This window comes from Myotis nattereri (genome assembly GCF_964212035.1).
Source record: "Myotis nattereri genome assembly, chromosome: 19".
Taxonomy (NCBI): Eukaryota; Metazoa; Chordata; class Mammalia; order Chiroptera; family Vespertilionidae; genus Myotis; species Myotis nattereri.
Genome location: NC_138095.1, coordinates 4,710,740 through 4,831,579, shown reverse-complemented (window position 1 = coordinate 4,831,579; position 120,840 = coordinate 4,710,740). Strand labels below are relative to the sequence as shown.

At 53.5% G+C, this 120,840-nt stretch overlaps 3 protein-coding genes and 1 pseudogene across 5 annotated transcripts; all 4 read right to left on the bottom strand.

Annotated features, from left to right (window-relative positions):
• Positions 1–4,800: 4,800 nt before the first annotated feature.
• GCN1 (GCN1 activator of EIF2AK4) lies at positions 4,801–54,500 on the bottom strand (the record flags this gene model as incomplete). The annotated part of the gene is made up of 57 exons (XM_081113716.1): positions 4,801–7,234; positions 7,724–7,942; positions 9,256–9,360; positions 10,030–10,178; positions 10,560–10,656; positions 12,872–12,986; positions 13,096–13,289; positions 15,151–15,381; positions 15,821–15,934; positions 16,171–16,440; positions 16,535–16,678; positions 16,888–16,980; positions 17,260–17,421; positions 18,850–19,014; positions 20,054–20,269; positions 20,367–20,484; positions 21,753–21,895; positions 22,099–22,295; positions 22,383–22,521; positions 22,708–22,776; positions 23,941–24,161; positions 26,672–26,851; positions 27,576–27,690; positions 28,018–28,139; positions 28,517–28,763; positions 29,644–29,838; positions 30,160–30,325; positions 30,961–31,031; positions 31,238–31,427; positions 31,562–31,689; positions 32,583–32,726; positions 33,039–33,119; positions 34,382–34,563; positions 35,008–35,163; positions 36,973–37,171; positions 37,291–37,404; positions 38,553–38,646; positions 38,928–39,106; positions 39,568–39,609; positions 39,789–39,913; positions 40,010–40,199; positions 41,432–41,591; positions 41,755–41,830; positions 43,127–43,219; positions 44,458–44,610; positions 46,301–46,474; positions 46,682–46,780; positions 47,105–47,155; positions 47,674–47,802; positions 48,062–48,136; positions 48,738–48,846; positions 48,972–49,040; positions 49,780–49,914; positions 50,013–50,111; positions 53,121–53,229; positions 53,682–53,813; positions 54,463–54,500. The coding sequence occupies 57 exons, from the start codon at positions 54,498–54,500 to the stop codon at positions 7,109–7,111; spliced, it is 7,908 nt and encodes a 2,635-aa protein (XP_080969842.1). The 3' UTR covers positions 4,801–7,108.
• Positions 54,501–62,584: 8,084 nt separating this feature from the next.
• Positions 62,585–66,473, bottom strand: RPLP0 (ribosomal protein lateral stalk subunit P0). 2 transcript variants are annotated; one of them, XM_081113983.1, is made up of 8 exons: positions 66,453–66,473; positions 66,094–66,195; positions 64,907–65,082; positions 64,715–64,802; positions 64,455–64,601; positions 64,161–64,346; positions 63,392–63,532; positions 62,585–62,819 (listed from the first exon to the last, which is right to left on the bottom strand). In XM_081113983.1, exons 2-8 carry the CDS (start codon positions 66,145–66,147, stop codon positions 62,658–62,660), a joined length of 954 nt encoding a protein of 317 aa, XP_080970109.1. In that variant the 5' UTR covers positions 66,148–66,195; positions 66,453–66,473; the 3' UTR covers positions 62,585–62,657. The 2 variants fall into 2 exon arrangements, with proteins under 2 accessions (XP_080970109.1, XP_080970110.1); XM_081113984.1 differs by lacking the exon at positions 66,453–66,473 and having other exon boundaries at positions 66,094–66,223.
• A 3,758-nt stretch (positions 66,474–70,231) lies between these two features.
• On the bottom strand, positions 70,232–118,094 carry PXN (paxillin). The gene is made up of 15 exons (XM_081113977.1): positions 117,929–118,094; positions 81,666–81,892; positions 81,271–81,386; positions 80,710–80,846; positions 80,427–80,628; positions 79,507–79,642; positions 77,190–78,098; positions 75,978–76,253; positions 75,453–75,758; positions 74,790–74,891; positions 74,396–74,566; positions 74,108–74,281; positions 73,484–73,565; positions 73,220–73,368; positions 70,232–72,296 (listed from the first exon to the last, which is right to left on the bottom strand). The coding sequence occupies exons 1-15, from the start codon at positions 117,939–117,941 to the stop codon at positions 72,030–72,032; spliced, it is 3,267 nt and encodes a 1,088-aa protein (XP_080970103.1). The 5' UTR covers positions 117,942–118,094; the 3' UTR covers positions 70,232–72,029.
• Positions 118,095–118,620: 526 nt separating this feature from the next.
• LOC308534996 (large ribosomal subunit protein uL30-like) lies at positions 118,621–119,298 on the bottom strand (annotated as a pseudogene). Its single transcript has one exon. The product of its transcript is annotated as a large ribosomal subunit protein uL30-like (transcript).
• Positions 119,299–120,840: the final 1,542 nt, after the last annotated feature.

The following is a 120,840-nucleotide window of genomic DNA, read 5'->3' as shown; positions in this document are numbered from 1 at the left end:
CTTACAGATGAGCTTCTGCCACACCACCTGTTTGCACATTAGAAACTGCACTGGGAGGCAGTGAAAGTTTGTGAGCAGAGTAACAACAGCAAAATGCTATTTTAGGAAAGTAATCTGCTGCAAGCATACAGCATGGATGTCAACCGCAGCACTTTAAGGGAGGTCATTGCTGAAGTCCAGGTGTGAGGTGACAGCAGGAAGGGACAGATAAGCAGAAGGCAATAAACATCAACCAAAGCAGCATTTAAAAAATCGCATATCTGGCAATTCATTCACAAATTCAGTAAATACTGTGTGCCTACTAGGTGCCAGGCACTGTGCTGGGCACTGAGGATATAACATGGGCAAAACAAAACCCCATCCTCACAGAGCTTACCATTCCTTCAACAAGTCTCTGAGACAGCGGTTCTCAACCTGTGGGTCGCGACCCCTTTGGCGGTCAAACAACCCTTTCACAGGGGTTGCCTAAGACCATCCTGCATATCAGATATTTACATTACAATTCATAACAACATTACAGTTAGGAAGCGGCAACGAAAATAATTTTATGGTTGGGTCACATGAGGAACTATGTAAAGGGCCAGAAGGTTGAGAACCACTGCTCTGAGGGCTTACTGTGTGTCAGGCTCTAAGCGGAGATTCAGCAGTAAACAAAACTAGAATCCCTGCTTTCGTGGAGCTTACGTTCTGGTAGAGAATGCAAATAAATATGTGCCTAAAGAGGAAAATAAGGGGAACAGGAGTTTGCAGAGGTTTACAGGGACAGTGACACTATGGAGGTATAAGTATATACTGTTCATTCAAGAAGTTTGGCAGTGAATGAAAGAGCAAAAGAATGGGTGGTGAGAACAGTGGTGTTGAGTGAAGTGTTTTTCAGGATAGCAGAGGTGGCGGATTAGCCGCTGGCGAATGGTAAGGATTGAGTAGTGAGGACTGGAGGTGGGTGAAGGGCACTTTAAAGAGCTTTGCTGGCAAAGAGGGAAGTCGGGAAGTGCACTCGCTAGTGGGGAGGCTGCGGGCAATGGAGGCCTTGGAGACAGAGCCAGCAGTGCCTGGACAGCAGCAGGAGAGGAGGGTTAGCACAGGGAAGGCCTGGAGGGTTCTGTGTAATCCAGATCGGAGACTGGTCAGCAGTGGAGTCCAAAGTTGCTGAGATTCTAAGTAGCAAGGGTGGAAGCACATGTTGCAGCCATGTAAGGAGATAGAAAGAGGTGGAAGTAGGAATTTAGAGAGGGCAGGTGAAGTGAATGTCAGGGACTTTAAATGGACTGAGATAGGGTACCACCAACATGCTGGCCCAAGAGGGAATAGAGGGATGTCTGTCTCTTTGATGGAACTGGAAATTGGCCCTTTATCCCATCCCCGCATGCCTGATGCCACACCGAGAGACTTGACAGTGGCCTTGCCCTGCCCTTAGGTAGCCCTCAAAATCAAGTGGACATTAAGTACCTTGATTGCAGGGACCATCCTGCTATCCTCTGGGGCCTAACACATGGTAAGTACTTGGGAGGTCTGTTGAATTAAAGAGAAGCCACACACAGAATTTAGAGAAGGAATATCAGAAACAATATAGTTTAACACTCAAGTTTGCTTTATGAGGGGTATGGGCCAAATTTGAGGTCTCTCACCCTGCCCCCCATTCCCACCAAACCCTTCAGTAGGATCTTAGTCTCCTCATCTTTTAGATTAGATCAGTGGTTCTCAAAGTGCAGTCTGTGGACCCTGGGGCTCCCTAAGACCCTTTCAAAGAATCAGTGATATCAAAACGTCCCATAATACTAAGATGGCACTTGGTTTTCCACTCTCATTCGCATACAAGAGTGCAGTGGTTTTCCAGAGCCTACAGATGTGTGACATCGCAACAGGTTGACTGTGGGAGCAGACTGAGAATCCAGACATTGAACAGACACAAAAATGCCAACCACACCGCTCTCCTCACTAAATGGCTTCTGTTTTGGAAAACTTAGTTATAACTATTTGTCATAGATGGTTATTTGTAATGTTAATGGTGTGTTTTTTTTAATATTGATTGATTTCAGAGAGGAAGGGAGAAAGAGAAACATCAATGATGAGAGAATCAGTGATCAGCTGCCTCCTGCATGCCCCACACTGGGGATCGAGCCCGCAACCTGGGCATGTGCCCTGACCAGGAACCGAACTGTGACCTCCTGGTTCATAGGTTGACGCTCAAATGACTGAGCCACACCAGCTGGGCTGGGCTTATTTTTAAATGAATAAAACTTTAAAGTTGACCAGTTTTGATGTCGAAGATGGTAAATATCAATAGGTAAGTATAAGCAACAGCTCTTTGGGGTCCTCAATAATTTTTCAAAGTGTAAAGGGGTCCTGGGGCCACGATGTTTGAGGCATGCTAAATTAGATACTGTTGCACCCAGCTTCCCACCTCCCTTTTTTATGGGAAACTACATGGTAGGAAGGACCTACAGGCTGCAGTCTCAACCAGAGAAGCATCAGAAAGTGACTGGTGTGTTCCCTGTGGGCACACTCAGGAACCTCACCCAGAAATCCCACTGAGGTAATAATCCTTGGACCAGTTTTTCTGGTTTCCTAAGCTTCATCACCATCAACACTACCCTCCCACCCCAGCAGGCTGCAGGGGACGGACCTTAGAGTCCAGGGGCAGCTCGGAACCACCCAGGAAGTAACTCTACCTCTTCTGAAAAGTGAAACCCAGTCACTCCACAGAGCCACAGGCCAAGAGCTTGATTAGTTTATTAAATTCACCATCCAAAATTATTTCTACAGAAAGACCCTGGGGCTCGGTGACCAGAGTATCAAGTAATAAGGTTTTTCTCCAGTTCTGCAGCCAACTAACTGGCTGTGTGACCTTAGAGATTCTCCTTTCCATCTGTACCTCAACTTTTTTTTAATATATTTTTATTGATTTCAGAGAGAAGAGACAGAGGGATAGAAACATCAATGATGAGGCTGAGTGATCTATCGGCTGCCTCCTGCATGTCCCCCACTGGGGATCGAGCCTGCAACCCAGGCATGTGCCCTGATCAGGAATCAAACCATGACCTCCTGGTTCATAGGTCGATGCTCAATTACTGAACCACACCAGCCAGGCTGTATCTCAACTTTATTCCTCAGAAAAGAAGGATCAGCCCTCCTGGCCTCCCACACGTGTGCTGGAAGCACCGCTTACAGTGATGGTAAAGGCGTTACTGCCCAGGCACAGCGAGGACCCATCTGTGTGCCGTCATTCGGTGTTTCACGTAGTCAAACACAGTAATTGTCATTCCTCAAAGAAACGTGTTTGTTAGCTTTTCAAAGGTCAGCTTCAGAAAGTTACCACTACATATGCAAATCACGGGCCCAGCAATGACCTCCTGAATGTGAGGCCTGTCCTTGTGGCACCGTGGGTGGGAATGGGTACCAAGCTAGTGTCCTTTCTCTTCAGTGACGCCACATGAGCACCTGCTGTGCCCCCGGCCTGTGCACAGCTCTGTCTCACTCGACAAGCCCGTGAGGGTACGATGTGGACGTGGGCTCAGAGGCTAGGGGGCATGCTCCGGGTCACCCAGCTCACTTCTAGGCCACGTGTTCAGGTTCACGCCTGACTTCTGAGTCCGTACTACGCTGTACTAGAACTTCAAAGTGCTATCTGCATTTCCTTAAAAACATTCAGAATCTAGATCTTTAAGTTAGACTGCTTCCTGTTTCTATTGTTCTAATTTAGAAAGGCTTGAAGGCAATTTCAGGCACGTCCACACAGAACCATACTTAGAAGAAAAACATTCCTGCCAGTCTTGTTTCAAAATCTGCCCCAAGAAAATGTTTCCAAGTCCCTGCGACTCTCCTGAGCCCTCTGCACCACAGCAGCGTGGCAGTGTGTGTGTGTGTGTGTGTGTGGCAGTGTGTGTGTGTGGCAGTGTGTGCGCGCGTGGGAGCACACGGACTTACCTGGAGGTTTGGTTCCAGAGAGAACGTGATGTCACACTCTTCCACATTTTAAAATAATCTCAATGCTCAGGATTCCAGGCGTTTCAAGAGTCAGTTGAAGGACTGAGAATGCTGTTTAGTTCCCCCTGAATTAGCTAAGGGCATGACTTGTCATTGCCTTTCAGGCCCGGGACAGAAAGACGGGAGTCCCCACCCAAGAGGAACGCTGGGAGTCTGAGAGAATGTCTTTCCAAAAGACTTTCCCAGCAAGTGCCCTGTGAAGGGGGTGAGGTATTGATCAGGCCTGGACTTGCTGCCCCTGGACTTGCGCTGCCTATGTGCCAGGACCGGAAAGGTCTGGAGGCACTCACTGTTTGAAAGAATAAAATGCTGGTGCCTAACCAGCCAGCACAGAAGTAAGAGGAAGGCTAGGGAGTCTTACTTTTGGGGGACTGCCATTGATTAGCTCTCTGGCTCTGGGCAAGTGACTTCTCTGCTTCAATTTCCTCTGGAAAACAGTAACGAGAACCATCTTATGGGTTGAAAGATTAGAAGAAAAAAATTCATCTGTTACAATTACTATTAACCCTTTGCGGTCGTTTGTCTACTCTCAGCCACCAAAGCTTTTTTACCGTTCCGGTCGTATGCCTGCTCTCAGCCACCACAGCAAGGAACCGTACGAATCTTAACTCTATTCATTCCTGTATCAGTTCATAATTTCTCTGAAAGCTCTTAAGTGTCTAAGCGACCTTGTCACGAACCAGAACGTTGCCCCGACAAATCGGAGATATCGAAACTCAATACAAACAAACGCGGTCGTTCCACACTCGCCATGCAAAACTCCGTGGCGAGCCAGTCGCCTTTTGAGAGCGAAGAAATCGACAAGCTTAAAGTAACGATGAAGAGTTTTATTTTGGCACCTTGAATACTGACTGACGTAGAAAGTGATAACGTTTGTAGTGATTCTACTAGCAGTGACGTAGTTCCAAAAAAGAATTAATAAATCTTGTTTATCCTTCATAATCTTGCATGCTATGTATCACTGCTCTTTCAATGGAAATTAATTCCGACCAGTACGACACCCATGTCCAAATTTAATACGACCGCAAAGGGTTAATCCCTAAAGGATAACTTTGAAAACAAGAGTTCTTTAGAGCTTCCTTTCCAAATCCAGACGAGCAGTGGGCCCAGAGAGGTTGGATGACTCGCCCAAGGCTACACAGCTCCACCAACCACCAGAGCCAACAGCTTTGCTTCCCTGCTGCCGGGCACCATTCCTCCAGGGTGTTCCGTCTGGGCTGCTGTTCTCAGGAGTGCTATGACCTGGGCTGACCAGGTCCTTTTGGTCCGCTCCATTGTCGTGTCTGGGACAGCCCTTCACAGCTCACTTCCTGGCAGCTCACACCCTCCCTCCAGACTCAGGGAATGTAACTCAGCAAGCTCTGGAGCCTTGAGTCCCCATCCATGCTGAACAGTTTCTGGAACTGGAAGCTGGCATTTTCCTTTAGATTTTGCTGAGTATCTCTCACCTCTAAGTTCAGACTGTGGACTGAATATGAGGTGGACTCAAGTATCAACTCTAAGATCTTGTAGGAAACACTGAAACCATCTCAGTGCTTAACCAAGGTTTCCAGCCTATAGGCCCTCCCCCAGAAACTTCGTCAGCCTCCCCACAGCTAACTGGAGAGGTGACCATATATGCACACAGCTTGCTGGACATATGCGATGACCATCTGAATCCCAGAAGCAGGGAACAGCTACAGTTACCATGGCTACCAAAAACTGAGACAGTTGGCTGCTTTGGCTATGGAGACAGCTGACCTCTCAAGGTCCCTTCCAGCCCTGGGACTCTACAATTACATTGAGCCAGCTGAGGCCATGCCTGCTACAAGAAAATAGGAAGTGCTGTGACATATAAGCCTCAGGCCCGACAGCAAGGATTTTGTCAGAAATATCTTAGAAGTCACCTTAGAATTCATCCGAAGTGCTGAGTCACAAGGATACCTCTGACACATTGTTAAGCAAAGCCTTGCTTTTTTGGGTATAGCACTTGAGACCTTTGACAAAGGGAGTTTGCTACCACCATGTCTAATTCTTCTTCCTCTTACAGCTCTGGCCAGTCATTTTGATAGCTGTTTATTCCGTATTGTGACCAGAGAAACAGCCCAGAAAAACTTGCGTCACTGGGCACAGAGGGGCGTGCTCCTTCAGACAGGACGCATGGATCACGAGCCTTCTAAGAACAGGAGGAAGGAAGTTGCTCATAAAGGAGACAGATGCTAAACCGCTACTCTGTCTCCTCTGGCCAGTCCTCTGCCTGCAGGAGCGTGGTTCTCACTCCACAGGGCGGGTGGAGCGCTCTTAAAACTTGACTACAGCAGCTCCCTACCTTCCTGAGTCAGGACAGAGCAGGGAAGTGGCGCAGCCAGCCCTGCGTCCTCCACCCCGGGTGCAGTCACAGGCCTGGCTGCACCCTTTCCAGACCCGACCTCAGGACAGAGTCTGTAGGTATCTCTGAGACTCCGAGAGTAGGAGAGACGCCCAGAAATCAGTGTGGCCAATGCTTATGAAAACAGCTGCCAGTCTTGCCTTATTTCTGATGGAGGAAGCTGCGTGTTTATTGGATGTTTGGAGATTATTAAAAATCGGCTTACGTAAAGATTAAATCAAAGCCTTTATTACACATTCCTCCTTCAAACAACCTGCCTTTAACCCCCCCACCCCCCACCCCCAACCTGTGAACTGCAAGGCTTCATGAGTATCACTTTCACTGGACAGGGGTCAGATCTAATCAGGCCACACAATACTGAAAAGCTACACCAAGACACACCACACGAGGCAAACCTCTACAGTCCGGCGTCCCACTCAGGATCTAGGCAAAAGGTTGGTAGCGCTGGCTCTGCAACCAGAGCTCAGGCACAGGAGAGCCACAAGTCTGACCAGCCGTGCTAAGCTGGGGACCAGCTACCGGCTACCATCTGGTGAGGCTCACACATGTGCTTCTTCTCTTCTCCACAGAAAAGGATGGGAGGCAATCTTCAGGTGTGTGTGGGTTTGATTTAAGGCTTTGGCTGTGGTCTGTTGATATAGGAAAATACTTCCTGGGAATGCCATCTCCTAAGCTCCCCATCGGAACCAGCGTATTTTCAAAAATGAAAACATTGAACAAAGAGGTGGAGCCGAAATGCTGACGCAGAGCACATCATGTCAGAATGGTGTCATCGACCTGCTCCGTGGAGTCGGCCTGGCTGGCCAGCTTCTTCAGCGACCTTCGGTTGCACTCGCTCAGCACCTCTAAACTGGCCACGTCCAGGATCTTAGAGACGGACTGTGGGGAAGACGGAACGGGGAGACAGTCAGAAATAGGGCCTCAGGTTTCTCTAACCAAAGACAAAAATGAGTGGTGACCTCAGAACTAGAACCACGGAGGGCATCGAGGAAAACCAAGGAAACCACTCCACGCTTTCCACGTGGCGAGGCCGGGTGAGCTTTCAGTGCTTTGAAGGTTGCCCGGCGGTAGGGACTGAGTGAACAGGGATCTGGGCTCCAACAGGCAGCCCGGCTGGCATGTTCCATAGATTTGGGTGCCATGTGAGATTTTATTGGAAGAAAGGGCTCTGTTGCTAAGAGAAGTCTGACACTACAGGAAGAGGATGGTTTTCAGGCATGAGGCCAGTCCCTGATCGCAATCTGTCCCTCCACGCTCATGCATACAGGCGGGCAGGGAAGAGTGTGATGTTTGAGACAGTCATGCAGAAGGTCTGCAGACGCATGCCCACAGCGTGCCCTGGGAGGCCCTCCAGCCCCCGGCTCCCACCTGAAACACCTCCTCGCCCTGTCTCATCTTGAGGAGGTTGACAATCGCCTGGTCACTGTAGGCCCTGACGACAGTGTTTTTATCCTTGGTGTTGTCGAGAAGAGCCTTCAGGATGGGTTTGATGGCTTGGGGGTCCAGGGGAGGCAGCGGGTCCTTGTTTGCCCACCAGATCATCTTCTCAGCCACCAGCCTGATGTCACTGGATGGGTTCTGCAGACACTATGAAGAGGACATAGGCTTTTTAGGCAGACGCATCCCATCTGTTTCTCCAAGAAGCCCAAAAGTCCGCCCTGACACCCACTTCATCATGGAAACACCCCACTGCTCCCGTTCGCCGCCTTCCCTCCCATGGGAAGGTGACAGGGCGACTCCCTCTTCATCTCATGCCACTCTCCCCCCTGCTCACTACTCTTGCCCACACTGAGCTTCCACTTCCTCAAACATGCCACTTGCCTTCCTGCCTCGGACCTTTTCACTGGCTGGTCCCACTGCCTGGGACGTGCTTGCCCCACATCCTCACTGGTGGTGCCTTTGCATCCATCCTTCAGGTCTCAGCTGAAATGTCAGCTTTCAGAGGTCTTTCCTGACAGCCCCACTTAAGTTAGGACCCTCCCCGGGCTTTCTGTGCATCTCCAACTCCAGGGATCTTGTCTGCCCACTTATCTCTACACCTCCAGGTCCAACCAGCAGGGTGCACAGCGGGTCCTCAGTAAACAAATGCTGATGAACAGCTGCAAACAGGGTGATGTCCACACACGGGCTCTATCTAATCGGGCGGCAAACTCAGGAGGGCTCTGGGAGTCTGCAGGGTGGGGACCATCACCCTGCGGAACCTCACTACTCAAAGCGAGGTCCGTGCACCTCCAGCACGGTCCACGCCTGGGAGATGGCTACAAAGGCAGAGGCTCAGGTTTGGCCACACGTCTCAAAAGGCAGTTCTGGTTCTTTTTTTTTTTTGACTGACTGATTTGAGAGAAAGAGAGAGAAACACAGATTTGTCGTTCCACTTACTTATGCATTCACTGGTTGACTCTTGTATGTGCCCTGACTGGGGATCAAACCTGCAACCTTGGTGTATCAGGATGATGCTCTCACCAACTGCACTACCTGGCCAGGGCCAGGTTCTGGTTCTGACTTGTGTATCCATTCATGTTGGTGAAGCATGCCTTATTACACAGGCCGTGAGGCGCCCCACTATCTGGCTCCCCGGCTTATACACCCCGCAAGAGCCACCCTCATAAGTGCCATGCCAGCTAATGGGAGACAAGGGAAGAGATTTATTTAAATTTGATCCCAGATCTGTCCCTAGTTTTATAAAGTCGGGATGCCTAGAAAAAAATGCTTAAAATACTAGTTCTTAACTTGATTTGGGGTGTCAGGTCTATTTGAGACTCTGACAAAAAGTAGGGCACTCTTCCAGACAAAAACGCACACAGAACCACTCCCACAGCCCTGACAGCTGAGCACCGCGGGCCTGGGCGGGGCCCAGTGTTCCTGGTCGTGGGCCGTCCCACAGCAGGCCAGCCCCTCACCTTAATGAGCAGGCTGGAGAGCTTGGCAGGCAACTGCCCTCCTGTCCCGATGTGATACTTCATCAGGAAGCCCATGCCCCGGACGCCGCTCACCGCGATGGGGACCTGTGGAGAGAGGAAAGAGCTAGGCAGGGCGGCACCAGCTCCTTCCTTGGGGCAGCGGGGCCAGGCACCCCCATTCCCAGGGATGGCCGGGATCCTGCTCTGCACCCCCAACCTCCTCAGCCCTATACCCAATGCTGCCCTGGCTGAGGCAGATGAACAACACGTGCATCACTGGTTCCAGGAACAGGGGTCAGAGACTTTCTCCTTAGAAGGGACCTCTAGGTGCTTCAACCCAAACTCCTCACTTTTTACATCAGTGGTTATCAACCTTCTGGCCTTTTAAATACAGTTCCTCATGTTGTGACCCAACCATAAAATTATTTTCGTTGCTACTTCATAACTGTCATGTTGCTACTGTTATGAATTGTAATGTAAATATCTGATACGCAGGATGGTCTTAGGCGACCCCTGCGAAAGGGTTATTTGACCACCAAAGGGGTCGCGACCCACAGGTTGAAAACCGCTGGTTTAGATGATGAAACTGGGGCCCAGAGAGAGCAAGTTCTGGTCCGAGGGCACAGCAAGTTACCAGAAACGGTAAAACGTGAACCATGCCTCTGACTACCCACAACCCAGTCTGGGTCCCTCCCCACACCATGCTGTCAGTGAGGCTCTGGCAGGGGAATTTTGCTAGGGGAGGGGAGGCCGTCTGCTGCCCCCACGCCTTACCCTGTCTGCCACGGCATTGCTGAGGATCATGTCCTGAACTTCGCTGCTGTATTTGCCTGCACAGAGTCTGCTAGGAGCCACATTCACAGCCACGGAGAGTGCCAGGCTCCGTCCGTGCCGAACCATCCAGTCAATGCCGGACACGTCCGCTGGTGGAAGGACACATGGGGGTCGCCCTGCACTTCACAGCATGCCCTCCCCAAACCCTCGGGCCTGCCCCGCCTCTGAGACTAGAGTGCCAACTCATCCTGGCGGAAAACCCAGCGCACACTGCACATGGGCCTCCCTGCCCCAAGTGGCATGTTAAGGAGAGGGTCTCACAAACCCCTTCAGACGTGCAGCTGGGTCCTTGAGCAGACACTCAGGGCTACAGGAGCACTGGAAACTCCATTTTGTTTTAGCAGCTGGAACCCCTGAAGAGGCTAGAGCAGCTGCCAGAAGACCCTCTGAGGGGAAAGGGAAGCACACCCACAGCTCCCCCAGGGCTGAGAGCCCCCAGGAGAAGTCCACAGTGTGCAAGAGAGACCTACCCAGCAAGCACTGCTGGAGGACTGTGCTGAGCTCCTCCTCCGTCAGAAAGGCACACAGCTCCCCGAGGCATCCGGCCGAGGAGATGCGAGTGTTGTCCTGACAGAGCAGAGAAGGGACTGAAAGGCGGTGCAAGCTGTCCCACCAGCTCCATCGTCACCATGGCAACAGTGCCCAGGACAAAGGGCATGGAAGAAGGACAAAGCAACTCGGGCACTCGAACTGCAGCCCTTCCTCCAGGCTGGGGCTGCCATTCACTACAACTGCCGCTTGATGCAGAGTGAAAAACTACACCCCAGCACTCCACTTAATTACAGAAACTCCAGTGTGGGCAAATGGTAATCTCCATCATAATAGCAATAATGACTGTATTTCCACAGCACCTTGCTTCTTAGGAAGTCTGAATGCTCAACACTATTATCTCAATTACTGTCAACAGCTCTGTGAGGCACGGGGGGGCTAGAGAGGGGAGGCTCCTGCCCACCCAGCTAGAGAACCCCTCAGCTCCCTCCCCGCACAATCCTGTGTGCTCTCTCTCTACTACGTCAGTGTGCCACTGCCACCTACATTCTATTAGGGTTTTCACAGGGAGTCACACTGGAGCCACTTATCAACCCAAGGAAGATAAGTAAAGGCCAAGCCAGACACACAATGGCTCCTCCCTGGCAGCTAGTGATGGGACACTGAGCTGGATTTGAGGTGCTGTGCTATCAGTAAGTGCCAACCTGCTGGGCCTCCCCCAAAACACCACCCAACCAACCGGGGACTCAATGCCACAGGGAGGCCAACGCCAGGCCGGCAAGCTCTGAGGGGGAGGAGATGGTCTGCAGGCACTTGGGCCTATGAGTTCCCAGCCGAAGCCCAGGTGCCCGGCAAGGCTAACGGGCTTTCTGACACCCTCTCTCTCCAACAGGAGCTATTTGAAGCTGCATTGTGGTGAAATGCAAATTGATTTAAATGCTCACTTTTGCTTGCAAGGTTGCTGGCCCTGTAAAAACCTGGGCAGACTATGACGAAAAGAAAGTAGTCTCCCATCTAAACCCCTAGGCAGGCTGTACTCAGACAGCAGGCAGCTGGGGATCAGACCAGACGGGAGGAGACGTGCTAGGTACAATGGCCGGCCCGTGCGGGGCACACACACTGGACGTGTGAACTCAAGGCCTCTCTCCAGAGATCAGCCCCACAGATGTGAGTCAGACGACACAACAGAGGGCTGTTTGTCGAAGGGGAAGGAAATCTCTTATCCATAGACTCAGCTCCTTCTGGGCCTGTTACGGTTAACAAATGCCTCCGGACTGGGTGAGGAAGGACCACACGAACGGAACTGTGACAGAACCAGGAGTCACAGGGCCCCGATTCTGCTCTGACTCCACCGCTGGCAAGGCGTGGACCAGGCAAGTCTCACTCTCTCCAACTGTGCCAACACCTCCCACTGGGACAGACACCAGACAGTTCCCTGAGGGCTGTGACCACACTTTAGTTACCTCTGGGCTCACCCTTCAGCTCAGCAAGTGTTTCCAGAACCAAAAAATGAAGCTTTATTTTACAAATGGGGAAATGAGGGGCAGAGGGGGAGTGTGACTTGTTTAAAAATTAAGAGACCAAATTCATGAGCTATCTGGGACTTTAAAAACCTTACTTTTCTTGTCTATAACAGAGTCTTGCCAGGCCAGTATCGCTCAGTGGTTGGGCCTCGACCTATGAACCAGGAGGTCCCTGGTCCGATTCCAAGTCAGGGCACATGCCCAGGTTGCCAGCTCGATCCTGAGTAGGGGGTATGCAGGAGGCAGCCAATCGATGTTTCTCATCATTAATGTTTCTATCTCTCTATTCCTCTCCCTTCCTCTCTCTCAAAAATCAATAAAAACATATTTAAAAAACAGAGCCCTAGCCAGTTTGGCTCAGTGGATAGAGCGTCAGCCTGGGGATTGAAGGGTCCCAGGTTTGATTCTGGTCAAGGGCACATGCCCAGGTTGGAGGCTCGATCCCCAGTAGGGGGCATGTAGGAGGCAGCCAATCAATGACTCTCATCATTGATGTTTCTATCTCTCTCTCCCTCTCCCTTCCTCTCTGAAATCCATCAAATATAAATAAATATATATATATATAATTTTTTTAAAACCAACAGAGTCTCAATATCAATACTACCTGCCTTGTGCTCACAACCAAACGTTGGTAAACTATAAAGAATGACACAAATGTCAGGAATGACTATGATTGCTGACCAGTCAGCAAGTGTACCAAGTTCTTCTAATGCAAAACGGAGATGCCAACCACAGAAGAGCCCACTAGCCCCGTCCACCTGCAGCCGTACCTCGTCATGTCCCAGCATGCTCTGCAGGAGCGAGACGATGTTTTTCCGGATGACTGCATCCACTTTGGCCCCTGCTCCCTGGATCACAAACCTCAGGGCCTGCAGCATGGTGTCCCTGCAGAACCAATGGCTCTCCTTCACTGCTGCTCCCTCCACCGGCCCAGGGCTGCTTCAGCAGCTGCCTGGCCTCCTCCGGCCACAGCACTCCCCTGCTGACACCTCACCTGACACCCGGGTCCTCCATGGCACGGATCCCGTTCAGCAGCTCTGTAAAGAGGGGGTCCACCTTGATGTGGATGGAAATGAGCTTGCCCAGCGCATCAGCAGCCTTCAGGCGCACCCCCCGGTTGGAGTCCTGCAGGGCTTTGGTGAACGTGGTCTGCAGCTGGGGCAGGAAGGGCTTCAGGGCTATCCCAACCTGTGAGAAAACCCACACCCAAGAGCACAGTGAGGTGGAGTCCAAGTGTGCCACAGGCATGAAAGCAGCTCATCACCACAGGCATGAAAGCAGCCCACCATGAACTGGCCCCTGGCCCAGCTCTCTCACAGGCTAAGAACAGTTTCCCGAAAGAGAGGACAGCCAAGCACAGACAGGGCATGCGCAGCCTCCTCCTCTGCTTTGGCCGCCTTCACGGCACAGGAAAGAGGGGAGGGGCGGTGGGAGGAGGAGCACCCCCACTGAGGGAGTCCTCAGCTTGGCAATGACTTTAAACCTCGGACTCCGAATACGTTAAGCAGCAGGCAGGCGGCGGCTGTCAGCACCACTGAAGATCGATTCTAGTGCCAAGACAGGGAAGCGAACTAGGTGCATAAGGGCAGGTACCACCTACTGAGCACTTGTCATTTCCCTCCCAGAACAACCCTATGAAACAAGAGACCTCCGAAAGTCATCCCTGTACACATGGTCAACCTTCCCATTAAAAATCCAGTTTAGCCCAGATGGTGTGGCTCGGTGGTTGAGCATCAACCTACGAACCAGGAGGTCACAGTTCCATTTCCAGTCAGGGCACATGCCTGGGTGGTGGGCTCAATCCCCGGTGGGGGACATGGAGGAGGCAGCCAATCAATGATTCTCTTCCATCATTGATGTTTCTGTCTCACTTTTCCTCTCCCTTCCTCTCCGAAATCAATAAAAATATAAAATTTTTTTTTAAAATATATTTTATTGAACTTTTACAGAGAGGAAGGGAGAGAGATAGTTAGAAACATTGATGAGAGAGAAACATCCATCAGCTGCCTCCTGCACATCTCCCACTGGGGATGTGCCCGCAACCCAGGTACATGCCCTTGACCGGAATCGAACCTGGGACCTTTCAGTCCGCAGGCTGACGCTCTATCCACTGAGCCAAACCGGTTTCGGCAAAAAAATATAAAATTTTTTAAAAATCCAGTTTAATCCCTGATCATCTACAGAAAAGCAGGCGCACTCGTGACAAAATACAGACAGGTCCAGGACTAAGGGTTTCCTTTTGCTAAAAGGGAAAATCAGAGCAGCTGCCTGGAAACCTGGGGTCAGGAGTTGGCAGCCTGCTGGGAGGCTCCTGGGAGCGAGGCTGGTACGTGTGTGAGGTGGGAACCATCTGTCTATAGGTGGCATCTGACCCGTGGCGTAAGGGGCACATTCCCTGAGGGAGGCTCCATTTGTATGCAGAGTTGCAAAATCACCACAGAAAAGAACAGCACAGAAAGCCATGTAATTTTTTTAAAAAAAAAGACTCAATTTTCTACAGAATAAGGCTGGGTGCTCACATTCCCATTTAGCTGGGAAGTTACTCCCCACACCTTTCTTCAAAAAGGAATAGAAAAGCTAAAAACTGTAAGCTTGCCTTTGTTTCCAAACTTCAAGTAAGAATTCTTTTCTTTTTTTCTTCCTCCCCCCCCCCCCCCGCCCAACAAATCTTGACTCTGTCTATCCGTTTTTTAAGTCTAAAGGCTTATTTATTGCCCCGAAAAACATGAGGAATGGCTGATAGATGCTATTTCATCGAAGTCCCCATTTCACAGCCCTAAGTCAGGCAGGCGGCATCAGCAATCTCCAACTATAGGAGAGGAAACAGGCTCAGAGGTCATTGCGGCCACATAGCTTCTAAGAGGTGGGCCTGTAACTGAGCAGTGTAGTGTGAGTCTACAGTCCAAGGTCTCAGCACCCTCTGCTGTACTGTTTCTCCAGAATGAGCTGTCACTCTGCCCATGACACCCTGGACCAGCCTCCTGCAGACAGATCTATCTGGTCTCTAACATCACCATGGACAAAGAGGATGAACCCATCACTCACTTACCTTGGCCAGCAAGAGGCTGAGTGTCTCGAGCAGAGCCGCCTTCACATTCCAGCTGAACCGGTCCCCCAGGATGCGAATCAGAGGGCCAGTGATGCTGACCACGGAGGGCCTCAGGGCGTCAGCTGAGGTCAGGCGGATCACCAAGCCTAAAGCTTTGGCTGCTTCCTCTTTCTGCTCTGGGCTGCCAGTCAGGACTCCCTCCCGCAGCACTGGAAGGATGGATGTAACTCCCTGGCAAGAGAATCACATGCGAGAGTCAAATCTCCAAGGCACTGGGCCCGGGTGTCCGCCCACCAAAAGCAGGTGCTATCAGCCGCCCTCTCCATAGCGCCATGGGAGAGACTGATTCGGCTGCCAGGATCACAGCCTGAGAGGATGCTGGCTGGGGAATAGTCCTGACTTGCTGTGGCCAGAAGAAAAGAGCCCCAGTTGGCCTATTACACAGGCACACGCACTGCTGTCACCTTTGTGACTCACCCCCAGCTTAAACCCTGTCCCCATGTGACCACCACGGGAAGAAACACACTGTCTGTGAAGGTGCAGAATAGCAGCTGGAGCACAGTCAGATTGACACACAGCTGCTCCAGGTGCCCCACGCAGACCTGGGCCTGAGGAGGAGGCCGAGGAAGGTCGCGTGCCCACAGCACCCTGCACATGAGCCCTGACTTACCTTCTTTGGGAGGCAGAACCCGGGCACGTGCTCGCCTTTGCTCTCATTCCCTATGAACCGGATTTCCTTGTGGAGTTCTTCAATTAGTGCCAGCTGGTTGCCAGCATCCAGCTTCTGTGGGAAGCCAGGAAAAAGCAGAGAGGCTGTCAGAGGTAAGTACAGCCCTCTCAAGACTGCTTGGAAACATTACAGCAGGGGGAGGTCTGGGGGAGTATAACGGAGACTGGCCCTGAACGGGAGATGCTGAAGCTAGGTGACAGGTACGCAGGGGTTATGTTGGGGGGTCTAGTCTTATAATCATCTGGAACCGTCTACAGTTAGAAGCTGGCTGAGGGGTCAGCAGGCCTGACCTTGGTGATGGCGTTCAGCGCATCCCAGCTCTCCTCCAGAACCACAGGGCTGGAGTCGTTGAAGAGACGGATCAGGCCCGAGACCAGGCTCCGCAGGTGGCTGGTGTAGTCCGCCTTCGAGCGGGAGCAGTAGATGCTGAGGATGATGGCGGCGGCCTGCCTCATGCCCACCTCAGGGCTGCGGGTGGCTTCCAACAGGTCCTCGATGATGATCCGGTGCCCGACGTCGTCCTCTACCGAGAGGATCACGGCCTGGCAGTTGGCCATCTCCTGAAACCACAGGGGACACCTGGGCTGAGCATGCCTCCTCCAAGGCAGGACGGACGGCTGTTAGAAAGCCGGCGGGAGTGATCATGACACTCACCAGCTGCTCACCGGGAGTCCCCAGCTTCTCCTTCAGAGCCACCATGACCGCTGGGAGGATCACGCCAAGATGACGGGTCAGGGCGTCGCCTGCCACCGACGAGAGGAAGGCCAGCACCCGGGTATTGACGGGCGGAGTTGTCAGCTGTGGAGTGACGAATACCGTCAACGCAAGGAATGCTGCCTGTGCTGGCTGCTCCAGGCTCCGCAGAGCCCAGGCCGCTCTTCAGGGCGTCCTGCACCCACCGCCCGCCTCCCGCAGCATCTGAGCGCAGAACCGGTCTTCGCGGCAGCCCCAGGAATGCGCTGCCTGTGGCCTCTGGGTCAGAGGGAGCTGCTGCTGGTGGGCTTTACCTTGGGCACAAGGTAGGGCAGCACAACACGACTCTTGATGGCCATGACTTGCTTCAGACCGTCCAAGGCGAACTCTGACACCTCGTCATCATCCTGCAGAGGGCGATCGGGGGCCACACTGAGGCGCTGGCTCCTGTCCCCACCTCGGCTGTCTGGACCAGCCACCACCGGCTTCCTTCTCCACGCTGCTCCCTCCCCCACTGCACCCACGTTCACTGACTGTCCAAGGAGAAGACAGAGCTCAATCTGTTACCACTGCACCCACCCTCCTGTGCCCACACTGCGGCTGCCTTGGCATGAGAAGGCCCCCGAGTTTCGCGTTCTACAGAGATAGTAAAGCCACACTGGTAGGTGTGCGGCAGAGCCACTCACCAGCTGCTTCAGTAGGAACGGGAGGATGTCCTCCAGCGCCTGGTGGCCGATGGTGGAGTGCAGCTGCTCAAAGGTCTTGGCTGCCGCCTCTCTGACCTCCTCCAGGGGGTCACACAAAGCCTTCCTTGCCGTGGGCACCAGGGACTCGGAGAAATACAGCACCTGCAACAGCACGGGCACTGTGCCTGATACGGCAGAGGCAAGGAGGGAGCGGAGGCGAGGGCGGGCGGCGAGGACCTCTGCCCAGCCCGGCCACCACTACTCCCATGGCCTTTAACTTAGCTGCTTTCTGTGAAAACGTGCAAGTCTACAGAAGCAGAGAGGATGTGTAATTTACTTGTGAGGAGTCTAAACCCACGGACCCACTAGCACCTGATTTTTAAGGTGAGTCTTCCTGATACTCTCCACCTCTTACAGGATCCAAATTCCTTCCCACAGCGAGGCCTTCCGACGTGGCCTCCCTCCCCCAACTCGTTCCTTTGCCTACCCTCTTGAAAAACCCCAAGTTCTTCTTCAAGCTGAACTCAAAAGCCTGCTCCTCTATGAAGTCCTAGGGCTACCATGGGGCCAAGGACAGCTCTGCTCCCCTTGTAACTGATTCCACCAAAGCAAAGCTCACTATGAACCCAAGGGCTGGTTACATGTCGGCCTTGCCACCTAAGGCCTCAGCCTTCAGGGGACTCGGTAGCTCCTCAATAAGTCACAACTCTATCTGGGGACAGAACTGGTTTGTATCCTTTGCCAAATGCAAATATAAACCCCAAATGTAATACTTACACTGTTACACACGGGAGAAAAAGCCAGTCAATCTGGTGAGGGTGCCCTGGCTAAGTAACTGGCCACATGCTTACATTTCTGACTGGCCACCCACTTCATGGCTGTGCTGCTTTCCTCCCAATCGACAGCCTGCATGCACATTCAACCTACCCCCAGGAATGTTTCGGGGGTCAATTACCTTATAAAGTAAGGTCAGTGGAAAGGACTCCAAACCTCTTGACTGTTCTCGCTACTATAGTAACAGTACCACTGCTGGAGACAATACAGTCCCACCCACCAGGCACTTACTCTCATCTGCTCTGCTCCTTCTGAGGGTCTAGTCTTACAAGCATCTGAACTGTCTACAGTCAGAAGCTGGCTGTGGGGTCAGCAGGCCTGACCTTGGTGATGGCATTCAGAGCATCGAAGAGTAAGTGCAAGGCCCTCCTGCTCCCGCCGCCCCCACCACTCACACACACGCATGCCCTCCTTGCCCCCCTCCCCGCCCCCCTGCTCAGGGCACCACACATTTTAACTGAACTGATACAGAGACACAAAAGGGATTAATCTAGAGCAACCTCAAGAATGGTGAGAAAAAGATCTCCATTTCCAAAGGCCACTCAGGCCTCAAACCTGCTTAGATCTGAGCCAGAAAATCTGCTAGGAAAGCTGAGGAGGGAACTGCAGTCCACACGTGGCCCCGCCAGCAGCACCCTCTGGAGTGAGGTTCGCGTGTCCTCACGTGGAGGCGCCGCTTCTCCTGCCACCTCCCCAGCAGCTCTGAGTCAGTCACCTGCAGGTGCAAGGCCTACAGGGTGCTTAGGAGATACTCACGGCATCCCGGCTGGTGGACTTCATGATCTCGCTCAGCCCAATGCACACGCCCTGCCGCTCGTCGCTCTTCTGAGACCTCAGGCCTTCCTCAAGGATGGGAATGATCTCGGGTAGGATTTTCTCCCCTAACTTCCGGACGAGATCTCCTAATGTCCGCGCTGCGATCTGTCAGCAGAGATCAGGCCAGGATATCAACTCCCTGCAAACTCCAGAATGAGGCCCTGGAACCTCCTAGACTTTATCTGAGTCACTGGCTTAACTTCCCCAAATGTTCTTACTCCCGCAGAGTCCCCCAGGGTGCTTGCAACACTGCGTAATAAAATTATCGCTGTGTGCCTTAGGCACCTACACAACCTACAGCAAGAGCTGGCACCTCACATGTGAACAGGAAATGCTGCCTGGTCAAAGGCCAATTTCCCTGGATTGAAAACTGCAGCCTAGAAGTCACTTAAACTTGTGCTTCTGCCAAGGGGACAAACTGAATTAGGAACAGATGCTTTAGGAAAAAACCCATCTGCTCCGAGGCCTCATGCAAACCCTTTAGCGCCAAATACTCAGTTTGTTTGCCAGGGATAGGAGGTGGGGCCAAAGGAGATGGGCAGAAGTGACTATCAGCCCAGGCTGGGCCCCTCCTCTCAACAAGAACACCACCCACTAGCCCAGCACATCAGTCAGGTCACACCACGATGGTCTCTGCTTTCTCACTCCAGACCCACTGCCCTTTGCTCTTTCCTACTGTGGGCCATGTTTTTGCCCATCACAGGGCCTTTGCACACCCCATCCTTATATCTATAGCACGATCCCTGTCTGAAATAGTCCTTTGTCGCCTCCTTACCTGGTCGGTGCTCACTCATCTTTCATCTTCAAGCACCGTTTCTCGTGAGAAGCCTTTCCTGGCCCCCAGCTGGGTTGCATGGCCCTGTGGTGAGCACTTGCAGTGCCCTGTGCACTTGCAGTAGCTGCATCTGCATCTGTCTGTGTGATTACTTGATTCACATCCATCTCCTCTACCAGTGTAACTCCGTGAGGAAAAGCAATGAGGCTGCCTGTCTTCTCTATTATATGCCAGGTCTTACACCACCAGATACTTAATAAGTATTTGTTAAATGACTAAGTACTCTCCCCGTCTCTGCAGACCTGACTTGCTGGCCTCTACTAGTAAGCATCAGGGCTGCGGGGTCAGAAGCAAGGCCGAGCAACTTACCGTTCTCTTATCTGCACAGGTACTTGCCAGGAAACCCAGCAGCAGCCCGAAGAGCGTGGGCAGGATCTCACGCAGGGTGCGGGGGGTGTTGGAGACCACGATCTTCCAGACGTGCAGGGATGCTTGCCGCACAACCAGCTGGGTGTCCGAACGGCCCATGTACAGCCCTGCCAGCACCCGGTTCCGTCGGTCCACCCCCAGGGCAGTGATGATAGCCTGCAGCCAGCACAGAGGAACAGAAAACAAGGGGAGGTGAGGCCCCCACAGCATGAGTGCCCTCCACAGAGCAAGGCAACCGACGCGAGGCACGCACCTTGTTGGACTGTGCAGTCCCAAAGTTATCATCTTCAGAGGCAGTTTCCGTGGTCATCTTTCCAGTGACACCTGAGATGTGGAACAGGAGGTCCCCCAAGAGCTGAACAGAGCTGAACCTGAGAGGGCCAAGCACAGAGTCACACAGCTGCAAGGGGCAGTCTGGGGGCTCAACCAAGCACCGGGCAGGAAAGAGACTGAGGAAACGCATGGGAAATATTCCAGGTGGTTATTCTGGAATGGGAGAAAAGTTACAGGCGATTTTCATGTCTTTACACTTTCCCACTTTATTTTCTTGCCAATGAACTTTGACAATGAAAAAGAATAAATACTTTTGAAAAGACTTCATGAAAAATTCTACAATAAAATATTTTTTTAAAAGAGAGCACAAATAAAAGCATTAACAGGAAATCAGGAATGCTGATCATCAGAACTGGAGGCATCAGAAGAGGCCTAGAAGGATAAACTTCTCTTCAAATTAAGTGAGGTTTGCTGTTCTTAATAATCATAAAAAATAATAGTCACATCCAAACGTAAAATTCCAAAATACAGAATAATATGAAGAATGTGAGTATAAACAATCATTCAAACCCCCACTACTCAGGCAACCGTCCTGACACTCTGGTGACACCCTTGCATAGGGCGCCCGCTACAAAGACACGCACTCCCCCACACAGTGTGGGAATTGAGTCCACACCACGTGCGCTGGGCCACAATCTACCTGCGATGTCAGCTAGAGGCTGAGGAGCTTCCTGTGTCAGCTGATAAAGGTTCTTTACCAGAGGTCCTCAAACTTTTTAAACAGGGGGCCAGTTCACTGTCCCTCAGACATTCCACACATGTGCACTGCGGCCCGGGACAAGTCGGCTGCTAAGCAGGACAGGCAGCGGCGGCAAAAACACCAGGCGGGCCGGATAAATGTTTGCGGCGGGCCAGATAAATGTTTATGTGGCCGCGGGCCATAGTTTGAGGACCCCTGTTCTTTACCATTCTTCGTAACGACTGATAAGTTCACTGTATGGATGTGTCGTGACTTTTTAAAACCAACATCCAATTTTTCAAATGGTAAAAACAATACTGCAACAGAGAGCCTTCTACCTACATCCTTAAGCACTCAACCAAATCTGTCCTTGGAATAAAACCATAGAAGTAACATTTCCAGATTAAAAAGTATACAAGCTTAGATTGTAATACAACTGAAGGACTGACTAAAGAGAACTTTTTTAAAAGAGAATCAGAATGAAGACATTGCTACAGGAAACTAGAGGGTTACAAAATGGTTAAAAGTGAGGATCTGGAGAAAGTTGAGAGTTCTTGGCATCATTTTGCTCTTTATTTCTTCAAGTTCCCAAAATGCGAAGCTGGGTCTTTCCGCCCGAGTTCTCACCTTATTCTCCAGAGGTCGTCAAAGAGGCCTTGCTCCAGCTGGGGCAGCAGCAGGGCGATGGCCGTCTCGGCATACATGGAGATGACCCGCTGGCCCGCACGCAGCGCGGTATCACGCACAAACTCGTTCTCATCAGCAAGAGCCTGTGCACACAGAGCGGGGTCAGCCAGGGCTGCCTCCCCACCCTTCCCAAGGCACCCAGACCCAAAAGGAGATGGGACTCCTTGGACAGCAGGAAGAGGACTCCTCCCACCCAGCCCCACCAGCCAGCAGCCCTAGCAACCCCCCAGGGCACATGCATCCCACCCTCCTCAGTACGCTCTCCTGGCTGGTCAGCAGTGCCTACTTTGAGGATACAGGGGATGATGGGCCCCACGTAAGGAGTGAACTTGTCCCCAAAGGTGATGGGCAGGTAGTTGAACATCATAATGTAGCCATCTCGGACGTGGGGTGCAATGTCCACTTTGCTGGCTGTAGCCACAATTTCTGGCATCAGCTTCTCCAACTTCTCCACCCCTAAGCCAGCCATGACCTCGGCCAACCCTGCAACAAGAGACAGAATGAACCCACTGGCTCTGAGGTCCCCAGAGGGCATTTCTGGGCGGGCCCTTGGGCCTGCGCTGGCCTCACCTTGTGCAGCGCCTGAGCGATCCACGGAGCTCTGCTCATAGGTCAACGTCTCCATCAGCCACGGCAGCAAGTCCTCGAAGCACGACTCGCCCATGCCCTTCACCATGGCCCCAAGGGCCTTTGCAGACACTGTCCGCACCTGTCAGGTAACCAACAGCAGGGGTAGGGAGGAGCTGAGGGCTCAAAACAAGGTGACCAGGCAGGAGCAATGAGGGGTCCCTCGGGCTCCTTTCCTTCACCAGACAAACACAAAATTCTCAGGTATGAATTTTCTGGAGACTGGGCTAAAATAAGAAGCTCTTGCCTCCTCCCCTCCCAGACTCACCTCAGGTACAGGGTCCAAAAGGGAGGCTTTCAGGCCAGGTGTCACACTTGGCAGGTACGGAGCCAAGTCCTGCAACAACACAAGCAGTGACTCGGGTTGACTCCTGCTTCTCCGGGATCGTCCTCCTGTGGACCCTGCCTCGCCATTCTGCTGACAAGGAGCACTTGGACGGGGTGCTCCCAGAACAAGGAGGGGAAGGGGAAACCGCCAAGGGACCCGAGGCCGCCTGCAGGAGGTTGAGAGAGCCACCAGCTAGTGCAGTGCTCTTACCCCTCCTGCCCTTCTCCTAGGACCAAAGCCGGCCCAGCCTCTGGGATCTTTAGGAAATTATTTCTGCATTTTCCTTTCAGAATTGCAATATCATCTTCCCTTTCTTCACCTTAAAGGTTTATGTCTCTTAATATAGCATTCAGCCTTAGGGAACAGTTTTAAATATAGAAAAAGCCTTATGTTCACAGCAGCAACATTTAAAATGGCAAAAAACTCTGGTTACTATATGACCAACGACAGGATTATATAAGTTATAGTACATAAACTTATTGGAATATTACACAATTATTAAAATCAGTTTTAGGAATAACTCATTATAACTCGGAAATAAGTTGATGTTCAGGAATATAATTTTTAAAATGTAATGAAGAACATTAGAGAAATTGTTTTAGTGTTGGAGGACTATGGATAACATTTTTTATTTTTTCAGTTTTTCAATTTCCCAGATTTTCTAGGATTGATATAACCTTCCCACTTTCTCTGTTGTGCCCACAGCTCAGTAAAGCAGAGGTGAGGTAGATGGTGAGATCACACAAGCAAGGCCTCAGGAACAAGGAAACAAACAAGCAAGATCAATCTCCCCTAATTTCCCGAGACACTTACAGAAGCAAATGCTTGACACAAGAAAACACTGCAAGCAGTCAAAGCCTCAGCCACTTTCCCCATACTCCTGAAAGGTCTAAGGTGAGGCTGGACCTTTCCTGTACCCCAACCTGTAAAAGGGGCCCACTGGGAGGGGCCTCACCTGAGAACTGGGCTAAAGAGGACTCCAATGCTACTCTGCAAGATGCCCAGAGAACCGACATTTCCACCCTCCACACCACAATGGTCCACATCTGCCCCCAAACACAGTCAGGGACCCAATGCATGGGTGCTCCACTCCCGTGTCTCCTGTGCAAGGACTCTGTGCCCTACACCAGCATCTGCTGGTCTGTCCTGTGCCAGCCCCAGCTAGGCTGCTACCTTCTGGTCGGTCAGGGAGTACATGTTGCCAATAATCTGGGCTGCCATCTTCCGCGTGTCCGTGGAACGGTCCTGGAAGGCTCTCTGGACGATGGGCATGATGAGGGCCAGGGACGGGGCATCAATGAAGTGGACAAACTTGGTGTCCAGCAGGGTCTGCAAGCACTTCTGGGTCTTCCTGGAAGGGTCCGTCAGGGCATCCAGCAGGACGGGGGCAATGGCTGCATATCCAAACAGAGACAGGGATCGAGGAGAAGGGAGTCAGGGCAACTGCTCCCTGGAGCCTCACAAGTCACCAGCTTGGGAGGCCAGTCTGTCTGCGAAGAGCAATCCTTGCTCCACCAGGAGGGACTGGCTGGAGGCGGTAGCCGTCACCTCTCTGCACTGCAAAGCTGTGCTCTGGCGGAGTCCCTGTGGGCAGGCTTCCATGGGTCCTGAGCTGCTGGGCCTCCACTGAGAGAGCTGCTCAGGCACCATGATCCCTATTCTGGAAGCAGCCACCCAAAGTGGTTTGTGAAAACCTGGGAAGACAAAGGCCCTGAACCAGTGAGGGGAGTGGCGCACCCACGCTCAGAGCTGCTAGGCCAGATAAAACGAGCTCTCAAATTCAGCACCATCAGCCCCGCAGAAGGAATTCCAAGAGGAAAACCTGGTTTACCTTTGCCATAAGCCCAGGGAATTCAACCACTATAAAGCCCCAGACTGGTGGTCAACAATTTAAAAAAACTAATAATCCAATTTAAAAATAGGCAGAGGATTTGCACAGACAGTTGTCCACAGAAGATATGCAAATGGCCAATACGCACAAGATGTTCAACATCATTAGTCATTAGGAAAATGCAAATCAAAGTCAATGAGATGCCACTTCATCCCCACTAAGATGGCTGTAACCAGTGCTGGTTTTGCAGACAATAGGAGTGCTGGCAGCTGGAATTCTCAGACATTGCTGCTGGGACTGTCAAATGGTACAGCTGCTTTGGAAAACAGTCTAGCAGTGACTCAAATAGTTAAGCAGTTACTATAGGACCCAGCAATCCCATTCCTGGTATCTAAACAAGGGAACTAAAAACATGTCTATAAAAAACCGTGTACCCAAAGGTTCACAGCAGCACTGATCTTAATAGGCAAAAAGAGGAAACAACCAAATATCCATCAACAGATAAACAGATAAACAAAATGTGGTCCATATATACAATGGAATATCACTGGGCCATAAAAAGGAATGAAGTACTGGTACAGGGTACAGCATGGGTGAACCTTGGAAACATTATGCTAAGGAGCCAGACACAAAAGGCCACTTACTGTATGATTTACATGAAGCGTCCCAAATAGGCAAACCCCCAGAGACAAGAAATGGCTCTGGCTGGGGCTGGGGGAGGGGAGAAATGAAGAATGAATGCCAATGTGTATGGGGTTTCTTTTGGAGGTGATGGAAAATGCCCTGCAACTAAAGAGTGTGATGCTCACATGTAAAAACCACTGAACTGTACGTTTTGTTTTGTTTTTTAATATATTTTATTGATTTTTTTACAGAGAGGAAGGGAGAGAGATAGAGAGTTGAAAACATCAATGAGGGAGAAACATCAACCAGCTGCCTCCTGCACACCTCCTACTGGGGATGTGCCCGAAACCAAGGTACATGCCCTTGACCGGAATCGAATCTGGGACTTTTCAGTCCACAGGCCGACACTCTAGCCACTGAGCCAAACCGGTTTGGCATGAACTGTACATTCTTAAAAAGTGAACTTTATATTACGCAAATTATATGTCAATTAAAAAACAACAACAAACAGGTTGGATTCTCAGAATAAAGGAACTTCTAGCCCTAGCCGGTTTGGCTCAGTGGATAGAGCGTCGACATGAGGACTGAAGGGTCCCAGGTTCGATTCCAGTCAAGGGCACATGCCTGGGTGGGTTGTGGGCTCAATCCCCAGTAAGGGGCGTGCAAGAGGCAGCTGATCTATGATTCTCTCTCATCATTGATGTTTCTCTCTCTCTCTCCCTTCCTCTCTCTAACATCAATTAAAACATATTTTAAAAAAGAAGAAGAAAGGAACTTCTACTCATTCAGTAGAGATGAGACTGTTCCAGGCCTTGCCAGTCCCCAAGGCTGTTAGACATTGTAAAAACCAACAAAATCCAAGTACACCTATTAATCTAAAAAACAATAATTCCCATAATTTTCTGAACAAAAGAAAAATCTAGTAACACCTGGGCTGAGCTACACTGAATGACATTGAGGCTCCAATGCTGAAGCTTAAAATTTAACAAGGTAGCTGGCTAGGTTTTATTTCTAGAAATCAACCTCTTCCCAACACTCAAGAAAGAACCACACTAAGAGCGCAGTTAAGGGGAGTAACTGTCCCTAACCTTCCCCTCTATCTCACGTCTCCTGCAATGAGATCAGAAAGTTCCCAAAGATCCTAACACATCGGGTGATACTGAGATGGTCCAGAGCTTGTCAGTCAATTCTGTTGACCTTGGACTCAGCTTAGCGCACAGAGCTCTCTGTCAAGGTGCTTCTGAGCTGCTGACTCAGTTTCCCTACCTGTGCAGTCAATAACAACTGCTCCAGACAAGCAGGAAGACCCACCACTTCCTAACTACCAGTTAGTCTAGAAAAAGAGCTTCCAGAGTTTCTTTCACCGTGAACTTATCCTCAGCATGTTCCCTGCAGTGTCCAGGGACAGGAGGAGGAGCAGGGCCACTGCCCACTGTAAGAGAGGCCTACCCAGGATCTCCGGGTTCCTGATGACGGAGCCGATCTGCCTGAGCGCCTGCTGTCCGGCCTTCTGCACTTTGACGTGGGAGTCGGTCAGCACCTCCGTGAGCTTGGGCACGATGTTGGGCAGACAGGAGGACAGCTGCTTGGGAGCACAGTAAGCCATTGCCCCAAGCAACTCCACCGACCCTGCAGAGGCAGACACACGTCCAGTGTAGAATCGCTCAGTACAGGCCAACAGTCGCCTGGCTGCTGCCAGGCAAGGGACAACCAGCCTGGTCCTCTGCAGGCTGTGCTCAAGCAGTCCCCCGGCAGAGGGCGGAGGGCAGAGGGCAGAGGGCAGAGGACGGAGGACGGAGGACGGCATCCAGCAGAGCCCAGGATCAGGAAGACCTGGCTTAGTCCTGGCTGTGATCCAAGGCCAATTTACTGCATTTCTCTGGCCTCAGTCTCCTCAGCCACAAATGAGGGAACTAATTTTGATTTGTGATTTTCAAACTGCAGGGAAAAGCCTGAGGGACCCAGGGGAAAGACACCAAGCGCGAGGGCCCCAGACCTTGACCTTCCGCAGACCAGAGTAGCTCTGCTTAAATCTCTTGTATATTAGGGTTCCAAATAAGATTACATTTTTAAAAAGGGTTTAATGGGGAGAAAGCTTTAAAAATCACTAAACTAGCCACAGACAAGCTTTAAAGCTCTGGGATTTCCTGATTTAGGGCTGCATCTTCTGTCAGAGGCCTGCTCTTTGCAGGTAAGCAAAGCATACCAGCTTCTGAGGGACTGGGCTGCCCAACAGCAGTCTTGGCCTTATCATCTCTGGGCCGGGAAGCACACACATGGCTACCTGGGACCCCCTGAGGGCAGTGTTTGGGACAGGAAGTTAGGACAAAGGCACGGAAGAGAGTGGCCTCACCGGCTTTGGTCCTCCAGGATTCCTCCTCCAGGGCAGCCAATAAGGAGGGGAGCACTAGCTTCACCCCGTGAGCACTCAGGTTGCTCATCACAGCTTTGGCACAATCATCTGCAGCCTCAAGGAGGAGAAAAAACGTTCAGGGGCCTCCTCACCCAACCAAGGATCAAGGCCTGACTCCAGACCAAGTCTCCCCCGGTAACCAGCACTTACTGAGGAGCCTCCTGTGTCAGCCCCTGTGCGACACGGCTTCTCATCTCATAAAGCTTCAGTGATTTACAGGGAATCAGGGAGTCCAGACCAATAACTGGGGCCCAAGGTATGGTGACGTGGACGCCACCAGGGTGCACACTCTATCTGTTAGTGGGGCTTTCCACCACCTCAGCCTCCCTGCTGAGTCTCACAGCCGCGGCCAGCAGGTCTCCTGTGCAGCCTCAGGACTTACCTCACGTACATACTGGTTCCCATCCCCGAAGCACAGCAGCAGATGGGGCAGCACGTGAACCACGTACGGCTCGAAGAGCTTCCCCAGCATGGTGCAGAGCATCTCGAAAGCAAAGAGGGCTCCTGGGGAAGAAGGTGGACAGCTGGGACAACGTCCCTGCAACCTCCTCACCTTCTGGAAACACTCAGGGCGGCTGAGGGATTGACGTGGCTGCCCCATGAAGCAGCAGCACCCTCTGCCTCCCCCACCAGCACAGACATGGCTGAGCAGAAAGGGAAGGAAATTTATCCATGACTTCTTGGCACTAACGGCCAGAAAGGCAAAATATCTCTCAGCTAAGAATACTGCTGACTTAAGCGAGGCCAGGCCACAACAGCAAGGCCCAGATAAAATGAGTCACACACAGTTGTCCCTCTGTAGTGCAAACACCAGCCCCTCGGAGGGGAAGGAAAGGCCAGAGTCCCCCCTCTGGCAGCCTCGGGGCCGAAGAGACACTCACCCTCTCGCCGGCGGAAATTCTTCTTATCCTGGATGGCATCGGTCAGCGCTGCCATCATTTCCTGCTGCTTCAGCGACAGAATGCCCAGGCCCTTCACCAGGCCCGCCAGCCCGTACGCGGCCCCCCTGCGCTCAGCGTACTTGTCCGACTCCAGCAGCTGCTGCATAAGCCTCTGGACCATTGCTCCCGCGTCCTCTCTGACAGCGGGCACGAGGGGTGGCAAGCAGCTGGCCACGGACTCCTGGACCTAAAGGAGGGGCCTGCCACGTCAGGAACCACAGCCTTCCCTGGTGGCTGGCACAGTCCTACACAGCACCTCCCCACTAGATGCCCCAAGCCCCATCTTAGCCACTGTCTGTCAGACAACACAGAGTGTCAGAAAAGCAGTGTTACGCATTCACGTGTGCGTGGACCCCATCAGGGTGCACACTGTATCTGTTAGTGACGACAGCATCAGCCATTACGGCGCTTTCTAGTCTAAAGGGAGAACCTAGGTCAGGGTGGGTGGGAAGCTCCAGGAAGACTAAACCCCCTCACAGAATAAGATCCAGGAGAAAGCACGCTACTGCGCCTCCATAACAACGGCCCACGTCTCCCAGCTGTCAAACTTAGCAAAGGGCCGTGCTACCTGGGCCGACGGGACCTTCACAGTGTGGCCTGCACTTGATGAGGACATTCTAGGTAGTCCAAAGTGTAAGCTGCAAAATTTATAAATGTGTTTTTAAAAAGAAAAAAAGTCTTTCACTGTGGGTTGGAGGCTGCATTAAAGGGCCCCTGAAACATGTAACAGACACGTAGAGAAGGTCAGAAAAAACCTGACACAAGAGGCAGCCGCTTTGTGTTTTGTTTAAATCTTGGTACCGCCAGTGCCAAGTTTATACTAAATGAAAAAATAAAAACACACCAAACAACCGTTAGAAAATGAGTAGAAAAGAATGAAGACATCTAGGCGGTCCACCAGAACAAGTAACACAGTAATCCCTGCTTGGAGGGGCTCTTCACTCTAAGCCAGGCTGTCCCCTAAGACAGGGACGCATTCTTGCAGAGCGCTGGGCCCTTGGGACCCTGATACCCAATTCCCTAAGATCCCACTGCCTCCCCCCAGTCATGCCTCGGGTGGCAGGTACCTGCTGGGAGGGGGTGGAAAGGGCAGCAATGAGCTTGGCCACGATGGGCTTCACTTTGGGGTCACTCTTGTCCAGGTGCTTGGCGAGGGAGCCCATGAGGACCACCACACTCTGCCGCACAGCGTCATAGCTGGCATCGTTGGGCGCATTCTTCAGGAACTCCTCGAACACCGGCAGCAGCGAGTTGACGTTTTCCTGGAGAGCACCCAGGGCTCACATCCACCCCACAGGCTATGTTTGGGGCTGACAGTCTGCCCGAGGACCAAGCCTGAATCTGCCGGAATAGCTGCCCTGACAAGCCCACCAAGAATGCCAGCGCCTCCAGGTTTTCTGGCAAGACTGCAGCCAGAAGCTGTAAGAACTTAATTCCCTTTTGGGGTCGTTTTTGGTTCAAAATAAATACAAATGGAATTTTCCATGGGGCCAGTGATGTGCAGGATCTCCGGCACTCGGCCTCCCTGTCACCATCGCTCAGCTCAGCCTTCTCCCCCGCCCCTCAGTGGCGGAAACCTTTACCTTCCCGTGGGCGTTGAGGGTCGCAAGGGCCGCATCTAACATGCACTTCCGGACATCAGGGTTTCGGTCGTTGAGAGCATCGGGGACAAAAAACTGAAAGAGTGGCTTCACCTGAGAGCTGTCCAAACACTGGGAGAGCTTGTTCAGGGCCAAAGCCAGGCCACACCTGGGAAAGCAATGGGAGCGTGTCAGGGAGGCGAGAGCTGGCCAGGGGCCGCCTCTGCAGCTGGGATCTGCTCTGTTAGTCACAAGGAGGGAGTCGCCAACAGCAAGTACCACTTTGCAAGGCAGAGCACAGCACAACCCACTGCCCAGGGCTTACCCACTGAACCACATTGACCTGGAGCAGCCCACTTGTCAAACAGAAACCTGCCATCTGCTCAGTTTCCCTCCCACAGGATGACCAGCTTTGCCTGCTCCCCCCTGAGTGCAGTGCCCGCCCCCTTACTTCCAGGGCAGGTTATGAGAGAAGAGAGAGGTAAAGGGATCGGATCTGAAATCACTCGGAAATGGACATATTCTATAAATGCAAAGTGCTACTCATCTCTTTAGTTACAGAGCAGTAAGACGGTCCCCAAGGATCCCTGAGGACCTGGAGGCCTGAAGGAAAGGAGAGACAGGCCCCGGCCAATGGCCAGCATGGAGGAAGCCAGCACCTGAATTCCGGTCTCTGACTCTGAGGGAGGTCCTCTCCTCTCCTCCCCTGTTCAATTAATCTGTGCTGCCTCCTCACATCACCAGCCCAGCCAACCTGCTACCTCTCAGGAAGCTGAGCGGAACCAGACTGAACAGCTGTCATACCTGGCTTCCCACTGATCTGGAGGAGATTCTGAGATAACTCGTCCCAAAGCATCCAGCACTGGGGGCGGCCGCTGCAACAGACAGTTGACAGATGAGCTGCAGTGCTCTCCCCAACAAGCCGGGCAAGCCAGCGACCCGAGTGTGAGGCTGTGACCAGTCACAGCCACCCTGAGCCACAGTGAGCTCCAAGACTCCTGTCTGGAGCAAGTCCGAGGCTAAGCAGAGTCCGACCTACCCTCACGCCACCCAGACCACCCAGGACACATAGGCTACTCACATAGAGCTTCTCCTGATAAATCTCCATGAGCCTGCCCATCACCTCGGCCGCCTGCCGCTGGTACCGCGCCACGGCCTGGGAGAGGGCTTCAGCCCCAGCCTGCCGCACAGCTGCCTCGTGGTAGATGACATCGTCAATCAGCAAGGAGCAGAGGTCTGGCTGCAAATCTAAGCCCATCGTCGACCAGAGCCTATGCAGGCCAAAGGGTGGGGCTGGTCAGACACAAGATCTGTAGCACCTGCCCTGGCAAACCCAACCACCCAGCCCTTCTCTCGCTGCAGACTGAGCACACTGGGCTCAGTCATTCTCTAAGAGGGCTCTCACCTCTCAGCCAGCTTCCGGATCTCCTCCTCCTTGTCAAACTTGACCACCCAGAGCCTCCGCAGAAGATTTAGGCCGTTCTTCTCGTCGGTATCAGGCGCTGGCAATACCATGTGGAGTTCCATCAGCCCCTGCGAGGGTGTAAGATTGAACCATGTGAGGTGCAACCTTTCAGAGGAGCCCCGACTTGCCTCCTCGCCTCCCTCTAGGGCTGTAGCCACGTGCGGGTCTTCAAAGTTAAATCAATTAAAATTAATTACAATTCCTTATTATATCAGCCACATCGCAAGTGCTCAATAGCTACACATTGGCTAGCGGCTACAGCACTGGACAGCACAGACCTATTTCCATCACCACAGGACGTTCCCCTGGCATCACTGGTCTAGGGAGTGCTGTGAATCAGCTCAGCTCACTAGCATCTCTGTCTCTTTAAATGGCTTTTCTTTTGTGAAATGATGGTATGTAATAATAGACTCTTTCTTAATGTAAAACTTAAATATTTAACTAAATATGCAAGACAGATTAAACCTCAAAAAAAGGACATTCTCTTTGTTTTGTCTTTAAGGACAATTTACCATACTGCCATCGTTTGTCAGATTCTACCAAGGACCAGTGGAAACTCTGTCCCCGGTCAATAGCAGGGAGCTACAGACTGGCATTTGGGAACCACTGTCTCATGCTCCTGAGCGATCTTTTAGTTTTTGGTCCAAAAATACCAAAAAGCCACGTACAAGCTGGTGGGATGAAGAGATGAACTAAACCTATGAGGTATAGCTGTCCTATAAAAGTACCAAGATCCACATTCCAGCTTACAAATCAGGTGAAGTCTTCCAAGGTGAAGAAAAAATAAGACAGCCATACAGCAAAACTGTCCCGTCGTTCCAACTCCTAGAACGAGCCGACCCACACCCTGTGACCTCTTCTCTGTGCCTCCAAACACACTGCACAAATCTGAGGCATCTCCTCAGCTTAAACACTTGCACTAGGGATGCCACGGTGGCCCCGAGGGGAAGTGAGCCCGCACCCGGAGCGCCGTGTCCCGCACGCTGTCACACGGGGACCGCAGGGCACAGAGCAGCACGTCCACCGCCTCCTGCTCTGCGAAGGCACAGCCATCCTTGCCACTGCTGCTGGCACACAGGGCGGTCAGGGCGTTGGAAGCCAGAACCTAAGGAAAACATTGACACACTGTTTACTCCTACAGAGTCAGGCAGAGGCCAGGGACCCAGAGAGGGGTTTGAACTGAGAATGCCCACCCCAAGCCACACCAGCGCTAAGACCCCAGCGCTGGTCAAAACCAGGGGCAGGACCCTTCACTAACTGAGCACAGTCAGGCTGGCTCTCAAAAGCAGCCCTTCTTTCTGCTCAAGTGCAAAGGTGAGGGCTGAGAAAGGGAAGTAGGACTCAACCCCGAACACCGGGACCTGTGGTCAGGGTCACAAACTGAGTCATAGCGACAGCCAACTGAGCCCCAGATCACCTGCAGGCGGGGAGAGCTTGTCCCGATCACCCAAGTCAGAAGGCGCAGCATGGCCACGCGAGGCAGCAGCTCCGGGCCGTTCTAGGAGAGGAGAGCAGGAAAGTCAGGTGAGGTGAGGGGAAAGCCTGTAACCAGGCCGGTGGCACGTGAAGCCACAGCAGAGCATTCTAGGTCTTCTGGCCAACTCTCCTGTAGGAACCCCATCAGGCTTACAACTGAACCCACACTAGCCAACCCCAGTGAACCATGATCCTCAGGGACTCAGAATCAAATTCATTCTGGAACTTGCTTGAAATTCACAGGATATGAAATACAGGTGGCCCATCAACATATGGATATTTAACTTTACAAGTCAGTCAAGAAACGCAAAATAAAGGAGGTCCCATTCTTTCACTCATTGTTGGCAAGATGACCATGACCTGAGGCTGCATCCGCTTTGGAGAGAAGGGAACTAACTCCTGTGAGGATGGAGCTCAGCACATGTCGCACACCAGCGGTTCCAGCCCAGGACCCTGTCCCTGTGGAGATGCTCACGGGGCGTGCAGGAAGCATACACATACGGAGGTCACACCACTGTGCGGCTCAAAATAAGGCAGAGCTGGAAACAGCCTTAAAATACCCCTCACAGGTAGTCGTCACTAAAACACAATGCACCCACAGCACTAAATCCCACGCAGCCTGCAAAATCAATAAAAGAGACCCACAGGCACTGACATGGAAGGAGACCCAGAGTATCTGCTTTATTACGTGTGTGTGTGTGTGTGTGTGTGTGCGCGCACACGCACGGGGGGAGAGGGTGAGTTCTGCGTGTGCATAAAGAAAGGCCCACAAGGGTATAACCATTACCTCTGGAAAGTGGCAATTTTTTTTTTTTCTGTATTGTTGGAATTTTTAAAAATATGCATGATTGCCCTGGTTCAGTGGATAGAGCATCGGCCTGTGGACTGATCTCTATCTCTCTCTTCCTTCCTCTCAGAAATCAATAAAAATGTATTTTAAAAAAAAATATATGCATGATTTTGGCAAACTTTTAGAACATAATCTATTAAAAAGATCCAATCTCATAATTGTAAGCCAAAGGGAAAGTGGCCAATGTTATCTTCTGAGTTAGAAATACAACAAACACAATAAGTGAATTCAAAATCCTTCAACTTCTTTGGGTCAGAAACTCAAACAGGAGTGTGGAGACCTGTAAAGAACATTCGGGTTCTCCTACCAAAAGCTGCTACTGTACAAGCACACACTCCAGGCCCCACCAGAACTACTGATGGGCCAGGAAGTGTCGCAAGCCCCTGCCTCCCAACACCCTCCAGCCCAAGGGCGAGCTAAGGTGCCCTGCCAACCTCGTCCACGCGCCCAGGCGGGTTGCTGGGTGTGGCCCTCAGCTGGGCGTGGACGGTGAGGATCTGAAGAATCTGAGCCATGCGCTCCTCCTCCTCCTCACTGTGGTGGGGCATCTCGGTCAGCACCATCTTCAGAAATGGGAAGACTAAGGAAAAGGCTGGCGCGGACAGGGGTGCAGCATCTGTGAGCAACAAGCAGACAAGATCCTGCAGGCAGGGCAGGGCACTGGGCACTGCTGCCTGTTTCCACCCTCAGGGCAAGTGGGCAGGGGGAAAGCTGGAGGCCCTGACACTCAGAAGCACACAGTATGACAGCAGGGATGAAAGCCAAGCCTGCTCCCACCCCACACACTGCCCAGTTCCAGAACGTGAGTTAAACAGACACGTCTATTCCAGTGACAAGAAGTGAACCCTCAATGGGGTTGCAGCAGCAGCTCACAGACCAGGACTGGACTCAGAAACCCTCCACTGGTCCAACTCCCCCCCACCCCGTTTTTCAGATCAGAAAACAAGGCAAGGAGGGTGGAGACTCGCCAATGGCCACAGCCTCAGGAAGCCCAGGGGATGAGGCAGCTCACACACTCCCTGCACCAGCTCATGCCAAGTGTCCTTTGTGCCGCCCTTACCTGGCTCACCCTTGCGCACCGTGCTGGTGATGGTGTGGCTGTGCAACAGGGTCACCGCCCTCTTCACAGCCACCGACAGCTCTTCCTGGCACCATGACTTATCCAGGGCACACTCTGGCTTCAGCAGGCGCAGAGTCACGTGGCTCACCAAGGTGCCTGTACCCAAGAGAAGAGACCCAGCAGGGATGACCCACACAGACGCGAAGAATCTGGCCCAGCACAGAGGTGCCATGTCCCTCTGACTTAATAGTAATCAATTCTGCTGTGCCCAAAAGTCCTTAACCTAAATTTCCATTTCCTCTTCATGACAGCACCGAAGGGTAGGCAGGCAGGGAGGTGTCCTGACACTAAGAAATTAAAAGTACGCTGAAAGGAGGCATGAGCCACCCAAGCGTATTCAGCCAAGAGCAAAGCTCTATTCGCATGGTGCTCCCACCTTCCAAGCAGCAAGCCCAGCAGGCAGGTAACAGTTCTGGCAGGCGCCATATGCACTGACTCAGAACCTTTTCCCAGACTCTTTTTTTATACTAGAGCCCCGGTGCACGGATTTGTGCACATTAAAAAGAAATTAATTAGGTGGACTGTGGGGTGGGACGGGGTGGGACTGGGTGAGACGGGCTGGACACACCCTGGAGCCAACCTCTCGAGATCCCTCCCCAGCTGGCCACACCTAGGGCAGCAGCAGGGCTCAAAGGGCATCTGTGGAGTGAGTGGGGTCCCCCTGGCAGGTGGGGTCCCTTGGCCTGGCCTGCGGGGATCGGGCCGAAACCGGCAGTCTGACATCCCCTGAGGGGCCCCAGGGTGTGAGATGGCACTCTGCAAAGTTGCTGTCACTCAGCAGCTCCTGCATTGAGCATCTGACCCCTGGTGGTCAGTGTGTGTCATACCTACTGTCCAGTCGGCCAGTCGCTTAGTCATTTATATATATAGATTTCAATTACAGTTTACATTCAATATTATTTTGTCTTAATTTCAGGTGTATGGCATAGTCATTACACACTCATATACTTTACAAAGTGTTCCCCTGATATTTCTAGTACCCACCTGGCACCATATACAGTTATTACACTATTAATGACTACATTCCCTATGCTATTCTCTACATCCCCATGACTATGTTGTAATTACCAATTTATACGTCTTAATCTCACCTTGTCCCCCAGCTCCCCAGTCCCCCTCCCCTCTGACAAACATCAGCCTATTTCCTTTCAGATTCATTTTTCCAGAACTCATTTTCACTCAGAAGGTTCTTATTCTAGCCTCTCATGGGAACGTTCCCTTTAGGCTAGGAAGCACATCTGCTCAATTCCCAGACACCCTACCTGATCTTTATTTCACCACAGCAAACAGAAAGCTGAAAATCAGAGACCTCTCACCACTGACACATGGCTGCTCAGGAGCTCTAGGCCCCACTAACTAGCCACGTGGCACCAAACCACCCCCACTGCCTCTGACTTTGACTTCCTAGTTTTAAAACTGCTATAGAAAGACCACACTGACTGCCCAGCTGGCATGGCTCAGTGGTCGAGCATTGACCTATGAACCAGGAGATCACGATTCAATTCCCGGTCAGGACACATGCCCGGGTTGCGGGCTTGATCCCCAGTGGGAGGCATACAGAAGTCAGCTGATCAATGACTCTCATTATTGATGTTTCTATCTCCCTTCCTCTCTGAAATCAATAAAAATATATATTAAAAAATAATTCTCAATAACAAAGTATTTTTTTTTAAAAAAAAGATCACACTGACTAACATCTAAACCCTGGGCCTCAGAGTGAAGGCACAGCAGACGGAGAACAGGAGAGAGGAGAGGCACCATGCTGGTCCTAAGGCTGCTTCCGTATGGGAACGAAAGTCAGCAGCCTAAGTCACCACATGGCTCCCCACCAGTGTTCAGGGGCATCCCTCACCCACCTCCCAACCTGCATGGGGCCAGGCTCACAGCCCGCAAACAAGGACTGACCCAAAGCCTTGAGTCGAGGGGGCATGACACAGGCAGCCAAGGACAGGAAAGGGTTCTTGATCCGGGGAGCGGCCAGAGGAGATTTCAGCAAGGGCAGGAAAGAGTCGACCAAAACAGGGATGTACTGGGTCAGGCCAGATGGGTTCTTGGCCAGGATGGTGTCCAGCAGTCCTAGTGCTGCCTCCAGCTCACTGTCCAGCTGCAAGCAGAGTCGCCCCAGGAGGCAGGTCAGCGGGGCCCTGCTCTGGGGCAGCCAGGAGCAGGCCTGGGCTGTCCGGCACGCTCACGGATGGATGTGTGGTGGCAGCAGCCACTCACCTCCTGCAGCCGCCTCCGGATCTGCGCCTCCTTGTCCAGCTGTGCCTGCAGCATCTCCTTCTGTTTGCTGGTGAGCTGCACCTCCTCTTTGATGCCTTTCTTCTTCTTTATCTCCTGAAGGCAATGTGCAAAGCAATTCCATCTCCAGGGAACAGACCTCCCTCCCCACCAGAGGGCGAGCTTGGCTCCACAGTCAGTACCAGGTCAGCTCTCAGTCTGTGACTGGTGCCCCAAACCCAGCATGTGGCCTCCCCACCTCCCACAAAGTCCGCAGCCACCTAGCTCCTACAGAACAGAGACAGCAGGTAAAGAAGTGATTTCTTACTGGATTCTCTACTGATAAACCAAGGAAGGCCTTTTATACGTCAGAGAAATGAAAAGTCCCTCAATGGGCTGAAAAGGACATTGTGGTTCACACAGCTTCAGAATCAAAACTTCAGCCTCCCCTCCTTCCCCACCCCTCCCGGCAAACCCTCTCTTCCCCAGTATAAGCTTATAGCTGAGAAAGGCTAAGAAAGCACTCATTCATTCAACAAGTATGGACTGGGCACCTACACTGTGCCAGGCGCTGTTCTAGATGCTGGGGACACCGTGGGGAATAAGCCCAAGTCCCTGCCCTCATGGGGCGCACAATGTAGTGGGTGAAGGAAGATAATGAACATGTAACCAAATATGTAAACATGACCTCAGATCCTGGCAAATGTTATAAAAGGGATAAATACGATGCACAGTAACCAAGGAGGGCAGGGTCCACTTTGGATAGGTGGCAGGGCGGTCACCTCTATGAGAAGCAGACGTGGACACGTGGGCTGAGAAAGACAAGAAGAAGCCAGACTCATAAAGACAGAGGGAAGAGGAAAGGCTCTGAGGCAGGAAAGCGCACCACACATTGTGCAACAAGCTGACTACAGCCTTGAACGATTCCGAGGCTGCACTGGGCCAGGCCCTGGGCCTGCTGCTCAGAGTCAAGATGGGTCCCAGCCATCAAGGAATTCAAGCAGCACCAGGGAAGTGTGTGAACTGCTGCCAGTACCCAGCAGAGAGAAATTCATTTTCCTTGAGTTTGGGGTGGAGAAAGCTACTGAGAAAAGGTAAATAAAGGGCAAGGCAGGAGGACCCAGCATGGGTAGGAGGCATCAGAGGAATGTGCCATGGCCCTTGGGATGACTGAAGGGAAGGGTGGATGTGCTTCAGGAAATGCCACCAGCCTCAGGGCACCAAGCTCGGCCAGCACCCCGCACGCACTGCATCCATGTACTTACCTCCTTCAGCTCCAGCTCTATGATCTGCTCCTTAAAGGAATAAGCTTTGTTCTCTCGCTTCATGTTGGCCTTTTTAATGCTGTCCTGCTGGGCACTGAAACAGCAGAGCCAGTGATCAGCCAGCTTCAAAACAGCCGCCAGTGTCTTTAGCCTCCCGCCAGCCATGGCATCCCCGCTAGCTTTTAGGAAGTATGCACCAGGAAAGGGCTGAATACCAACATGCTCTTGCTTAAGTACGTGCCTGGAACAGAGCAGGCACTTGTCCAAGAAATGGAGGGATGGTTTCATTCATTCTTCACAACAACCCTACAGAGGAGGTGTTGTCTCCATCTTCTAGGCAAGAACAAGGAAGGCAGGTGTCTAACGGTGTCTCACCTCTGGATGATGGATTTGTCGTACAGCTCCCCGGCAGGGGTCTGCATGATGGCAAACTCCTCCCGTGTCACCTGGTGCAGTGCGGGGTTCTGCACAGAGGCGGTGATGGTGCTGATGAGCTGTGGGAGGACCCGGTCCGGGGACAGGAGGGAGAGGGAGCCCATGGCATTCATGGAAGACTGCCAGACAAACACAGACAGTCAGCATGTGCCAAGTCTGGCACTGGAAAGGTGTCCCACCTGCCCTAAGTGCCCCTGGCAACTGACTCTGCTTCTTCTTGTCCCTGCCGGCTCTTTCTGAGCGATACCCACGGGAGAGGAGAGCTGCCGCAGGTGCCTGCCTTCTCAGCAAGCATTACTGCTTTCCAGGGGTGAGCATGTAACCCCGACCAAAAGGACCGGCCCAGGGATGAACACAGTACCCAAGTCAGGCTGACCAGGGCAGTGAGACCCCATGCCAGTTGAAATGACTGGGAAAGCTCCTTCCACTGGAGCTAATGGAGGACAAGCTGTAAGCCTGGAACTCTCGCAGCTGTCCTACCACCAAAAACGGGAAAACTATTGGAGAATGGAGCCCACATCATGGGAAGCAGATACAAGACACAAATGAAGACACAGAGAGTAAAAGAGGCACCACCTACGATGTCCTGAGGATGACATCTGAGTTCCTGTCCAGTCAGATCCTGGGATTTAGCAGTTAAATGAGACAGTAAATTCCCTTTTGTGCTCAAACTAGTTTGCATTTTCTATCACTGGCAACCCAAGGGTCCAAACCCACATTTCCTCACACCTCCACCCATTTCTTTGAATTCCCCTTCCTGAATTGTGACCTGAGGCCAGAACCAACTCACGCGTCAATCACCTGGTTCAGGGGACTCTGTGTGGTGATCCTGGGAATGATCTGATCCAGGTGCCTGGTGATAAAGGCTTCGGGATCAATCTTCATTCTAGCTAGAAGTGCTGGCCAGAGTCCAGACTGCACTGCCACTGAAGGGGAGGGGGGCAATTTGAGGCCTTCTGCTCAGCCCACTGGTACCTGCCCAACACAGCCCCGCCCCTCCCATACCTGGTACAGCCACAGACCTAAAGACGGGTGATGGGAGATGATCAGCATCTCCTGGGCCAGCTGTTCAGTGTTGCTGATGTCACCCTCCAGCCCTGGCACCCTGGAGATGATGCACAGAGCCTCCTGCAGGACTCGTGGAGGTACGTAGGCCTTGCCGGCCTCAGTCACCTCCCCAGCATCAGTCACCAGAGCCTCTAAGGGCAGCACCTGCGTGAAGAGAACACATGAGCCCCCACAGCTCAGAGCCCTGTGCAGGCCTTGCACCCAGGGACACAGCTGCCTCTCGCTCATGTTGTTCTCAGGGGTCCGTGCTAAAGTGGAAACAAGCCCAGCTCCTGCATGGGGACCTGCAGGCTATGAGATGTGCCTGGAAGGAGGAAGCACCCGTGACATAAAAAGCTCAGCGGTTGGGGGAAGAAGGAAACAGAAATTGGTCCATGAGACCCAGCCCATGACCACAAGTCTGTCATGGCACCACTACCTCAAGCAGACTCAGAAGGGAGGGAAGCAGGGCACAACATGCACTGAAGTGGGAGTCAGGTCTGCCAGCCACCAGCTGTGACCCTAGGCCAGTCATTTCAGCTCCTGGAACCCTGGACAACTCACATAAAAAAAAGGGCAGTAATGCCCTAACCGGTTTGGCTCAATGGATAGAGCGTCAGCCTGCGGACTGAAGGGTCCCAGGTTCGATTCCGGTCAAGGGCATATACCTTCATTGTAGGCACATCCCCAGTGGGGGGGGGGGGGGGTGTAGGAGGCAGCTGATGGATGTTTCTCTCTCATCAATGTTTTTAACTCTCTATCCCTCTCCCTTTCTCTCTGGAAAAAAATCAATAAAATATATTTAAAAAAAATAAAAGCAGTAAGCCTGTCGGCCTTGTAAAGGCATTGTGAAAAATCAAAGGGAAGAATGAATAGAAAATGCTTTAAAAATTATAAAGTACCTTATTGAAGTTATTGAATAGTATTATTCAATAACTCAGGAATAAAAAGGTTGAGCTACATACGAAAAGGCATGGGAAGAAAGAGTCTGAAAAGGAAAAGAAGTGCAGTGGACCCTTGAGGGACACGGGTTCTGAACTGCACGGGTCCCCTCACATGCGATTGGACTCAGGCAGTTCGACTGCCCACCCAGTTCAAACCATGCTGTTCAGCTGTTCAAGGGCCAACTCCACATATGGGAACCCACATACGCAGAGGACTGACTGCAGTGATACCCAATTTCCAGCTGTGAGGCAGGTCAGTGCCCCTAACCCCCACCCTGTTAAAGTCAACTGTGTGTGAACCAGGTGTCACTGGAGCTTAGGGGCAGGAGAGAAGATTCTGGCATCACAAAGTCTGAGTGAGTGAGTGAGTGAGTGAGTGAGAACAGCCCAGGAGCAGCCCATCCAAAATCCATGGCAGGAGCAGGGTTGGTGAGGTAGGTCTGAGCGCCTCACCTTGTGAGAACTGAGGACGGCCTTCAGCTCCTCCAGGAGTCCATACGCCAGCTTAAAGCCCCCGGGAGCAGACAGCAGCTTCCGAACCGTCTGCTGGGCCTGCCTGCGCACGTGCCAGGTGCGGCTCAGGAGCACGGCCACCAGAGCCCGGTGGTACTGCCTGAGGACAGGGACAGGCCGTCCTGGCTTTAGAAGGCCGGGCCAGGTGCTCCACAGCCGGCCCTGCTATGCCCCCATCCCCGTTTCTCAGGCTCCTGCCAGGTTCCCCTCCACTGGCCCCAGGGGAAAGGTGCCCCAGGGAAAGGGAGGCGAGCCTCACATACTGGACTTTACTGCCGGTGAGTCTGTGCGGGTGGTCAAGGAAAAGCCTCTCGGTCAGATGCAGCACGGTACACAGGGCTAGAAGGGGAGAGAAACAGCAAATGTGTTTTTAAAACAGAGAACACATCCAGAAAGAACTGGACAATGAACTGCCAAATGTAAGTGCGATCACCACTGGCTGTGGGATGACAGCTCATTAGGGTTTCCTCTATTGGCTTACTAGGAACATGTGTGTAGAGTAGGAAAAATATACACTTTCTTTTAATTAATTAAAAATGACTATGCAGCCCTAGTTGGTTTGGCTCAGTGGATAGAGCATCAGCCTGCAGAATGAAGGGTCCTAAGTTCAATTCCGGTCAAGGGCACATGCCCGGGTTGCAGGCTCGATTCCTAGTAGGGGGTTGGCAGGAGGCAGCTGATCAATGATTCTCTCCCACTGATGTTTCTCTCTCTCTCTCCCTCTCCCTTTCTCTCTGAAATCAATAAAAATATATTAAAATAAATAAATAAAAATAAAAATGACTATGCACCTCTAAACATGAATGAGCACACTCACTATATGCTGACGTGCAGTGATTTCCAAGTCTAGACAGCACATTGTTTATAGCAGACAAGCAACCACTTGTGCAAAAAGGTAGAGACCTAACATATAAAAGATATTTACTGGTACAGAAATAAAATATCAAGGATGCACAGAAGCTAATAAAATTGGTTCTCTCTATGGCCAGGAAATGGCAGCCAGAGAGCAAAGTAGGGAATATAAATTTCATTGTAGATCCTCTTGGATCTTTTGTTTTGAATTATGTGAATGTATTTCCTATACAAAACCTTTTTAAATCAAGAAGTGACTAACGATTATAGCTCACTAATAGGATGTTGTGATTTATGAGTCAAAAGACTTTTCAAATCACTAATTAGCGGCAGAGCCCCGCAAGGCGACCCAGAATTTTAAACATACATTTAAAGATCAACTGTTCCCTCTTCCAGGATAGAAACCAGTAGTTTCTGTGTCTCCTGGAGAGGCATGGAGCCAACCAGAGCTTCGCACTGCTTCTTAATGCAGGAAAACCTCTGAGACAGCACCAATTACCCAATCAGCTATAATTACATCTAAAATCTCACCTCCGCAGCCATCAGTGCTGTCTCTACAAATCTCCCACTTCTCCCCACTTCCCTAGCCTTCCCCCCCCTCCCCTCGCCCAACAGGAATGCATGCATTCCCAGGACAGCCAAGGCCTTGGACAGACCACTTTGGTGCACGTTTCTGCAAAGCTGACTGGTCACGACAGGCATCCAGGGAGGAGTCTCACTGAGGACCCTCCAGTGAGAGAGATTCAGTCCCAGCCTTGAGTCCACGCAGGGGTAGGAACTCACCATCCTCTGAAGCCAGGAACAGGAACTTCTCAGAAGTGAAAATCTGCTTCTTCTCATCCACAATCAGCTGCCAGAAACTGCTCAGCTTGGCCTCTGCCAGGAACAAAAGGTCACCTGTTGGCACAACTTACCAGACCCCCAGGGCTGGTCCCCCCATCCTGAAGCTGCCGGGCTGCTTGGCTAACAGGAACAGGTCACTGCGAGGCTCTCTGCCCTCCCTGGCCTGATAACAGACCAGTCCTTCCGGTATCACCGCCCGCGTGAAAGCCTTCCGTGGCTGCCTGCGGCCCACGGGAGCCCAGATGAGCTGCCTCCCATCTGGAATTCCCACCTGGTCTGCGCCAGGTGAAAGGCTTGAGGTTCACACATGGGGCTTTCCTTGCCCTTCCCTGACTAGGGCTGATCTGAGCCCACACTGGACTATTCCCGTCCAGTGGGTGGAGTCCCTCCTGGCCTTCCAGGCCCTAGTTCTAATGCTCCCTCCTTTATGAAGCCTTTTCTGATACCCAATCCTAAACTAAAAGCAATCCCTCCTTCAAAACAGCATTAATGCCACATTTTGCTTGAAATGACAGACATCTTTTTGCATCTCCTCTCTCCCACTAGAGTGAACAGCCTGATATTTGCTGAAGCGAGGTCATCCCCCCAGGGAGCCCAGTGCCTTGGCATGTACACAGATGGCACACAACACTTTAAGAAGAGAGCTGAGCTCCGTTCCCAACCACAGGAGTAAGTTCAGGCATGTCATGTCTGCATGCAGAGTAGAAGGTAAACTAAAGAAAGCACGGAATACCATGGAGTCCAAAAAAGAATGGGAAGGCTCTTTTTGTTGTACTCATTTGCAAATTTTTCCAAGTTATGTTTAGTACATAGCGTGGCATATACTAGTACAGCATGTACCCAGCGTGTTTGATCAATGACAAATTGACAAGATGAAACTGGTAATACTGCCCAGCGAGGGGAACTTAGTGGCTAGAAGACGGGCTGGCTAAAGGGAAGCTTTCCATGGTACACCGTATGAATGTATAACCAATTTTTTAAAAAAGTCCCACGACTAAACCCACGTTAGCCTGGGCATTATCTACAAGAGCCCGTCCCAGAGCATGGGGCCACAGCTTGGAGGACAGTGACGGAGGCCCTCGCTGAATTTCCATCACCCAATGTGACTCTTAGGCTCATCCCAGCAGATGACAAGCTGCCGTGTGGCTGACCCAATTCAGTGAGTGGCCAAACTGAGCCTATAAAATCCTAAGCATCAAAACACTCCTCCCAAGGACTCTTTAGAAAGAGGCCACTGTCTGCGACCTTCCTGGACATCTCTTGACTCTTACCAGCCTGGGAGTCGGCCACTGAAAGCTTTGAGAGCAGCAAGGCTGCGGCAACACCTTCGGTGACGGTGGGGACCTGAGTGCTTTGGGAAGCTGCCTTCTCCACTGTCTGGATGAGCAAGGGTAGTAAGTCCAGGGCCTGCAGCAGCGTGTCACCTGTGGAGAGAGCACCAGCACCTGACGGAGCACCCTAACTCTTGGGAGTGACAAGCTACTCAAGGAAGGAGTCACCCACCCAGGTCTGAAGTGGCTAACTGAACCCCTCAGCTACCTTGTGAAATACCAGGAAGAACTGGAATCAGAACCTGGGCTTCCATCAAACTCCACAAACATCGAGTTAGAGCTAGGAGGATCCTTACTAACCCAACAGTGCAGCTATTTATTTGATGGATAAAGAAACAGACCGAGAGAGGTTAAGTGAGTTGCCCAAAGCCACACAGCTGGTCTGAGAGAGAGCCAGGGCCAACCTCAAGCCTACCCATTTGTTTCCAGGGCTCTTTCCCCATACCAGATGACCTCTGGACCCAAATTCCAAAACTAGAACCAAACTATTGACCAGTGAACTAAGTCCACTTTAAAAAAAGAAGTAGAAATCCATAAAACCTATAGCTAAACCTGTGTAAGTACTAAACTGGTATATCTGAACATTTCATAATGAAACAAGTATTTCATCCAGATGATGTCATGGACTTGAATCCAAGAAATGTTTATTTCAAAGGTTCATTATGTTGATTTTAAAAGCATAGAGCAGAACTAGCTCAAGCTGAAGAGACTAAGCTAAACAAGTCTCTACTCAATCTCAAATCAAGGCTGATCAATGCAGCAAAATTGCAACTGACAAATGAACATCCCCTCTCTAGAGGTGGCTCTGGAATCTCCCAGATGTTTCTTTTTTTAATATATTTGTATTGATTTCAAGAGAGGAAGGGAGAGGGAGAGAGAGATAGAAACATCAATGATGAGACAGAATCATTGATTGGCTGCCTCCTGCACACACCCTACTGGGGATCAAGCCCACAACCCGGTCATGTGCCCTTGACTGGAATTGAACCAGGGACCCTTCAGTCTGCAGGCCGATGCTCTATCCACTGAGCAAAATCTGCTAAGGCTCCCAGAGGTTTCTTTAAATACAGCTCATCCCTGTTCAAACTTTCAAAATAAGAAACATACGCCTATCTTAGACGCGGAAACCAATATTAGAGATTTTTACCTGGAGGTCAAGCTCCTATACAGATTGGAAAGTTTCCCCTAGCTGTTTGGGAAGGAGGTGGATGCCCGTGCCCAGTAACAGGTTGGTCAGCACTGAAGCAAGGGCAGGGCTTGTGGGCAAAGAGTAAAGTTTATATAAACTGCACCTTTTAAAGCAGTCCCATCAAAATCATTCTTCCATGATTTCAGAAATATAGTGTCAGGTTCTGGTTCTGGGTCCTCCTGGAATAAAACTTTGTCCTTAAAGGTGTAATGCAGCCGTGGGAAAACTACGGCCCCCGGGCCGAATCCGGCCCGTTTGAAATGAATAAAACTAAAAAAAAAAAAAAGACCGTACCCTTTTATGTAATGATGTTTACTTTGAATTTATATTAGTTCACACAAACACTCCATCCATGCTTTTGTTCTGGCCCTCCGGTCCAGTTTAAGAACCCATTGTGGCCCTCGAGTCAAGAAGTTTGCCCACCCCTGGTCTAATAGGAGGGAGAAGCCAGAATTTGTTATGCAGACTGAGCTGGTGCTCCCAGAGGCTCAGGAAGAAATAACACAAACATAAGCTGGACTAAAGGGAAAGCCTGAAGCAGTAATGATGCCCTAAAAACTAGGTCACCTGCCTGCGGGACGGGGAAGCTCTCACCTCGGAAGCAGGCCAGCATGCACTGCAGGTAGGCGTGCCTCACTGCGGAGGTGGAGGTTTTAAGGCTGGAGGCTTTCTTGAACCATTCGGTGAGCTTCTTGGGCACCTCCGTGGTGAAGCGGTTACACCAGAGAGCCAGGACAGAGACGGCGTGCACCAAGGTGCCTTCGTGAACTAGGGCAAGCAGAAGTCCAGTCAGTCCAACATCTCACACCTGCATCCAATCATGGCTGGCAGCGCAGAAAGCCAGCAAGAGCACAAGGCAGCGGGAGCGGCGGCGCTGCGGGCAGGTGTGCCTTCAGGAGGGGCTCATGGCAGCTGACTGTGAATAGCGGGTCAAGCACGGGTCCACACGATCCTCACCAGACTGCACAGAATTACCTTCTTGTTGGAGGAACGGGATGAACAGCTCAGCCACGGCCCCATTCAGGACTTGACTGGAAGGCCCGGACACCACGTGATGACTGACACTCCCGATCCCTAGGAGGCAGGAGACCCACGCTCAACTCCTCGCCACCACAAAACCACCAACACGGGAGCCTTCCTGCGGCTGCCCTCCTCCCCAGCAGCCATGCCTCTCCTCTGGCCATCACTGGCCCTCCTTCCAGCCCTTCTGCAGAAGCCAGGCCTCCCGCTGGACTTCAACAGGGCCCGCATGCCAGGCAGGCAGGCAGCAGGCCTGGGAGCCACGCTGGGATGTCCCAGGATGTCAGAGGAGTCAAGGTCCAAAGGACTCTCCTCCCCTAACAGTTACTTACACCTCATCTCCCACCACCTCCCAGGACCTGTGGAGAAACTCTGTACCTGAGAGGACGCTGGTCTTCTGGGCTACAACCGTTAGCTTTCCCTCCGAGCCTGAAAGGAGAGATGGCAAAGATTCAAAACTCACATCTGCCACCTTTCCCAAGGGGACCATGTGCGTGATATCAAGGTGCAGCTTCTGGCCCTAGCTGGGTTGGCTCAGTGGATAGAGCATCAGCCTGCAGACGGAAGAGTCCCGGGTTCAATTCCAGTCAAGGGCACATGCCTGGCTTGCAGGCTCGATCCCCAGGAGAGGGCGTGCAGAAGGCAGCCGATCAATGATTCTATCTCATCATTGATGTTTCTCTTTCTCTCTCTCTCTCTCTCTCTCTCTCTCTCTCTCTCTCTCTCTCTCCTCCCGCCCCTTCCTCTCTGAAATAAATAAAAATATATATATTTTTAAAAAAAGATGTACCTTCTGATTCCAGAAGCAGCCTATTGTGAAGCTGTGTTTAAAATAATATTTACTAGCTTTTCCCCCTAAAAAAAGATTCTTAGAGAAAATCTGAGAAACAGAAAAAATGTCAAGAAAAACATTTAAAAATCACCCATGGCCACAAAGACTTGCTCACCTCCGAGGATAGCGAACAGGTGCCTGGTCACGGCTTCCATCGCGGAGGAGTCACTGCACTGGCGGGCCAGGTTCCGCAGAGCCAGCACCGCCTCGTCCATCAGGCGGGGACTGTTGGACCTCAGCTGACCTGGACACACAGACAGCCGCTGCTCAGAAGCTGCTGAGGATCCAGGCTTTTATCTTTGTCTTTCCCGTATTCCCGACTCTTCACCCCTAGCTCTAGCTCTCCCAAAGGATCTCAGGGAAGAAACTAGGCAAGTGCAGTTTAGGGTAAAGCCTCATTTCTACCCTGAGCTGTCCCCTTACCTGTTTCTATCATAACTGGGACAAGTACAACCAAAACCCCAGGTGCCCTTCTAGGGGCTGGGAGGGGTCGGGATACTCACCAGCCAGGCCTTTCACGATGTCCAGGGCATACTGGCTGAGGTCGAGAGTCACTGATGCCAGCAGACCGGAGATAGCTTAGGGGGACAGAAAGTACTGACCATGTCAGTCACAGAGATAACACCCATTTTTGGCCTGCTCCCCACAAATACCACCCGGACTGCTGTCTAGATGCACAGAACTGTGACTACTCTTCATCTCTTTATGGCCACCTGAGTGGTCACACCTTTGCCCCAAAGCTCTGCTGCAAAGCTGTACACTGCCCCATCCCAATCAGCAAAAAAGTGTCCCTCTAGCATTCTACCTACACCTTTCAGCAAGATCAATAAAGACAAGAGACTCAACCCTCATCTCCTGTGGTTTCAAGTGCCACCTCCACACCAAGTTCAAACTACCTAGAGCAGAGGTTCTTAACTTGAATGGTCTCCAGAAGGTTCTTGGACTTCTAAAACTGTATGCAGTATTCGAAGCCGATACACTTTTGTGCTTTCTTATAGAAGAGGACCGTGACTTTCAACATATTCTGAAAGGGTCCCTTATCTCTCTCCCAAAGTCCCAATGAGGAAAACAGTGAACACATCCCTCACCCGACTCCCAACGCTGCCTGCGGCCAAGTGTCAGGGATGCTGCTTATCAGGCACCGTCTCCCTCCCACTGCCCCGTCTGGCAACAACCTACTTTCAATAACGTTCTCTGGACTCCTCAGTAGGGACTTCTGGATGGTGGGCAGTATCAGATCCTTAAATTCCGAGTGGGACATGTATCGGAGCAGAGGGGCACAGCTATCCTAGAAGGAGAAGGAGTCAGGCGCAGCCCTCCCGTGAACAGACCGAGAATCAGGACAGCTCTGAGCCACAGAACTGAGAGTGGGGCTGAGCTTGCCCAGGGGAGTAAGCCCCACCTCGCACTCACCAATAGATACTTCTGAGGCTTCACTTTGCTCATCAGGATGTTCTTCACATAAAAACCCAGCAGGGCGCTCTGAAGACACAAAGACCCGGTGAGACCCTGACATTCTGAGTAGCTCATCCCTGGCCTGTGAGGTCCCTCTAGTGGGAGTGTCTCCAAAAATAATACAAATCGATGCCCCAAATTTCAGTGTCAAGCAAAGAGGTACCACAGTCCCAAGTCCTTGGCATGGCTCACAAGGCCTGCCTGCGACCCAGCCGACCGGCTATATCTCACAAGTCCCTACCCCACTCAAGACTCTCCAACCCCACTGGCCTCCTCCCACAGACTGCTTTCTCTGCTCAAAATGCTTTCCCACCTCTCGACCTTGCTAAGGCTTATTCACTGTTTAGGTTCCTTCATTAGAGATGTGTTCCCTGACCCATAATCTAAGTAAGGTCCCCAGTTAAGAGTATCATGGCTTCCTGCATTTTCCCTCTGTAGTGTTTATCACAGATATAACCAGGGCAGGGATCGCAGCTCCGTGCTCACCACTGCATCCCCAACACCTGGCACAGTGTTTGGCACATGGCAGCTGCTCAGCTGTGGGAGAGTGAATGACTGCATGAACAGGCTATCATCGCAAAACTATGCCAGGATTCTCCCCAAACCAGACATGGAGCAAAAACTTTCCAACTTCTCAAAGTTCACATATCATGGCGAGTGGCCAGGGTCCTGAGTGAGAAAGCCAACAAGCTCCAGACAAGGCGAGCAGCTGGAGCCAACAGGACCAATCCAGTTCCCCCTCCTCCCTTCCAGGGAGTCCACTTGCCTTGTGCTGGTTGACCACGTCCATCTCCTTGTGGCTCGTGCAGAACTGCACCAGCAGCCCCAGCATGCCTGCATAGTTCTGGTTGGGTTCTAGGCTGAGAATGGCTGCTAAGTACTGTTCCACCAGGCTGGGGTTCTGAGGAAGAAACATGTAAAGCAGGTAATGATGATGATGAGGGCGTGGGGGTGGCACAGAAGAAGCAATGCCCACCACCCCCTGCTGCCTCCTGTCACCTCCTTCCACAGCTTGGTGAGCATTTTCACGGCACCATCCACGGCGTGTTTGTGGGAGCCACCCAGCACCTCCAGCAGGAGCAGGCACTGCACCTCCACCTGCCAGGACAGGAGGGGCTCAGGTCAGGATGTGAAACAGGATGGAGGTCTCACGGCCTCCCAGCTTGGCCAAGACCTTCGTCAGGCCTGCCAAATCCTGGGCTCCTCTCCACTAGGCCTCTCCCACTGGCCTCCAGCCCTCCACCCCTCTGGAATTACATCTGTTCACTCAAGCACTTCCTTGATAAATATTTGTTGAGCGCCCACTATGAGTCAAACAATGAAAATACATGGAGACCAAGACAGGCATGGTCCCTTGCTTTCACGTACCTTATAGTCAAGAGGAAGAAAAGGGTATTAAACAAATAAATACACAAATGAATATATAAGTCCAGAGAAGTTCAGTGCCATGGAGGAAAAGAACAAGAATCCTCTTTTACATATTTATCTGCCTCAACTTTTACTTTATTTATTCCACAAATACTTACTGAACACTGACTAAATGGCAGGCACTATGCTAGGCACTGTGGATACAGAAGAGGAAGACCCACCAGTAAGATGATCCAGCCAGTGCGGAGCTCACTGGACAATCCAGAATGAAGCACAGAATACGTACTCAACTAAAAACACCTCAAAGAGACTTCACGTGCCTCAAATGCCAAGGACACTGGTGGGCAGTGACCTGCCACCCTGAGAAAAAGGGAATGCTTAAGAAGTGCGCCAAATTCCACGTGCATGTGTACAAAATGGCATCTGCACAAGGTTATTCACTGCAACGTGTTTTTATAACAGTAAAAGATTGTAAACATCATAAATGCCCATCAAGAGGGCATTCACAGATCTACTTATATAAAGGATTAATAAACAGTCATACAGAACAAAGAACTCTGGATGTAAAAACTATGTACTACTCTGAAACAAATTCCAAGATTGATTAAAAAAAAACAAGTGATCTACATTACCAGTGGTATAAAATCTATCTGGTCATATATACAAAGAATATATCCACATGCCCCAGCTGGTTCGGCTCAGTGGCTAGAGCGCTGGCCTGCGGACCGAAGGGTCCCAGGTTCGATTCCAGTCAAGGGCATGTACCTAGGTTGCAGGCTCCACCCCAGCACAGGACCTGGTTGGGGTACATGCAGAAGGCAACCAATAGATGTGTTTCTCTCACATCGATATTTCTTACACTCTCTCTGAAAATCAATGGAAAAATATCCTCAGGTGAGGATTGAAAAAAAGAATATATCTACACACATAAGGAACTCTTTTTTTTTCTGTTAACTTTGACTTTGGAATATAAGAAACTCTTAATAGAGGGGTCCCACGTGGCAGGGAAAAGAGCTGGGAATGAAACCAGTATATCCTTCTATGCTTGTTGAACTTTGAACCATTTATTGCTTTAATTAAAAAGAATTTTAATCTAAATTTTATTTAAAATAATAAGTTTGCTGATATTGCATTCAGAACTGTATTGCTGTTCCCTCTTCCTGGAATGCTCTAACCTGGACCTGGGCTTGGTTTGTCTCTCACAGCCTTAGGGTCTCTGCTCAAATGACACCTCTTCTGAGAGGCCTCCTCCCACCATCACCCCCCACCACACCGTCTCCTCCCACCTACTTTTCTGCTGCATGACTTTACACACTGTCATCTGCTCTCTCCACAAGAGCAGAATTCTAAGAGAGCAAGGTCCTCTGTCACATCCCCTACGGCACCCCAAGTACCCAGCTCCTAGGACAGCGGTCGCCAACCGGTGGTCCGTGGACCACTGGTGGTCCGTGAGGTCCGGAAGCTTGGCAACCGCTGCCCTAGGAGGCCCCCAAGGAGCTGAGCAACTGAATGAATTACAATTTGTAAACATCGGCAACGAGCAAAGGATTCAAGACACCGAAAAATTAAACATGGTCTCAAGCTCCTGACACATTCTGCCCCATAAACACAACATTCCGGGTTAACCTCTCCCACTGACCAACTCACGGGCATACTCACCTTGGATAATGGTTCTAAGCCTCACTGCAGATGAGCCAAGGAGGGAGCCCATGATGACCCATCTTGTAAGGAGGCCTTTTGTTAACAACGAAACCCACATTCTGAAGGGAGTTCAAGTCCAGCACATCCACCACCTGAGAGGCTTCAGTGTTCCTACCCTTTAATCCTTACCGACGGCCATTCCACGGTCACCCCAGCAGTGTGGTGGGGAACCTCCCCAGGACAAGGCATCAATATGTCTCACTACTGAGGCCACTTGGCCTTTATGTGGCTGGCCCTAAGTTTCTCCACACCTGGTCTGAGCCCATCTTCATGACAATTCTTTGAGATGGATGGGGTGGGTGGTACTTTTTCCCATTTTGCAGGTGAGGAAACAAGCTTAGAAGTACTTGGCCAAATCTCATGGTCAAGAATGAGATCCACACCGCGTTTCTCAGACTCCTTTTCACTAAACTCTAAGTCCATTCCTCTTGCCTTCTTCTAAGAATAGCTAGACATTCAAGAGAACCGCCCAGCCCAGCTGGTGTGGCTCAGTGGTTGAGTGTTGACCTATGCAGCAGGAGGTCGCCAGTTCAATTCCCAGTCAGGGCACATGCCCAGGCTGTGGGCTCAATCCCCAACGGTGGGGTAGGGGTGGTTGTGGGGGATGCAGGAGGCAGCCAATCAATGTTGATGGTTCTCTTTCATCGATTTTCTTTCTCCCCGCCCCCCCTTACCCTCCACTCTCTCTAAAAAGATCAATGGAAAAAAATCCCTGGGTGAGGATTAACAAACAAAAAAAAAAGAAGAAGAAGAAGAAAGGAGAGAACTTAAGGACCAAAACACTTGACAAGAATTCCATTCTATTAGCCCATTCAACACTGAAATCCAAACACAGGGAAAGGAATGCTTAAAAACAAAACAATTCAAATAGATGAAGGTTATTATGTTGCTCTCATGCCCATCCACCAAGGTCACACACCTCAGGACAATTCCACGTGCCTGGTCACCAGCACCATGAGCACGTAGTACAGAGAATGTGCCTGAACATGCCCCAACTCTGTGCAGAGCTGACCACGACTCCAAAGAGGAGGAACCTACCAGCTTGTTCCAGACGTCCCCCTGCCGCTTGGCTCTCGAGGGAAAGACGGTGCGCACCAGGAGGCAGGTCCAGGACAGGGCCAGCAGGGCGGCCGAGCCGCTGCTCTTACTACAGAGGGGAGGAGAGGCAGGCAAGAGGTGAGTGCAGAGCAGCCTCCATCTTAAGGACAAATGGCCACCACAAGGCCCTGCTAGGCATGTAGGATCCTCCCTTGATCTACAACTGGGCAGAGCTTGAAACCAGCTCCCCAGAAACCATCTGTGACAATTCAGGACAGAGTGCAGGCCTCCTCAGCCAAACGACCATCTTTTTGCACACACAACTATAAAACAAAAAGAAAAAGATGGTTTCCCCCATTCCCTGCCTGCTGGGCACCTGGTTTCCCCTCCTGCCAGCCTGGCTCCTCCCTCCATTCAGAAGGCAGACTGCCGGCACCATTCAGAGCTGCAAAGGAGAAAGGGACAGGCATGCTGACACCTGCTCAATGCAGCTCACCAGCACTAGATTCTCTCGAATAGGACTCCATCGACCCCCTGTGGGCCACCAACTTTAAAACTTACCTGGGGACACCGGCCTTGGAGCCAATCCCTGAAGACTGCAGAGAGTGCAGAAGGTTCTTAGCAGTGGCTTCCGGCTGGGCCTCAGCCAACTGCTGGATGGCTGCCTGCAGGGCTCTGCGGGAGGCTGCATCTCTAGGGGAGGAATGAGGGAATGAGGTGATGAGTGAGTATGTGGGCGGGGGTGGGGGGTGGGGGGGGGGCAGCTTAGGCTCAGTTCTCGGGAAAATCGGACTGCACTGTATTCCAGAGGATCATAGATGATGGGATGAGGAAATAACTAGATAAATCTACCGCCTGCAGGAATTCTGGAAGTAGCTAATAAGGGCAAATGAGCCACTAAAGCTGTAAGGCCAACACCTACGTTTAAGAAACACTATGGGCCTCAAACGAGGCCAAGGCTTTTGTGTGCATGGCTGATGCACTCATAGCATGGCAGGCACTTCACACTTTCTAACCACCACCTATGAGGTTGGTAATAGCATCATCCCATCTGCAGATGAGGAAACTGAGGCACAGAGAGGTTAAGTAACTTGCCTGGGATCCAACAGCTAGGATGTGACACAGCCCAGGCCGGACCCAGGCAATTAGGCTCTACATCCTGGGCTCTAACCACTCCCCTCCACCACCACCTCTCTGCACAAAGTGCTCCGGACACTAGGCCTTTGGCTGGGAGTCACCTGTATCGATGCAGAGTCAAGCAGAATAACTTGCAGAGCCCTTTCACTGCTCCCTCTGGCAGATCTGAAACCAAAGATTACACAGACCAGTCAATGAAAACTACTTCGTGAACACCTGCTTGAGCCAAGCATTGTCAGACATGATCGCTGCCCACTGGACACTCCCTGTTCATTTGAAAGAAAATTCCCAAGAGGGAAAAACAATGACGAACAGGACGTTAGGAAAACACATGGTACAGAAAAGCTCGCAGGTGGACACGTGTTAAATGAATAAAACTAAGGCAATACAGCAGCCTCGAAACGGACCATGCTGCTAAGTGGAGGTGCTAGTGTGTGGGGCTAGTCTGCTTCTCCATCGGGTGCTGGTTGCACAGTGTGCTTCGTTTGCGACCACTCAGTGAGCTGTCGCTTATGCTAAGTGCATTTTCTTTAGGTATATTCTAACAAACTGTTTTACAACCTGGCACAAAAATTAACGTACTAGGAGGGATAGAAAAGGGAACATCTGTACCCGGGGTGGTTTCTGAAGGTTTTAAGGAGACAGACGCTTGGCCTAATAGATTAGGAGGCTATGGGGAAATGGAAAGGGATGTCCGTGCTGAGTGGAGTTAAGCACAGGGGCAGGACTGCACAATGCCTGCTGCGGACACAGGAGGAGGATTAACAACACCCAACACTCCAAAGTGCCAGGTCCTGCTCTAAGCACTTCCCACACATTAACCTATTTAACCCCCATGAGATGGGTGCTGTGATTTTAAGACGAAGAAACCAAGACACAGGAAACCAAGCAGGCCAGCTGAGTGAAAGAGACTCTGATTGAACACTAGTGCTCACTAATGGAAAGCTGACCTGGGACAGGCTCTGCATGCCAGACTGAAGCACGCAGACGAGAAGGAGAAGGGGGTGTGGGGAGGGGGAATGTGAGCTGCAGTGTGAGACAGGCTAACATGGGGGGCACCGAGAGCAGGAGGCCCACACTTCAGGGACCCGCATGATGAAGGGGAAATAAAGGGGCAGGGACCCAGGCCCCGGCCCAGAACACTGTCCTGTGCCACTGGATTTGGGGCTATTTCAGTAACCGAGGAAAAGAATCACAGGGTCAGAGACAGGCCGCAGCTCAGAGAACAGTAATAACAGCTACTATACGCCGGGAGCTTACCAAAGCTGGCCAGGCACTGCGTTAAGAACCATCCATACATGTTCTGCTCACTCACGCCTCACACCAACCCTGTGAGGGAGGCACTACTGCTATTGCCAGGCTCAAAGCAAGGAGTCGGGCTCAGACGGGTTGAGTAGCTTGAACCAGGTCACACAGCCTGTCAGTGGATGAGCCCGTCTGACCCCCGAGCCGAGCCCATTACTGGCTGCTGCACTCGAGGCCCGTGACTGGAAAGGTCAGGCACAGGAGAGGTTCCATCAGCGAGTGTCAGGGTTCAAGTACAAGAAGGCAGGACTGAGGTGAGCACCAGGGGCCTCGGGGCAGGCTGGGCTGAGCCACGCTGACCACCGGCATCTAGAGTCAGACTGCTCTGAGAAGTCTTCAACTCCTCCACCCGGCTGGAAATATCCTCACCCACCTTCAGTTAACTCACTTGTTACCTGCTACCCTAACACACAGAGAGGCCAGAATAATGACCACTTTGCAATGGCTCCTGCTTATACTCAGAAAATTAGAAAATTGAGAACTAACCATTTTGTGTGGGAGTAGTTAACTTCCCACAATCAGCTTGCATATCAAGGACTAGAAAACATTTTACAAATATAATTCACCCTGAACAATAGAATTTCAGGGTGAATGAAGAGTAAATTCTCCCCTAAAAGATCTTATAAGTTCATGAACTTTACCCATACCCATCGAACTCCTTACTCCATAAAAGGGGAAAGTGTAGTATTCAGCAGTCAGCCAGCAGTGGGGCAGCCACGAGAGTTCAGAAGATGTGCACAGATAGCAACTTGTCACACAACAGCCTTTTTTAACTACAACCTTGTTGAGAAAAGTGACCGGGAAGACTTTTGAAGGTGCCATAAAAGTCACACACTGAAGCGTTAAGACATGGGAGACTCTCTTAGATGCTCACAAACAGCAATTTACTCACTTACACATCATTTTAACAAGCTTGGGTGTGTTACCAGGAGACGGCAGAAGCAGCCAATGAGAACTTTGGTGAAAGAGTGGTAAAAAGTGGGCTCTTGACTAATCCTATCCTATCCTATATAATAAAAGGCTAATATGCAAATTGACTGAACAGCAGAACGACTGGCCACTATGATGCGTACTGACCAGCAGGGGGCGATGCTCAAGGCAGGAGCTGCCTCCTGGTGGTCAGTGTGCTCCCACAGGGGGAATGGTGCTCAGCCAGAAGCCCTGAGCTGGGCTCACAGCTGGTGAGTGCAATGGCAGTGGCAGGAGCCTCTCCTGCCTCCCGGGAAGCGCTAAGGATGTCTGACTGATGGCTTAGGCCTGCTCCCTCTGGACATCCCCCAAGGGCTCCCAGACTGCAAGAGAGCGCAGGCCAGGCTGAGGGGGACCCCCCCCCCGCCTGCACAAATTTCGTGCACCGGGCCTCTAGTAAGAAGTAAAAGCTGACACAAAGGGAGATTCAACATTCTACAACCACAGTTCTCAAACTTTAGCAAACACAAGAATCACCGTGCAGGCTTGTTAAAACACATTTGCTGGGATTGTCCCCCTACCCCCACCCACTCCTTAATCTATGGTTTCTGAATTGGTGTTGCTGGGGTGGAGCTGAGAATTTGTATCTCCAACAAGTTCTGAGGTGATGCTGCTGCTGCTGGCCTGGGGACCACACTTTGAAAACCACTGCTGAATTGCAAAAACACCAAAGGAAACTCAAAACTAATTAGGACTGACTGGATGAAGGCAAACTAGTCTTACATACCCCAACAGGTTGCAGGGATAGCCTATCCTCCATTATGGTACAGAATCAGGATGACTGTATGTGCTTAGCATTTCCTAAAATGTGGTCCCCACACCCTGAACAGGTTTAAAAAAAAGGGGGAGGGGGGTGTTTAAGGAAAATATGGGAGTAAAGAAAGATTAATAAAATTAAAGCACCTCCCTGGAATATGTTGTGCATCTCCCAGTGGGCATTAGAAAATGTGACATGTCCCACACGTAATGGATTTGGGGATCCTTTACTGGCCAACCACCTGCTACCATCTTGCTGAGATCCACAGAACACCGACTGGGGAAATGTTTTTGCATCTGGTAACTTACTTAAGAAGGATTGTTAGTATCTTTTAGAACTATTTCTAATCAAAAACGCTTAAAACTGTAAAAAGCTTTGTTATCTAAATGGATAACCTCTCTACTAACCCTACTGTTTCAATGCATATTATAACAAGCAAATACAGAAAGTCAAAGCAGAACTTATTACAAGGAGGAGGAAAGAAGGCCTTGGTTCTAAACAGGGAACAAAAATAAAATAAAATAAATAGATAAATAAACAGAGAACACAATTTATTTTGAAATGGAAGCATCTCTAGGCCATATGGATGGGAAATAAATACCTTTTCCAGCAACACATTTCCCGAGTTCACTGAGGATTTCTCTCCGTTCCTTCACACTGGCTGTTGTCACCTTCCCTGCAAAACGCTTTAGTGTCTCAGAAACCTGTGAAGACCAAACCCACAGAGAAAATTTCACCAGTCAGACCCCAAACAGTGAGTGTGTATGTGCAGAATTCAGGGAAGAGCTCTTACCCTGGGCTTCTCAGCCTCCACTACTGACACTTTGGGCAGATAACTCTTTGTGGTGGGCAGCTATCTTTATCAGCACACCTGGCCTCCACCCACTAGCAGTCCACTCCTTCCAACCCAGGTGTAACAATCCCAATTGCCTCCAGATGTTGTCAAATGTCTCAAATCATCCCTAGTTGAGATGTATTGCTTTAACCCAACCAGCCAACTGGTCAATGTAACTTACACTTGAACCAAAAGAGGTAAGACAAAAGGCAAACACCTCAGGACAGAAAATATCTGTTCAGAATCATGCAAATTCTAGTGAGGACCTACTATGTGCCATATATGTCTCCTTTATATTATCTCACTTAAACCTCCCATAAGGAGCACATCAGTACCTTGGCAAGTCAGCAGCAGGGCATAGCACAGCAGCTAAGGGGTGAAGAAAGATTAAAAGACTGAATCCCAGCTCTGCCCCTCACTAGCTGTGGATACTTAAGTCAAATTATGTCATCTCCTTGGTCTTTAGTTTCTCCGTCTATACAACACAGGTAATAGCATCTACCTCATGACTGTTATGGCTCATGTGACCACATCCACGTGAGATAATGAATGGGAGCATTTACTCTCATCCCGAGCCCAGAGCTGGCTACTACCACCAACCAGCCTTCGAGGCAGGCAGCAGCATCCCCATTTTACAGGTGGCAAAGGAACTACTCCGAGAAGGAAATCATTGCCCAACTGGAGTTGAGAACCACAGCACCTGCATTTTTAAAACTAAACCTGAAACCACTAGGTCTATAAACTGATGCTAACAAGTCTTTAGCTTTCAACCCCCATCCTAGTCACCACAGCTGCATCAGCTGCACAGGGACACGGCGTAAGACTCAGAGAGGAGGGTGGTATGCACACATTCCTCACTGTGCTCCTGAGAAATGCTCTACACAGCAGGCAGGTTGTGGAGTGGGGCATAATACCCAAGTAACTAACACCCTGGTGCCATCATCTTTCCGAGTGTATTCCACAGACAGGCCTTACCAGTAAAATAAGAGTCAAGGGTGCAAAGAAAGAAAATGCTGTGTTCCTTATACTTCTCTCCCTGCTATGATTCTCTCGGCAATGAGTAAACTCATGTCCAAAACTGTCTTCTGCATAAATGATTTGTTTTAATATTGCCTTTTGTCTTTATAGTCATATATGCATATAATTAAAGAGTTAAAGTCAAATTCTGGCAGGTTTGCTATAAAGACCAGTCTCACCAATTCTGGCTAATTATTTTGGTAGTTATCTCCATATTGCTTAATAACTTGCTTGTGCCCTAGCCGTTCTGGCTCAGTGGTTAAAGTGTCGACCCACTGACAGAAAGGTCACGGGTTCGACTCCAGTTAAAGGCACATAACTCAACTGCAGGCTTGATCCTGGCCCTGGTCAGGGCGTGTGCGGAGAGGAAACCAATCAATGTGTCTCTCTCACATTGATGTTTCTCTCTCTCCCCATCTCTCCCCATCCCTTCAACTCTCTCTGAAAATCAATGGGAAAAATATCCTTAGGTGAGAATTAACAAAAATTTTTTAAAAAAAAATTTTTTTAAATAACTAACTTGCTTGTGCTGTTACTTCATTTTTTCAGTTTTGTCTTTCTACCATAGCTCTCCACACACATGTTCCCATACAATTTCTCAGTTTCATAATATGGGCTAGCTCAGTAGTCAACGCTAACAGTATATGTAAACAGTATTAACTTCCGTTTAACAAGCTTTTTACTATCCTGCACAGCTTTTTAAATTAACCCTCAAGTTCATAATTGCGCTTTCTCACCTCACCTCGGTCTGCCTTGTTACTCACTTGAGACCCTGTCAGAACAAACCTGGGGCAGGCACACTAAGATCCTTCAAAAAGTCACTGGCTGGTGAGATCAGAGGCAAAGAGCTTTCAAGGTCATAGCTTCTCTGAGTAGCACTGTCCACTAGAACCTTCTGTGATGATGGCCATGGTCTTTTGCACTGTCCAATGCAGTAGCCACTAGCCACACGTGGCTACCCATGCACTGAAATGTGCTAGTACAACTAAAGACCTTATTTTTAATTTTAACTAACTCAAGTAACTACTTGGCAATTAATTAGCCACGTGAACAATACAGCTCTAGTGGGGGTTTTTTGCACTTTCGAGAATGTTAAACATTCAGCATGTGTTTCTCTAACCCAGTGGTTCTCAACCTTCTGGCCCTTTAAATACAGTTCCTCATGTGGTGACCCAACCATAAAATTATTTTCGTTGCTACTTCATAACTGTCATGTTGCTACTGTTATGAATCGTCATGTAAATATCTGATATGCAGGATGGTCTTAGGCGACCCCTGTGAAAGGGTCGTTCGGCCACCAAAGGGGTCGCGACCCACAGGTTGAGAAACCCCTTTAAAAATACCCAAGACTCAGAAGCTTTCAAAATATTTCACCTTGAAACGAAGTACCTGCCCCTTGCACAGGAGACTCCCAAGCATCTCCTGAATGTTTAGGTTAAGTGGCCACCATATCATCGATTAATGTCCTCACCCTGGAGACCCGAGTGGGCCAAGCTGTCCCTTAGATACCTGCTTCTTTATTGCCTTTTTACTTGAAAACACAACTACAAACGAGGCTGGGGCGGAATGAAAGCGTTTTCCCAAGTCCTTCCCTGGACTACAAGGCAGCCACCGCTGACAACACTCACGGGTGACAGGGCTCTTCCTCGGTAATTTTTTAATCTAACCCTCAACCTAGTAAAAACCAACACATAAGGAGCTCTGCTTCATCTCACCGCGTCCTCACGACACCCTATCGTATAGGCCGGGTGTCGATCGGTATTATTTTTAACCGCATTTGATAGATGGAAAGACAGACTTGGTGGGGTTCAGTCACTTGCCGAGCGTCTCATAGAAATCGACGAGCTGGGGCTCCAAACTCAGCCGGTCTGAACGCAGAAACCCTGCTGTGCGCCCCTGCACCCAGTAGGCGCCCCAGAAACATCCGCTGAACGGTAAGCTTAGCACAGCTGGCCCCGGCCGGGCTCGGGGGGGCTTCGGGGAAATGGAGTCGAGTCTCCCAGAGGTGAACTTCTGCTACGTCAGGGTCGGGGAGGGCTCGGAGGGCCCGCCCGGGTCCAGCTGCCGAAACCCGGGCCGGAGCCCTTGACTCCTCGAGTCCGGGTTCAGTCTGCGCCGCCCGGGCCGGGGGCCGGGCCGACCCGGAGCCGTGAGAAGCCGGACCGAGGGGGCCCCTGGGCCGCGCCCTCCGCTGCCGCCGCCCCCGGGGCCCCTGGACCGGCGACACGAGCGGTCCCGCCCGGGGGCCGCCGTCCACGCCCAGTCGCTGGCCGCGTTGGCCCCGCAGACACCCGCCTCACCTGCGTGTCCGCCGCCATCCTCCCGGCGCTGACCCCGGAACTGCTTCCGGAGCGCTTCCGGGTCACGGCGCGGGCCCACGCGGCAGGGCGAGGCCGGGCGTTCGTCGCTGCTGCACCGCCCGGGCTCGGAAGTCAGGCGGCGGAGGGCCCGCCACCGATGGCCGATGACCGAGGGTCCTCCCGGCGCCCTTGTCGGCCTGGCCTCGGGGACCAGGGGCTTTGTAACTCGTGAGACCGCCCGACAGCCTCCCACCCACTTGACCCGCAGGTCTTCTTTAGAGAAACGTGTTTCCTGCATGGCAGGAACTGAACTAGGTAAAAGGGAGACCGGAAACCGGGGTCCTGTCCGCTGTAGCCCTGGTGGACCGATCAGGGTTAGAGAACAAAGGTGGCTGTGGCGGCCAGGGGAGGATTCCGGAGCCGAGCCGCTGCCGGAGGGGAAATGAAGGCCCCGGGCTGGGCACTGGAGCCGAGGCTGCAGGCGGGAGGCTGGGGCCTCAGGTTCTGAGAGTCGCCCTTTACTCGGCCGCTCATCTGCCAACTGGAGAGAACGGGGCTGCACAGCTGGTATTGGCCCTCTCACAAGCAATGGTCAGACTCACACCTACCCTTTCAACAAGCAGCACGTTTTTATCTTTAAAATAATCACCAGTTTGAAAAAACCTGCAACTCTTTGAGTGCCTGACGTTAAACCTACTTGAAGAATCTTAGAGCCCAGCCAGTGTGGCTTGTGGTTGAGGGTCAACCTATGAACCAGATCACAGTTCGATTCCTGGTCAGGGCACATGCCAGGGCTCCATCCCCAGTGTGGGGCGTGCAGGAGGCAGCTGATCAATGATTCTGTAACACTGATGTTTCGCCCTCTCTGAAATCAATAGAAATATTAAAAGAAAAATCTTAAGAGGAACCCAGACTAGTAGCCCATGGCCATGGTAATAATTCTAATATAATAACGTCCCAATAAATGTTATTAAAAGAAAAACAAATAGTTAAAGTTGGCTGGACCTGAAAAGTATTGGATGTGAGGAGACCAGCACTTCATTTATAGAGCATTCCCGGATGTCAACTCCAATAAAGCTGTATGGTTTTAGCTTCTAGTATACAATACTAGAAACCTCAAAACACACAAAACGAAGAGTCCAGAGACTTTTAAGATAAGTAAGCTTTATTTCCTTGTTTCTCAAATAGAATTGGCTGAGCTGGTGGCTTTTTGGTAATTAATCAAAGAGACCAAATCCCATATCCTCGTCCGACTCCTCCGACTCTTCCTTTGCTTCAACCTTGGCTGGGGCTGCAGCAGCAGCGGGAGCAGCAGTGGTGGCAGCGGCCACAGGGGCAGCGGCCACAAAAGCAGATGGATCAGCCAAGAAGGCCTTGACCTGAAACAAGGGGAAAAGTTCAGTGAAAGTGGTCATCCACAACCTGTCAGCCTTTGTAGAGCTCTAGATTAAGGAACAACAAATTTCCAAGCCTCCCCTGAAAGTGACCAGACAGGATGACAGCTCGGGCACGACCTGGTGAGCTTAAGCCCAGCTCTTACCCATTAACTACCCCCTTAGGATCTAGTGTCTCTTGTCATTTCTAAAGTCAAGGACACACAGCCCATGCCCCCATCTCTCAAGTATACATTCAAAAAATGTTATCTGCACCCTGGCCGGTTTGGCTCAGTGGCTAGAGCATCGGCCTGCGGACTGAAGGGTCCTGGGTTCGATTCCGGTCAAGGGCACATGCCCAGGTTGCAGGCTCGATCCCCAGTTGGGGGCATGCAGGAGGCAGCCGATCAATGATTCTCTCTCATCACTAATGTTTCTATCTTTCTCACCCTCTCTGAAATCAAAAATATATCTAAAAACATTATCTTGCTACTAAAATATCATAAAAGCAATCACTCAGCAGGCTGCCAGTTATCCCCCTGCTGTCAGACCCACATGGTCCCAGTAGGTTCTTTTACCTTTTCAGCAAGTGGGAAGGTGTAATCAGTCTCCACAGACAAAGCCAGAACTCGCTTGTACCCATTGATGATAGAATGGGGTACTGATGCAACAGTTGGGTAACCAATGTGAAGGCATACGCTGGCAACATTGCGGACACCCTGTGGATGGAAAGGAAAATTACATTTTAGGTGAGATCTCTTAGAGAAAAGAGAAGATAGTGAAGTCCAAGCAAAGCTCAATGGCAGGTTGACTTGCTGGACTAGCACCTTAGTCTCACACAGGGATACTTCACACCAAATGCTTCTGGCAGGGCAATTCACACCCAGTAACTCATAAATGCTTTTTATCCTTATTCCCATCATTGGTATTACTATACCATCATGATGATGATTACTACAAAAGCCACTATTTTGTAAAAAATATAAACTATTAACATAACTATTGAGTTTCATGAGAGAAAAATGTTTAAATAATGCCAGATGAGAACTTTGCATCCCCTAGGTGAGACTTACAAAAAATAGTTAGAGTGAATCACGTGTTATTCCAAGCCCTAGAATAGCCCTATTTACCCAGCACTGTTCTAAGGCTTTATACTCACTAATTCATTCATTCTCAACAATCTTATATCGTATCATTACTGCCATTTCACAGATGAGGAAACTGAGGCCAGACATTAAACTGTCCTTGGTTACACACTTGGTTTCAAAGGAGTGGCCAGGATTCAGTCTGAAGCCAGGCATACTCCCTCCGCCGTTAATGTAAGAGCCTGGAAAGGGCAACATGTACCTCCAGGAAGCGGGAATGCAGAGTTTCCTCTGTGATGTCAAGCACTTCCGGGTTGTAGATGCTGCCATTGTCAAACACCTGCTGGATGATCAGCCCGAAGGAGAAGGGGGAGATGTTGAGCATGTTCAGCAGTGTGGCTTCGCTGGCTCCCACTTTGTCTCCAGTCTTAATCAGCTGTACGTCACTCTGTAGGACAAGGTAACAAGTTAACACCTGAACATTCAGCAGGTTGACAGCCACCAAGGGGGCCTCCACTACTAGCCTGGCTAGTACTGGCAAGCCAGGTCCACTCACCAGGATTTCAATGGTGCCCCTGGAGATTTTAGTGGTGATGCCCAGAGCCTGGAAGAAGGAGGTCTTCTCTGGCCCGAGACCAGTATTCTGGGCTGGCACAGTGACTTCACACGGGGCAATGGCACCAGCACGGGCAGCAGCTGGCACCTGAACAAAAATAAGAAATGTGAGTTCTCCCTCCACAGATACAACCGGAGAATTTGGCTTTTAAGGAACCAAAACTGATGAGGTCTCTTGAGCCAACCTGACTCTCCTCTTACCTTATTGGCCAGCAGCATGTCCCGGATCTCAGTGAGGTCCTCCTTGGTGAACACAAAGCCCACATTCCCCCGGATGTGAGGCAGCAGTCTGCAAAGAGAAGGTCGGCGTGGTCACCTGTCAGCACCATTCTTCTCCAGGAAAGGGGAGAAGGGCACAGAGGACAGACAAAGATGCCCAGAGAACTGACTGACTTCTCCAGAGCCGGGTTGTTCTCCAGGTGTCCTCGGATGGCCTTGCGCATCATGGTGTTCTTGCCCATCAGCACCACCGCCTTCCCGCGGAGGGACATGCGGATCTGCTGCATCTGCTTGGAGCCCACATTGTCTGCGCCCACGATGAAGCATTTTGGATAATCATCCAGAAGTTGCTACAACAAACAGGCAAAAACAAGCCAAGTTTAACAGGAGGAAAGAAGGGGTGCGGAAAACATCAGGAGATAGATCATTGTCCCGATATGCCAGGGTTGCGGGTTCAATTCCCAGTCAGGGCACATACAAGAATCAACCAATGAATGCATCAACAAGTAGAAGAGCAAACTGATGCTTCTCTAAATATCGATCGATAAACAAAAATTTTTTAAAATCAGGAGAAACCAACCCCACAATGGCTGGTTTCCATCCCTCTCCCTTTCTTCTATGCGTTTGAAGTGCCTCACATTGGGCCAACTCCTCCCCCAGGAGCCACCTGGGTCGTAACACAGACAGATTTGTCAAAGATTTGCTTGCTGAGTATGGATAGTAAAAACTGGGTTGGTACATTCAATCAGAAAAATTTTAATTTTAGCTCTCATTTTCTAACATTTCCCAATTATGAGATATGTTTCTGACTCACTAAAATGACTTAACAGCAAAAAACATTCCACATAAGGCTGCATTTACAGCGCTCAAAACACAGCAGAAAGCAAATACAACAAAACCCTACTTGTAAAATCTAGGTTGTGGGTGTGGGATTATTGTACCATCCTGTTAAGCAGGGAGGACCCCCTCCAAGGCCTTCGTAAAGGGAGCGTTCATTCAGACACTGGGTTTCTTGACTGGCAGGACCTGAATGTGCACCAACTTGACTTTTTGTGAGTCACTCACTGCCTCTCGCCTTCCCAAAGATGGGAGCAGAGAAGTGCGAGTATGATGAGCGCGGTCTGAGTGCCAGGCAGACCTGGTAGTGAATTAACGCCACTTAGCTCTTGGGAGCCAGTAGCTGCCCGAGCCTGTGTATCTGCAACAGGTGGGGGTGGCACGCAGACCTTTGGAAATCCTGAAAGGATCAGTGAGATTCGCCTAAAATGGCCCGATTCAGCAGCCCGGCACCTGGGAGCTGACGGCTCCCGTAGCCCGTGGCCGAGGAGCACGATGGCGGCCGCGACCCACCCCGCACTTACGATGATCTTCAGGAAGTAGTTGGACTTCCAGGTCGCCCTGTCTTCCCTGGGCATCGCGGCGGTGCGTCAGGGATTGCCACGCAGGGTTTAAAGACGATGTCACTGGGGGGAGAGAGGAGGCTCAAGCATCCCGCGCCCACCGCCCGCCGGCCTCAAACCCGAGGCCTATCTACGGACGGAGCAGGCGGCGCGCGGAGCCCGCCGGCCTGGCCTGGCTGCGCGGCCACCGCGGGCAGAGCGCGAGCCTCGGCCGCAGCCCCGGCCGCATGAGCCTGGACCCCGCGGCCTCCCAGCTGCCCCGCAGAGACGCCCATCCTTCCCGCCGCCAGTCCCCGGCGCCACTCGGCAGCCACACGAACCTCCCACGAGGACGCCTGGCGAGAGGAAGGCCGTGCGCCGGCGCGCCCCTTTTATAAGGAAACGCAGCAGCCAATCAGAAGCCTTAGACAGCACCCCCACCTATTGGCTGGCGCCGACGCCTGTCTGGCGAAGCAGAAGGAACGCAGGCAGCCATTGGATAGCACAGCTGCCACTCCAGCCTACCGGAAGCCGTCTTCAAATAGGAAGTTAAGGAAGCGCTGCCTGGGGTTGCAGGCGCTCTCTGCGAGCTGCTTCCCTCTGCTGGGCTGGAGCTGCTTTGTGCAGGCGCTTGGATCTGTGGGCTCGGTCCGCTCCGGTCCGGTCCCGTTTCCCCGCCCCCTGGCAGGTCGCAAACTAGAGGATGACGTTGCACAGGCCTTAGAAACAGAATGGTCCCTGTCCCCTCTATAGTGTGTCCTTCCCCTACCAAACAGAGGGATCACTTAAAGCAGTCGGATGAAAAAATAAGTAAATAGAACTGTCGGGTCATTTCCTCATCGGTTCAAAATTCTTCAAAGGCTTCCCATTTCCCACAGAGTAAAAAGATTAAAACTTAACTGGCCTACAAGACCCTACATCAAGCATGCCAAACTCGCAACCCGCGGGCGGTTTGCGGCCCACAACGAGTATTTTTGCAGTCCAGCCAATATAACGGTATGTAAGAAACGTTTTAATAAAAATTTCATAACTTAATATCCTGTTATACTTAATTATTAATAACGAACTACAACGTTCACTAATGACTGATTACTATCATCGTGTTGCATTCATTTCATGCAGGCACACCATTTCTGTCCACTAATACTAGCAGCGAATATTTTAGCAGCCGATGGCCATCTCATTAGTCTTGGACTGACTTGTTTGGTGTGTGCAACAGGAAACATTTTGCTTTCGGAGAACAAGAAAAATAGGTTTATCTGCGTTAACGCTTATTAATTTGTGCAGTTATTCAGTGTCCGGTAAGTTAATGTTCAAGAAAAAATATTTATTAAAATGTTCTATTATTTTATGTTAATGGTTACTCATTTATTTCAGCCCTTTTATTCAGCATGTCTCTAGCGAAATAAACCTATGTTTCTATGAAAATTGAAACTTTTGTTTTTTTGCAGCCACATAAACTTAAACCTTGTTTATTTGGCCCGTGTTAGCCTTTGAGTTTGACATGCTTACCCTATATCATCCGCTCTCCACCTCTACTCCTATAATTGTGTCTCCTATTTTACTACTGACTCATTCCCTTCAGCCAGACGATGTGCCCCTTGAGGGCTCTTACACCAATTGTTCCCTCTTCCTGGAAGGCTCCTTGCCTATATCCATATATATGTGTGACACCTCCATCACAGTTTGGCTCAAATATCACCTGCTAAAACAGGCCTACTCTGATTTGCTTTTTTAAAAATTACTACCAAAAAAAATATTTTTAAATAATCACTCCCACTTCCCCCTTACTGGTTTTTTTTTTTTTGGTTTTTTTTTGGTAGCACTTACACTTTGTAACACATTATGTAGTTTACTTATTACACTAGAGGCCTGGTGCATGAAATTCATGCACAGGTAGGGTTCCCTAGGCCTGGCCAGCGATCAGAGCCAATCAGGGCCTTGGGCTGCTGGCCGGGGCCTTCCTTCATTCAGCGCTGCCCCCTGGTGATCACCGCATGTCATAGCGAGCAATTGAACTCCCGGTCTCCCAGTTGAACTCCTGAGGGGACACACTGCATATTAGACTTTTATATACATAGTTATTTGTCTGTCTCTCCCTGCAAGAATGCAAGCTCTGCAAGGCAGAAATTTTTGCTTTGTGCCTAGCACATAGTAGGCATATCATAAATATTTGTTTTTTTAATATGTTTTTATTGATTTTAGGGAGAAAGGAACTTCGAGGGAGATAGAAGCATCGATGAAAGAGAAACATGTGTCAGCTGCCTCCTGCACACTCCTTACCAGAAATGGAGCGGCAACCCGGGCATGTGCCCTGACCAGAAATCGTTCAGTGGCCTCTCAGTGCACAGGACAGTACCCCACCAACTGAGCTGCACCAGCCCGGGTCATAAATAGTATTTGTTGAACGTATGAATGCAGGGTTTGCAGTCAGATGACCTGATCTTCTTGTTCTTGGAAATGATTTCACCTTGTTGACACTGTTTCTCATTCCTTACCTGTAAAATGGGGTAAGAGTATCCACATTCTAGATTTGTTATGAGGATTACCTGAGCTATTTGTGAAGACTTAACACAGTTCCTGGAATGCAGGAGGAATTTACTACAAATGCTAGTTTCTTTTATTATCCATTCATTCAACACTTAATGTACTCTCGATTGTTTTTTAATGAATGAGCTTAGATCCTACAGCAGAAGAGGTGTTTCTCCCTACCTTTACCCTTTGCACTTGACCACGTTAGAAACCTCTCTATTTTGTTTTAAAGCCTCCTAGTGCCTCTGATGATGAGCCAGTTTAGAGAAATGCTGGAGTTGACTACTGCTAAGGTCGCTGTGTCATAACAAGGTATTGCTGTGTCATGACAAGGCATGACTGCTGCCTGCTCAGCGTTGTGCCGAGTACTTTGCGCACATTAGCGCTGTTGACATTTGCAATGATATCAACACCGTCTTAGTATTTCCGTTTTATCGATGAGAAAATTCAGAGGTTAAATATTTTCCCCAAGTCCCTCAGCCAGTTAATGATGGCGTCAGAACTGAAATCTACAGAAAGTTCATAGCCCATGGGCCTCACCATGCTGTAGTTCCTTCCAAACCCTGAGAGTCTCCCCCTAAACACACTTTCCCAAGGATATACATACAGTTACCTTCCCAAGGACATCCTGGCTCTGATGACATAAATATTTCTAATTGTAGAACATCAATATAATGGAATACCATGAAACCATTAAAAAATGATGCAGATCTATATTTATTGACATGGGGAAATACAGAGTACACTTGAGTGAGGAAGCAAATTACAAGGAAGTGCACCATATCCATTTCTGTAAGTAAAATAAACATGAGTGGGAAGGATAAACCAAGTAATGATCTTTGGGTGAGGGTTGAAGGTAATTTTCACTTCTGAGCTCACTGTGAAATGGGCAGGGTTCAGACTAGAATTCAACATGCGGCTTTGGAGGGCCATTCCAAACAAAGGGGAACTGAGGCCGGAAGAGGGGTGTAGGGCGTGGGGAGAACTGGGGTCGGGAGCAGGACTGAAGTTCTGGCTGACAAAAGTGAGGAAGCCTGCAAATAGGATCATGACCACCAGGGGGAAGTAGAGACCAATCGCCAACTATCAGTCCGCCCCCTTCAGTTGACACCCCAAGTGTTGTGCCAGTACATGGGGGGGGTGGGGGGGGGGTTGGTCAGTGCAGGAACACTGGCAGAGGCAAGCCTTGAGTTCATACACCCTGTCTGCACTCAGGTTTCCTTCTGCATGTCGGTTCTCCTCCCTGAACCTCTTTCCCCATCTGCAAATGAGTGTAAAACCAGCCACAGGCCCACGATTCCCGTGGGGAATCCAGGACAAAATTTAGTGCAGGCCCTGACCTAGGCAGGGCCCAATAAGGCTGCTCCCCAGCCTGCGCTGGCCAACAAAGCTCACATGGGAAGCCAGGAGGACCAGTGCTCACGGACCAGAGTCCTGTGGGGCAAGGGCCCCATCCCAGGGCTTTTTGCCTCACGTAAGGGAACTTGGATGATCTATCCTCAAACTGTGGTGCTTGTGAGTCTAGGAGGGTTTTGTCTCTCTTCTGGGACTAAGTTGTTATCTCAGACCACAAAGAAAACGCACCAGCACAGATCAAAATAATGGCAAACTTTATTGGCATAAATCACAGGAATTGAAATGAGGAAAAGCCAGGTTAAAAGTTTACAGAGAAAAAATTAAAATCAATTCATCAAAGAACCATTGACCCAGAGGGTGGACCCCAGAAACCCTTCCCTCTAGGAGTGGGGTCTAGGGCGGGTCACTGTAAACAGAGCATAAGGCCTATGTGTGGAAGTGGAGACGTCAGACCTTTGACCTGCCCAGACCTGGCTGCTCCCAGCCCTGCTTTGAAGGAGGGACCCTCATCTGAAACCCCAGCGCACTGAGCCTCTGCTAGGATCTTACCCCCTGTAGACCCCACTGGGGCCCCCCTCTGCTGGCCAGGAACCCGGGCCTGCCTGCTCCTGTTTCATCCTTGGGGGAGAAAGCAAAGCTCTGGGGCCTTTCCATGGCTTCAGCGGATCCGTCCCTCCGTCCAGACTGCCTTGCAGCAACCCGAGCCTTCCCCCAGCCCTCGTTTCCAAGGAGGGCAGGGAATTGGGGAAGTGATGCGCCCAGTGGAATCAACAAGACCAACGGTCAAAACCAGATCCCAACTTTCCTGAGGAGGCAGGAGGAGCCCAGAGAAGCAGTGAGGAGGCGAGAGTTCAGGGGGTTCTCTTGGGTGCCAAAGAGTTCACAGGGGAGCGGATGCTCCTAATGGCTTAGACAGGAAACAGCACCCCCAAAGCATCCTTTCCCCTTCTCCTCATTAGGGAACAGGACGGATGAGGTTCAGAATCCTAGGCCCAAAGGGCAAGACACCCTTAGGCCATTTCAGTTAAGAGCTTGCTGGCCTGGGTAGTAAGGAAGGGATTTCAAAATACAGCAGTTTATAAAACAGTCCTGGGAGCAGTGAAGGAAAGAAGGGGAGTCTCAGAGCTGCTCCCACTTCACCTGCTTATGCTAAGAAAAAATAAAATACAAATGGCTTCCCCACCCCAAGCCCTCAGTACAAAGCGAACCCTGTCCCACAGCCACTGCCCCACAGGACCGGTGGCGGTGGACAAGGAGGAGAGTACAAAAGGGGATGTCTTTAAAATCTCTTCAAAATCATTGTGTATAGAGAAGTAAAAGCAACTCCGATGATAGGAATTCAAACCTCAGTGTAGAAATCTATCAAAGTCGGCACAGTGTCCAGGCTCGAGGTGAAATGCCCCCCTCCCACCGTCCGAGACGGAGGAAGTGACTATAAACATTATTGCTGGAGAGTCTGTCTCAGTAGAATCAGAGCAGAGATGGGCAGGGCAGTTGCCCCGGCCTGGGGAGACTGGAAGGGCAGGAGGAGCACCAGGAACCTTCCGTGGCCCCTGGGCACTTCGGCCCTCGGGTGGATTGATGCTGGCATTGTCTGGAGGGAGTGGTGTCCCCCAGGATTCTCAGAACAAGGATAATTTGGTCGGACGGAAATAAAGATAAAAAGAGACCCCATCTGACCCTGCCTGCCCGCCCCCTGCTCCACTGCCGAAATGAGTAAGAGATGGCTCCAGTGTGGGGTGCTGGCCAGGCCAGGCGGGTTCGTGGGGCGGGGACCCCAGCCCCCCTCCGGGGAGGACGAGGAGCTGGCAGCCTGGGGACAGCTGCAGGAGGAGGGGGAGGCCCAGAGGCCCTGGCAGAGGATGAAAAGCAGGGGGCACCCTTTGAGCCCTCTTGCCACCCTGCACAGCCAGGGCACGGGTTCCAGTTTCAGTCGGGCTTGGCCCTGCAGCCCTGGGCGAGGCCTCTGGGTCACAGTAGCGGTGGGGGAGGCTGGGCCAGGGGACAGGGCAGCTGGAGGGACGAGGGCCCTAGCAGAAGAGCTTGAGGAAGCAGTTCTGACAGTAAGGCTTGTCGTTCTGCTCCTTGAAGGTGCCCTTGTTGAGCTGCTTGAGGCAGAAGGCACAGACGAAGTGCTCGGGGTGGAACTTCTTGGCCATGGCGGTGATGCAGCGGCCGGTGATGGGCTTCTGGCAGCCGGAGCAGAGCGAGCCGCGCCGCTCGTGGTAGTGCACCTCGCAGTAGGGCTGCCCGTCGTGCTCGAAGAAGCTGCCGTTGATGAACGGCGTGAAGCACTCCTGCCGGGAAGAGGGGGTGAGGCGGAGGAAAGGGGGCCCAGCTGGGGCAGGGGGCTGAGGCCGCTCCAGGGACGATGGGCAGGAGGCAGTCGGGGTCACCACACTCCCACTGGCCGAGCATTTCCTACGTGCCAAGTGCTGTGCGAAAGCCACTGAATTCCCAACAGACGGGAATGAGGCGTGAGAGGAAGTGACTTGCCCGAGGTCATGCCGCTACGAAGTGGCACAGCCTGGAGTTAAACATAGGTCTGACGCCTGGGCACCTACCCAGGAGGCTGTACTGTGTGCCCCGAAACCCTGGCGCTGAAATGAACAATGTTTCCCAAACTTACTTGGTCGGAGGGCCCTTGCTGATCCCCAGTAACAGGTATGGGCTCCCCGCCCAGATTGCAGCTTAAAAACCAATGGCCAGTTCCTTGGAGCTGCGAAAAGCTTGCGTTCTCCCATTGAATCCTTCTGAACGGGAGGGGCCGCCACACAGGACGAGGCTGGAGACACATGCGCTTGCTCCTGGTTTCTCCCACCTCAGGACAAGCCCTGGCCCAGGACCCTGGGCTTGAAGTGTCCCCCTGCCTGCTCACCCCATTAATAACCGCGAACAAAGCCTCCAAGCTGGATTCAGAGAGCGCAGTGAGGGAGGCCCTTCTCTCCTGGCTGCCCAGTACCCACCCCCCCCCCTTTTAAATATATTTTTGATTTCAAAGAGGAAGGGAGAGGGAGAGAGACAGAAACATCAATGATGAGAGAGAATCACTGATCGCTGCCTCCTGCACGCCCCCTACTGGGGACTGAGCCCACAGCCTGGGCCTGTGCCCTGACCAGGAACTGAACCGTGACCTCCTGGTTCACAGGTCAACGCTCAACCACCGAGCCACGCTGGCCAGGTCGGTGCCCCGCAGAAGCGGGCGCAGGGGGCTCCTTACCCGGCACACGAAGCACTCGGGGTGCCAGAGGGTGTTGAGGGCCGAGATGTAGTTCTCCAGGATGGCCCGGGCGCAGCCGCCACACTTGGGCGCGAACATGTCGAAGTAATCCTTCCGGCAATAGGCTTTGCCATCTTTCTCGTGGAACCCTGAGGGGCGGGTTTTGTGGGGCAGAGTGAGGGCCTCCAGAGGTGGAGCCCTGACCAACACCAGCAAAGCCCCCTCCCCGACGCTCCCGGGGCAGCCAGTGAGCCTGCTGTCTACCTTCAGGACCGAAGAAGGCGCCGCACTGGGCACAGAAGAAGTGCTCGGGGTGCCACGTCCGGTCGAGGGCTGTCACCACTTTCTGTGAAAGCGAGTGCGGGGTCAGAGCCAAGCTGCGCCCACAGGACAGATCCCCCCGCCGAGAGCTGTCCTTCCCATCCGGCCCAGCCCCGGCCAAGGGCAGCGCAGAGGCTGCCAGGACGGGGTCTCCCCTCACTGCTCTGGGCACCACGAGGATTCTGATGCCCTGAAGGAGGTGACATGCCAGCCCTCTCCTTGGATCCTCAGTGCGGTTGAGGTCACAGACTCTACTGTGACCATGACTCCCATTTCCTAGGAAGGGACTTGGGCTCAGAGGCCAGGCGTTTCCCTAATGTCACACGGTGGGAGAGGGAGCCGGCACCTCACGCCTCACCTCGGCGTCTCCGCAGAGGGTTCTGGGGTGGAGGTGGGAGGCCGCGGGCACTAGGACGGTGCCAGTGCATCAGGCCTGGGTCTGAATCCCAGCTGTGAGCTTGGGCCTGTGACAGAACCTCTGAGCCTCCGAGGGCACCCCCTGCCCCTCGGAGGGTGACGTGAAGCTGAATGAGCCAGCGCTGCCCTCCCGCTGTGCCCGGAACTCACATCCAGGATGGGGCCGTTGCAGTAGTGGCAGCGCGGGGAGAAGAGGGTGTGGTAGTCCTTTTCACAGTAGGGCTGCCCGTCCCGCTCAAAGAAGTTCCGGGACCCGATCTCCTCCTGGCAGTGGGTGCAGACGAAGTGCTCGGGGTGCCACGTCCTCCCCATGGCCGTCACCACCTGAGGAGGGAGGCAGGCTGTGGCTCAAGGCCCTGGCCTGCCACGGAGCCCCCTTCTGAGGAGCCAGGTCCCCGTGCCCACCTACCGCTCTCCCCACCCCCCACCTCTCATCACCTGCCCGGCGATGGGCTTCTTGCAGGCCCCGCAGACTCCCTTGGCGACTGTGGCAACCCCCAGTTTGTTCAGGTCGGACTGCAGGCTCCCCAGCATGCTGTCCAGCTGGCTCCCGGGCTTTGGGGGCTCCCCGGGGGGAGAGCTGCTCCCTGTCTTCCCCTGGGCCATGAACTGTGGAGAGAGAGGGGCAGGTCAGGGTTGGGGCTTTTCTCCCTCCTGAACATGGGCCGATGGAGGCAAGAAGTGCAACCTCCTCCAGGGGCCTCACGAGCCCTTCAGGTGGGAGTGACATCGCAAGAATTCCTGGTGTCAGGACGCCTGGCACCGCACTGGCCTGACCCGGGAAACACGGGAAACACGGCACGCAGGACCTGAGCCCAGCCTTGGCACTGACCCCTCCCTCGTCCTGCCCTTCGGGGCTGCTCTGCCTGCCACTCGGAGGCCAGCCAGCCGCCCAGCACAGCTCTCCATCTGCTCTTTGTTCCAGGCCCTGGATCTTAAATAGGGGAGAAAACGAGGGTAAGAAAAAAATAGTTTTAATTAAGGAAGAAACAAAAAGAGACCCTGTTGTTGGACCATTTCACAAAGGGAATTTAGGGTGAGAGGCTTTTCTCTCCACTGGCAGTACCAACATCAGGAGGAAAGGTCTACAGAAAGTCTAGAGCGTCCCAGGGCGAGGAGAGAGAAGGGAAGGTGAGCCAACCACAGGCAGGGTCCCGGGAGGGAGGGGCCTGAGGCCTGAGAGCAGAGGCTTCCCACGTGCTGGGCCTGGGCTGCAGGGGAGGGACGGGCTGGGGTCTCCTCTGGGCCTGGCTTTCTCGGTGGAGCTGGGACAGAATGGAGGGGCAGTGGGAGGGGCAGGCAGAAGGGAGCCCACAGGCAGGCAAGAGGACAGCTGACATCTGGGGCGGGAGTGTGGACGTCAGGTTAAATGAGGTCCAGGGTCAAGGCCAGGTCTCCAGGAAGGACGCGGTCCTGCTGGGCTTATGGACAGAGACCAGGTGTGTGTGTGTGTGTAGGGGGACAGGTAGGGCTCATGCCGGGGCCCAGGGCCTGCCTGCATCGGGGGGAACATCGGGTCCTCGTCGGTCTGGCAGCCCACGGACCTCACGGTGGGGGGTGCAGGAAGGGGCGAGGTGGGCCCCTGCACATCCTCCTGCGGCCCTGCCCCAGCACTCTGAGCCCCAGGGGACCCACAGGGAAGAGCTGAGGGCCCCAGGGTGGCGGGGGCAGGCAGGCTGGGCGGGGGAGAAGGGCTGCTGGCCGCGGCCTCTCTGTGATGCTGGAGGAAAGGGGCAGGAGGAGAAGGCAGAACAGAGAAGGTTCTTCTCAGGGGGACGGGAGAGCCGGGAGGGAAAACCACCTGGGGAGAAGAAAGGAAGGAGAGCGATGAGGAAGGCGAGGAAGCACCAGCTCAGCCAGCAAGGGCACCGAGAAGCCAGGTCCCCAGCTCCCCGGGCCTTCCCACTCTGCCCCGTCTCTCCAGGGCCACAGGATGCAGGACCCCCACACACCAAGCTCCCCTCTGGCCAGGATGCCCGCAGCCCTGGTCCTGGCCGAGCCCTGGGCATCTCCCTGCTACCTTCTCTACCAGCTGCCCCTCAGCCCGCCTCCCTCGAGGCTGCACAGTGATGACGACGCCCTCCGTCATCCAGTCCTCGGTGGAGGCCCCCGCCACCCCCGCCGCCCCCTCCGCCTCCGGCTGGATGCCCAGCCGCCCCTGCAGCTCTGCGATGAGCCGCTCCTGGGATGGGGTCCTGCTCATGGTGGCGGGGTCCAGCCGGCGGCGAGGGGAGGGCTCCCGGGACATGGGGTGCGCGTGGGCTGTCTCCCGGCTCCTCCTGATCACGGAGCGGATCTGAGGGGGGAGGGGGAAGCTGTCACAGCCCCACTCTGGGCTCTGCCAAAGCTGCTCAGTCCACACTCAGGTGCCCGGGCAAGGGAGGGCTCAACAAAACGGCCAAAGAGCTGAGGTGGGGCGGAGGCAGGTTTCAGCTCTGACCTTGGGCAAGACACTTCACTTCCGGGGCCTCGGCTCCTCCATCCTTGAAATGGGTTCGTACTTTCCTGGCTGCCTTAGAGGGTTATTATTACTATGAGGATTATTTATTTGAGAGCATGTAAGTGAGGGCTCTTAAAAAGACATAAGGCTTTTTCTTTCTTTTTTTAAATTTGTAATAAAAACTGTGGTCATTCCTTCCAAATCTTCTAACCAAATTTTGTTCTTGTTTATATTATAACCTACTGGTTTGTAGTGGTTTTTTGTTTTGTTTCTATAAAGAAGCAAGTAACAGCAGCCATGCATGCTCACTGAGGGCAGGTGCTGCACCCAGAGTGCCTCCGGGCATTATTTCATGGAATCCTCCGGACAACCTTGCGGGGAAAGGTCTACCTTTACCCCCATTTCAAAGATGAGAAACTGAGGCTGGTGGGAGGTTGCCCAAGGTCACATAGGTAGCGAGTGTTGGAGGCAGGGTTTGTAGTCAGTTCTATCTGGTCCCAAAGCTCATGCTTTCAACCATTTCATGAACATCCGGATGTCAGGGGAGTTCATCGAAAGGAAAAGGCCTTAAACAAGCAAGAAGCGGGTTGTCACTCAAAGTGATTCCCAGGCCGGGAGCTGCACTGGCCCCACAGTGCCCAGGCGAGAGCTGGTCGTCGGGTCACAGGCCACGCTAGCTCAGGACGCGCTGCCCAAGCAGACATGCGCAGTGGGAGGCGGCATGCAGTTAGCCAGAGCGGCCCACTCGGGCCGCGAGGACCAGGCCCCGCCGCCGTGCAAGCTCGCGCCTGCCTGGCCAGAGGTGGAAATCCTCTCGGTGGTGGGTGTGTCCATGACCATGGCCTGTGGAAGCTCCGGCTGTGCCCTCTCAGCCTCGGCAGCAGCTTCAGCAGTGCCCACTGGCCTCCGGGCTGTCTCGGGTCCCTGGGTTGGCCGGATCGGGCTTCGCCGCACAGGCATCTCTCCACCCAACTGTTCCTGGTCCACAGGAGCCGGGCGCCTGCCCTCTGGCCCCGCGGGCTCTGGCCTGGTCCCCTCCTGCAGCTGTCCACGTTCCTTCGTGGGATTCCAGGTATCTGGGAAGATGACCTGACGGTCTATGGCCACGACAGCTGGCTCCGTTACTTCCTGGAAGCTGGGCGTAGCTCTGTGGGGAGTCTCAGGCCTGAGCGCCTCCAAAGCCCACGGTTGCTCCCACGTGGCAGCCAAGGCCTCCTCTGGGTACGCAGGGCTGGCTGACAGCCCTTGGGGGTCTCCAGGCTCCTGGGGACCTGCACACCCAGCTTGGGGTCGAGTGTGGCCTGGGGGAGCCCTGCAGAGCTCACTCTTGAGGTTTAGTGCGTCCCTCCAGCCTCGAGCCTGGCTCTCTGCACCAAATGGCCCCAGAGAGCCCTCCGCAGAGGGAGACCTTGAGTTGGGGGTGTCAGGTGTCACCCCGAGGCCAGCCAAATCAAGCCAGCTGGGGGCCACAGGAGGTAAGAGGCCCTGCCATTCCTCATCATCCTCACGGCAGAGGGACTCTGTGGTGAGACCGTGGCCTCCAGAGGAGGGTTTAATAGTGGGTGGCAAGAGTATAGAGGGCCCGGGAGGAGGAAGAGGAGGAGGAGGAGGAGAAGGAGGAGAAGGACGTATGTGGTGTGAGGATGGAGCTGAGCTGGGCGGCAGCCCCAGGGAGTTCAAGGCCACAGCAGAGGAGCTGGTCTGGAGGAGGAGAAAGACAAAAGGCAGAGGGAAGAAGACAGAAACAGGAGAGGTGAGGAAGGAAGCTCCCTGCAAGGGGTGGGCTTGACCTCAGCTCTGAGAGCCACCGTCTATACTGGCGGGGTGGCCGCAGAGCTGACGTATGAGGACTGAGCCTCTCAGGAGACCCCGACACCCAACACGGTGTTCCTGGGCAACGTGTCCTTGGCCCCATCAAACCCCGGCAGCAGGGCACGCCTCTGAGCAAAGCCTGGGAGCCACCCAATCAGAGTAGGCACGAGGGAGAGAAGGCTCAGTGCGGTGGCCATCGGAGAGAGTGACCAGAGAGGTCAGTCCAGGCACCATCAAGGGACAGTCAGCCACAGGCAGCTGCTCTGGTGCCTCCAAACCAGAGACCAACCAGATTCTCGGCTTGGTTTCTCCCAGACAAACCCATCTTCCCTACATCCCCGAGACCTTGCTCTAGGCGCGCAACCAGAAGCAGCTCAGCTTCCCGCGGGCACCACGACGCTGGCGCTCAGAAAGCCCCGTTCGAAAGGGCGCGGGAGCAGGGCTTCCTTAGGCCAGTGCTGGTCCAGCAGACTGGCGCCTGCCTTTGGCTGTTCAGAACGGCCAGTAGCTCGCCCACCCCCTGTAAGCCGCACTCCCATCTCCCACCAAAAATCCCAGCTGAAGGGAGGTTTGGAGGCACCATCAGGGCCAAGAGCACATGGACCACTTGCTCCCCTTCTCAGATTCCCCAAGTCATACGCCAAAGTTCGACCCGAACCGAAAAGTGTTCTCAGCAATTGCAGGAGAGTTCGGTCAATATCAGCCTCACGGAGGCACCGCATCGTTCGATAAAACACCTGGCCTGGCAGGCAGGGGGCGCTCAGAGGGGAGGAAGGGGTGCCGCGTGTGGACTGGCCCAGGTGCCCGACATTAGGTTTCCCACAGACAGAACTTGAGGGACTCAGAGGCCCGTGGAGAAAGCGGGGCAGGACGGGAGGCTGGCAAAGGAGGCCTTGGGTTCAGAAGCCAGAGGCAGGAAGAAAGAGGACCTGCTGAGGACGCCAGCGTGGGAGATGAGCTTCAGGACAATGACCGCTCAGGCACCAGCTCGCACGGCCCCCGTGGCCAGCAGAGAATGCCCTCCCCCACCAAGAGCAGCATGGACACAGGGCCCTTTGTTTTACCTCCTCGTCCCGGGAGGAAGGAATGTCTCGGCCTTCACAGGCTGCGAGGCAGCTCAGTGCCCACCGCCTGGCTGAGCCCTCCCTCCCCCACACCCTGGCCAGGCCAGGGCACTGTGGGGCCCCTGGCTCAGGGCAAGGCACCCAAACGGAGGGGCCGAGTTCCAGCTATTCACACTGAGGTATGGAAAGAGAAGGATGGGAGACACGGGCAGGGAAGAAGGGGCTTCGGGCACCTTAAAATCCGACAGGGAAGCCATCAGCTCGTCCAGCTCCCTGGTGGCAGAGGAGGCCGAGATCCGTGTCTGCTGCTGGCTGGAGGTGACGCGCTGGGGGCTGCTCATCTCGCCATGGCTCACAGTGATGGCGGGGCTGCAGACAGGCACGAGTCAGAGGGAGCCCCAAGTCCAGCCCCAGGCTCCCCCCGCGCGGCCCTCCCCTCCTCAGGAGATCAACATGTCAGCTCGATGACACGGGGGCCCCACCCCGCCAACCCCGGGGAAGCCCACTAGCTCCTGATCTCTTCTGGGGAGGAGGCTGCTGTCTGCCAGGGGGACAGAGCTGAGGTGCGCGGACATGGGAGAAGGGAGGGCCGCTCAGCAGCAACGTTCCCAGGAAGACGCCTCTAGTCCTCCAGCCCAAGTCCAAGCTTGCCCGTGACATCAGCCCGAGCCGTGTAGCACTGCGTGTACATGTGCGAGAAGAGCTAACACTTAAAGCATGCACCATGCACATCACCTGCTATGAGGCAGAAACCACTCCACGTGCTTTACATGTATGACTGGGCCGACCCCATGGAGGCAGGCGGCCCTATCCCCATTATGCATACCCCCTAATCCCATTTTACAGATGGGGACACTAAGGCTTGAGACACTTCGTAAGGGCAGAGCCAAGGTCTGAACCCCACTGTGTGGCTCCAAAACCTGTGCCGATGGCCACTAGCTATGGGGGCCCTCAGCATGCGTGATGTCCATCCTTTCCGATGGACGGCGGCTCGGGGAAGGCCGGAATGGTGTCCGTGTGACTCGTCACTATCCCCCCAGAGCCTGGTGCAGGGCCTGGCAGACCACAGGCTCTTATGGAGGGAACAGGTGACACAGGGCTAAGTGGGCAGGCATGGAGCACGGGCACTGATGAGCGAGCCTGGGGCACTCACACGGGGCTGGGCACGGAGCTCTCCAGCTCGTCCAGGAGGCTCTCCACGCTGGGCCGCACGTCCTCCAGGCCCCGGGCCCCGTTCCGCTTGGCCTTCTCTTTCACCAGGGGCCCGGCGCTGCCCGCCAGCAGGCTGCTGTTCTCCGGGGCGCCATAGTGAGGGCTCAGGGCCCGTGGCAGCGGGGGGCTCGAGTTGGCCTCATCTTGGGAGAGGGAGAGAGAAAGACTGCTCAGCCCTGAGCACTCTCGGGATGAGGCAGGCCTGCCCCGGGACCCAGCCCCACCTGCGGGGAAGCCCGAGGGGCCGTGCTGCACAGCGTTCAGCTCCAGCAGCAGGCGGTCCAGTTCCGAAAGGTTGCTGCCCAGGGAGGAGCTCATCACGGTGGGTGAAGGTTCAGCCGACTTCTGCTTGTTGGGGAAGCTTTGAGAGACAAAGGGAAGATCACACTGAGAGTCACCCCCAGCTCTGGCCACCCCCGATTCTCCAGAATAGGCAGCGGGGGATGAGGTCTCCCACAGCAGAGGACTGAGAGTGGGGAGGGGTGTGGTAAGAAGAGGGGAGGGAGGAAGGCCTGCCTCCCCGTTCCTCAATGACACGGGTGACGTGACGTGGCCGCTGGCTTTGTATGGAGGATGGAGATGGCCCTGATCAGGCCACCAGGCCATCAGGAGGCACCATGAGCTGGCTGGGGGCCTCGGGCCTTCTGTGACTTGGCCCAATGACCCAAGACAGAACCTCACGGGCCCTGGCCAGGCCTTATCCCTGGCCTCAGCTGCCTCCAGGCCTGGCCGGTCCCAGGATTCCCAAGCAGGAGAGGATGTGAGCAGCAGGGCTGGGGCCGTACCTGTAGACGTGCTCTTCCTCACCGGCCCGAGCGCACGGAGGGCCCAGGCCGTCCTGGGGGGTGGAGGCGTTGCAGGGTTTGGCACTGGAGCCGTAGGCTGGTGGCAGGGGCTGGGGCTGCGGGAAGGAGAATGCTCAGAGCCTCCCGGGAGGAAAAGGAACAGTCCGAGTCACCCCCAGGAGGCTGCTGCTCACAGCCCGTCTCACCAGGGAATTTCCACGCTCCGGCTGGAGACAGGTGAGTAACACTTGGTCACCGCCCCCTCACGTGGCATTTGGTGGGGAGAGCCCCTCTCCCCTTCCCCGGAGCCCATTCCTCCCTCGGCTCCCAGGCAGCTGCCAGACACACTCCTTTAGCCCCAAAGCCTCTGGGAGCTTCCGCCCTGGCCCCCTCACCTGCTGGTGGATGAATCGGGGGGCGCTGGTCTGCCACTGGTCTAAGGGGTCAAGGAGGGCGCCATTGAGGGCCTCGCTGGACGGGGGTGGAGGGACCGGGGGCGGCACCGCAATCTCCTGGTACGTGTGGTTTCCAGTTGGGTAGGAGTAGGGAGTCTCCTCCGACAAGAACACGGGCCGTTTGGAGATGTGGGAGGTGGTGGACTCCAAGTCCTCCAGCAGGGCGTCTGCGGAGAAGGCGGGGAGAAGGTGAGAAGCCGGGGCCCTGGGAACTCCCCACTGGCAGTGACCGCCCTGCCTGCCCCAGGAGTTAATGATCTGAGCACCTGCCCCGCCTCAGGTCAGGGAGACAGCGGCTCAGCCATCCTGCCTAGGAACCAGCTCCCAAAGCTGACCTCCTCAGCCCAGCCCCAGACTGGGGGTGCTGGGGAGGCTCCCGGGGCTGCCCCTGCGGCTCTCCTACCTCTGGGTCGGCACCTTTGTTCCTCGGGACAGGCTGTGCAGCTGGCTGGCTGGGAGTCAGCAATGCCCGCCTAGAACTCTGTGCTCTGACTCCGCAGGGCCAGGCGGAGAACGGTGGGCGGGGCCCCACGTCACAGGGAGGGGCCGAGCGGGGCCAGGTCCCACTTACTCTTCAAGAGCTTAAGCGTTCTCTGCCCCACATTGGAGGGACCCCCGGGTGAAACCTGTCTTCCTGAAGCAGAACCCCAGGCTCCGAGAGCTCCTCTCAGGCTATGGGGCGAGGTGTTGGGGAGGTGGGGGCTGGGACTAGACTGGTGCAGTGTTCCCTACCTCCTGGGCCAAGCCTGGCGGGGGGGGGGGGGGGGGGCACGGGGGGGGGGGTTGGAGTGGAGGGGATGGCAGGCCTACTCCGTAGGCTGTTTCTGCAGAAGCCTGGCAAGCAGCCTGGCCCACTATTCTGCTTTTACCAGCAGCAAGGGAGCCGAATGGGCCCTCGAGTGCAAGCTTCCATTACTCCGCACCAGGCAGACAACAGAGGGCCCTGGATCGCCGTCTCCAGACAAGAGGAGGACAGCAACCGGGTCGCAGTAGGAACTGCTGATCTCCCCCCTCGTCCCTCCCCTCCTGGACTGTCACCAGCCCCACAACCCAGAGAGCCCAGCCCCACACGCCACACCCTCATTCCTGCCACGCTCAGGGACTTGCTCACTCTCACCTCTCTGGCGACCGACCTGCTCGGGACACAGTCCCCGGCCCTTGGGACAAACTCCTGAGAAAGCAGTGGCTGCACTATTGGCATTTCCTGGTGGCAGGCGCAGTGTGGGGCTGTGCACTCCTGGTCAGTTCACCCTCCCATCACCCCACGAAGTGCGATTCTGATGCTTCCTTTACAGACGGGAAACCAGCTTCGGGAGGTGGTGGGACTCGTCCCCGATCACCAAGCCAGTAAGTGACACGCGGTCTGACTCCTCAGAAGTCCCAAAAATTGGCCTGCAAGAGGCGCTGTGATCACCAGCTGATGCCATATTTAAACGGTACAGCTTCCTGAAGGACGGGCCCAGCTCTCAGGGCTGCCAGGCGGAACCCTCCTTGTGGCCCTGTCCTCACCCCCACACCGGCTCAGAGAAAGAGAGAGGGAAGGAGGCCCTCCGGCCGGCTCTGTGGGCCCACACCTCCCCCCGCTGCCTGCCCGGTCTCCTTCCCGCAAGGCCAGCCACACCTACCCTGGCTCCTGCCCAGTGGTTCAGAGGGAATCCCAGGCCCTGCAGCCCAGGACAGGTCCCCTGACTTCCGAGGAAGGTCAGCTCCTGCACTCCTCCCACTCCAGGTCCTTTGGAAGGATCTGGCTTCCTGTCTCTAGCAAACCGGAACTAGAACAAGTCAGTGTGTGTCTAGGTAACAGCAGAAAAGGAACCGTGTCCAGGCCAATCCCAGTGGCCGCTCTGCAGCCCCACCTGCTGCGCCGGCTTCATGCAGAGTCCCCACTTCCTCTGGGCCCAATCCAGCAAGGGTGGGGGTTCTCCTTCATCATGGAGAAAGCCCAGAGGGCTCCCCGGAGAAGGCAACAAGTGCAACCCCAAGGGTAACAGGAGCAGCTGCTGTGCTTGAACACCCACCCGTGCCAAGAGCTTCAGCTGCGTCACCTCCGCATAATGACACTAGTTCAGGTGGTAAACTGAGGCTGAGGCAGAGGCACAACCTCACACGGCCAAAGCCAGCTGAAGGGGCCCAGCTGGGATATGAGCTTGGGTTTCTTGGGCCCCAAACACTCACTAGAAGACAGATGGCTAACCTTCCCTGTCAAACCACTGCCCTCTGCACCAAACACCCCTCCTTGTCACTCATGATTTGACTCTAAGTCTGGCTTACTGGTTTATGGACTGGATTCTGGTTTACGATTTCAATGGGCTCTTTCAACAGATACATCAGTTGACCGGAAGGCGCAGTCCCGGAGTACAGAGACAAAAGATCTTAGGCTCTGGAGTCGAGCCAGAGCTGAGTTCAAGTCCCAGCTGCCCTCTCCATTGTCCATGGCCACACAGCAAAATCACTTAGCTCCCCCGAGCCTCAGCTTCCTCAGTCAGCGGGGGGTGTACACAGGATAGACAGATGCCAGCGTACACATGGGCAGCTGCAAACATCAGATCTTAGTTGCTTTGTGAAATTCAGAAAAAGATCTTCCTCGAAGGCGCTCAGCGTGTGATGCTAAGTACCGACCTCTCCTAAGTCTTCCATGGGCAGAATCTGGGCCAGACATGAAAGGAAGCTAAAGTAGTAAAGTAACATTCCAACTGAAACACTGGATGTCAGGGAGAAAGAACAGACATCATTTTCCAAACTCCTGATGAGAGGAACCCCGGCGAGGACAGGCAGTCACAGGGTCTGTGGTGCACTTCCCCCTCTCCACCCTCAGTCTCTGTTCAGGGACTAGACGGGGCTTGGTGTCACCGCCCCCCAAACCTCCACAAACACCTCAGGGAAGAGAGCCAGGACTCCGAGCAGCCATGGAGGACACGCTGACCCCTGCGGTGGGTTCCTATGGGCACAGTGGTTACAGGCCAAAGTTCCCTTGCAAGTTCAGCAGACTCCTCCCCTGCTGGAGTAAACAGTGGCCCAGCGAGGACTGCACAGAGGCGTTCGCCTGCAGGCAGTGCCCACAGGGAAGGGTCCCCAGTTTGCAGCTACAGCTACCGCCTGGCACCCAGCTCTATGCACCCTAGGGGGAGGCTCAGAGATCCCTCCTACTCATACCCCAAAGAAGGTGCCGGAGAAAATGGGGCTGACTGGGCAAAGCAGCAGGAACGGAAGCAGTCAGGGCGCGCGCATGCAGGATCAGGCAGGCCTCAGACCTCCTCTGCTCTCTCCAGGCCTGAGACCCGCCCAACAAGGCAGCCCCGGGCCTGCCCCAGGCATGGGCTTCCCAGCCCCTTTCGGGAAACCCCCCTAGATCCCGGGCGCTTCTCGCCTCTCGAGCCCAGCTGAGCTCCAACGCGCGTGTGGAGGGAGAGGTTCTCTCCAAACCAGGGGCCCCGAGGGGCGGGCGCGGAGTGCCAAGTCTCCAGCCCAGCGAAGGCCACTCGGCTAGGCTCTGGCAACGATGGGGTGCAGGCCTTCGCCACTCCCCGCCAGGGGGCGCTACCGGCCCACCGGCTCCCCGCTGCCGGGAGTAACCACGGGTAACCTCGCGCGATCACGGATTCCGGCCGCGGATGCACAAGGTAGATTTCAATGCCGGGAAGCTGGGCTGAGGTGGAGGAACAGAGCGGACTCCGAGGAGGCGCCCGCGGGCCTGGGGCGCACTACCATTTGCAGGTGCGACCCCAGACTGACCACTCCCGGGTGCCACGCCCTCCGCAGACAGACCACGCGCAGGTGCCCAACCCCATCCCGAGGCCGCGCCTGGGCCCAAGCAATGCGCAGAGCAGCCGCGGCTTCAGCAAGAGGCCACCTGGGCAGGCGGCTGGGTGCAGGGAGCTCTGAACCAGGCCTCGCCCCAGCCCCAGCCCCAGCCACGGAGCGTAATCTGACCCGAGCACCTGCTGGGAGGGCCGGATCTGCAGCCCCCAGGGGGTTAAGACTCAAGCGCCTGGGGCTGCTGCCCCTGGAGGAAGGGGGCCCACGGGCCGGTCTGCCCGCATTCCGGGGCTAACCAGCCTAGGGGTGCAGAGCAGAGGAGGGAGCCCCAGAACCCCTCATCCTCCCAAGGCAGGGGGCGCCCCCAGACTGGCTCTGGAGACTCAGGCTGACCTACTGACACAAGGCACCCAGCAAGTCGGAGAATTAAAGAACCCTTTCCACCTTTAACCCCAACTGGTGCATAAAACCAGTCAGGGCTCTTTCACAAGAGCGTCTTCCTCCTACCCGGCCCCAGCCCCTCCTCAGAGCGATAAGACTATCAGGCCTAGAGCTGAACAGACACCAAGAGGGTGAGATAAACGCCCGCCCGGGAGTGGTGGGGCCGGCAGGACTCTGAGCCATTCCCTCCCCCCAGGCTCTAAGCCGCTAGCTGTTGGAGCTTGCACGGGGAGGGGGCTCTGAGTCAGGGAGGGGGCTCTGAGTCAGGGGAGGGGGCTCTAAGCCGCTAGCTGTTGGAGCTTGCACGGGGAGGGGGCTCTGAGTCAGGGAGGGGGCTCTGAGTCAGGGGAGGGGGCTCTAAGCCACTAGCTGTTGGAGTTTGCACGGGGAGGGGGGCTCTGAGTCAGGGGAGGGGGCTCTAAGTCGCTAGCTGTTGGAGCTTGCACGGGAAGGGGGTTCTGAGTCAGGGAGGGGGCTCTGAGTCGCTAGCTGTTGGAGCTTGCACGGGAAGGGGGTTCTGAGTCAGGGGAGGGGGTTTCTGAGTCGCTAGCTGTTGGAGCTTGCACGGGGAGGGGGCTCTGAGTCAGGGAGGGGGCTCTGAGTCAGGGGAGGGGGCTCTAAGCCACTAGCTGTTGGAGTTTGCACGGGGAGGGGGCTCTGAGTCAGGGAGGGGGCTCTGAGTCAGGGGAGGGGGCTCTAAGTCGCTAGCTGTTGGAGCTTGCACGGGGAGGGGGCTCTGAGTCAGGGAGGGGGCTCTAAGTCGCTAGCTGTTGGGGCTTGCACCGGGGAGGGGGCTCTGAGTCAGGGGAGGGGGCTCTGAGTCAGGGGAGGGGGCTCTGAGTCAGGGGAGGGGGCTCTGAGTCAGGGAGGGGCTCTGAGTCGCACCGACTGCTTAGTGGCTGAGCTGCCAGGCTGCTTAGCTGTTCTTGGGTCTTGGTTTTCTTTCCGTCAGATGGGAATTCCACCCCTGAACTCAGAGGAATAAGGGTTACAAGAGAAAATGGAGATACAGTGCTTGCCGAGCACCGTCCTGGAACAGAGCACACGCTCAGGACTTGGGAGCTCCCTGCAGAGAGGTGGTTGACCCTGGAGGGGAGAGAGGCGGCCTTGCCAACCCATCCCACTCCTGGGGCAAAGGCTGCGGTGCGGATCCTGGGTCAGGAGTTAGGGGCACCATTCTGGGGAAACCAGTCACCCTGGAGAAGCCTCCCAGCAGGCCTCCAGGATGGAACAGGTAAATGTGGGGCGTCATCGGGAACCAGAGCCCACACCGCCACACCTGCCCCAGTGCTGGGCCCCCCACACTTCTCCGCTCGGCAGCCCCAGGCAGAACTAGAAGAGACGGGCCATCAGGAAGACACCACCTCACAGGCCTAGGAGAGGCCCACAGGACAAGACACATCAGCACTCGGGCAGGGGCCAGTTTAAGTCAGCGCCCAGCGCCCGGCAGGCAGTTTCCTAGGAGCTGACAGCGCCCTGAGAGCTGCCGCACAGGCAGAGGGGCTGCCAGCGCACCAGGGCCTTCCCCGCGGCCAGGGCCAGCTGTACGTCCTGCCTTTTAATACGAGACCGGACTCAGAGGCGGCATCAGCTCAGCACGTCCCTTCCCCACAGGTCCTGGAGAGGCCCAGCCTTATGGCCTACCTTGTGGGCCCCAGGAGGTTTGGGGTCCCCCTGCTGAACACCTCCTGCGGCTGCCTGAGCTCAGGGAGCAGTGAGCAGGCTGGGCCTTCCGAAGGAAGGAGCTATGTAAACAGCAGGCCCAGCGCCTGCGGATGGCCTCCTCTCAGCCCCTTTCCTGAAACTCTTCCAGATTAGGAAGAACAGAACAAAAAGGCAGGTTTCCCCTCCCCCAGCCCTGAGCACACAGCGGTGAGAGCAGAGGTAATCCAATCCGCAGCGGTGGGGTACTTTTGCTCAGTGAGTAACTCCCCAGGAATGGGGAGCTGGTATATTTATCCTGATAACTGTCCTGGGAGGGAAAGACGGATCTGTGACCGGTAGGGCCAATCCACAATTAGGCCAGATCTGCTCTCCCCCACCCAGCCCGGGGACCCAGGGCCTGGACACTGACTAGGAACTCCATCTCCCGGTGGGGCCTGCCCTGCCAATCTGTCTCCCCTCCAAGAATGCAGCTCTAGAGAGCAGGGGCCTTGTCTTGTCCATGCCACATCCCCGGCAGCTAGAGTGAATGGCGGGCTGACAGGGGCTGTGAGGAGAAGACAGGAAGGAGCAATGAGCTGCCAAACAGCCAGTGCAAGCCACAGCCAGGAGGTCCCGCCTGCTGGGTGCCTGTCAACAGGTCGCACCACCCTCTGGGTCCTCTTCTTCATCTGTAAAATGGGCAGAACCCAGTGTGTCCCCACAGCTGGTAACAAATTCTGGGGAGGAGATCATATAATTTCGGGTGACATTTACAGGGGTGGGCAACAGTAGGTTTACATCTGTAATACAATAATTAATCAAGAATAAACTCTGGCCAAAACCGGTTTGGCTCAGTGGATAGAGCATCGGCCTGCGGACTGAAGGGTCCCGGGTTCGGTTCCGGTCAAGGGCATGTACCTGGGTTGTGGGCACATCCCCAGTGGGAGATGTGCAGGAGGCAGCTGATCGATGTTTCTCTCTCATCGATGTTTCTAGCTCTCTATCTCTCTCCCTTCCTCTCTGTAAAAAATCAATAAAATATATTAAAAAAAAAAAAAGAATAAACTCTGGCCCTAGCTGGTTTGGCTCACTGGATAGAGCGTTGGCCTGGGGACTGAAGGGTCCCAGGTTCGATTCCGGTCAAGGGCATGTACCTTGGTTGCGGGCACATCCCCAGTAGGGAGTGTGCAGGAGGCAGCTGATCGATGCTTCTCTCTCATCGATGTTTCTAACTCTCTATCCCTCTCCCTTCCTCTCTGTAAAAAATCAATAAAATATATTTTTTTTAAAAAAGAATAAACTCTGTGTTTCCTATACTCACAACTATAAACCTACTTTTGCCAACCCCTGGAGACAGCACCTTTGAGCTCTTCAGAGTCTGTCTATATCCAAGACATTGCTGTCCCAGACAAACTGCTCTCCCTCGGGGCTGGGTAAGAACCAATCAATACTGTCGTGTCATCTCATATTTAATAACCAGGCCTGGAGGGTATGAAGACTCAGCCACCATTCTCCTTGGCTGACTCATGCCTCACTCACCAGGAACTGCCATTCTACTCTCACCGTGTGGGCTGGGGTGACACACCGGAAACAGGGGAAGGTGTCTTCCAGTCTGCTGCCAGGAGAGGTGGGCGTGGCCATGGGAGGTGCTGCCATTGCTGAGGAGCCCTTCCCGAAGGGCTGCTACGAGGTGGGTGTGCCAGCAAGCTGGGTTTCTTTTGGGTGCCTGGCTTGTGCCCAAGGTCACAGAGCACAAGTAACCAGAGGCTCAGAGAATAAAGGCAGAAAGGCAACGCCAGAGGTCACCCTGAGCGCCAGGCCCCCACCCTGGGCCCCCACTGATCAGCTTCCCAATCTGAGGGGGTCCCAGGAGGGTCAGCAGCAGCAGGTGGGAGGAGCCCCCCACCCCACAGCACGGGAGCAGGTCCAGGCTGGCAGGAGCGCAGCCTCTTTTCTGTTGTAAATAACTCATCTCTGGTCCAAGACCAGCGGGCCCCACCCTCCCCCAGAGGTCCCAGAACAACCGTGAACACATTTCATTGGTCAGATTTCATCTACCTCTTCAGGTCACCCAGAGGCTCCAGACTTTAAGGTCAAGTCTAGGGCGCATCTCCAGGCCGTCCCACAGTTCCTTCAATGGGTAAAGTGCGGGTTTACATACAAAAAGATGACAGCCTAGAACCCAGAAGGCTCAAGTGCTGGACACTCAGCTCTGGCAAACCCGTCCAGTCCAGTCCTGCGACCTGGGCCCCTCTGGGCAAGTCCGTCTGCTGCGAGCAACGGGGGCTCCTAGCCTCTCACCCCGCTCACCACCAGGAGAGGTCGAGGGGAGCCATCCTCCTGCAGAGACTGGAAAGAGAGTTCAGAAGTTTGCCTGTTCCAGGAATGAGCTGAATGAAGCCTTGCACCACGTTTATCGACTTCACAGCACTAGTTACGCCTCAGTCAGGCTCTGACCGATGAGCACAGCCCCAGGTGCTTCCCGGTCTCAGGCAGCCGGCCCCGGCCCTGCCTTGGCTCTGTGTTGTCTGCCTCTCCCGTTCGCCTACAGAAGCCCTAACAGCCGCCACACATCACTGGTCACCAAGTCGCATCACTTCTTCCTCCACTGGCTTCTCCCCATTACTTTCCTCCCTTTCTTTTCATAACAGACAGGCGACCACTTGGACCTGCATCAGAACCCGCACTCGCACCCTGCAGCAGACACAGCAGTCTGAACGTCTGGGAGCCCATCTGTTTTGCTGGGTCCACACATCACTCCCGCCTCTCCCTCTAGGCTGCAGGCCCTGTGGACAGGGACCCGGCACTCGCTGGATCCCCAGCACTGACACCTCGGAGACCTGGTTACGCAGACAGCTCACAGAGCACACAACGAGTAATCCATGAAAAAGTGTTTGCAAGCCACCGTGAAGGCTGGGAGACGCCTGTGCCCTCCCACTGTGACAGGGGAGCCTCTGGGTAAGTATGTCCCGGCGCTGATGGCGCTGGTGTTCCGCTCCCGTAAGGACAGGAGCAGGAGGAAGTGGAGCCAGGGACAGAGGCCAAAACTCTTGGGAGCCGTGACAGGCCCGTCACTAACTCGGGCCTCCTTGCTGAGCACACCCCTGGCCTCGCCCCTCCTGCCTCGGGTTCAAGCCAAGTCCTTCTCAGAGAGCATCACTGAGTCCAGAGGCCTCAACTCCAGCAAGGACAGAGGCAGGAGAGACAATGTCGGCTCCAGTGTCCCCCCCTCACCCCAGCGCCCCTGCCCTCACCCCACACCCCCACCCCTCACCCCCACCCCTCACCCCAGCGCCCCAGCCCTCACCCTACACCCCCACCCCTCATCCCAGCGCCCCAGCCCTCACCCCACGCCCTCACCCCTCACCCCCACCCCTCACCCCAGCCCTCACCACACCCCCACCCCTCACCCCAGCGCCCCTGCCTCACCCCACGCCCTCACCCCACACCCCCACCCCTCACCCCAGCCCTCACCACACCCCCACCCCTCACCCCAGTGCCCCTGCCTCACCCCACGCCCTCACCCCACACCCCCACCCCTCACCCCAGCCCTCACCACACCCCCACCCCTCACCCCAGCCCTCACCACACCCCCACCCCTCACCCCAGCGCCCCTGCCTCACCCCACACCCTCACCCCACACCCCCACCCCTCACCCCAGCCCTCACCACACCCCCACCCCTCACCCCAGCGCCCCGGCCCTCACCACAGCGCTCCTGCCTGTCACCACTGCCTGAGAGCCTGTGGCTTTGAACCTGGAATGAGAACAATAGGAGGAGCTGCCCAAGCTCCAGGAAGGCTCTCAGCTTCGGGCCCTGAGGAGCAAGCCCAGGAAGAAGCAGCCTCTGCTCCCGCCACGGAGGCAGAGCCAAGGGCTGCAGCGCAGAGAGCTCAGACCAGGGGACGGGGAGAGGAGGGAAGTCATCCTTCCAAGCATCTACAGGACAGGACCCTGGCGGCACCCCCATTGTACAGAGAAGAGCAAGGCTCACGGGTGCCCGAGTGCGCTCTGCAGGCAGGCGGAGTCCGCACAGGACAGCTCTGCCTGGCTGAGCCCATCCGCTCCTTCCAGGACACCCCACAGGGAGGCTGTCAGCCGTCCTCATTCTGCCTGCACCACTCTCCAGCTTTCAAACACCCGTCCCCGGAGTCCCTAGAGGAATCCAAAAAGCCTGGCCGCTGGGTGCCTTCCCACCACTGCCCAGAGCCCTTGGTCTCATCTCCCTCGGCCTGAGGCAGGGTCCTGACCGCGCTCGCGGGGCCCCTGATGGTGGCACCGAAGCTCCCCGTCCGGGGCTAACTCGCTGCTGTACAGGTCGGTTTGCAGGAGTGTTTCCTTCCTGTGTCCTATGGCCAGCGGCCTCATCGGAGCAGCATGATGCAAGATGGGGCTGCTCCGGACACTGACCTTCACCCCCTCTTACTGCCAGGCAGCTTTCTTATGTGGCCGGGGGAGGGGCCTGGGCACGGAGAGACCAGTGGCTCCTTGGCCCTCAGAAACCGGCAGAGGCGACAGGTGGTCAGGGCTCCTCTGAAAGCACCGAGCAGCCACCTGCGGCGGGACAGAGCCTCGAGCCTGAGGAGCAGTCGGCCGTGAGGCACCACCGCCCGTCCTTGGCCAAAGTCATAAAGTACTGGCAGCTGCAACTCGTTTGCTTTTCATTTTAGAAAATGGACTGAAGCAAGTTCAAGGGTAGCCAGGCCCATCGGCCCAGCCACAAGGGTCCCCTGTGCTTCCTCGCGTGGGAGAAGGAGCGCGAGCGCACAGCCCAGGGGTGCTCAGGAAGAGGGTGGCGGCAGGCGAGCCTCATCCGCCCCGAGGCCACCGGGAGGGTATGTCACTGTGGGTCACAAGTTGGACAGTCAGGAGCTCTGAGAAGGAAAGGCAGGCGGGAGGCAAGAGCCAGAGCCAGCTGCCCTCTCACCCCACAGCTGACCCGCAGTGACACTGTCGCTTCCCCAGACACATCTACACCACCAGCCCCGGTCTCGGCCCCACAAGTTCTGGAAGCCATCTGCTCAGCTCTGGGTAAGACCAAGTTCTCCTGGGGCCACGACTGACTCAGCACCTCTTGAGAAAGGGGTGGTCCGAGAAGGGCTGGGCATATGCACGGGAGCCCCAAGCCTTCTCCCAGGCCCTCCCGAGCTCCCCTCATCCCCAGGCCGCAGGCTTGTCCCCAGGCCGCAGGCTTGTCCCCCGGCCACGGGCTCGTCCCCCGGCCGCAGGCTCGTCCCCCGGCCACGGGCTGACTGACCGAGGCCCTGGTGGGATGGTATCACTGACCTACAAAGGAGGTGCCTGTAGCCACTGTCCTGATGACACAAATTTCTCTGGAAGCCCAGACCTTGCCAACTCTCCACATGGGGAAACCGGCCTCTTGCTGGCAGGGAGGGAGCAGATGGAGGCTGCAGTCCTCATGGCCTTGGCTAACAGAGTCACACGAGGAAACCACGAGAGAAAAAAGGAGGGAAGACAGACTTTCCTGAAACAAAAAGCATCCAGAGAGACCTGAGCTGTCTGTCAGTCGGTCTCGCCAGCAGGGCTCACATGGAGGGCATCACAGTGCAGAGGAGGACACGGTGGGCACAGAACCAAAAGACCCTGTAGTCTCCCTACCAGAAGCCCACCAACCCCAGAGCTGAGGCACAGAGCCAAGCAGGTGGCCAGCCTCACGGGAGAACCTCGCCGGTGCCCTGTGCCCTGGGGCTCCCGCGGCAGAGGGTCCCCAGGCTCCAGCCTGGTGCGGCTGGCCTCCCTCCACCACGGCCAGGTGGTTACACCAGGAGGCTGAGGGGCGGGGGAGGGGCCCACCTCCGTCCTGATTTGGATTTTCCTGGAGGAGACAGTGGAGCTCGGAATTCACCGCAGCCGAGCCAGGGCAGATGGCAAGAGCAGTGCCCGGCCTGACGCCAAAAACGCCACAGGGAGTCCCCAGTGCACACACACAGAATACCCCCAAATCGGTTAGGACGGTAGATTTTGAACAGTGGGGACTCCCTTCTAACAGAAGCAATGCTCAGAGGGGGGCTGGGTGACTTCCCCTGGACCCTGGGTTCTGCAGCGCCTGCATGGAATGCCTTCTCACTCTGAGGGGCCGAGGAGGGCCACGGGGGCAGGTGGCAGGCCAGCAAAAGTCAGGAGCATTGCACGAGCCGGTGTGGCTCAGTGGATAGAGCGTCAGCCTGCGGACTAAAGGGTCCCAGGTTCGATTCTGGCCAAGGGCACATGCCCGGGTTGTGGGCTCAATTCCCCCATTAGGGGGCGTGCAGGAGGCAGCAATCAATGATGCTCTCTCATTGTTGATGTTTCTCTCTCCCTCTCCCTTCCTCTCTGAAATCAATAAAAATAAAAAAAGTCAGGAGCATGGACCCCATCCCTCTGCACTCAGTGCCTGCTCTGTGCCCGGCAACAGACAGGACCAGAAATCCTGTGTTTCTGTCCCCAAACAGCTACACGGAAATCAGGGAGCCTGTGGTTACCTCGGCAACCTCTGATCTGAACAAAACTGCCCGTTGGGGCTGCTGCCTCTCCTCCTGCCTATCTCTACACCAGACAGGAAGTGGTCACCAAAGAAGTCAGCCGGGGCCACCGGCTCCTGCCCTCTCTGACACCACTTCTCTCCTTTGTACAAGTGGAAATCTCCGTCCCTGTCCACCCCTCCCTGCTGTGCCCCAACTCCAATGTCTTCTTCTGGGGGCACCGCCCCTTGAGAGGGGAGGCCTGCAAGCAAAGGGGGTGCCTCGCCCTCCACTGTCTTACCCCACACCTAGGCGAGGGAGGAGCTGGGATAAGAGGAGGCAGATCTCACTGACTGTGAACCACGGCTGCTGGGGACACATTTCAAAACGCAGCCACCAAGCTGTCCCGGCACTCTCCCCAGCGTCCAGTCCTCGGAGGGAAGACGCAGGGCCGCGTGCCACCCTCAGAGCCAGGGCAGCTCAGTGTGGAGTGACAGACAGCAGGAGGTGCCGGTGGCCTCGAGAGGTGCCCCGGGGACCTGGTGGCAGAGCCCAGAGGGCTCAGAACCAGAAGCAGCGATGCCAGTGCCCGTTTCACCCTCCCTTCTTTTTGGTGAAACAGGAACGGTAAATGGCTATGGGTTAGCCCAGATAAATCCTCCGAGACCTCTTTCAGCAATGAACTCTGGTTCTCCCCGAGGGAATTCCACAGGCAGCAGAACCAGGGGCGGGTGAGGGAGGCAACAGAGAATGTGAAAGAGGTCGCCAGGCAGCGGTCACCAGCCTCGCCCTGCAGTCTGAACCCCACGGACATGTTTGGGTTAGACTTAAGAAATCCAGGGGTTTCCCAGGAGAGCTAGCAATACTGACCTGCATCCCTGCAGGGCAACCACTGGCTGAAGTATGAAATCTAGGTCCCTTTCCTTCCTGGCCCACCTCATCCATTCACAGCAGCTGCCTGGCCTCCGCAGGCCCATGAGTTTGCCACGTAACGCGGCGTGGACTTGGTAGCTGAACTTGCTAACACTGCGCCTCTTTGAGCCCAGTTCCCTCACCCACAGAACAGTGTAACAGCAGCCCGGACACCACAGGGACAGTGGGACTCCCAGGCCTGCTCACGCCATCTGGAGGAACAAGTAAGATAACAGGCATGAGGCAGCCTGGCATGTGCCAAGCACACATGTCATTAGTGCCTACCTCACCAGGTGCCATCCCTGACTGCCCCCCCCAGCAGGTGTAAAAGAGCACCCAGCACAAACCCGAGCTACTGCAGAGAAAGTGCTCTGAAAGGTGCCAGGTGGGCAGCCCACCTCCGCCACTCTGCCCCCAGCTCCATTTGTCTCCCATCCAAGTACTAACCAGGCCCGACCCTGCTTAGCTTCCGAGATCAGACGAGATCGGGCGCGTTCAGGGTGGTATGGCCGTAGACCCAGCTCCATTTGTCTCCCATCCAAGTACTAACCAGGCCCGACCCTGCTTAGCTTCCGAGATCAGACGAGATCGGGCGCATTCAGGGTGGTATGGCCGTAGACCCAGCTCCATTTGTCTCCCATCCAAGTACTAACCAGGCCCGACCCTGCTTAGCTTCCGAGATCAGACGAGATCGGGCGCATTCAGGGTGGTATGGCCGTAGACCCAGCTCCATTTGTTAGTGAACCAGGGCGATCACTGATCTCTCTCCCCTGCTTTAAGCCATCCCAACCTTCCAAGACTGGCCAAGCGGAAGATCCAGAGGCCCCTGTGCTCGGGGCGTGGGGAGCTCCGTACACAAACCAATGGGAGGAAGGGCACTGCTCACCCTCCCCGAGTCCGGTTCAAAGGCCAACCTCGCAGCCGCCCGTGCTATCGGCTCTGACAATCCGAGCTCCGAGGAAGGAGTCCAGAGCGAGCGGCCAGGGGAGTCCTGGCGGCACCTGCCGTCTGAGGTCTCTAACTCCTAACTCTGCCAGAGGGCCCACCCTTTGAGGCAGCACTGACCTGGGCCACCCTGGACTTACTCCAGAGGCCCTGGCCGTCAGGCAGGACAAGCGCCCGCTTGCATCTGGTAAACAATCCCCTCCCTCTGCAGGCTCAGCGGGGCTCCCTCCCAGGGGCAAAGGGATTCCTCACCTGGCCCCAGAGCAAGAGGCGGAGACAAAGGAACCTACACCACAGGCCTAACCCTGGCATCCAGGATGGCCCTCCAGGGACTGTGAGGGCCGCACAAAACGGTGCACACATGTCCCCACAACACTGTGCTGGGGAATGGTCCGTGCTGTGCATGGTCCAGGAAACTGGGAATCCGCAAAGGTGAGGCCACTGCCGGGACAGCAGCTAACAGTGGCTGCCCTGCGCCTTGCAACCCACTGGGGGGTCCACTGGAGACAAGTCTGGTCACGGGGGGGGGGGGGGGGGGGGGCGCGGAGCAGGACGGCGAAGCAGCCTCATCTCCCCTGGATCCCAGGGGACCGAAGTTTCTGAAATGGGCCCTGCTAGGCACCAACCCAGGCAGCACACGCCTCTCCAGCACAGACAGCACAAGCAGGCGGGCACCGACTCACTCGGGCATCCAAGGCCAACTTTGAAAAACAGCGCAAGCGCCGCATACCTGCCCTCCCTGCCTCCTCCGTCCTTCCAACCCTCTCTCTGGGGCTGCATCCTCTGCCAGTGGCGGCCCCACAGTCCTGGGCACAGGCACCGTGTGGGGCATGGGGGAGACAAAGACACACCGTCTCCCCAGGAAGCACTCACCAGGGAGACGTCATAAACTGGGCAGAGGCCTCAGGAAGGAGCAGAGGCAGAGGGGATGGAGCTTAGGGGGCAAGTCCCAGCTTGGTGGAAGGGGAGTGAAGGACACAGGGCCTGCTGCGGTCTGGACTTACAAGGGCAAGCCCTGGAGAGCGGCCGGCCGGCAGGACCAGGCCTGTGCGTTAGGTCACTCGGGCAGTTTGCTGGAGAGCTGGAGAGGGCGGGGCTTGGCCCGAGGAAGACCCAGCTCGCTGTGCTCCGAATGAAAGCAGGTAAAATCAACAAGACCGGGTCACCCAGCGGCTGTGGAGAGCGCGAGGCGTGCAGGATGCCTCCCACATTGGTTTCCTGTGAGAGGATGGAACAGGGAGGACAGGAGGGCGAGCAGGAAAGAAGTGCATGGGAGGGTCAGGTGACAAGGGCAGCCATGGGGCAGGCAGAGCCACAGGGCTGCAGGAGCCAGGGCCTGCTTCCCCTCCTCCCGCCCCCACCCGTGGCCCACACATCACCGATGAGTCTCCCGCGGGCCCAGAAAGCAGCAGTTGGGGAAATGATAACAGGTTGCCACTCCAGTCTGCTCTTCCTCTAAAACAAGTACTAGCGGTTCTTCCAGCGGCCTTGGGGGAGCTGTAAACTGCCTGCTGTTGGCTCCAGGAAGTCTCAGCGTCCGTCTGGGATTAGCACGGGCTCCCTCCCTCTGCCCCCTCTGCGAGGTGCTAAAGTCCCCCATCACCCACAGCCCTCCTCCAGAAGGGGTAAGCCAGGGTCTTCCCTGGGGGCCCCCAACTCTCGTGGAAATGCCCTTCAGAAATGGCCCAGGTCCCGGCCCTGCTGGGCCCAGGAAGTTTGCACTGACAGAGCTCAACATCTGACCAGAGGATAACAGAAGCCCCAGAAGCTGGCTCCACCTCAGCTGTCACACCAAAGCCACCCCAGAAGGTCATTCCACTGAGGAAGCCAAGGCTGCCGCCGTCCTTGGCCTTGGGGCTCAGGCTGGGTTTGACTGTAAATCCAACTGGGAGGTCACAGGTACAAGTCTTGGCCAATGAACTTAGCACACACACACAAAAGCCTCCTCCCTCCGGCCTGTGCACATGCCTTCCCTCTGCCTAGACCACCCTCCTGTCTTCTTACCCTTGAGACTTATCACAGCTCAGTTTCCTCTTCCGCAACATAAGGATAAAAAGATCCGCCATGCCTACCTAAAGGGAATGTGTAGATTTTATGCTAGGGGCCTCTTCTGTAAGAAAATCCCAAATCTTAGTAAGGAAATCCTTATTCACATATAAAAGATGAAAGTTTAGGGCTTTTTCTAAATGTCAAGGTTCCAATTAAGATGCACAACAGTTTAGGGTACCATTTCCTCCAGGAAGCCCTCCCTGACCACATTCCCTGAACAGGGTTCAAGACCCCTCTCCTTTGGGTTCCCAAAGTACTGTGCACTTCCTCTGAGAGCACGTATCAAACTGGTAGGAATTGTCTGCCTGAGTGCCTCCTTCCCCCCAGCCTGTGGCAGCTCAGCAAGGGCGGAGTTGTGGCTTTACCATCTATCGTCACCTCCTCGCACAGGGCAGTGCCTAGCTTAACAGGTGCTCCGCGGACAACTACTGAGCGAATGCCTCCCCCAAGCCCATGTGCCACCGTGCCTGCCACCACTTCAGCCCGTGCCACCTGTCTCCGTGGTGCTCACATGCAAAGCAAAGCACATGGGGGACAGCAACACATGTGCACCAACAGGCCCAAGCGCCCCCTACCCTTCTAGCCCAGGAAATCCCCCTCGGCTGTGATCCAGTTACTGCCACGCCTCCCCAGCCTGCAGCAATCCTAACCTCAAAAACATCAAAGGAACACTCCACAAGGCGTTGTGGCCACAGCATCATCGCAGCCCCTTGTGGGTACTGAAGGTGGAACCTCAATGTGTGGCCTGTCTGGCTTCCTCGGGGGGAGGGGGAGAGGGGGGGACGGGGGGACGCGAGTCAGCGAGGGGGGCTAGGCTCACAGGAGTGAGGCAGCTGGGAGGGGGTGGGGTCCCAGGCAGAGTCAGGCCCTGGGACAGGGTAGCACTTTCACTTGGTGCTGGAGGAGGAGGCATTAGCAAGAGGCGAATGGCGAGCCCAGTGTCCTGCCATCTCATCCGGTCACACCTCTCCCAGGGGGCAGAGGAGCCAGGCGAGGGAGCTGGAATTGTGTCACTGGAATGTGTTACCAACACCAGCCACGGCTCTGTAGCTGGGAGTGGCTGATCGCATCATTGATTATCATGACTGGGCCCAGGATGAACCACAGGCTCTGAGGATGAGGTACTGAGGGAAGCTCCATGGCAGGGAAAGAAAGAGGAAGACAAGATTTTGGAAGCAACGAGAAGGGGAAAAATAATGTTTTGCCAGAAAGAGTGAATTTACGGTGAATATAAAAGACTGAAAACGCAGTGTGGTTTTACAATCCATGTAGACATAAAATGTATGACCACAGTGACAAAGGACCGGAGGGTGCAAATACAGGAGAACCTCAGTTCTAGAATTCAATTCACTCCGGAAGGCTGTTCAAGAAGTGATTTGTTTAAAAACCGAATCAGTTTTTCTCATTAGAAATCATGTAAATTGAGTTAATCTGTTCCAGACCCCCAAATGAGTCCCTGTTTTAACCTTTCTCAATTGCCTTGATCATTGTTCCATGAGCACTTACATCCCTTAGCAACATCAGCGCTCTTCATGCTTCAAATTGTGCTGATTGTCAGTTTGGCCAGGCCACGCTCAGTAGCCAGATCGGACACGCGAACACCTCTATCACAAAATACTTTGCAAGTATTTTTTAAATCTCTATTGTTGTTCTCACAACTTTATTTTCTTTCTTTTTTTTTTAAATATATTTTATTGATTTTTTTTTTTTTTTTACAGAGAGGAAGGGAGAGAGATAGAGAGTTAGAAACATCGATGAGAGAGAAACATCGATCAGCTGCCTCCTGCACATCTCCTACTGGGGATATGCCCGCAACCCAGGTACATGCCCTTGACCGGAATCGAACCTGGGACCTTTCAGTCCGCAGGCCGACGCTCTATCCACTGAGCCAAACCGGTTTCGGCCTCACAACTTTATTTTCACTTTGCTTCTTAGGACTCATGGTGACTTACTGTATATATTTAATAATAAGCAACAACAAAAGCAAAAATAGCCGAAATCGGTTTGGCTCAGTGGATAGAGCGTCGGCCTGCGGACTGAAAGGTCCCAGGTTCGATTCCAGTCAAGGACATGTACCTGGGTTGCGGGCACATCCCCAGTAGGAGATGTGCAGGAGGCGGCTGATCGATGTTTCTAACTCTCTATCTCTCTCCCTTCCTCTCTGTAAAAAATCAATAAAATATATATTTTTAAAAAAGCAAAAATAAAACAAAAACCCACGAAAATATTCACAGCACAGTTTCCTGAGATGTTAACAATGTGAGGGTTAGCTGCGAGCTGACTCATGCTTCGCATTCTCTCCTTTGCTTGTGCCTGAGACGCGTGGCTGCTCATACAGGTACTGGCATGAGAGGGCGGTCGGGGCGAGAACCAATGTTTTTTCGACAACGGAGACATTTTTCCGTGAACAACTTGGTAGAGAACTGAACTGTTCGAGAAACCGAGGTTTGACTGTACACTGTTGTAAGATTCTTACATTATACATGATGTAAGAATGTATGATACAATTTGAAGACAGACTATGATAAGTTAAACCCGTCAAACATATAGCAACGATTTGGGGGTGGTGAACACAATACAAAATACAGAAAATATATTATAGAATTGTACACTGAAATCTATATAATTTATTAACCAATGTCACCACAATAAATTCAATCAAAAAAATTTTAAAACCCCATACAAGCAACCACTAAAAAAGGTAAACCAATGAAGTATAGCTAAATAAGTAAGTGGTAGAGATAAAATGGAATCCTAAAAATTTTTTTAATGAATCCAAAAGAAGGCAGAAAAATAAAAAAGAATAAAGACAGATGGTATAATTAAAAACATATTTTAAGATGTTAGACACACTCAATCATACTGATAATGACTAAATATATGCTGTCTATAAGAAACACTTTAAATATAAAGACACAGATAGACAGTACCTACCGGTTTACTATGTGTAAAACGATGGAGAACACAGACCATGCTATCACTAATATCAAAGAAGGTGGAGTGGTTCTGTTAATATCAGACAAGGCAGACTTCTAGACAGGAATATTACTAGGGATAAAGAGGGAAATTTCATAATAATAAAAGGTCAAGACGGCCCTGGGCAGGTAGCTCAGTTGGTTACAGCATTGTCCCAATACACCAAGGTTATGAGTTCGATTCCCAGTCATTGGTTGACCAATGAATGCATTCACAGATGGAATGACAGTTAATGTTTCTCTCTCTCCCCACGCCCCTTTCCTCTATCTCTAAAATCAATTTTAAAAAAAAACCAAAAACCTACTTCACAGGGTTGTTGTGAGGAAAAAATAAGGGCCAACCGGAGTGGCTCAGTTGATTAAGGATCATCCCATGCACCAAACGGTTGCCGGTTCAATTCCCAGTCAGGGCACATCCCTGGGTTGCAGGTTTGATCCCCAGTCGGGGAGCGGAAGGAAGGCAATCAATCGATGCTTCTCTCTCCCATCTCTCCCTAAGCATATAAATAAATAAATAATTATTTTTAAAAGGTAATGCAGCAAGGCACCTAAAACAGAGCAAATTATATAATGCAGCCATTATTATTCCAGCTATGTAACTATATGTGCACTGAAAAGACTTCACAGAAATACATTAAAATAATTATAGTTATGAATGGAGGATTAGCTCTAAGAGTTTTTTTATTAGTTCCTTTTTTGTACACCTCTGTAGTTTTCAAATTTTCTACAATGAACATGTATAACATTGTTATCAGTTAAAAAAAGTTAACTATTAAAAGGAAGTTGAAGATATTTAGTCCTTTTAACAGACGTTTATTTTAATATAGAAAAATAAAATTTAAAAACAATGAAGATATAAACCCAAAAGAACTGAAAAAGGTGCTCAAATAAATGTTTGCACATAAACATTCACAGCAACACTGGTCCCAAAGGCCAAAAGGTAGAAACAACCCAAATGTCCATCAACAGATGAATGGAGAGACAAGATGTGGCCTGTCACTGCAATGGAATATTATGCGGCCATAAAAAGGAATGAGGCACTGACATGCTACAACACACATGAACCTTGAAAATGCTAACTGAAAGAAGCCAGTCACGAAAGTCCACGTATGGTACGATTCTATTTACATAAAATGTACAAAACAGACAAATCCATAGAGACAGAAGCTGACTAGTGGTTGCCAGGGGTTAGGGGAAGGATAAGGGAAAGAGACTGCTTACTGGGTACAGGGTCTCCTTTGGCGGTGATAAAAATGGCCTGCAACTAGATAGAGGAAAACAGTTCATTATATGTTGTGTGAATTTCATCTTAGTTAAAAAATTAAGGATATGGCCCTAGCTGGCTTGGCTCAGTGGATAGAGCGTCAGCCTTCGGACTGAAGGGTCCCAGGTTCAATTCTGGTCAAGGGCACATGCCTGGGTTTGGGCTTGATTCCCAGTAGGGGACATGCAGGAGGCAGCCAATCAATGATTCTCTCTCATCATTGATGTTTCTATCTCTCTTTCCCACTCCCTTCCTCTCTGAAATCAATCTATATATATAAAAGCCTAAGCAACCGTTTGACCAGTAGCAATGGCGCGCACTGACCACCAGCGGGCAGACGCTCAACACACAGGCATGGAAACATGGAACAGAGGGAAAGATTAACCGAAGCTCTTATATGCAGTCTAGCAGCCCGGTGCACAGATTCGTGCACTGGTGGGGTCCCTCAGCCTGGCCTGTGGGGATCGGGCCGAAACTGGCAGTTCAACATTCCCCGAGGGGTCCCAGATTGCAAGAGGGCGCAGGCCAGGCCGAAGGACGCATCCAGTGCACAAATTCGTGCACTGGGCCTCTAGTAAAGATATTAAAAAGAAAAAATTAAGGATACGTATATCATATGCATGTTCTATGTCTATAAATAGAAAAGGTACACAATTAACAATAGTTACCCCTGATGAGGAAGGAAGGACTTTCATTTCTGTCCCATTGTCTTTCCTTCTTAAACTGAGCATGTATCTTCATTGACATAAAGACTTTAACAAAAGTAAATAATATCAGATACAAAATGACATGTAAAGGTTTCTAGGAAAGCCCTAGCCGGTTTGGCTCAGTGGATAGAGCACTGGCCTCAGGACTGAAGGCTCCCAGGTTGTGGGCTTGATCACCACTGGAGGCTGTGCAGGAGGCAGCCAATCAGTGATTCTCTCTCATCACTGATGTTTCTATTTCCCCCTCCCTTCCTCTCTGAAATCAATAAAAATGTATATATTTTTAAAAAGTCTCTAGGAAAGAAAAACAAGGCATGAGGCTATACTGTGGCAGATGTGTAGTCCTAGAAATGAGGAAAACTAGGACCCCAGATATTCACCAGAAAGGGCAAGAACAAGCATGTCAAACTCACAGCCCGTATGCAGCCCACACAAATACTTTTGTGGCCAGCCAATATAATGATATGTAAGAAACATCTTAAGCCCTAACCGGTTTGGCTCAGTGGATAGAGGGTCGGCCTGCAGACTGAAAGGTCCCAGGTTCGATTCCAGTCAAGAGCATGTACCTTGGTTGCGGGCACATCCCCAGTAGGAGGTGTGCAGGAGGCAGCTGATCACTCTCTATCACTCTCCCTTCCTCTCTGTAAAAAATCAATAAAACACATTTTTTTTAAAGAAGAAACGTCTTAATAAAAATTTCGTAACTTAATTTTTACAATATCCTGGTATACATAATCCTATATAATAAAAGCCTAATATGCAAATCGACCAAACTGCAGAACAACCAGTGGAACAACCAGTCGCTATGATGCACACTGACCACTAAGGGGCAGATGCTCAACGCAGGAGCTGTCCCCAGCCCATAGGCTGGCCAAGGCAGGTGCCAGCAGGGGTCCCAATTGCTCTGCCAGTTGCCCCACAGATCAGTCCTGATCGCTGGCCAGGCCTAGGGACCCTATCCATGCATGAATCTCATGCATTGGGCCTCTAGTTATTAATAACAAACTACAACATTCACTAATGACTGATTACTATAATCGTGTTGCATTCATTTCCCTTACGCGCCTTACGCGCAGGCGCACCATTTCTCTCCACTAATACTAGCCGCAAATATTTTAGCTGCCAATTGCAACATCATTAGTCTTGGACTGACTTGTTTGGTGTGTGCAACAGGAAATATTTCGCTTTTGGAGAACAAGAAAAATAGGTTTATTTGTGTTACACTTATTAATTTGTGTAGTTAATTCAGTGTCTGGTAAGTTAATGTTCAAGAAAAAATATTAACTTTTATTAAAGTGTTCTATTATTGTATGTTAACTCATTTATTTCAGCCCTTTGTATTCAGCATGTCTCTAGGGAAATAAACCTACATTTCTATGAAAATTGAAGCTTTTGTTTTTTTGCGGCCCACAGAAAGTTAAGCCTTGTTTATCTGGCCCATGTTAGCCTTTGAGTTTGACATGCTTGGGCTAGAAAAGAAAAGCACAGGCCTGCTCTGCTGTTAAGTGTCCTGGGCAAGTGCTTTCTCCTCAGAGGGCTTTAGTTTGTCCATCTGTAAAATGGGTGAGTAGAAACTCCTAAGTGATTTATAAATGTTTTTATATTTTTTATTTTCAGATTTTTGTTGTTGTTGTTAATCCTCACCTGAGGATATTTTTGCCATTGATATTTACAGAGAGTGGAAGAGAGGGAGGGAGGAGAAGAAGAAGCGAGAGCAAGAGAAACATCAATATGAGACACACTTTGATTGGTTGCCTACTGCACATGCCACAACCTGGGTTGAACCTGCCACCCAGGTACGTGCCCTTGACCAGGAATTGAACCCACAACCATTTGGTGCATGGGCCAACGCTCTGACACTGAGAAATGTGGGCCAGGGCTATTTTCAGATTTTTAAAAACCCACAAAACCCCTTTTGCAATTGTAATCTTCAATGAAAACCCAATATATAAACAGATAAAAATGAGCAGTGCTGATGAAGGTGATGATTGGAGACACCCCCACACCTGAACCACAGAGTAGGTGACATCCTAAAGCTCCTCCAAGCTCTGGAAGTAGGGGGGGCAGGGGGGTCTAAGAAAGCCCGAATCAGACCAGAACCACAGAGAAGGGAGTGGTGACTGATCACTCCCGACAGAACATTCGGAGGAAAACCCTCCCCGGCAGTCGGAGCGGGGAGAAGAGGAAGGGCAGAGCTGGGTGAAGCCCCAGCCAGCGACACCACAAGGAGCGGCTACCAGCCAGGCCATCGACAGCCAGGGGCCAGGCAGCCGAGGGTCCAGGGGGCAGGTGGACTGTGACAGCCGGGCCCCCAGCGCTGTGGAGGTCAGGCAGGTAACAGCTGTCCCCGGTCAGTGTCCTGCTGCTCTGGGAGGACAAACAGGATGTTTGGAGCAGATTACCAGAAGTGGCCACAGGAAGCCATGACACCCCCTCCAGGTAGCACTCCTCCCCCCTTGCTTCCGGGCGCTCTCCGCAGACCAGGCGAAAGAGACCTCAAGTGCCGACTTCCCGAGAGCGGGAAGGGCAGGAATTCACGGGAAGCTCAGGACACAGCAGAAGAGGCCACCTGAGGTAACGAGGCCACCGGCCATCCCAGCAGCTCCCTCGCCCCAAGAGGCAGCCAGGCGACTGCACGACCGGCCACTCGTGAGCCCGGGCGGTCCCCAGGACAGTGCAGTCCCCAGGCGCCGCAGCCACTCCCTCACATCCGCCTCAAGGAGCCACCGACCACTGTCCTGGAGCCCACCGTGATGAGAAAGCGCCCAGAGGGCCAGCGGGCTGAGTCCATGGGGAAATGACAGATACAGAGGAAAGCAAGGGCAGGGACACACCCATTTCCACCCAAGGAAGAGGCACGGTCCTGGAAACAGAGCAACGGAAAGCCTGGCCAGGACTCTCAAAGCCACTTCAAACCACCAACGGGGCCAGGGCTGGCCCAACAGATGGACGGCTGCCTGGCCAGTGTGGCTCAGTGGTTGAGCACCGACCTATGAACCACGAGGTCACAGCTCAATTCCCAGTCAGAGCATGTGCCAGAGTTGCAGGCTTGGTCCCTGGTGGGGGCATGCAGGAGGCAGCCGATCAATGAGTCTCTCTCGTTATTGATGTTTCTCTCTCTCTCTCTCCCTCTCCCTTCCTCTCTGGAATCAATAAAAATATATTTTAAAAACAAAAACAGATTGACTGCCCCTAGAAGGGTACAGAGGTGGCAGAGCAGTCCATCACTGGGTGGGCTTCTAGCTAATGGCTGTGCCCACTCAACTGACAAAAACCACAGTTCATGGTCTAGAAAACCAACCCTCCCTTTTTCTGCTGCTACCAGGAGCCTTGCTGGCCCAGGCCCACCCTGTGAGCTTCACAGATGTCACGGAGCAGCCTGCACAGCCTCCTGGACCCCAGGAGGCCTGAGGGTTCTGGGAGAAGCCGAGGCTGCACTGGAAGCAGGTCCTGGAGTGGCTTCTGCGGCAGCTCTACTGTTAGTCTTAGGTGAGCGACTACTATAAACCAAGCCACCAAACCACCTCCTCCCCCAGCCGCTTCCTCCTCAAAGCCACCAAAGAGGCTCAGGGGAAATGGCCAATGAATACGCCCGGCCCTGGGCTACCACCGCATCCCCTGCAAACCAGAGGCCCAACACCCTACCCCACAGGGCCACGAGGGGTCCCAAATCACATCGGAAGATAACCAAGGTCAGATTCCTTCCCTGGGCCCAGCTGAACGGCCAACCAGGTTCATTTGCATTAAATGACCACCACCAAGGCCACCGCAAACATAAGCAGCAGGTCTGTGAAGTGGAGAGGTGACAGAAAGCCACAGCCCCACAGCAATTTCCAGATTACTCCAAGGATGAACCATGATAACCGTTACCCTTGACCGAGCACTTTAAAGCATTTCAGGAAATGCACCTGCTTACAGATCAGAGGCCTGAGTCCCAGGTGTAAGATCCGCTGAGGTCACAGCCAGCAAAGGGACAGACAGCATCGATCCAGGCCCAGGAGTGGCCGACAGCGGGGCCTGTGGTCTGTCCGGGCCCCCAGCTGCCTCCCCAACTGCCTGGAAGCAGAGGGTTTCTCGCTCAGACTTCCCTGTGGAGGAAGTGGTTGGCCGGAGGTTAGGCATCACAGTTCATGCCCATTTCATCATCAACCACCATCCAACATTCATTAAGCAACTGCAGAGAGAACCGAGCCGTACTTGATGGTCAGAGACACCTGAAAGGCAGGTAAGAGCCCTGTCTTCAAGGGGCTTACAGGGCTGGGGAGAGACAAAAGGCAAGAAGCCTGATTTATATAAATCTGAGAGTTTTACCAGAGTGGGAGGGCCAAGAGGTTGCGGGTTTTAACCGGAACAAGTTTTCTGCAGAAGGAGGCTGCAGCTGAGATCCCAGAGGTGGAGGGTGAGGGGAGTTGGACAGAGCGGAGGCTATTGTCTGCGACGTGGACAAAAACCCAGACTCCAGGCAGAGGCAAGCGCCTGGAGCAGTCGGAATGCAATCTAACTCAGAGGACACAGCGCAAGAAATTCCAGACCCACAACTGTATATTTGCTGTAATACAGGACGGAGAGAGAGCATCCGAGAACCCCCATCAGGGCCAGGTGGGCATGTGCTCCGGGGAGCTGGGCCTCTGCTGGCGACAGAGAGCCCAGGTGAGGGCTGGGCCCTCAGTTCCTCCAGGTGCTGCCGCGAAGACAGGCGACTGGTGGAGCCAACTCTGACTTCCTAAAGAAACGACGTATGGATTGGGTAGGTGTGAGCTCCTGATGCTTTAAATGTTAATGAATAACTTGGAATTTTTTTTTTAATATATATTTTATTGATTTTTACAGAGAGGAAGGGAGAGAGATAGAGAGTTAGAAACATCGATGAGAGAGAAACATCGATCAGCTGCCTCCTGCACACCTCCTACTGGGGATGTGCCTGCAACCAAGGTACATGCCCTTGACCGGAATCGAACCTGGGACCTTTCAGTCCACAGGCCGACGCTCTATCCACTGAGCCAAACCGGTTTCGGCACTTGGAATTTTTTAAAAATATATTTTTATTGACTTCAGAGGGGAAGGGAGAGGGAGAGGGAGAGGGGGAGAGAGAGAGAGAGAGAGAGAGAGACATCAATGATGAGAAAGATTCATTGATCGGCTGCCTCCTGCACACCCCCCACTGTGGATCGAGCCTGCATGTGCCCTGACTGGGCATCGAACCCTGACTTCCTGGTTCATAGGTTTATGCTCAACCACTGAGCCTCGCCGGCCTGACAAGTTGGAATATTTTAAAATCCATGAAGGCAAGCAACAGGGTCTGCAGGCCAACCTGTGACTTCCCATCTCTGCCTACGGGTGTCAGCATGAAGAACTGAAGAGAGAATGGGCTGGGAGCTGCAGACCCAAGATCAAGTTCTTGCAACATCATCTGTTGCGACAGTGGGTGTGTCCCCTTCCTCTCAGCCCCCTGGGTTTCAGTTTTCCTTCCTTATCTGTAAACGGGGAAAACTCGGATCTGCCCCGAAGGATTGTTGTCACAATCATATAAAAAATGACACAGCAGCCCTAGCTGATTTTGCTCAGTGGTTAGGGGTGTAGGCCCACGGGACCGAAGGGTCTCGGGTTCGATTCCCAGTGAAAGGCACATATCTCGGTTGCAGGCTAGATCCCCAGCAGGGGTCAGGGTCAGGGCACATGTGGGAGGCAACCAATGGATGTGACATCGATGTTTCTCTCTCTGCCCCCCCTCCTCCTTCCCTTCCACTCTCTTTAAAAATCAATGGAGCCCTAGCTGGTTTGGCTCAGTGGATAGAGCATTGGCCTGCAGACTGAAGGGTTCTGGGCTCGATTCCAATCAAGGGCACATGCCCGGGTTGCGGGCTCGATCCCCATTGGGGGGCATGCAGGAGGCAGCCGATCAATGGTTCTCTCTCATCATTGATGTTTCTCTCTCTCTCTCTCTCTCTCTCTCTCTCCCTCTCCCTTCCTCTCTGAAATCAATAAAAAATATATTAAAAAGGAAAAAAATTTAAAAAATAAAAATCAATGGAAAAATATTCTTGGGTGAGGATTTAAAATAATAATTATTATTATTAATAAAAGTCACAGGCATTTAAAAAAAAAGTAAAGCCTGTGAAAATGTTGCCTCACCTAGAAGAGCCCATGATTTCACACAGGCCAAGGAAGAGCGGGGACAGCAACAGAGGGAGCAGACAATAGATGAGGCCACGAGGAGAGGGTGAGAAGGAAATGACTTGGGTCTCAGGCCGGAAGAATCTGGACAATGGCATCCACGTCAAGGGTGGAAAAATAAATTTAGGAGTCGCCAACACACAGTGAGAGAAGAGGTCACGCAAGTAGATAAACTGACCTAGGAATCCGGGAGAGAAACAGGGAGCCCAGCGAAAGCTTTGGGAAAACACAAAAGAAGCGGATCTTAAGGAAGAGAAGGGGAAATATGGCCACTAAAGCGTGGGAGGTGTGCCTAGCAAAAGAAAAGAATGGCCCAGGCCGAGTTTAAAACAGAAAAGGATGCCCTAGCTGGTGTGGCTCAGTGGGTAGAGTGTTGGCCTAGGAACTGAAGAGTCCCGGGTTCGATTCCGGTCAAGGGCACATGCCTGGGTTTGGGGCTCGATCCCCAGTAGGGGCCATGCAGGAGGCAGTCAATCAATGATTCTCGCTCATCATTGATGTTTCATATCTCTCTCTCCCTCTCCCTTCCTCTCTGAAATCAACAAAAATATATTCTTTTTAAAAATTAAAAAAACAAAACAGGCCAAAACCGGTTTGGCTCAGTGGATAGAGCGTCCGCCTGCGGACTGAAGGGTCCCAGGTTCGATTCCGGTCAAGGGCATGTACCTGGGTTGCGGGCACTTCCCCGGTGGGGGATGTGCAGGAGGCAGCTGATCGATGTTTCTCTCTCATCGATGTTTCTAACTCTCTATCTCTCTCCCTTCCTCTCTGTGAAAAATCAATAAAATATATTTAAAAAAAAAAAAAATAACAGAAAAGGAGCCCTGACTGGTTGCTCAGTGGTTAGAGCAGGGGTGGGCAAACTTTTTGACTCGAGGGCCACAATGGGTTCTTAAACTGGACCGGAGGGCCGGAACAAAAGCATGGATGGAGTGTTTGTGTGAACTAATATAAGTTCAAAATAAACATCATTACATAAAAGGGTACGGTCTTTTTTTTCAATAGTTTTATTCATTTCAAACGGGCTGGATCCGGCCCGCGGGCCGTAGTTTGCCCATGGCTGGGTTAGAGTGTTGGCCCTTGGACCAAAGGGTCATGGGTTTGATTCCCAGTCAAGGGCACATACCTGGGTTGTGGGTTCACTCCCCTTGCCCCAGTCAGGGCATATGCCAGAGGCAAAAATATCCTTGGATGAAGATTACAACAACAACCAAAAAACACAGAAAAGAAGCAAACAAAAGAAGTTAGGAAGAACAGAAAGGTGAAAACACCAGAAGAAAAGGGGTAAAGATCAACCTGTACTGGCCCGGCCGGCGTGGCTCAGTGGTTGAGCGTCGGTCTATGAACCAGGAGGTCACGGTTCGATTCCCGGTCAGGGCACATGCCCAGATTTCGGGCTCGATCCCCAGTGTGGGTTGTGCAGGAGGCAGCTAATCAATGATTCTCTCTCATCATTGATGTTTCTATCTCTCTAGCCCTCTCCCTTCCTCTCTGAAATTAATAAAAACGTATTTTTTTTTAAATATATTTTATTGATTTTTTACAGAGAGGAAGGGAGAGAGATAGAGAGTTAGAAACATCGATGAGAGAGAAACATCGATCAGCTGTCTCCTGCACATCCCCCACCGGGGATGTGCCCGCAACCCAGGTACATGCCCCCGACCGGAATCGAACCCGGGACCCCTCAGCCCGCAGGCCGACGCTCTGTCCACTGAGCCAAACCGGTTTCGGCAATAAAAACGTATTTTAAAGAAACAACCTGCACTGATGGGAGATACGGGGTGGGAGGGCACTGGGAGTTATAAAAGGTGCTGAGGTGGAGAAAGACACGGGGGTGGGGTGGAGAGTGGATGGAGACAGAGGGCCTCCTGGCGGGTCTGTCTGCCGCGTGTAGACACCTCCGTGGCCCTCATCCCGTGGGGCCTCCCAATCAAGGAAGGCGGGACTTGGGCCCATTTGACAGCCTGCTTTCAACAGGTGTTTGTTTTTAATTGCTGTAAGAGGCCCAATTCTCCGTGGCTCATTCAAAAGACACAGCCGGAGCCGGTTAGGCTCCGTGGATAGAGCGTCAGCCTGCAGACCCAAGGGTCCCAGGTTCGATTCTGGTCAAGGGCACGTACCTTGGTTGTAGGCTCCTCCGGGGCTCGTGCAGGAGGCAACCAATCGATGTGTTTCCCTCACATCCATGTTTCTCTCTGTCTCTCCCACTCCCACTTTCCCTAAAAATCAATGGAAAAAATATCCTCCTTAACAAAAACACAAAAGACACACAGACTCGGGGCCAGCGGAGGACGGCGATACGTGCCTGAGGGTCCGGAGCTAAGTGGCTCCCTAAGACACTGCAAGCAGCTCCCGGAGCTGCCCCCACTTGCTCTTGCTCGCCCAGGGCCCAGGGCCCTACTATTCGCAACAGCTGGAAACGTGTGACCCGCTGCCCCCACAAGAAAACGGAGCAGAACATGGCTGCTCTGCCAAGTGAGTTCTGAATAAGCTGCATTCCATTTCATTAAAACAATTACCTGAGTCCCAGCCAAGAATTACATAAAGCTTCCTCCCGGCACCACCCCTCCCCCATGAAACCCACATCATGCTTTTCAAGCAGGCAGAGTGTGGCCTGACACCCCACTCCGAGATCACACAGGACGATCCCATGAGCCCTACAGCGGCCAGCCTCTGCGTCCTGGCTCGCTGAGGACAGATGTGCGGCTCGGAGGCCTTCGCATGAGGCCCTCTCCTGACAAGGGCCTGCTGGAGGCGCCGGACCCCCAATGCCCAGGGGCCCCTGGTGTTGGAATCCAGCTATTTCTCTCAGATGGGAGACCCAGCGCCCGGCTTTGCGTCAGCACAAAACAAGACAAGAGGGACCTAGGAGTGGGGATTCCAGGAGAGGGAGCCTCAAGTGGGAGAACTGGAGACCAGATTTCAGCTGATAGCAAGAGCCTGGGGCCACTCCGGCCCCTGCTGCCCGTAGGCCCTGTAGGCCCGTGGTGCTCCCAGGGCACAGATAAGAGGCTCCTGACGTAGCCTGAATGGCATCTTGTCCCCTCCCCCCAGGCCCCAGCTGCCCGGAGGCTGTTCTCTGCCTTTGTGAAGCTTCCTTCTGCAACCCACCCGCCACCCCTCCAAGCCCAGCACCTCCCTCCCGACCCTGCTCACCACACCCGCGGAATCTGCCCAGAGTCTGCCTCCAATCCCTGAAGCTCTTTGGCCAGGGCTGGCCCTGACTTTTTTTGCACAGGTCATGGTGGTGTGGGCGCCTGTCTCCAGCCAAGCCCGCGTGGCTCCCTTCCCTGCCCACCCACGCTTTACGCCATCGGTGCAGTCACAGGAGGCCGAGGGTCACTCAAGTCAATCACAGGCAGACACTCAGGGGCGCCCCTGGCCAAATGACTCGGCGCCCACTACAGCTTATTCCAACCTTTTATCATGGAAATACCCAAACATATAGAGAAGTTGAGACATTACAATGAGTACACATACACCTTCTACCTATATTCAATCGTTAACATTTTGCCATTTTGTATTAAAAAAAATGTGTGCATCCCCCATATACACCACACACACACCTACTTTTTGTTACTATGTTCTTTAAAACTAAGTTACAGACATGACATTTTACTCCCGAATAGTTCAGTATGCACCTAACAATAACAATGTTCTCCCATAAAACCACAATACCACAATCACACAAGAAATAAGCATTAAGAGGCCGTCTTTAAGGGAAAAATTGGCCACCAGGGCTCTGCCGAGTCTGGCCAACCACACATTCTGCCTGCCACTGGCCCGTCCAAGGCCTCCCTGGAGAGCCCGGCCTGAGCCCCACTGGTTAGGCAATCAGTTTGGGAGCTGGAAGACTCATCCGGACGCAGATGCAGGCCTGAGGCCAGCTAGACTCCCAACAAGACCACAACTGGTAGGCATTGTGGGCTGGAGGCTGTGGAGCCTCAGGCCCATCCCCGGTGAGGAGATGATCTCGGATGCCCCTTCCATCAGGTGCTTTCTCGAGATTTCTGGGAACACTCAGCTTCCTAATTCTTTCGCTCACTCTCTTCCTCCCACAAGACACCCTCAGTTCTCCACCTGAAAAGGTGTCAACAACTTCCTCCTCGACATGGGCTGGCTCCAAAGGCAGCCATGAACAGACAGGAGAGTGTAGGGGGCAGGGCGCACAGAGGCCTCCGAGCCACCAGGAGGGCGAGACGAGGGGCCTCGGAGGACAGCCCTGCGCGGTCAGCCCCCAGTCTGTCTTGCAGGTAACAGGTGACGGGAGTGGGGACAGGTGGAGAAGTGGAGCCCTCAGAGGCGGAGATATTGCTACAGGAGCCCAGAGCCCCATCCTGAGTCCCCAGGAAAGAACAGAGGAGGAGGAAGAAGCCAGAGAAGAGGAAAAGGACAGATGTCGGAGACGGAACAGAGAATGGAAAGCAAGCAAACCAACAGGCACTCAGGATGGGAGCCAGGATCATGAACTGAAGTGTAAAGACTGGTTACAAGCTCACTCTGCGTTAAAACCCCAGCCTGGCACTCGCTAAAGCACGTGGTGGCGGGCTCGCCCCCTCTGTGCCTATTTCGTCATCTATAAAATGGGTAGCAGCAATAACGAACCTGCACCTCGTGCGGCCCACATGATTCAACACAGCAACGTCCGTAAGGCGCCCAGCACAGTGCCCGCACAGTACACGCTCAGTCAGTGTTACGGGTAAGAGTTCTGCCGACACTGTGAAAACAGACGTGTTCTGCAGAGGTTTGTGATCATTAACCAAGGCAAGGGGCTGGGAGGAGAGTGAAGCTGGAGGAAGTTCTCTCAACATCCTCCATCTGGAGGGTCACACACCTCATGCATAAACGGAGGCAGAGGGCTGCGCAGCGCATCAGCGGTAACTCCGGCCTCCCATCGGCCCCTCAGCGAAGGGCCCACCAGCCTCCCCGGTGCATGGGATCACCCGGAAGCTGGAAGGAAGGAAGACTGAGATGTCCCCGCAGAAGACCCCCAACCCACCGTGGTGGGGCGACGGCCACCAGAAGCCCCAGCCTTTCCACCCTAAGCCTGGCTGCCCAGGCAGCAGACCCCTCGGCACAGCAGAAAGGGCACCTGCTCAGAATCAGACACCCAGGGTCTGAAGCCCAGCTCTGCCTTCGCCAGCGCACAGCCCCAGAGAAGCCCTGGCACTGACTCAGGGCCCCCTGAGGGCATGTCGCTCCAGGAGGCCCTGCACAGGCCCAGCAGCTGGGCGCCCTGACCCCGGCCCAACACAGAGGCACCACAGACAGCCAAGCCCAAAGTCCAGACTTTCCATGGGAACAGGGAGGCTCCACAGCCCCAAATGCCCCAGGCAACTCCCCACCCCCAGTACCCCTCCAAGGACAGACAATGAGGCACTGTTTTCCAGAGGGTCAAGACTGCTGAGAAGCTGAACGAAGACATGTCCAGATTCCAGCGGCAACTGGGCATTGCCAACAGCTGGCTGCTCCCCTGGGAGGGGGCAGGCAAAGCTATGGAGGCCTGTGCTGGACCCGCCCTCTGCCACAGAGGCATGTCCTGGGGGTGGCCTCTGGGCGCAACTTTTAAAGGTAACTAGCAACACTCAGCAGGCCCCTGGTCAGTCACAGATCACACCTATTAGCTGATTATGATTAAAATGACCAGATCCAGCCCAGTGGTTGAGAGTCAGGAGGTCGTGGTTTGATTCCTGGTCAGGGCACATGCCTGGTTTGCAGGCTCAATCCCCAGTGGGGGGCATACAGGAGGCAGCCGATCGATGATTCTCTCTCATCACTGATGTTTCTATCTCTCTCTCCCTCTCCCTTCCTCTCTGAAAAAATAAATAAAATAAAATGACCAGATCCAGAACTGGGTCAGTCTAGGCCCCAATCCCAGCTCCCCCAGCGGACGTTTCCAGAGCTCGGGTTTCCACATCTGCGAGCAGAGATAAAACCCCTCCCTCGGGATGGCCGTGAGGACGGCACCAAGTGCTGAGCCCGTGCCTGTCTCCCATCAAGCAGGAGTGATCCTTAGTGGTCACAGCCCCTCTCACACCCCAAGCCCCCCATCCCCCACCCCGCCAGGCACTAGGAAGGGGGCAGGGGGAAAGCAAGGGGTCAGTTCAGAAAACGTAATCAGCGCGCTCCTCCATGCTGGGGAACTCTGTCCAGGAAACTCCGGCCAGAGAACAGGGCAACTCCCAGCCAAACCAGCGTCTAAACAGCAATGAGAAAAGCCACCAGCAGCCACCCCACAGCACAGGCCGAGAGCACACACAGGGAAAGGCTGTGTTTATGTTTTCCTGCCCAAAGAGCGACTGGGAACTGATTAAATAGCACATGGTGAGTCTGTCACTAGCAGCTATGGGGAGGGGAGAGTTCCCCCATTTCTTTAAGACCCAAAAAACCAAGTCCCAGCCCAGACCCCTGCCCCTCTAGGCTCACCACAGGGCAGACCGTATGCTCTCCCCTATTCCGCTCTCCCCCGTTCCAGGGGCCAGGAGGCTCACGGCAGAGGGCACGCTCAGGAGAAAAATAAAAATGAGGCCTGGCCTCTGTGTCTACGCTAACTAAGGAAACAGCTGACGGGCAGGGTGCAGAGCAGTCAGCCAGACAGCTGCCGGGCCTGAGCACAGCGGCAAATTCCTCTCCCCTCCTGCACGCCCCACTCCTCCCGCCCAGGCTCTGGTCAGCCAGGCGCGGCTGGCCCCCTGGGAGCTGAGGCCAAGGAAGTTGGGCAGCCAGGACCCAAACAACAGGGAGCCTGGGGTGGAAGGCGGCAGAAGTTACAGGTGGCAGCCATCACCCTGCCGAGACCCTCCCACCCCCACCCCCACAGCCGGCAGCTCAGCCCTCCTCAGGGGGAAAGGCCTCAGGTAGCTGCTGCGGGGCCAGGCTGGGCTCCAGTCCTGGCTTTGTCATTCAGAGGCTGTGCAGCCTTGGGCAGGTGACTCAGCCTCTCTCAGTCTCCTCACTTTGTAAAAGGCAGGTAGTGATGCCAGCGGCGGCCCGAAGGGGCTCTTTACAAAGGGCTGCTGGGAGGGCAGGACAAGCTGAAGTCGGGAAGACCTCCACACTCAGCAAATTGACAGCCCCGCAACCTGCCAGCCACGCTCTTTCCTTTCCGAGACTAAAAGTCAGTTTCCCGGCCTCGCATGGAAGACTCTCAGAAGACAGGACCTCAGGACTGCAAACTCACAAAGACGTTCTCAGTCCTTCAAACAGCTCGGGGGAATGTGCAGAAGCAAGAGAGCCACATGAGCATGTCAGAAGCTGTAACTGCTCCCCGTTCCCACGGGGAGGGCCTGGAGGCTTTCAGAGCCCGATTAAAAAGAGACACCCCCCCCCCAGCCTCCTTTAAAGCTTACTTATTTTTATGTGAAAAAATACCTGTCTGCAGGCCATGCCAACCTTGAGTGTGTGGGGAAATGGGTGCCAAGTCTGACCCAAGGGCAGAACTATGCCTGGCAGCCATCGCACCCTGCACAACAGGCAGGACCGCACACCACCCCAGCTCCCCCAGCTCCCCCAGCTCCGGGAGGGGGGTGGGGGAACGATCCCAAAAGAAGCTGCCAGGAAGTAGTGAGGTCGCAGTCCTGCTCCGTCCCCTTGGAAGTGCAGTGCCTACAAACAGCCAGTCTGAGTGGCCTGTACACATGGCCGCGGGGGGCGGGGGCGGGGGTGCGTCACTTCAGGGGGGGGTGAATCCACTCCTCACAGCCTGGGGCAGAGAAAGCAGCAATGGCCATACAAGGCACCCACAGTCCAGAGAGGGAAGACAAGGCTCCTACAGAGAGAAACTTCCCCTCCTCACCTCCCAGCTCTGCAGCCTCAGGCGTGAAGGGGAGGAAGAGTGAACCCTCCCGGCCCAGGGTTCACAGCCCAGGGTTCACGCCACCCGAGGCATTCATTCCTAGAACCCTGGCACCACCCGCCTTGGGCTGAGTGTCTGGTTCCAGGAGACACTCTCTCCGGCCTTGACTGGCGTGGAAGAGGCGTTCTGGAGCTCCAGGGGCATGAAAACAGTGAGGCTCTGTCCCGGGCATCCTGTCTGAGGCTGGGAGGGGTGGACGGGCTCCGCCAGCCAGGACAAGTTCAAAGATGACCATACCTGGAGGCCCACTTCCCTCCTCTGCCCCTGGCATTGCCCCAGCGTCTGGGAGTGGGGTGCTGATTCTGTCCCCTCTTCTAAGATCAGGCTGGTGTGTGACAGAAAGGGGACGGCTGGGACCCAGAGGGGAGACCTCGGCAGGCGGTGAAATGGAGTGACCGGCCCATGAAACAGGGCGGCCAGACCCGAAGTGGGGGGTCAGCGGGACGCAGGGGAAACTTGTCTTTGTCGGGGAGGCTCCTCTCTAACTTATGGCTCTGACATGAAAGGGCTGGGCTCGGAGAGGCTACCCCTGGAGCGGGGGCGGTCCTCCGGGGGTGGGGCAGCCCTGGAATGGAGGGACCAGCCTGTGAATGGATCCGGCAGCTGCTCCCCGAGTGGGCGGTGGATCCGTGCGGTGCGTGGGGTGGGGGCGGTCTGTGGAGCGAGGGTCCCTAGCTGGGGGTGGTCGGCTCCGGGTGGGGGGCTGGTCCTTGCGGTGCAAGCCGGTCCCTGGGGCTGGTCTGGGAGATGCGGGCGAGTCCCCGAGGGCCGGGGGCCGGGGGCCGGGGCCGGAGGTGGGGTCGTCCCCGAGGCTGGGCTGGCGGCTGCGAGGGCGGCGCGGGGCCGGCCTGGTCGGGGCTCAGGCCCGGCCCGAGATCCCCGCCCCGCGGAGCGCCGGCCGGCGGGGACCCAGCGGGGATCGGGCCCCCGGGGTGGGATCCCCGGGCCCGCCGCTCGCCCGCGCCCGCCCGGCCCGGGGCCGCGCGCCCCCCGCCGCCTCCGCCCTGGCCCCGCTCACTCACCCAGGTCGTCCATGGCGGGGCCGCGAGCTCCAGGAACCGGCTCGACGTCGCGCTCGCCGCCCGTCCCGGGGCCGCCGCTCTCCGCCCGCAACTTTTCCGCCGCGAGCCTCGGCCCGGAACGGAACGCGCCGCCGCCGGGCGCCGTCTTCGCGGACACGCGCGCCCCGCCCCCGCGCGCCCCTTGGCCCCGCCCCCGCGCCCTCTTAGCCCCGCCCCGTGCGCACCGGCCCCGCCCCCTCCGCGGCCCGCGAGGGTGCGCCCAGCCGGGACTGGGGGCGGCGCTGGGCGGGGCGGCGGCGCCCCCTCGCGGCCCAGGCGACAGGTGGGTGACTCCCCGGCCTCAGGCCCTCCTATCAGTCTTTTTTTTTTTTTTTTTTTTAATGTATTTTTGTTGATTTCAGAGAGGAAGGGAGAGGGAGAGAGAGATAGAAACATCAATGATGAGAGAGAGTCATTGATCGGCTGCCTCCTGCACACCCCCTACTGGGGGTCAAGCCGAAACCAGGCATATGCCCTGACCAGGAATTGAACCGGTGACCTCTTGGTTCCTGGGTCAACGCTCAACCGCTGAGCCACACCCGGCTGGGCAGTCTTCTTTTTTTTTCTTTTTTTTTCAATTTTGAAGGACTCCGTTTACTAACTGAGCAGATTACAGAAATAAGCATGGAAGATACCTTAGCTCATCCTTCCCATCAGCCATTGATCTGGTCCTCCCTGTCCCAGCATCTCCACCTTCTACACACGGTGGGCTCCTTCCTCCCCTCGTGGAGAGGAGAGCTGGAAGGGCCGCACGAAGTTGTTCCCTTCCTTGAAGCCTTTCCCACAGTGTAGACCTCGTGAGTCAGGTCTTCCGTGCAGACGATGCCACCTTTACCAAGAGGTCGAGCAATCCATGAGTTATCTGTAGGGGCAATTCTTTGTTTGTTGATTTTGCCATAACCACGCTTGGAGATCAATTCATTGACTGACTCCAGATTTGGGTACCCCCATGCAATGTATGACTCCACCATCCGCAGCCTGTTCACGGAAGCCTTGCGGAGCTTAACAAAGGTGCCCTTGCAGATCTGGCGAAGGCGAAGAAGCGGCAGCACCTTTCAGACCTCTGGGCTCACCCCACTGATACCTCTGATCCTGCTGACAAATGCCAATTTGGGTTGGGCAGGTACGTAGACGTTGCCAGCTTTTCTTGCCGTCCTGGCCATTCGAATCTCCGTTCTGTACATCTGCCTGTGTTCCTGGTGATGGTGCTTAGCTTTCTCATAGATGAGCTTCCTTCTTGCCTTTCGAAGCATCTTTTGGGCAAACTTCTTTCTCAGGCGCTTGATCTCCAGCTCTGTGCAATTCCTTTGCTTTTTCTTGAGGGTTTCTGGCACAGCAGAAAGCTCCTCCTCCTCCTCCTCCTCCTCCTCCTCCTCCTCCTCCTCCTCCTCCTCCTCCTCCTTCTCCTCCTTTCATGGTTCCAGCCGGAAAAGAGCCTCCCGTCAGTCTTCAGAGTCACATGCCCATCGCCTGTCTTGCTATCTCAGTCTGATCTGTGTCTATCCATCCACCAGACACTCATCACATGTCTGTCCGCCGGAGTCAGATTTGTTTGCCTGTCTGTCTCCCAGTAGGTCCCCTCCCGGGAGAGCCCTGAATCCATACCAGGCAAGGAAGCGGGGACCTTTGGAGGATCTTTCCTGGGGTCGCCCTCTGGGCCCACGACCGTGTAACTCACAGCCCAGCCTTTGGGGCAGATTCAATGCTTTGCAGGTTCTGTATCTCCATCTTCCACATGCCCACTCTCCCAGGGGAGATTTCTGAACTCTGCATGAAGCAGAAGGGGCCCCACCTTAGACATTAAGAGAAAAACTACAAAGATGTTACACCCAGTGCCAGGCACAGTGTCCAGGACACCCCACTGCCACCCCAGAGGGCTCTCTCCCATAGACTCAGACATCGAGTAATAATAACAACTGCTGTTTATTAAGTGACAAATACTATATGGCTATTATCTAAATTAATTCTCATAAAGGTAGTTATTACTATCAGCCCTTCCCCACATTTTGTCAATTTTATATAAAAACTAGGGGCCCAGTGCATGAATTTGTGCACCTTGAAAGGAACTGTGGGCCACAAGGCTGCAGCGGGCACAGGGCGGGTCTCAGCCCATCCCCCGCCCAGCCCCTCCCACCGTGGCCAGGTCCCCTGTCAGCTGGCAGCCCCTCTCCCACCACAGCAGTTCTCAGGAGCTGACTGCACCAGCCCCGCTCACACCCGCTGATGACACGGAGCCATTGGGGCTGGCACCAGCAGCGGGTGCTGCTGCCCCAATCGCCCCTCAGGAGCAGGGGGAGGTGAAGAAGCCCTCAGGGGCAATTGGAGCCAGCAGCCGCTGCTCACATCCGCTGACGGCGCCAGGCGATCTGGGCTGGCACTGGGCGCCAGCAGCCGGTGCGAGTGGGGCTGGTGCCGGCAGCAGGTGCAAGCACCAGGTGGGACCGTGGTGCATGACAGCAAAGAATTTTCAGTAACCACCAGAGGCTCGCCCCAATGATAGCGACCAGGCGCCCTGCCTTGGTCTGGCGCCCCTGCTCACCTGCTCCACCATCCCACCATGGCCAACACCCACCATGTTCTGCACGCGCCCCCTGGTGGTCAACACACATCATAGCAATCGGTTGTTCGGTTGTTCCCCGGTTTGGTCTATTCACATATTAGAGTTATATAGAGAGAGATACTCTGCAGCCCTAGCCAGTTTGGCTCAGTGGATAGAGCATTAGCCTTGCAGACCAAAGGGTCTGGGGTTCCATTCTGGTCAAGGGCACATATCTTGGTTGCAGGCTCCTCCCCGGCCCAAGCCCTAGTCAGGGTTCATGCAGGAGGCAACCAATCGATGTGTTTCTCTCGCATTGATATTTCTCTCTGTCTTT

Coding starts and splice junctions, on each gene's coding strand:
- PXN (XM_081113977.1), bottom strand. Junction 78,099..79,506: donor CTTCCCTGTCGGATTTTAAG/GTGCCCGAAGCC, acceptor CTCCTCCTCCAG/ACCAGCTCCTCTGCTGTGGC. Junction 74,892..75,452: donor CGATGTTCCCCCCGATGCAG/GCAGGCCCTGGG, acceptor CCCCTATTTAAG/ATCCAGGGCCTGGAACAAAG.
- RPLP0 (XM_081113983.1), bottom strand. CDS start 66,147: ATGCCCAGGGAAGACAGGGCGACCTGGAAGTCCAACTACTTCCTGAAG. Junction 64,803..64,906: donor AACAACCCGGCTCTGGAGAA/GTCAGTCAGTTC, acceptor TTCTCTTTGCAG/ACTGCTGCCTCACATCCGGG. Junction 63,533..64,160: donor TGCATTCCCGCTTCCTGGAG/GTACATGTTGCC, acceptor TTCCATCCACAG/GGTGTCCGCAATGTTGCCAG.